Source organism: Anabrus simplex, chromosome 1 (genome assembly GCF_040414725.1).
Source record: "Anabrus simplex isolate iqAnaSimp1 chromosome 1, ASM4041472v1, whole genome shotgun sequence".
NCBI classification, from domain to species: Eukaryota; Metazoa; Arthropoda; class Insecta; order Orthoptera; family Tettigoniidae; genus Anabrus; species Anabrus simplex.
In genome coordinates, this window is record NC_090265.1 from 1579188869 (window position 1) to 1579319251 (window position 130383).

Consider the following 130383-nt stretch of genomic DNA (forward strand, 5'->3'; position numbering starts at 1 on the left):
AGGTTTCAGAATGCTCCGACTCATCCTTTGATCACTGTTGTGGGCCACCAGAATCCGAATGCCCACTTTTCATATCCTTGGAAATGAGAGATTGGTTACTTCATGGGGTAATGTCTCTTACAAAGTGCATATCCATAGTTGATTGTTTGATGGGTTAAGGGAGTAAGTCCCTTAAGAATTCCACTCGAGGTTGTTAGCTCCGAGGAAAGATTTTCAGCAGCACCTCTGGTGAAGAGACGCTCACCATTTAGCCGCTTGTTAAAGTCAGACGTGAAATGGATTTTGTCTTTATAGCTGTCCCTTCCGCTAGTTCCGCCGTATCGAGATCCATTCCCTCCGCCTTCACTACTGTTGAGATTAGCGCCCTCCATATTTATAACCATGGAGGGAGGGTGTGTCGGTATTTTAAAGCCCCAAAGAAGTGCAAAAAAAAAAGAGGCTAAGGCTATACTACTGAGGTGACTAGATGGGGAGAAAGAATTAAATGCCAAAACGAAGAGATACATTTTAAAGTTTACAAAATCATAGTCAACCATTGAAGCTGGGGTTATGTGCAGAGATTATTATTATTATTATTATTATTATTATTATTATTATTATTATTATTATTATTATTATTATTATTTTTGTTGTTGTTACGGGAAGTCCGTGGAGCACAGAGCTGTAAGAAGATGCGGGCGTGAATGGGTAGACGGAAAAAGGATCAAGGCATAATTTAAAACTCTAAAATTTGAGATTTTATTTCTTTCCCCTTTTTTATGAATTTAAATTTAGATGAACAAAACCAAATATCTAAATAATAGTTGGATAGGTAGAGGTGAGCTCGTCAGATCTAGTAACAATAATGATTTGGAAAACCATAAAACAATCAGGTACACAATAATTTACACCGAGCTCGATAGCTGCAGTCGCTTAAGTGCCGCCAGTATCCAGTATTCGGGACATAGTAGGTTCTAACCCCACTGTCGGCAGCCCTGAAAATGGTTTTCCGTGGTTTCCCATTTTCACACCAGGCAAATGCTAGGGCTGTACCTTAATTAAGGCCATGGCCGCTTCCTTCCCACTCCTACCCCTTTCCTGTCCCATCGTCACCATAATACCTATCTGTGTCGGTGCGACGCAAAGCAACTAGCAAATAATAATAATAATAATAATAATAATAATAATAATAATAATAATAATAATTACAGAGTGAGCTTGAAGCTCCAAATTTACAAATGTTCCAAGAGCACCACTGCTCCATTCAATTAATCTTTTAGGACACTACTCTCCAACCTATTACCATCAAGCCTCTCCAAGGCACAATCTAAATGTTCCATTAGATCAAAAACAAACAGTTTTCACTGTCTTACTCGCTCGACAACCTAAGGTACGTTTAAATAGGAAAGTTATACTTTAACAGAGGCAATAAGTGCCCATTCTGTATGGCCTTAGTGAAAAGAAGGAAAGATTTAATACATCGGCCGAAAACCAAAATGTTAGGAGGGGAACACTTACATTCCTTTGAAATACACTTGACGGTTATTAAAAATCCTATATGGGCTTATGGTCCGAAGATACATAGGCTAAGGCTATACTACTGAGGTGACTAGATGGAGAGAAAGAATTAAATACCAAAAAGAAGTGATACATTTTAAAGTTTACAAAATCATAGTCACCACATAGTCACTCTTTACTCCCTAAGTTAGAATAAAGTCCTTAGACTTGTTTGAAAATTTACATTGAAAACTTGATAGATTTATATTACGAAAGAGTGTTGAAACCTTCCCCTCAAGTCAGCTTTCTGAGACTATCACATGATTAAAAGATGTCTGCCATTACCTTTTGCTGGTGGGCCTTCCGATGACGGGCGGAGATTTCCCCTTGACTCAGCTACGAACACACTCTAAACCTCTTGACTGGAGCGATGGAAAAGACAACATGGCCCAAAAGGTCCCAGCTTTTACAGCGGAGAGGAAGATTCCAGAACTCTCTGGGACGAAGCCCTGTACACACCCTCAATTTCTATTGGCTAATTTAATTAATATCCAAAATTTGTGGTTGGGGAAAATTTACATGAAAAAGAAAGGGATAGCAGTGCTAGTAACCTAAGAACACAGAAAATAATCTACAAACATTACAGTTTTGTAAACATAGAAAGTAAAAATTTCTTTGAAGAGTAATTGTCTATCTTCCCACCAGAGGTGCACATAAGACGACAGAAGGAACATCTGAAGGTAAATTTCGAAAATTCTTCAGCTAGACAGTTCACTGATCGTATTACAGATGGCCTTTTAAAAGACTTTCAGTTAGGATGTACGGAGTGGGTGTACCTTCAGTACAATAATAATAATAATAATAATAATAATAATAATAATAATAATAATAATAATACAATATAATATAATATACTGTAATATAATATAATATATATAATATTATATTATTATTATTATTATTATTATTATTATTATTATTATTATTATTATTATTATTATTATTATGAGATAACTCGAACAAGGTTTTCTACAGTTATCCTTGGTGCTTCGTTCCAGTCTCAAAAATCCAAGAAGTAAGATAGAAAACTTCGTCCGTTGGAGCGTTATACGGAAACGAGCCCATAATACCGGCAACATTTCAAGTTAGCTAATGATTTGTGTGAAAATGGAAGACATTCTAGACGTCGTAAATATAATATTATTATCGTTATTAGCCATCCCTGTGGTGTAGATTTCGCGTGCCTGTCTCTTATTCGAAGGCCCTGTGTTCGTTGTCCGGCCAGTAAGAATTTTAATTCTGGAACGAGCGTAGAACGGGGTTCACTTGTTACGAGATTTTTCAAAAGCTCTTACTCACAGGAAGAAAGTGCACGGTGAGAATACGCCGCTACTGACCTTAGTACGTAGATGAACAGTGGTTGCTATGGTTACGTTGGCGTCGGGGAAACTGATGACGCTAATTTTGCTATTTGCTTTACGTCGCACCGACACAGATAGGTCTTATGACGACGATGGGATAGGAGAGGCCTAGGAATTGGAAGGAAGCGGCCGTGGCCTTAACTAAGGTACAGCTCCGGCATTTGCCTGGTGTGAAAATGGGAAACCACGGAAAACCATCTTCAGGACTGCCGACAGTGGGGCTCGAACCCACTATCTCCCGATTACTGGATACTGGCCGCACTTAAGCGACTGCAGCTATCGAGCTCGGTGACGCTAATTTTAGATAGATCTTGCCGCCCCCCACCCCCACCTCCACATCGCCCAGAAACATATCCATGTCAATAATCGCTTACATGTAGCGTAATTAAACCGCAGTCACTGAGACAATCACTCAAAATTTACGCTTGAAGAGCCCAGGTAACGGATAGTCAAAGTCTTTACCTTCTTCCCCCTGCCCCAATAGATTTCATAACCTGTACGGAAATGACGATTTGGCTTGCTTTTGTAAATTACATGGTAAGTAGCAGATTTTAACAAACCATTACTTTTTAATTTTAGTTATTTACATGACAAAAGCAAATCAATGTCACCTCCGTACAGGCCATGAAGGCTTTTGGAGGAGTGGAAGGTAAAGGCTTCCACCATTGTTAACCTCGGCACGTGATGGGGTAGAGTGGTTAGCTCTACGCCCGGCCGCCATTGCCCCCGGAATTAACCTTGTACTCATTTTTGATGTGGGCTGAGTGAACCTCAGGGCCATATGCACCTCCGGAAGTGGAAATCTCATTTCTTAAATTTTACGACTTCATGACGGGGATTCGACCCCACGTCCTTCCGGGCGAACCGAGCACGCCTTTACCGCCTCGGCCAGGGTTATTTACATGACAAAGGAATTTATCTGGGTATAAACTACGCGTCCCCTTTCTTCTTTATTTTCTACATATCGAGGAAGTAGTTTCTGCGTTGTAAAATACTGTGAGATAGAACACCGGCAAGCAGAGCAAAATGAACGAGAAGAACAAATCAGCTCTGTTACCTTGAATTTTATGAGGTCATTTAAATGTCAGGACATCGTGTATCCAGGGACAATAATTGAAAATCATAGTCGTCATACCCATGTGCTTACATATGTGCAGATTATAATCTGTATCAGAAGTAGTAAAGGAAAGTTTATAATTTTACATGACTGTTGTTATCTTGATTGTATCCACGAGATCTCCAGTTCTGCGTGAAATCCGACCAACAACATTGACGCGATGGATACTTAATTTTAGAACTACCGCTTGCATTGACCAGGATGCTATGATCACGACATGAACTACAAACTTTCAACGTATATAGTGAACTGTTAGAAATGTAAGTCTAATGGAAAATCGTCCCAAATTCTGCTCCAAAATATGTTGTTCATTGGAGGATGAACAATGATTACTATATTACTGATTGCATTACGCACAAACTACTTTGACAATTTTCAGAGACGCCGAGGTACCGGACGTTTTCCCTGCAGCATTTCTTATACGTGCCAGATAATCTACCGAAACGACGCTGGCGTATTTTAATATCTTCAAATATTACAGGAATGAGCCGGGATCGAAGACCTCACCCCCTCAAGTTGGGATCAGAAAGCCGATGTTCAACCGTCTAAACCACTTACTCCGGTAACTAGAAGATTAAATTCGTCACGAAGAATTCTAACAGACGTAGGCAGTGCTTACTATTGTAATTATATTCTTCACATGTTATTTACTGGTTTCAGTTTGCCCTACATCATTATTTATTTCTTCATTTCCAAGATTGTTTACTCATTAGCTTCTGGCAACTAGACTTCCACTATATCAAGCCACGTAATGACGATGTAGTGGGAGGTTCCAAATGTCGTGTTGGTAGGGTCCGCCACAACTCGTACAATATCGCTGTTAGCTATGTTCTCAATTATCATGGTCTACAATAACAGTCGTGTGTTGTGATATGTAGACGAGCAGGGACATAACCAAATAATAATGTGTTAACTGCTGAAAGCAGTCGTATTATCTGTAACGTCTATGTTAAGTATTGACAGACCCCGCCTTTTTCAGCAGACTCTGCTAATTGACAGGAATATGAATCAATATTAATATATCTGTCGTTTGCATGTGTCGTGAGTTACAAGTTCCAGATTCTTTCTTGCCCGGGAGCCATATTCAATGTGCTTTCATCTGGCCTCAGCCTGAATCATACTCAATAATATACTCCGGAATAATATTAATTAGCACTAACAATGTCTCTGTCTGCAAGTAATCTCTCCCACGTTGTTAAAGAACAGCCGTTCGTTTGAAGGTAAACGGGCAAATTGATACAGGGGTGTCCGGGATGGTTCTATTGTATGCTTGAACACACAGCCCATGCAGATAGGAGCCTGGAATGCATTCAAAGTATACCCTGCGTTTCGTAATAGGCGAATAAAACCCCCAGCGATCTCTACTAGTGAGGAGGAGTTAGTATATCAAGAATACATCACTTCTGTTATATCGAGTTTGGTGGGAAAATCCTTGACCGAGCATATTCAAGAGCTTGTATCACGGATCACTGATCACATTTTCTCGATATATTCAAACCAAGTTGTAAATTAAAATTCAGGCAAAATGACATTATATTCATGAAGGCTGTACTTTATAAACAATATTTAATGGGATGTTTTTTCCTCTCCAGTGTTTGGCATTGCGTTTCCTTATATGCCCTTCTCACTTTCAACTCTCCTATCTAATCTCTCTTGTTCTCTTCCGGCTCCAACGGTATTAGGTTTCCGAGGCCTAGGGAATCTTTACTTTCCAAACCACGTTGGCCCTTACCATTATTTTCCTATTGTCCTCTTGCTTCAAAGGATCACACTTTACCTGTTTCCCTAGTTGCCTAGTTAATAATAATAATAATAATAATAATAATAATAATAATAATAATAATAATAATAATAATGTTATTGTTTTTACCTCCCACTAACTACTAATGATGGGTTTCGGAGACGCCAAGGTGCCAGAATTTTGTCCCGCAGGAGTTCTTTTGTGTGCCAGTAAATCTACGGGGGCTTGACTGACATATTTTAGCACCTTCAAATACCATCGGACTGAGCTAGGATCGAACCTGCTAAGTTGGGGTCAGAAGGCCAGCGCCTCAACCGCCTGAAGTTGCCTAGTTGTACTTGCCCTTAAGACAATAACCTGGACTCACGTACTGTTTGTATAAAGTATGGGGGGAGGAGTGAATTCCGTTCCCGCTCCTAATTTCGTCCCCCTATGGATTTCCAATTTGCACTGTTGGTACCTAACGTTTAGCCGCGCGCACACGCGTAAGCACATCCTGTTGTCTTGTTGTGAGAGCTGGTTGTGTGCACCACGTTTAGTTTCCGTGTACAAGGAGGATTCATTTTTCATGCTGAACTGAGTTAATGCAGCGTTCAAATTAAGAGCCTGTTATTCCTACAGTGAGCACCGACTGCATTTCAATTGTGTGATGTAGTTCCTGGCATGTAATCGCTACACTGAGGTGGTTGGCGTGAGTTACCGTAGCGACCATTACAATAAATCAAGGAATGTTCGTAATTTCGTCCCCTTCATTTTATTTGTTATTTACGAAGTGTATTGTTATATCCAGATGGGGAAACGCAAGCAGTGGAATAAGGAGGCTATGATAAAGGCTATTAAGACGGTGAGGGACAAGATAATGGGTTAAAACATACAAGTAAAGCGTTTAACATCCCACGAGCAACGCTGAAAAAATATACCAAGAAAACATTTTTCATAAATGGGCTTCAAGTAATTCATTATATAGAAAATGTTTGATAATGTTAGAAAGGAAAAATATATTAAAATTAATTATACTTTTCAAGTAGGGGACAATTTTACGAACACAGTTTTGGTAGTTTAGCTTGTGCAGTGTTTATTTTCCTCTTCATATTCAGACACTACCAACCACCACAAGAGCACGCAATAATGATTACTTTTTTCATAGAAGGTTGGCGTCAGGATGGGCATCCAGCCGTAAAACACGGCCAAATACACATATGTGCTACATAGCTCACATTCGCGACCCCTCAGGTGTGGGAAGAGCGCTAGAAGGAGAAGAAGAAGAAGAAGAAATAGTTATATACCAATACCAATATATACTGTATAAACCAATTTCTAGTCTTGTCCATAATATTCCTAAGGGGACGAAATATAGGCACCCTACCTCACGCACGTTTCAACCACTATTAAGGTGATGTTTGATAAATTGACTTACCGTATGAAACAAAAATACGGTACACTTCAAATCAAATTCATACGTTCCGCTGATGGATACTATGTTGTTGTAAGGAGTGAACTTTCTTCGGTAGTGACATAACTGTACGGAGTTTGGGCGTCGAAAGAAGGTCAGTACATTTACGCACCCATACATTTTTCATTATGAGCATTGTCTCTACGGAGGTGACATTTTCAACGGTCAACAACGTATTCATCGAGGAAAATACTCGTTCCACAGAAGTATTAGTGGTTAACACAACATGCTTTTTTTTGCTATTTGTTTTACGTCGCACCGACACAGATATGTCTTATGGCGACGATGGGATGGGAAAGGCCTAGGAAGTGGAAGGAAGCGGCCGTGACCTTAATTAAGGTACAGCCCCGGCATTTGCCTGGTGTGAAAATGGGAAACCACGGAAAACCATCCTCAGGGCTGCCGACAGTGGGAATCGAACCCACGATCTCCCGATTACTGGATACTGACCGCACTTAAGCGACTGCAGCTATCGAGCTCGGTAACACAACATGAAGTCGACAACCAACCCGATGGTTTTGCATGATTTTACTTCAGAGAAAATGTGCTTTGGACATTTCCAACCAGCGACATTCCACTCTTGTACTTTCACAGTGTTCCAGTTTGGTAGTTCAACTAATGTGTTGCATGCTCAGAAACGCATCAAACATTTTATTGTCATTTATGATTTTTGACCATAAATTTCAGCAATAACTGCTCGCATTTTTCAGCATCATTCCAAGCAGACACAGTATTTAAATACAGATATTTGGCGGCTCGGTAAATGTTTACGCGACGACGGGATGCTTAGTCGAAATACAGAAAAGAGCCCTATAATACGGCATGTCTGGACACTGCATTACATTTTGGTTGAGTTCAGTAGAAACAGTGTGCTCTTACTCAATGTTGGATGTAGATTAGAAACATATTCTATTAAGGGGTTATGCCAGTACAGAAACGTGTGCGAAAAGTTTACAATAAAATGCTAGTTGCTTTACGTCGCACCGACACAGATAGGTCTTATGGCGACGATGGGACAGGGAGGGGCTAGGAGTGGAAAGGAAGCGGCCGTGGCCTTAATTAAGGTACAGCGCCAGCATTTGCCTGGTGTGAAAATGGGAAACCACGGAAAACCATTTTCAGGGCTGCCGACAGTGGGGTTCGAACCTACTATCTCCCGAATACTGGATACTGCCCGCACTTAAGCGACTGCAGCTATCGAGCTCGGTTACAATAAAATGAAGTCATAAAGGAAGTAGATGCATTTTGTTAAGTAGAAAAAATCTCGATGGAAAAGTGAGGCGGACATAAAATGCAAACGAATACACGTAAGGAAAGCCTTTCTTAAGAAAAGAAATTTGTTCATAACAAATGTAGATATGTATATTACAAAGATGTTTTTAAAGACTTTTGTGAGGAGTGTAGCTATATACGGAAGTAAAAAATAGGCAAGGAAGAAAGAGAATGGAACATTTTGAAATTTGGTATTGCAGAATAATGTTAATAGTGAGATGGATGGATTGGGTCACAAATGAAGTGGTAATAAATGGAATTGGTGAGAGGAGAATGATTTTACCAAATTTGACCAGATGAAGAAACGTAGATAGGACACATAGCACACGCAGGGCCTGCTTAGAGAGTTTTTAAGGGGAGTTTGGGAGGCAGGAACGGCAGGATAGACCTAGAAATTTATATGAATAAGGTATTAGAGTAGGGGAAAGTCGGGAGGTATCGGAGAGTTTAACTTTTCTGCCATAATTTGTTTATGGAATAGGACAAAATTTATGTAATGCATCTTATAAGCATCTATATTCTTGTATCAACGTACTCACTAGGATATATTTAATCACAATTAAAAACACGGACAATATTAAGAAATTAAGGTGGTCATTACACTTTCGTAGGTTTGAAAAATGGAGGGTGGTATCGGACGGTCAAACTTCTTTAACAAAAATTTATTTTTTTCACATTCAAAATAAAACAAATTAATGTTTAGCTATTCTGCAAATATCACACTCATTGGCGTTGAAGATTCTTGATGGACTAAACAAATATTTAGTCACGAGATCATTTCATTTATAAAAAAATATGTCCACTTGCTCCTTGTTGAAGCCTACTGCTCGCTGCAAGCTGATAGACTCAGCCGTTCTCAGACGGAGGTCTTAATGCCTCTTCATAAAATCATAAAAAGGGTCTTTCCTGCCATCATTTTAGTTTTATTAAACCTATGTTCAGCTCTCAATACTTCAGCAAATTGATACACAAGTTTTAAAAATTCTGTGTTGATGAGTGGCATGAGCTGGCTGTCGGGGCCTTGATATGCATGTACAGGTCATTCATTCTCTTCTTCATCTGAGAGTGTTCTCTGAAAAGTCTCACTGTTCGCCGCACACGCTTTTATTGGAATCTCTTTACCAGCTTCAAGAGCTTTAATTCTATCATCTAACGTGCGTTTGTGGAATAGTGGAACATTGACTGGCCTCTCTAACACTCATTCTATTGTCCATGACACTATTCACGGCTAATATTATATTGCTTTCTTCCCATTATCCTCGTATCTTCCTCATGCTTTCCTAAAACAAAGGATAGTACTATCAGTAACCCGGACGAAACTGCAACCTATGTGTCCGATACCGCACGCCAGTTTCGTGTCCGATACCGCCCGAATGACTCCCTTAAGAAGCAACTGGAACTGAACGAGAACGTTCGAAAAGAAACTGATTCTAAACCCACGATATTACAGAGTAAGGAATACTGCTTCTACTAATGTACTTAAAGTTCAATGCAATTTGTCCTTGTTGCTGCTACTTCTTGGTAAAAATAAATCCGTGCCGGCCGAAAATCACACGAAAGACAAAAATACACCACCACTCATAAACGACCCTGCCTTTCGACTGAATAGGATGTACCCACCCTTCAAACATGCAGGCGGACCTGTGAGTAGCTAAACAGGTTCTGCCACATGCTGCTAACAAAGACATCTGTGAATTATCTGATACCAGCCGCCGTCCGATACCTCCCGACCTTCCCCTATATGTAGAGTGGAGTAGTTAAATAGAAATGAAGCGATTAGCACAGAGTTACGCTACAAGCTATAAATACCAATCACCTGATACTTATTCGGGAGACAATAGCTAGTGCTTCGCACATCCTGCCGTCGTCAGTTATGTCCTCGGACCATATCTGGACACTTTCTGGCCGTAGGAAACGGGAGCGTCCTCATACCGCAAGGGCGAAATATCTTGCTCTGCATTGCGTCCGCCATCTTCTCTGAACTGCTAGGTCTCGGGATCTCAGCCTAATTGATCACGTGTGGAACATGACAATGGCAATGACAGTCTTCCAGATATAATAAAATGCCCGGTGAACGTAAGATAACGACCCCCAAAAAATGTATGTTATATAGCAGGTGATCTGCGAGATCTGGTTGTGTGGCCACTCAGGCGGGCCACAATGGTTACATTCCGTTATCTACTGCGTGTGCATCTACCAGGGTATTTCTAATGTTCTGGATGTTTCATATACTTTATACTTTGACCCTGTATACTAACCTTGGGTTGGGTAAATGAATTTTCAGTGTATTTCCAGAAATACGAGGGCGAATCAGAAAGTAAGTTATACTAGCTCGCGGCGAAAGCACGCTGTGTGTCGTGACCGCGGCCAATGCGGAGCAAGCTACAGTAACTGCTGACACGTCCGATAGGAAGATTGTTGTGGTATCCCGTCTTGTTGTGAGTGCAGAGCGGGCTAGGCTCAATGGCGCGTCAACTGGATGTTCACTCCAAATTGGAGGTGCGTGCAATTTCTATGAGCTAAACAGCTCAACTGCACGGACACTCATCGTGTAATCACTGCAGTGTATGGTGAGCGTGCAATTTTTCGCCCAGGTATTGTTAAGTGGTGTAAGCAATTTGACGCCGGACGAACGGATCTCTCGGACGAATATCTCGTAGGCAGGCCCGCAACGTCCAGTACCGCTGCAAATGTTGACCGTGTGGATGGGATCATTAGAGAGAATCGGTGCATAACACTGCAAGAAATTGCCAGCATGCTGAAGATTTCCTATGGCAACTTGGATATTGTAAACTGTGTCAAAGATGGGTCCCATGTCTGCTGACCGATGTTCACAAGGGTCAACGTTTCCAATCGTCACTGGAATTTTTGCAACGGTATTCTGTGGAGGACAATGAGTTTCTGTGACAAATCAACACAGGAGATGAAACATAGGTCCACCATTTCACCCCCCTTCCCCGAAACAAAGAGAAATTCGATGGAATGGGAGCACACCATATCACCACCACGAAAGAAGGCCAAGAGCAGGAAAGGTAGTGGAGAGAGTGTTCTTTGACATGGAGGGTGTGGTGCACGTGGAATTTATGCCGAAAGGCACGACAATCAACTCAGCTTCGTATTGTCAAACGTTCAAGCGGTTGCGTAAGGTACTTAAAGAAAAGCGGTGGAGAAAATTGAGCTCCGATGTGATTTTGTTGCACGGTAACGCAACACGTCACACGGCCCGCCAAACGTCGGAACTGCTGCAGCAATTCAAGTGGGAGGTATGGCAACATCCTCCATAGAGTCCAGACTTAGCGCCTTGCGAATTTCATGTGTTCGGTAAGCTGAAAACGGCTCTCGGTGGACGACGATTCCGAAACGACGACTAAATGCGTAATTTGAGAGGACGTTGTCCAGGTGCAGTTAATGAACACACAATCAATTTACTGTTCATATTAAGTCTTCTAACAACATACGTTTGGATGGAGGGTACGTATATTTAGCTATTTTTTTGTAAATGACCATAAATTTGGTATAATTCTGCCCAATGACAGAAAAGTACGAAGCGGATGAGCGAATTTTTAGGCCTAAAAACGTTGGCAAGACGTTGGGGTGAACTAGACAAAATATTATCATCGCCGGTTTAGACCCTAACTTTCTGAGCCCAAGTTGGCAGGTTCGAGCCTGGCTCAGTCCGGTGATACTTGAAGGTGCTCAAATAAGTCAGCCTCCTGTAAATAGATAGATTTAGCGGCACATGGAAGAACTCATGGGGAAAAAATCTGACACCTCAGCGTCTCCGAAAACCGTGCAAGTACTTAATGGCACTTAAAGCCATTATTATTATTATTATTATTATTATTATTATTATTATTATTATTATTATTATTATTATTATTATTATTATTATTATTATTATTATTGTCGATGTTTTCTAAACGGGATTACAAGTGGAAATATGACACTCGGTTGTGGTTTCAACCTATTATGAAGTTTTTATTTACCTTTTCCTGAAATGTATGATTTGCTTTAAGATTTTAACTTTTAAAATGATTTCTGATAATGGAAAGGGAGAGTGTAAAATTATTTGATTGAAGAGAATTGAACAAATACTTACAATATTTTTTACAATTTGATTTACATCACATCGTTACAGATAGGGCTTATGGCGATGATGCGATAGGAAAGGACTAGGAGTGGGAAGGAAGCGCCCGTGGGCTTAATTAAGGTACAACCCCAGCATTTGTCTGGTGTGAAAATGAGAAACCACGGAAAACCATCTTTGGGGCTGCCGACAGTGGGGTTTGAACCAACTATTTCCCGAAAGCCAGCTTACAGCTGCGTGGCCCTAACCGCAAGGCCAACTCTCTCGGTCAATAATTCATTATGCTTGTATATAGTCCTATATGACATTTAAAGGAATAATAATATTGACGAAGGTAAAGGACTCAGATGTTCACACGGTGTTGTACATCTAGTCTCTAAATTGTAAAAAGTGGTAAGGTATGAATGGGGACTGCTATACGTATTGTACGAAGGGAAAGCAACAAACTGTATATACAGAAAATATATTCAATAGCTTCTAATAGGCCTACTATAAATACACACATAAAGTGAAAAACGGACCACAGTTCCAGACTATCATGCACAACTTTTCTTATTTTCTTTTTTGTACCAATTCGCTTTACGTCGCACCGATACACATAGGTCGTACGATGACTATGGGACAGGAAAGGGATAGGAGTGGGAAGGAAACGACTGTGGCTTTAATTAAAGTACAGCCCTAGCATTTGCCTGGTGTAAAAGTTGGAAACCATCTTCAGGGCTGCCGACAGTAGGGTTCCTGAATGCAAGCTGACAGCTACGTGACCTAAAACCTGGAGCCACGCGCTCGGTATCATACACATGATTTTTCTGGATATTCACTTTCAAAGGCATGGCCATTCAGTGAAAAGAAAATGTCATCCCTTATATTTCGTAAAACATTAATTTCAGTCTTCAAGGTAAGATACAAAGAATCTCATTCACGCCGACAGGGGAATCAGTGGTGAAGTCAGTCCAAGTAGGCCAATTCACATGACAATAATTGTCACGCAAAGTATTATTTTATATGTACGGAAAGTAATTTCAAGGAAAATACCTGTGAAATGATATGCCATGTCCCTTTGTGAACCTCTCTATGCAGCCATAAGCTGCACAGGAGACTGGCATTTTCCTTCAGAGAAGTATAAACAATTTATCGGGAAGCTCCAGTATTGACAGTTCCAAACAATGCAGTTTTTGCCAAACAGCGCGCTCGTTCAACTTCGCACGCGACTGCAGCTCCAATGTTACCTCTAGTGTACCATTTACTAACTCTATGGTTATCAAGCCATGTTGCCTATGTGTAGGTGGTTTCATAAATGGCCATAACTTGGAAGTAAAACTTACCTTTCTCCGCCATCGTATATGTTATAATATTTCCCTCTGGTACCTGCAAAGGCTAACTTAGCAATGTGAATGTCATTTGCTATTTTCAGAGTTTGTAGTGCACAGCTGCATATATTCTAAACAGGAAGGGCAGGTGAAGTGTTTAGTCATATTGGTTACAGAAGCTACCAATATAGGAATGAATTAGGTTTTACATTCTAAACAATTTTTCATATGTTTTATTAACTTTCATCGTACCATAAATGATATGCAGGTCACAACGCCTTCATACTGAAAGAGTTTTAAAACTGAGGAATGGCATATTAAAATAGTGATATTATTGTGCACACCGGACAACAAGCAGAGATATACAAAGTGACTTAAGATGTTAAGTAAATTTATAAAGCTCTTTGATTCAACCGACGAAGGGATATTCGGATCCCTTGATATGCTCTTGACTCCATTTATCTATTCGTGCTATCATTTCTGGACTCAGTTCCTTCTTCCCGGAGCCGATTTCTCCCTTGCGCATGAATGGATTGTCCACAGAGAATCTCTCTTGTAAAATCTTGACATATTCCCCATAGTTAACAGAAGTATTGTTCTTCATGTTGCTGAAGTCCAAATGCTTTGCAAGCTGGGAGACTTGCTCGTCAGTTATGTCCTTTCCAAGAAATGCTGCTGTCTTCCTGATCACACCGGGTAAATCCTAAAATAAAATGAATTAGAGAATATAAATCTATCTTTCAATGTATAAATACATTGAAAACTAATATCCACATACCTTTTTCATCTCTTCGAAAGTATTAATGAGGATGTTCGGCTCGTTCCTTAACTTCCAGAAATCGAGAATATGCTTCCAAAAGGGATCCCAGAACACTGTAACAACAGACAAAACTGTCGTAATTAGTAGGGTGAACAGTTGATTGAACTATGGCACAAAATAGAATCATAACGTTTAATTTCACTTCACCAGAGTTTGTGGTTTGAATGCGATAAGACTTATGTTCATGTTTCTTGCCAATATTAGGTACGTCTGATCAGAAAATGTAATACACTTGATTATTTGATTATACTTTTATTGGTTTATTGTTTTAGGATGTAAGGGAATAGTAATATTAGCACCTTTCAACATGGTATTTGTGAAAATGACGCTTGACATTATGTATTCTTGCCATTCCCTTACCACACGATATGCCTGAGAAAACCTGGAACACTTTGATTTCTCACTGAAGATTTAAGGTCTGATGCTTTTCCTTGATCTACGTGATCTTTCAGGTGAAAATTCGAACCAGGAATCCACTGAGATCGAACTTCATACATTTGATTCAGCATACGAGTACATTACAACTTATTCTAAACAGAATTGTGTCAATGATGGTGTTCTGTTCGTACATTTCATGACGTGATATTTTTTACACACTTTTCCACACAAGCCGCAAATACACTCGACCTTTGCCTTGTAGAACGACTGCAGACTGCAAATTCGGTGGTGGAAACCATGCTTTGCCAAACGTGTCTCTAAGTGCCTCAGCTCGTATTCTGCTTCCATCCAGTCTTTGGTTTGCGTAGCCGTGGTGGTGTAGAATTCTTCGTCTATGTTATTCCTTTACGTTTAGGGCCCTTAAAGAAGCTCCGTGTATGCAGCTGTAGTTGGAAAGAGCAATTGTAGCCTCAGGTCCTCCACTAAAAATGAATCGTTTGTTGCAGAAACAGCATTTCTCCACTTTTTGACACTATATGAGTTATTAATACTGCCATGATTAATGTCGAAGGGCTACCATTCTGTGCAGAAAAAACACTTCTACCATATATCTCTGCCTATCAGTTGCGAATGAAAGTTTCCGTTTTGTGCAGAAAGAACACTTATCCTGGAGAGGTGTTGTTTTTACTTCACTTGAGTCACTAGGAAGAAGTGTGAAAAGAGATGCAAAGGTCGAGTTTCATATAAATCAATTTATGGAGTTTCAGTATGAGGCAAATCAGGTCTTAGGAAAATACTGTATTGATGGACTGTGCGTTCATACTTTCAAGTTGCTTATTTCTGCAACCCGTCTCCCTGTGTTACCAACTAGACTTGCTTATCCACAAGGCTGTGTTCCATTAAATGAAAGGAAATTAGCAGACATAAAGAAGTTGGAATCTTACATACCAGAAGAACACCATGAGTTTTATAATGAAGTTTGCATGGATAACATCAGCGCAATAGAAGTGAGAAGCATTGTTCAAAGATAAGATACTTGTATTATATTGTGTTGTTTTGTTTTATATATATTTTGAACTTTGGAAAGGGACATAAAAGGAGTATTCTTCTAGTTATTTTTCTATACAATGTGGTCTAATCATAATAAGTGCAAATAAGTAAGTCTTACAAATAACTATTAAATAATGGGTTTAAACACTGTATTTCCTCAGTACAAAATTTGTACTTTATTTAATAAAGTTCCTTTTGAAATTGAAATGACGTTAAAATCAATGTTACACTTCCTTATATTCTCATTAATGGTGTTTGTTGCAGAAACAGCACGTCTCCACCATTTTCAACAAAGTCTGTAAAGGAACGTATTGGACTAATTCATACAATCAACCTATCTGTCATAGTCATTTCAACAGTAGAATAAGCATAATAAATATCGGAATGATAGAAATTACATTACACACCACAGACAGTTTTTCCTGTTTTCTGAACAATTTGGTACGTTGGAGAAGTGTCGTTTCTGAAACAAACGATTCAAATGTTTCCCTCAACATTACATAAGTGTAGCGAGACCGCCTGCATTTTGGGAGACCTACCAACTTTTTCAATTATCTCGCTTCTAGGTTTTCAACTTCCCTTATTTGCTTCTTTGGTAGGTGTTCCCATATTAATTCCAGCCCATAAGTAAGCTCGGGAATCACTTTCACTTCACATAATTTCCGTCACATTTCCGTGACTGCGGACATTCTCTATATATATCTGATGTCGCTTATGCTTTTAATAGCAGTAGTTAGTCTTTCCCGTATATGGACTGTAAAGGCTCATGCAGTTATTTGGATGGTGATACTAGGATCACTTAAATGAACAAATTGCTTCAGCTACGGATTATCACAGGTAATTTATCTCATTTATTTACGGTAGCGTCGTTATTCTCTGAGGACGAAGAAGTCCTAAAGGTCACAGCAAATAATCCAAACTTAAACGCTGCGCAAGTCCTGGTTAGCCAAATGACAATTGAATCCATAAGAGTGAGCTCACGGTACACATGAGGTACGAGCTCTTCTAGCTGAATGTAGCAACGTTGTCGTCGAGCAAAGATGGTAAAGCGCGCGAGGACACTCACTGTACATTCTTCTCCATTCCATTTTTGTTTGTTCAAACCTCACCTGCACCACCCTCTATCTAGCCCGACGTACGGTAGACATCATTTACTCCCACTAAAAGTGAAAGCGGTGTAGGTTTCCTCCGCACATCGCGGTCAATTTAATTCCACGGATAGAGGGAGCAAATATAAAAAAAAAGAGTTTGAAATGTGATATTACCGAAGATTGTTGTCCGACTCGTTGGCTGAATGGCCAGCGTACTGGCCTTCGGTTCAGAGGGTCCCGGGTTCGATTGCCGGCCGGGTCGGGGATTTTAACCTTCATTGGTTAATTCCAATGGCTCGGGGGCTGGGAGTTTGTGCTGTCCCCAACATCCCTGCAACTAACAGACCACACATAACACTATCCTCCACCACAATAACACGCAGTTACCTACACATGGCAGATGCCACCCATTCTCTTCGGAGGGTCTGCCTTACAAGGGCTGCACTCGGCTAAAAGTAGCCACACGAAATTATTATATTACCGAAGATTGTTGGAAGTGGGATGGATAGATCAGATCACATACGAAGACATAATGAAGCTTGTGAAAGAAGAAAGATCCGTCGATACTACCAGAAGAAGGGAAAGAAGCCACATATTGAAACACTCATGAAAAGTTGTTGCGTCTATAGGGAAATGAAGAGGAAACCAAGATATAAGTATAACGAGCAGCCGCAGGATAGTCAGAGGTTAGCACAGATTGGCGTGGCACGTCTGTCTGCACCAAACCAGCCTCTACACAGACAGCTGAGACGAGCACTATACTTCTTGTCTGTCTGTTAGGTCATCAGCCCAGAGGCTGGTTGGATCCTCAAATAGCACCACCAAAGGTTAGGCGGTTATAAGGAAACCGCAAAAACCAATGGCAGCACCAAAATGAGGCGTACTAGGCAAGACGAGGAGTGAGGTAGTTTGCCATTGCTTTCCTCACTGGGTCAGAAAGTGCTATTGCAGCACGACTGACCCTGTGAGCAACACCTTTCATAACACTCAGATGCACTAGTCGTGCTCTGAATGTCATTACTCAGCACCACCCACACCCCAGCAGCTTCCATATTGTTACAGCCATGGATGAGACTTGGACTTCAGTGGAAGCTACACTTTACTCTGCCCTGTGCTAAGAGATGGATACAAAAGTACTGTATCCATCAAGAAATGGCAGCAGGCAACAATACTTCTTAATTAGTCATTTATTTGTAATTGCCCAGGAGATGTATGACACGCTCCATTACTTCGGCAATAGCTGGGAACACATCACCTGGTCGGATAACTGGATAGAATTAGGTTGAGTAGAAAATTATATGTTTTGTGTATTGTGAACAATATTTAAAGTACTCTAACAGTGTAACTTACTACAGGCAATTGATCTTTCTATTTATACCACTTAACCTGGGGAATGTCTTTCTTAGAAATGATTGTGTGACGAAACGTTGAAAAGTATGGTTTCGAAATATCTCATATTCTGAAATTAACAAATCACTTTCCGAAGACCGAGGCAGAATTTAGTAGACGCCATTACATTAAACATTTTCTCACTATATGTTTGAGGTATGGCTTAGAATCTTATACTCTGTAAAAAAAAAAAAAAAAAATTATTCTGAGTCGACGGATGTCCATATTACGTTATTTGTAAATATAACTTGTGACAAAACACAGAAAATAACACAAATGATCTTTTTAGAGAAAAGGTTACAGTAGTTAATTCCGGTACCGAAAATCACAATGGTATCAAATTTTTATAGAAACTATAAATGTACAAAGTCCAGTTATTGACCTGTTTTGCTCAGTAAAAGTTTGATTGGAGAGTAGGGGGGAATCAATTAATCTAAATTTTAGGATTTCTGTTCTTTCTCAACCTGCTACTCTTTTCTAAAAGTTATTACAATTGTGGATCGAAGGTCTATATCACACGAGTTAGTTTAGAAAATATTTGATCTCTAGCTTTGATGAATTTTTAATTTTTGTTACCTTCAAATCTTCAGCGTTGTGCATAACCAGAGCCAGCAGAGCATCAATGACATGCTGATGAGGGCGTGCCTCATGAGGAGCCATTTTATGAACGACGATTTAACGATTTACAGACATATGTGTATTCAGAAGGCAATGGAGTTTTTTATATGGTGAAAATAAAAATCTATTTTTGATCAAAACGCAAGGCTTCTACACTTTTCATGGAATTGAAAATAGTTTGCATGGTTACTCTTAAATACAGTCAAGTATGATCTTCGAAATTGCATCAGTCTCCGTTTAAGCTACAGCGAGAACGAATTTATTTTCTGATTGACATAGGGTAAGCAGACGTCACCGGAGATGACGTGTTTAGGGGCTTATCTTCCAGTTGACTAACAGCAGTTGGCTTCGGCGAATTCGTAAAGAGATCATGTTTCTCAGCGTTGTCCCTGTTATGCAGTTCGTACGTTGACGGCTAATAGCTATCAGTCAGTGTGATTTGTTGTATTCTGTAAACAGGATTTGCATGTGAGATCAGTATTCTATTAAACTGCTCGTACAATACGCATATTGTGGTATTTAACAATTACTTTTATTTATGGTTTATTCAAGTGTGTAACTGTTGTATGAAATGATGAGTGTCTGTTCAACAGTTGATATTTCCACCTTACAAAAGTTGTGAGAAAAACGCAAGAAGCGTTAAATTAAAGGTACCGGGCGAGTTGGCCGTGCGCGTAGAGGCGCACGGCTGTGAGCTTGCATCCGGGAGATAGTAGGTTCGAATCCCACTATCGGCAGCCCTGAAGATGGTTTTCCGTGGTTTCCCATTTTCACACCAGGCAAATGCTGGGGCTGTACCTTAATTAAGGCCACGGCCGCTTCCTTCCAACTCCTAGGCCTTTCCTATCGTATCGTCGCCATAAGACCTATCTGTGTCGGTGCGACGTAAAGCCCCTAGCAAAAAAAAATTAAAGGTACATGTAACATACCCATAATCGGATTTGGTACGGCGTTTAAGGAATTACATTTCTGACCTGGATTCACATGGCAACATCCTACAACTGTAATGCATGTGGACGAAATACAGATTTTTTTTAAAAGTGGAAATAGCACCTTTTGAACAGACACTCCTTAAGTATCTTATTTACGGGCAAAATGTAAAACCACGCGCTCGGTAAGAGTATCAACAGCATGATCCTCATCGTTTTCTGATTGTTCCTACCTATTTTTACTTCGCGAATCGGTGTTCGCTGATAGGAACTAATTGGGAAAGGCTATTGGTGGACCTATTCCTCCAGTCAATACATTTCATGACACAATGGCCGCTGTGCTTAACTTACTTAATAACACAACTAGGAGTTTCCCGCTGGCTCCGCCCGCAATGTGCAAAGTATGGTGTTGTTCGTTACCCTCCTCACGGATGTATTTGCAAAGTTCCGACTTAATGAAATAAAGCACATGATCTGCTGCGGTAATAGAATGTAATATTATGTCAATAAAACACTTGAAAATACATCAAATTAAACGTTCCTTGGAACAACACTACGCGCTGAATTGTTGAAAAGTCCTTGAAAGATCTTCGTCATGGAGACAAATGTACTCATAACTTTTCTCAGACTCTACCAATTTAAGTAGTTATTGCCTCAAAAGAAAGCGCGTGATCCACTGAGTGGTTTTAGACCAAAACGAACTGCGTACCTCAATTAGAACGAAAGATTTAATTGCTTCAATGAGAAAAGAATGTTGAAGAAATGGGACGTCAAATGGAATGTGCACTCATAACTTTCCTCAGAATCAACCAATTTGAATAGTTAAGAGCTGAAATGAAAGATCTTGATCCATTGAGTGTTCTTAGGTCAAAACGAGCTCCGTACCTCAATTAGAGCCAAAGATATGATAGGTTTAAAGAGACAAAAAATTGAAAAAATCAAATTATTTGAGGAAGGCAAAAGTTAAGTGATTTATAGTGCCTGATGACAAATCTGTGTATGAATACCTTTCAGTTAAAAAATGAAGGAAATCGACCGGATAGAATGGCCGTATTGACTGACTTTAGTTTTCATCAATTTTTTAATATATAGAAGACTCTAAATATTTATAGAGGAAAAAGTATAAGGTGAAAAAAGACTGCTCCTCAATTATATTGACGACCCCAGGATAGAAGAGGTCTTCTACGTAGCAGATGATGAACGCAGACACATTTCAGGAGGAAACATCTCGCCATTACGTGTATAGCTACTACAAAAGGAAGGAGTGTCCAACAGTAAAGGTCGTACTAGTTAAAAACTGCAGAGCTCTTCCGTGATACCTCCTCCCCGGTGAAGCGTGTACTGAAGAATATTGGTTTTGTTGGAAGGTCTGCCCAAATAGAAAATTTCGTATGAAGAAAACCGATAATGTTGTTGTAGTGGATTTTGACAAAGTTATTTTGCTAGATGAAGTATTTGTCAGCACAGAAAATTGTCTTATGGAAGGATGGACAGATCACAGTGCTGAGAGATCAATGCAAATTAGGAAAAAGATGGAGGTTTATTGTGTTTCACGCCGGCAGTTCGGCGGGGTTTGTTCAAAATGGCTTATTGTTGCGTAAATTGAAACAAACAAATGACTACCAAGATGCAATGGACAGCATTTGTTTCAGGGATTGGTTCGAAGATTCCCTAATTCCTAATTTAAAGGAGTCTTCAGTCATAGTAATGGACACCCGTTGTGCATGATAAACCTCCCACAATGGCTTCACGGAAATCCGATATGGCTGACTGACTATGACATTGCAATGCTCAGGCCCCATAGCACTGCAAGATGAAGGAAATGAACAAACTGTATAAAGCTGAATTGATGGAACTAATTAATATACGTAAACCACAAGTCTCATTTTATGTAATATTGATTAAATTGCCCCGAAACACGGACATCGTGTGATTCGAACATATCCCTACTGCTGCCTCTCTAACCCGATAGATTTAACATGAGCAAAAGTAAAGAGGTACGTCAGTAGGCATAAGAAAAGTTTGCTGAGGAATGTGCGAAGCTGGTAGTGAACACTGGTTGAAAGTTGTACGTCACACTGATGATTTAATATATGACGCTTAGACGAAGGGCTGTTAGAAGAAGCAATTAAGAGTGTTGTTATTTCACGCGGTAATGACAGCTCAAGCTCTTCAGAATCTTGGGATATAGAGTCATACACCGCTAGTGATACAGAAGATGAAGATCTGGGAGTTCGGCCAGTGGAGAATGATTGAGAGTGAGGAAGCGTGGAAAGAGCCTAACTCAGCTGACACGTGTAAATAGAGACGTCAATCACGAAGTCTCCCTCACTGAAATACTTCAGTTCAAAATACCGATGTCTCAAGGTGCATCCATGCAATCTAGTCCTTATCCTGGTCAAGTATTAATGAGTCATACTCCTCTTATCAATATGATATGCTGTATCATCTCTTTACCTGTGATCAATTCATTCATTTTCAACACTGATTGCTACCGCAGCCTTGAAAAACATCAAAATCACTTTCGTCTTTATCAATGTTTTACATTCACACAATGACACGCACAACGCAAACGAGTTTAGAAATGTTCTTTATTAAGGGTGAACACAAAAAAATCTTTTGTTTTCAGAATAGCTTTCTTCATTCGAACTAGTCTTCATTTGGAATCCTCCTTGCTTCTACCATCGTAGGTTATTTTACTGCCCAACATCAGCGCATATCTTCTTTTTATATTCTATTTTTCACCCGACAATTTTCACATAAACTGATTGCATTCAAATACATTCCATCATAAATTTTATACTATTACCTTGTAGCTTGAAAAAGATGCTTTCATAAATAATGGAACCCTCAAGATGGAGGCTTCTCCTGCTGCATAAATGATAAATAAAGTACACAAGATTGTAAAAGTGACCTGATTGTTACACTTTTCTTCCACTTTTTCTATTTTTATTTTTCTCTCTACCTTTGTTTTCTGGATAGGATTGCATTTTTAAAGTAGGATGTAATACTGCCAGAATACTTAGGCCTCATTGAATGTACCATCTCTAATTTCCTCCAACTCCTTTATTTGATTTATTTTCGTTCATCAGAAAGCGTACATTCTATGGGTGCTGATCGTTTTTTAGTCATCAGTCCATAGACTGATCAAATTCAGTTCTGCAATCCATCTCATATTATTGAATCCTAACCCACTTCTCTGACGAATATACATACTAACCTTCGGCCTACAGACCTTCCGGCCACCCACATTCAACCAGCCAGTCTTTCGGAGCGCACCAGGTTAGCTCTCTGTGCTCAAATATATCATCATCATCATCATCATCATCATCATCATGGATGTCACCCTTCTCGGCCTTCTGAGAAGATACCGAGAACATTAACGTATTTTCCCGGTTTGCTTAGTTTGATACAGTACTCCACACTATCCTATCCTGGCCCAATGTATTTATCGCTACTTAACGAATAAATCCTACATCCTTCGTAATATGTTTGTCATACTGATCCCCTGGTCTCCCTCGACATTAACCCTCTAAAGTCAAATATAGCCAGATCGTTCTCTCCAGTCCTATTCGGTTCAACACCTCTGCGTTTGTGATCCGATTGACCCATCTCTACTTAGAAATTCATCTATAGCACCACATTTTGTTGGTCTCTATTTCTTTCTACAGCAGTTATCACCTTCTATACAGTGCCACATTCCAGACAAATGCTTTCAGAAACAAAAGACTGAGGTATATCCATGTCTGTGGCAACTAGAATTTATTTTTTCATGAAGGTTCACTTTGTCAGTGCCAACCTAGATTTCATATACTGCGTGCTTCTTTCCTCATTAGTTATTTTACTTCCTACGTAGCAAAATTCCTGTACTTCCTTAATAATTTAGCCTTACTCTACTACAATCCATGTCCGAATCCTTTGTTTAATGGCCAGCGTGGTGGCCCTCATTTCAGAGGATCCCAGGTTCGATTCCCGGCCAAGTCGGAGATTTTAATCTTAAATGCTTAATTATCTTAGCTCGGGGACTGGGTAGTTGTGCTGTCTGTAACATCTCTGTAACTCATCCGCCACACGCAGTTTCATATACGTGGGAGATGCCTTCCAACTTCCCTCGAGGTCTGCTTTACAAGTGTTGCACCAGGTTAGCAATAGCATTATTGCTTCATTCCATCACTAAGTTTTATTTTATTTTGTTTTTATACTTGGTTTTAAAAACTATATCCATTCCATTCAACTTTTCTTCCAAATCTTCTTCTGATTCGGATAAGAGTAATATCACATCGGCAAATTTGAGAGTTGTAATTGAATATTCCCGAACATTTATTGCCACTTTGATTTCATTATTAATATAATACTAAGGAATAATAGCACACTGGATAAAATTCAGATTATTGGAAATTCTAATAGAGTCTGGCCCAACTAATGTTCGCATAGAAGAACGTGTTCAACAAACCTCCAGCACTTACCAATATCTTCTTCCAAGAAGGCCTCGGCAAACTCTTCCAGAGTTCCTGTGTAGCCATTACAGACCCGATGGTGGCTGAAATATGACGCTATCACGTCCTTGCATCCACGAGTCACGTAAATAATCTGGAAACAGAAAGAGATATTGTCAACATTTCTCCCCTAACAACTAGGCTTGAAGAGTCAGTTCACCGAGCTTGATAGCTGCAGTCACTTCAGTGCGACCAGTATCCAGTATTCGGGAGATATGTGTCGGTGCGACGTAAAGCCACTAGCAAAAAAATATTTATACCCCACTCTACTCATTCATTTCTCTTGGACGTCCTCTCTGTTCTCTTTCTATACTCAATCTAAATCCAAGTTTACTTTCTCAGTTAATATCTTAATGCTGAACCAAACCCCACGGCACTTAACGCCCTTGAATGGGCCTTGGCCTGCCCAGCGACCGCTGCTCAGCCCGAGGGCCTGCAGATTACGAGGGGTCGTGTGGTCAGCACGACGCATCCCCTCGGCCGTTATTCTGGGCTTTCGAGACCGGGGTCACCATCTCACCGTCATTAAGCTCCTCAATTCTAATCACGTAGGCAGAGTGGACCTCAAACCAGCCCTCAGGTCGAGAGAAAAATCCCTGATCTGGCCGGGAATCGAAACTGTGGCCTCCGTGCGAGAGCCAGACACGCCACCCCTACACCACGGGGTCGGCATCTTAATGTTGAAGGTAACAGAATTATTTAATAAAGTGACCTATATCTGACAGACTGAAACACTAACATTTTAATAAAAGTACAGTATGAACACGATGTCCCTCATTGCAGAATTGTGCCAGAAATTTACAACTTCTTGCTGTTTGCATTGTTTGTCAACAATTTCCCTTCATCGTTATACACTGAGTGGCTAAAAGGCATGGAAAGACACTGAATCTGATGTTAATAACGAGTTAATCATCCGTGAGCCCTTGAAACGGCAGCAGTACGGCGAGGCATTGACTCTACAATGGAATCGTTCTGGAGATATCTGGACCCACGGATCTTGCACTGCTACCCACAACTGGTCTTGTGTAGTTGGAGCGGGGTTCATGGAGGGTACACCAGAATTGAAAGCACCCCTAAATGCTCAACTAGATTAAGATCGGTGGATTTGGAGGGCCAATTCATGGTCGAAACTTCACTGGAGTGCTCCTCCAATCACCTGCGTGCCACCACAGAGCAGTGACATGGCGCATTGTCCTGTTGAAACATGGCATCTCCATAAGAATAATCCAGGGCCAGAAAAGGATGCAGATGGTCTGAAGGAATGTCCACATAACGTGCACCTGTCAGCGCTCCCTGCAGGCGGAAAATGGGGCCTAATTGCGACCATGAGAATGTCGCCCAAACCAGAACTGAGCCACCTCCCGCCTAAACACAACCTTCTTGACACGCAGGATCCATAGATTTATGGGAAATACTCCACACACTCACGCGCCCATCAGCTCGATACAACTGGAACCTGGATTCATCAGATCATATGCCGTCACTGTTCCATGATCCACTGCCGATGTCGCAGGCCCATATATGTCGTTGAGCTCTATGTCGAGGTGTTAGCAAAGGGAGACGAGTTATTCGTTGGCTGGTGAAACCTATGTGATGCAGTAGGATCCTCACAATTCTGGTAGAATTGGGTTCCTGACTTCCGGCATTCAACTGCGTGGTGATCTGACTCACAGTAGCCCGTCGAACGCCCAGTATGTTTCTGTGGAGGCGACGTGATGTCCGTTCGTTAAACACCTTTGGTCTTTCCATGCGGCCATTTACGCGGGTAGTTACATACTCTCTGCGATACTGAAGATCCACCCTCAACATTGTTGACTCCGGAAGCCCAAATTCGCGTGTAATCTCCGCAAAGCTATGATCTATGCGCCGTGAGCTGATGACCATCCCACGTTCAAAGTCGGTTATCTCGCAACGTGTTGCCATCTTCATGACACTGGTGTCTGTGAGAGATTGCTCAGCTACGCCGTACCTAGCCCAACACTCAGGGGTCATACACGGAACATTGTCTAATAGGATACCCCTTCCCGTGAGGTTTGGTCACTCAGTGTATAGATTAACATGTACAACTGTTCTCCCGTCCAGACTTCTCTCTAATCTACTGCACATGCCTGTAACTCAGAAATATTCTCGATATTGTCCGTTCAAATCGGCTGCAATCTTCATCAGACACGAAGATCGCCGTGTTAAATCCTTCGAACATCAGGCAACCTTGAGTGTCCTTTGAGAGAGGTAAACCAATAAAACCAGTCATCCAAGGAAATGTTCGGAGCGTGAGAATATGATGCCAGTAATCTGTACGATTCGAGGGTCTCACATTCTCATCCCAGCTTGAACAGTACGATTCATCCAGACATATTATCGAAAGGAATGCGTATCGTACTTCATTGTCGGTTCAGGAGTATATTTACAAATCCAGATCTTCGTAATAGTTATAACTGTAAAATATAGTACCGATGGCACAATAATACGTTACTGGACATAGATTAAATAAGGATATATTTGTTGCCATTGACGCTTTCACGGCCCGTACTTATAGACATGATATAGGATTTTGGGCTTATGCCGTATCAAGAAAATAAGGTGAAATTCTTTACGTTTCGCAGAGAACTGTGCTCTGCGTCATCAGAAGAAAATCTCGACTGTCCACGAGAATGGCTTCTTAAACAATGAGCTTTAAAATTTAGACGTTATAACAGAAGTGGAAATGGTACGTTCATTCGTCACCAGATAGCTCCCCAGAGGCGATACAGCGCTAGCGTTCGAAGCGGAAGCTGACGGAACCATCTGAATCAGTCTAAGAGGGTCACATAACATGTATATGTAACATTAACAGGTGTATGGCATAGACACAAGCCTGGAATGAAACATCTGCTGATGAGGAACGTAAGAATTTGGAAAACATCGAGACGAAATAACAATAGTGAAGGGACAGGGAAGGCAACTACCTACGTAAATCCTTAATGGCTAGCAACCAGGTATTACTTAATTGATAGCCAGTGTCCCTGTTGAAATTGTTAGGATTTCTACGTATTTCCACAGCTTCCCGTATAATCCTGGACCTGTAGTGTCTAGTGTGGGTAAGAGCTCGAGCATCTTGGAACATGACATCATGACCCGACGATAGAGCGTGCTCAGCTATTGCTGATTTGTGTGGCTGGTTGAAACGAATATTATGTTCATGTTCCTTGATACGGGTACCAATGGTCCTGCATGTTTTCCAAATACCGCACGTACAGGGAATTTCATATACCCCAGAATGTAAAAGTGGGGACAAATTTGTCCTTGGTTTTACCCAGACGGTGAGCAGTAGATATTGCAATATACGAAATTCCCTGTACTTGCAGTAAGATATACATTGGTCAAACATAACGGTCCATTGGTACCCGTATCAAAGAACATGAACGTAATATTCGTCTCAACCACCCAGCAATAGTTGAGTACGCTCTATAGTCGGGTCATGATGTCATGTTCCAAGATGCTCGAGCTCTTACTCACACTAGACACTACAGGTCCAGGATTATACGGGAAGCTGTGGAAATACGTATAAATCCTGACAGTTTCAACAGGGACACTGGCTATCAATTAAGTAATACCTGGTTCAAAAAAATAAATCAATACTGATCTGCATTTAGGACAGTTGCCCAGGTGGCAGATTCCTTACCTGTTGTTTTCCTGGCCTTTCCTTAAATGATACCAATGAGATTGGAAATTTATTGAACATCTCCCTTGGTAAGTTATTCCATTCCCTAACTCCCCTACCTATAAATGAATAACTGCCCCAATATTTGCCAGCCGTTAAGGATTTACGTAGGTAGTTCCCTTCCCTGTCCCTTCACTATTGTTATTTCGTCTCGGTGTTTTCCAAATTCGTACGTTACTCATCGCCAGATGTTTCATTCCAGGCTTGTGTCTATGCCATACACCTGTCAATGTTACATATACATGTTATGTGACACTCTTAGACTCATTCTGATGGTTCTGTCAGCTTCCGCTTCGAACGCTAGCGTTGTACCGCATCCGGGGACCATCCGGTGACGAATGAACGTACCATTTCCACTTCTATTATAACGTCTAAATTTTAAAGCTCATTGTTTAAGAAGCCTTTCTCGTGGACAGTCGAAATTTTCTTCTGATGACGCAGAGCACAGTTCTCTGTGAAACGTAAAGAATTTCACCTTACTTTTTGACACGGCATAAGCCCAAAAGCCTATGTAATGTCTAGAGGATATATTTGATTATTCTGGCAATAAGAATCTCTCTCCCTCTCTAACGGCAATTACATACTTTTCTACAATTTTCTTTACGTCGCACAGGCACAGACAGCTCTTATGGCGACGATGTGATAGGAAATGCCTAGAAGTGGAAGGAAGCGGTCATGGCCTTAATTAAGGTACAGCCCCGGCATTTTCGTGGTGTGAAAATGGAAAACCTCTGAAAACCATCTTCTAGGCTGCCAACAGTGGAGTTCGAACCCACTATCTCCCGGATGTAAGCTCACAGCTGCGCGCCCTTAACCCTACGGCTAACTCGCCCAGTCTCAAATACAATTAGGCCTTTTTGAAAGCTATTGTTTTCTTCTAACGTTCGTAGTTTCGAAGTTCTAGATTACTGAACACATTATCGAATATTTCTTCCTCGGAGTACATGTTTTTTATCAAGAAATTTGTCATGGAATTTCTAGGTTATGCATTTGTTACTCTTCATTGAATGGCTAAGAAAATATTTTTCTTTTAAGAAAACTTATCCCTAAATCCTTCCTCTGGTACTTGTTGGTGGTCCTCTTGTATGTCTACGTTGCAACTTTCACTCCCTTAAGGAAGAGTACTCCAGAAAACAGTCTAGGTATGAGTTTTCTCCATTTTAAGTTCAAACGTTCGTTAGTAACAAAAAAATTCATTTTTCAGGAAGCCAATTTCATTATCAATATTAGTCTCTTTATTTAGACCGTACGGTCACTCAAAAAAGAACGAACACACGGCATACTTCCTCGCAAGTACAATTTTTTCCGCATCGAAATTATAGATGTAATGTTTGTTGCGCCTATACACAGGGATTTTTTAAATCTATGTGTGAGTTTAATTATATATTAATTAAAATTAAAAGTAGATTAAATATTAAATATCGAATATCATACAATACAATGTTCTTGTTTTTCTTTTTCTTTTAGCGACTATACGTCGGTAATAAAATCGATCCACATTTCTTTTGACTATCTCCAACGCGAGATTGGTGATCCACACAATTAGCGTCGTTCTTAATTTATTTACGAGATCCATGTGTCAGGTTTTATTCCTTCTAGCACAGTATTCAACTCGATAGTGCTTTTCAATCTTCCTTTCTTCGGTCTTGTTGATTTATCTTTGAAATGAAATTCGGTTATCTTTCAGTCTCTGTCGAAAATGGGTGTCATCCGAAGGTCGAACGATGATCACATTTTCACTACTCATCATAAGAAATATAGTTTGCTAGCTATTTTACGTCGCACCGACACAGATAGGTCTTACGGCGACGATGGGACAGGGAGGGGTTAGGAGTGGGAAGGAAGCGGCCGTGGCCTTAATTAAGGTACAGTCCCAGCATTTGCCTGGTGTGAAAATGGGAAACCACGGAAAACCATTTTCAGGGCTGCCGATAGTGGGGTTCGAACCTACTATCTCCCGAATACTGGATACTGGCCGCACTTAAGCGACTGCAGCTATCGAGCTCGGTGAAATATAGTTTTAGTGAATACCTTAGGTTTCTTGGTCCACAGTTGATCAGGCAATAGTTCCTTCGGGAGGTGGCTCTTTATACATCTTGGAGAGGGCAGCTGTTCTGTAAGCTCGATGGTGTCTTCGTACGGTAGATCGCCTTCCTCTTCGGGGTAGCAGATACCAATCCATCTGAAAAGAAAAACAAAGCATTTAGTGGCGAATAACCTGCTTAAATATGATGTATACATAGGCATTGGACTTGACGAAGATTCGAGTGGAAAAATGGCATATTCATGCACAAAAAGGAAATATTTCCAAGGTACATAAGCCATGAATATTCAGTTCGATATTACCTCCGGAGTCAAACAAAATATAAGTGTCACATGGATTTTCGCCCATGTATTGTTGTTGATAGGTGAAGAGCGCTGATCGTTATAGTCTACAACAGTTTCGCCTTAATGATGTACACTATCATTAGTAAAGCTTCCTTTAACCATACAGCGTTCAAGGAATAGTATTCAATGCTCAGGGTGTGACCAGAGGAGATTCACTTCATGGCCTCGGCATAAGAAAATAATTATAAAGTTGATTTTCAAACCACTTTCGTGTTCTTGCATGGAATATAAGTAGACTATTCTTATTGGGTCTGGGGATGAAGAGTCGGCTTCGTTCGTACCGGTTGTGGCTCTACAGCTCTGAATTCGGAAGGTGGAAAGTGGGTGGTCTCCACCATCGACTGTCCTGAGAATGGTTCTCCATTCTCCTCCACTAAGGGAATGCCGAGACAGTTTCTAGTATAAGCCACAGATGGCAACTCCCCTCACCTTTTCCGAACATCTCCTTCACTGAATCAAATCCTCCTATCCTGAGAGACTGTGTTACTTCAGTAAGTTGCACAGGAGTGTGCTCGAAGTTATTTCTGAAAGGAAGAGTCCTTCAACGTCATTTGATAACTTCTTGGTCACCAGAAACAGTGTGAATGTCTAGGAGCAGATAAAGTGGTATAATGTTGGCATCCTCGTCATAATCGCTGCGCATTCTAATCATAATTTGACCGTTGTAGCTATAATATATAGAGAGACACAACATTGTTAAATTAACAGCTGGTGAGAAATTACCGACTGCTGAAAATGGTTTAGACATGTTATTGAAATCCTATGAGATTATGGTTACGATCATGATTCTTCCACTGTGAAGTTCTTAGTACACAAGTAAGGAAGCTGGTCCAGTTCCAGTCGTTATTGGACAATTGTCTTATTACTATAAGAAACGTGATCATAAATGCACACTTACTCAACAAACGGAGACCTCTCGAACAGAAGTGACTTGGCTCCGTCGAAGTCTAGGTTGTTCATCAGTAGCCATACCATTTCTTGAGTCCATGTTGTACCTGCAAAAACGTGATTACAATTTTTGCACTAAATCGACGTGGAGTTTCGTGAAACGAAAATATACCTGACATAGAAATTGCGTTGCAGGTAACTGATACTTAAGAATGGTCTCTTAAATAGCTTGATGTCATTGTAACCACAAAGAACGTTTGGCTTCGGTTTTGTAAGGAGGTGCTTGCTATAAAATTAATTTCGTTCAGATTGTCAGAAAATGGATATACTGTTTTATTTACTACCTGTTTACCTATTCTGTTATCCCCTCCTTTTCATAAGAACAGCTCACTTTAAATAAGAGCCCTTGTACCCATCTGCGTCCCTATGACCAACTCGATAGGTTACTTCCGGCCTTCCGCTATTCAAGTTCCACAGATGGCATGGTCGCACGGAGGCATGAGATTTGTTTAAGTGATAGTTTGAGTTACGTTGTTGAAATATAAACATTACTGGAATTGTTCAAAGACATAGTATTGTGGAAATATGTACACACAACTTTATTTTCTGTATTAATATATGTTCGTCCGCCTCTGTGGTGAAGTGGTTAGTGTGATTAACTGCCACCCCCGGAGGCGCGGGGTCGATTCTCGGCTCTGCCACGAAATTTGAAAAGTGGTACGAGAGCTGGAACGGGGTCGACTCAGCCTCGGGAGGTCAACTGAGTAGAGGTGGGTTGGATTCCCTCCTCAGCCATCCTGGAAGTGGTTTTCCGTGGTTTCCCACTTCTCCTCCAGGCAAATATCGGGATGGTACCTAAATTAAGGCCACGGCCGCTTCCTTCCCTCTTCCTTGCCTACCCTTTCTAATCTTCCCATCCCCCACCAAGGTCCCTGTTCAACATAGCAGGTGGGGCCGCCTGGGCGAGGTACTGGTCATTCTCCCCAGTTTTATCTCCCGACCCAATGTCTCACGCTCCAGGACACTGCCCTTGAGGTGGTAGAGGTGGGATCCCTCGCTGAGTCCGAGGGAAAAACAAACCCTGGAGGGTAAACAGATTAAGAAAGGAAGAATATATTTTCACTGCTATTGTACTGTAGTTAGAGCAGAATTGGTGCCAACAAGAATTGCTAGGTTATATGAGGCCACAGGACACTCATGACTTACAATTTAGTATTTGTTTTGATTATTTTCATTATTGTGTGTTAGTGTAGTGTAGGTTTTCTTTGCCAACTTCGTGGTGTAGGGGTAGAGTGCCTGCCTCTTACCCGGAGGCCTCGGGTTCGATTCCCGGCCATGTCAGGAATTTTTACCTGGGTCTGAGGGCTGGTTCAAGGTCCACTCGGCCTACGTGATTAGAATTCAGGAGCCATGTGACGGTGAGATAGCGGCCCCGATCTAGAAAGCCAAGACTAACTACCGAGAGGATTCTTTGTGCTGACCACACGACACCTCGTAATCTGCAGGCCTTCGGGCTGAGCTGCGGTGACTTGGTAGGCCAAGGCCCTTCAAGGGTTGTAGTGGTATGGGGTTAGTTTGGTTTGGTTAGGGTTTCTTTACAGAAGAGGGTGAATGTGTAGAGTGCCTGGTTGTAGGTCTAATTATCGTTCATATAAGGAAAGGGCCATTTCAGCATCTACGCTTCCCGGTGATGAAGAGAACAGAGGTAGATGGATTCGTGCTATAGGATACACCGGGATAAACCTCCTTTAAACCTTTATGGAACATTTCACGCTGTTCATCACGTTACAGATTCTCGTGGCAAAAGTCGTTATGTGAGTGCAAAACATGAACTTTCAGACTAATATTATAGCTAAGTTCCTTGATCATAGGTATACGTTTTTAAATAACATGTTTGTAATCTGAAAATTTGTTGTTATCGAGAAACATTGAATGTTTCCCAATGAATGAATGTTATTTGATTTACGTCCCACTAACTACTTTTACGGTCTTTGGAGACGCCGAGGTGCCGGAATTTAGTCCTGCAGAAGTTCTTTTACGTGCCAGTAAATCTGCCGACACGAGGCTGTCGTATTTGAGCACCTTCAAATACCACCGGACTGAGCCAGGATCGAACCTGCCAAGTTGGGGTTAGAAGGCCAGCGCCTCAACCGTCTGAGCCACTTAGCCCGGCAAGAATGCTTTCCAAGTTGCTTCTCTTTCCGGCCCATCGTTCGTTTAAACGTGCTGTCAAATATAAGCTTCCCTTGATTTCGCTTCACAGAGTGCAAAAATTGTATTACAAATACAGTATATTTTAAACGAGTAATAACGCTGTGGTGGGTTCAAGACATCCTATCCTCCCCTTTCCTGTATACACCTTACCATAGCTCCTACCCCTTCTCAACATGTATGAGTGAATATGATCTAGAAAATTTGTACGAATTTTAAGCAACAAATTATCGGTACTTGCTGTCAAGAAAATACACTGACTGACAGAGCAAATGCAACACCAAGAAGGAGTGGTCAGAACTTTATGCCAATTGCAGGGTAGACTGACGTCACTGAGGTATGCTTATGATGTGAAATGCGCCGCTGTGCTGCGCACGTAGCGAACGATAAATGGGACACGGCGTTGGCGAATGGCCCACTTCGCACCGTGATTTCTCAGCCGACAGTCATTGTAGAACGTGTTGCCGTGTGCCACAGGACACGTGTATAGCTAAGAATGCCAGGCCGCCGTCAACGGAGGCATTTCCAGCAGACAGACGACTTTACGAGGGGTATGGTGATCGGGCTGAGAAGGGCAGGTTGGTCGCTTCGTCAAATCGCAGCCGATACCCATAGGGATGTGTCCACGGTGCAGCGCCTGTGGCGAAGATGGTTGGCGCAGGGACATGTGGCACGTGCGAGGGGTCCAGGCGCAGCCCGAGTGACGTCAGCACGCGAGGATCAGCGCATCCGCCGCCAAGCGGTGGCAGCCCCGCACGCCACGTCAACCGCCATTCTTCAGCATGTGCAAGACACCCTGGCTGTTCCAATATCGACCAGAACAATTTCCCGTCGATTGGTTGAAGGAGGCCTGCACTCCCGGCGTCCGCTCAGAAGACTACCATTGACTCCACAGCATAGACGTGCACGCCTGGCATGGTGCCGGGCTAGAGCGACTTGGATGAGGGAATGGCGGAACGTCGTGTTCTCCGATGAGTCACGCTTCTGTTCTGTCAGTGATAGTCACCGCAGACGAGTGTGGGGTCGGCGTGGAGAAAGGTCAAATCCGGCAGTAACTGTGGAGCGCCCTACCGCTAGACAACGCGGCATCATGGTTTGGGGCGCTATTGCGTATGATTCCACGTCACCTCTAGTGCGTATTCAAGGCACGTTAAATGCCCACCGCTACGTGCAGCATGTGCTGCGGCCGGTGGCACTCCCTACCTTCAGGGGCTGCCCAATGCTCTGTTTCAGCAGGATAATGCCCGCCCACACACTGCTCGCATCTCCCAACAGGCTCTACGAGGTGTACAGATGCTTCCGTGGCCAGCGTACTCTCCGGATCTCTCACCAATCGAACACGTGTGGGATCTCATTGGACGCCGTTTGCAAACTCTGCCCCAGCCTCGTACGGACGACCAACTGTGGCAAATGGTTGACAGAGAATGTAGAACCATCCCTCAGGACACCCACCATCCGCACTCTTATTGACTCTGTACCTCGACGTGTTTCTGCGTGCATCGCCGCTCGCGGTGGTCCTACATCCTACTGAGTCGATGCCGTGCGCATTGTGTAACCTGCATATCGGTTTGAAATAAACATCAATTATTCGTCCGTGCCGTCTCTGTTTCTTCCCCAACTTTCATCCCTTTCGAACCACTCCTTCTTGGTGTTGCATTTGCTCTGTCAGTCAGTGTACATAAGAATGTTAATATCACTCATATAATTTGTTTATTTAATTTACTTCAATAAAGAGCAATAAGAGGTATTCGTTAGAACGTTTTCGTTTAAATTGGTCACCCTAAATTCGCGGGAGAGTTATTTCCTTCACAGCTTCATCTTTATCTACAGGGTTTTATTGGTCACAGTTTCAATCGATTACAGGTGATAAATTGGTCACAATTAGATTTGATCAGATTTAATTCAAACAGAACTTACTAACAATTATTTATTTATTTAGTAACATAGAGACTTTCTCTTAATGATTAGTTATTTTCTTATTTGGGTAATCTGATATTTCTTTCACTTGACACTCTCTGCAATTTATTTTGAAGAGTGGAGGAAATAGGTTATCCAGAAGTACTTGCCGTTTCCTTTATAGGCACCATGTGTTATTTCGCTTCGATTTTGCAGCAATCAGCAGCACGGCTGGAATGACTTGAAGGTTCCTTTATTATTCTGTTTCCATCATGCGTTACTGTTAGCAATAAGTTACACACGCGACACTGCCTCACTTTTGACGGTTCTGTGCACGGTTAAGATGAAATGAATGTAGTATGGCTTTTAGTGCCGGGATATCCCAGGAAGGGTTCGGCTCGCCAGGTGCAGTCTTTCTATTTGACTCCCTTACGCCACCTGCGCGTCGTGATGAGGATGAAATGATGATGAAGACAACACGTACACCCAGCCCCCGTGTCATTTGAATTAACCAATTATGGTTAAAATCCCCGACCCGGCCGGGAATCGAACCCGGGACCCTCTGAACCGAAGGCCAGTACGCTGACCGTTCAGCCAACGAGTCGGACACGGTTAAGATAAATCTACTATATATACATTTACAGTATCATCTTTTGATTTTTATATATCTATTTTGAATCTCATAATTATGGATATTTTGTAGACTGGCAAAATAAGTATTGAAAATTTTGGAAATTTTTCAATGTATCTAGTAATTCCAGATACACGATACATTATTCTGGAAAGGGAAAAGTTAAAAATTCAGTACATCATAAAATGCTTTTGCTTTATGGTAGGCTTACATGGCTAAATTTTGGTGAATTTCATTATACCGGATATAACTGTGACGAAATGCAATTGTGTGACGAATCGTATCTGTTAGGAATTCTATTTGTTTGACGAACTGTAACTGTTACGAATTATATTCCTGTACCGAATTGTAACTGACAAATAAATTCTGGCGTCTAATAACGCATAATATATATAAAGCTTAGTACCAAACAATCAGTTTGTAGTTGGAATATTCTGGTCTTTTTCTTTGGATCCAGTGATGTCAGTGTGCTGAAAAAGAAGTAAATTTCAGAGACAATGCATTAATCGCTTTATATTTTTATTTAAATTCATTTTTCTGTTATTTGTTTATAAAATGAGATTGAACTACATTCTCAGTTTCCATCACGGGAAAACTGAAAATGTACAAGTTTCCGGTAGACTTACAAACTGCCTAGCACATGGTTCGATTATTAACTAAAGGGAAGCAGTAAGTTTAAATACAGTTTCATATCTTGTACTTACCACACTTAGGGTATGTTACGATCCATACATCATCTTCTCGTACCTCTAGGTTTTTAATCTTGTTGGCGAACTCTTGATATCTGGTGGGAAGAACACATTCAGAAGGCGTCACTCGAACGGTACCGTTGGGGTACATTCGCCGTGAGGCCAAACGGAACTGTTCACTCAGTGGTGTCTTTATTTTCTCGAACTTTAGGGACATTCTGTAAAGAACAAATACCGTTCCATTGCATGAAGAAGTACATATAAGGGATAGCAACCTTAATAATGGTGTCCTAAAAGACTGTGCCGTGAAGTTTAGAGAAAATTTATGTACGGCATGGTGATTTCATCTCTGCGGATACGTCATCAGGCAGAACCTTCAAGAATAGAAGAAAATGCCTTTACACGACCTGATCATGGGGATATGGTGTGCCTCAAGTCGGTAGCTTGTTATTAGGCCAGTTTTCTTCTACGACACTATCAACGCAGAACGTTATCGCACTGAAATTCTGGAACGAGCGTGAGATTCAAGAGGGTTAGTTCCAACAAAACGGGGCAACTGCACCCTCCAGAAAATGTTCAGCGATCCGCAACGTCGTATGCATACATGCCTGCAGGCAGTAGGAAGACAGTTTAAACATTGGTATCATTGGACACTATGTATAATAAGAATGTAGTGTCCATCCGTACATTCCTTACTTTGATATGATTTTGAGAGGGCAGATAGTATACACGAGGCGGAGACGACATCCACCAATTCTGAAAGTCTTTATTTCTGTCTGCTGTACTGTTTGAAGGAAAAAAAACACTAAAGCTTTTCGTGAAATTTGCCAATGTTATAGCAGTGAACTCTGGAATTTCCCTACAAGTGGTTTTATTTCAATCCGTTCAGCAGGTGCTGAGAAATAACATTTAACCTCAAAAACTCATGTTTCTTTCCTGTTGTGGTGTTCTATACAATATGATGTAGCTATATTTCTGGACGTATACCCCATCTGACACTGACTGGAGTTTATGCCGCGAAAGTGAGCACAAACAAAAGTATTTTTGGGACCTGTTTTAGTTGTATACCAACTAGCGCGCTCAATACCAGGGTTTCTTGATGATCGTATTCTGATAGGACCAGTCTCAGTGATTTTCTATGGCTTGATTCCATGTATCATCACCCACAGGAAATTATCGTAATAACTGTGTTTCAACTAACGAAGAGAAAATGCAGGTATACACAGATCTGGGCCCTGTGAGTGGATGCGGTAGAATTCATTCATGATATGTCTATCGTAAAAGGCGACAAAAAGGGAGCCTGGATTGGCGACAACGGGTCCTCTAATTGAGTTTGGCATTGCTTTTGTGCCAGGCTCCTCATTCCCAACTTACATATCTGATCTTTGTTGGTCAACTCTTGTTTTCTTCCGACCCCGACAGTATTCGGTTTGCGAGGCCTACCGAGTCCTTCATTTTCAAACCCATTGTGGCCCTTTCCTTTCTCCGGTCGTTGCACTACAATGCAATGTATGAGCAATCGTGGCATCAGTTTTATTTTTCTGTTTTTGGCGTGCTCGTTGTATAATACACGATACGAACAAAGTTATAGCTTCTTATAATAGATAAAATCAAAAGCAGAGCGCAGAATATAATGAAAATGGCTTTAGGTAATCGGGCACTTGAAATACTTGAAGGTAAGTACAAATAATGTAATCATAGTGTCTTATTAACTTTAACTTTCTTATGCTTGTTATTGCATTTTCTTTTGGGATTCAAACTTTGTTCCACATAGTGAAAATGACGAATGTGAATCTGAGTCTGAAAGTTGCCTCAGAGCCGAGCGATGATGTAGGCCTGCAAGAGAAGAAATCTAAATGAAATAACCGCCCTGAAGATGGACCCTAGTCCTGCACCTCAGAATTAGAAATCTCTGAACACAACAGTTTTAAGAAGTATGACTTCAGAAGAAAATCTTGGCGTAGCGTCATGACTTCTAAGTAGGCTACTGTTGAGACTAAAAATGAAAGGAAAACTTCAGGAGAACGTGCTGGACATTATACCATAAAAATGAGTTCCTAATTGATGGTCTTGAAAAGAAAACGACCAAACGGCTTGTAAGAAGTCGAGGAAAAGACAACAATCGTATTTGCAACAGACTGATAACAGTGAAATACTACGTTTCTTTATCAACTGATAGGAGTGAAGTGTGTAAGAATTTCTATGGATATTTGTATGGAATACGGAGAGCTAACCGTAATGTAATACTGTAATTTGTAAGAAAGGAGCCATTACCTGTGACATCATTCCCGGTACTGGTAGTGGTAGACATGAACCATGATGGCCTATCGTGGATTTTATCACTCATTCGCCATTGCGATGAGAGCTCCTTGTGTTGGTCCTGAGAGTAAGAATGATGGGGACCATGATAATATTGTGATGACGAGTAAAATGTGTGAAGTGGAAGTGAAACACAGAATTAAATAGTATTTAAAAGGTTGACGATATACCATAATAAAGTGCTGCTAATCACAAACTGTAAAGAAGTTAGGACTGGAAAGAATAGCTCTATCCAGAAAGGATGAAAATTCTGCCTGCCAACTATGTAAGGTTGAGGAGATAAAAAAAAATCACAAACATTTTTCATAACTTTGAGTTCAAATTACGTTATTCAATTTAAATTTTCACCAGGTGTGTCAATGGTTGTTTGAATGTACCATGTTGCTCGAACTATTTCTATTATCAACAAGAAATCTGCATTTCCTTCTGTGTACAAATTAATGGTTGGACACGTGAGATACTGCCAACAGATTTGGATGAGAAGTGTAGCATGTCAAATTATGACATGTGCTTTATAAGGTCATGTAAGGCAAAATAATTAATAATTTCTATTAGGGAGAGTTAGATTCTATTTTCAGGTACGTTGGTCTCATAGATATTCAATAAAATAATCAATTAAGCCATATCTTTATTTATAGAGCACCTACAAACTTTCAATTACCTCTCCTGAGAGGCTGAATAAGTGGACACTTAGCTTTTGCCACATCGCTACAGAAATGATCAGGTTCGGGGAGTGGGTGTTGGTGTTTCTTGGTTCATACATAACACACTACTCTATCAACACCACAGGAACTCAAAATAGTAAAATACTTCCCACGACGTACGTTTGGCGTCAGGAAGGACACCTAGCCGTAAAACTAAGTTCACAAATAATTCTCCCGAAACTCCACCTGGTTGTGGTAAAAGTAAAAAAGAATGAGCTGAATTTACACACTTAAAAACTTACATCTTAAAAATTGAAAGGTGAGTTTTAACAAAGATATATCATCACCAGGAAACGTGGAGTATAATAAAACGTCAGTTGTACAAGAACGACATTATTAATATTCCTTTCCAGAAAGTCCTTATTTTTATTTTTATATATTACTGATGGTGCTCAAAGCTATCTTTAACGCGTGATGGCTCGGAGTATTGAGGACATTTGCGCTCTGTTGACGAAGAACGGTCCGCCTCTGTGGTGTAGTGGTTAGCGTGATTAGCTGCCACCCCCGGAGGCCCGGGTTCGATTCACGGCTCTGCCACGAAATTTGAAAAGTGGTACGAGGGCTGGAACGGGGTCCACTCAGCCTCGGGAGGTCAACTGAGTAGAGGTGGGTTCGATTCCCACCTCAGCCATCCTCGAAGTGGTTTTCCGTGGTTTCCCACTTCTCCTCCAGGCGAATGCCGGGATGGTACCTAACTTAAGGCCACGGCCGCTTCCTTCCCTCTTCCTTGCCTATCCCTTCCAATCTTCCCATCCCTCCACAAGGCCCCTGTTCAGCATAGCAGGTGAGGCCGCCTGGGCGAGGTACTGGTCATAATCCCCAGTTGTATCCCCCGACCAAGAGTCTGAAGCTCAAGGACACTGCCCTTGAGGCGGTAGAGGTGGGATCCCTCGCTAAGTCCGAGGGAAAAACCGAACCTGGAGGGTAAACAGATGATGATGATGATGACGAAGAACGATACACTATACGGGAGTAAACATTTCGGCTCTTTGAAACTCATGATGAATTATGGATAACTCACGCGATCGTCCTTCAAATTTCTAGCCTGCGCAAATATCTCTGGACGTCCCTATCTAACACCACGCCTTGGGAGCTTGCCCAATTGGAAACTTGTTTATCATAAAGATGGAATAAACTACACTCACAAGAATTTTAGATAAATTAATAAACTAATCCTTCACGTCTAACTTCTCAGAAATGTGGGTCAAGATTTTTCAGTAATTATGTCAGAAATGACATGAATTCAGTTATTTACCTGTTTATTCCTTGACTGCTGCTCAGCTGTGTTGGAAAATACCCACTGAACTACGCGTACATGTGACGATCCGCAGTAAACAGCCACAATCTGACTGATATCGCTTTAATGGCCTTTGATCTTATTGACTCAAGCTCGGCAGAAACTGTTCATTCATGGTACTTATCACGTAGATAAGAGAATTTGAGAGACACTTTTACGAGTATTTATGACGTAAATATAGACACAGGACTTACTCCAGGCAAGTACACAGGGTGCACCGCTGCTGAGCAGATGCTATGCCTCAGGTGACGAGAGAGAATGAATTATGGTTTTATTTTGGTGATCTGTCAGTCATAAGTTCTACCGAATCATCAGGTAAAGTTAAACCCTTCTCGGGTCTAGTCTCCAACTATTTTTATAATGTCACTCTGTTGTTTGGGTCAGCTTTTTATCTATGAAACCACTCAACCTCTCTTCTTCAAAGTTTATCTCAACAAATGCAATTTAAGTCATATCTCAATATTATCAAAACACACAATTTGTTTGGCTATGGACCATATTCAGAGACCACCTCTTCACTTTCTGTCTGTCTATAGCAATAATGTTATTGTTTTTACGTCCTGCAGAAGTGACAGAAATGTTATACGTATTTACGTGCCAGTGAATATATCGATAGGAACAAGGCATATTTGATCACTTCAAATATCACACATCTGAGCACCGAGCTCGTTAGCTGCAGTCGCTTAAGTGCGGCCAGTATCCAGTATTCGGATGATAGTAAGTTCGAACCCCACTGTCGGCAGTCCTGAAGGTGGTTTTCCGTGGTTTCACATTTTCACACCAGGCAAATGCTGGGGCTGTACCATAATGAAGGCCACGGTCGCTTCCTTCACACTCCTAGCCGTTTCCTATGCCATCGTCGCCATAAGACCTATCTGTGTCGGTGCGACGTAAAAAAAAACTTTTCAAGAAAAGGAGCTGAGCCAGAATCATACCTGCCACCTTGGGCTTCAGCGCCCTACGTCCATTACGTAAGGTGAGGGGAAGGTCAAAAGTAGCTGTCAACAACATATACAAATTTAAAGACAACGTCTCTGCCGACGCCAGTCAACTGGGAAAATGGCCGGGAAGAATTAATAATAATAATAATAATAATAATAATAATAATAATAATAATAATAATTCATTCATTCATGTCGTTTCGGCCAACTTTGTACCACGTCATTTCAACTGGCTACTTTTAGCTTTGATGTCTGCCCAGTACTTCCGCATGCCTTCTCGGTGTCGTTCTTTTCTTTCCTGCATCCATGACTTTGATGTTTTTAATTTTGACTTGCCTGGGTAACCCTGGAACACTTTAAGTTCCTTCTTCGGTGGAACACACTCTTGGATGTCATTACGTGTGATTCCCACTTCTTCAAGGTCTCTATCAACCTCAATGAACAAAGCTCCTTCGCTTTTCTTCTGCTGAAAGGTTATGATGCGTTTGGTCAGCCTTGTTTGGTGCATTCTTGTCACATGCCCATAAAAGGTACTTCTTCTTTTCTGGATGGTATCGCTAATTTTCTCTACCTGGCTGAATATTTCGTCATTATGCCGTCTTCTGTATTCTCCATTGTCTTTGACGGGACTTAAGATCTTTCTCAAAATCTTCCTTTCTTTGGCCTCCAGTTCCTCGATCAGGCCTTTTTTTGTTCATTGCAAGACATTTTGAAGTGTATTAAGACCTCTGCTTTGAAAGATATCGACCTTTTGTTGCACACGCCCTTGGTTAAATGGTACGCTATTTCCATTGTGTTAATCCGTAATGTAAAGGCTTCTTTCTCAGTTCTCACAGATACTTGAACTTATCTACTCGCATCATTTTGTCTTGTCCCACAGTGAGCTTTATGGGTGTCAGCTTGATATTGGTTTAATGGTCTAAAAAATTTGTTTTCTCAAAAGAGATCTGTAGGCCTGCCTTCTCTGCTCGCGTTTCAAGCTGAAAACCCTGTTCCATGACTGTGTTTATTAATAGGAAAAACTTGCCAGATCATGCAAAGGCTAGGCAATAAACATCAAAATATTGACTTTTGCACCCTAGCCTGTCTCCGCTTTGAATTTCCTAACTCCTTGAATATTGACTTCTTCGTGCCACTCTCGGATGACCTTTACAAGGACACAGTTGAAGAGTAGAGGAGACAGTCCATCTCATTGCGTATCTTCTGTCTTGATTTCAAAGGCGTCTGAAATCTTAACCCTGAACTTCACATTTGAAGTGGAGTAATAATACTACTAATACTAGTCTACTACTACTATTACTACTACTACTACTACTACTACTACTACTACTACTACTACTACTACTACTACTAATAATAATAATAATAATAATAATAATAATAATAATAATAACGGTGTTCTTGAAAAGATCATCAGAACCTGGCGGGTGAGATTACAGGAAACCAACTACAGTCCATTGAGAATAGGAACCAAATCCAAGGGGATCACAACAGACTGCTTAGCATTTGCCAATGATATTGCTGTTCTCTCAAACGACATAGAAACCGCTAGAGCTCAAGTTGAAATTTTAAAGGAAATTGCCGAACAAACTGGTTTGCAGATATCGTTTGAGAAAACAGAAGTAATGACTTACATAAAAGAGGCTCCTCCAAAACTCCATACAAAATACGGGGACATCACCCGAGTAGACAAATTCAAATACCTGGGTGAGATCATCATGAAAAATGGACTGGACAAAGCAGCACTTCAGGAGCGAGTACGAAAACTGGAAATAGCCTACCAAACATCCCGCACAATCTACAACAAAAAATGCCTTTCCCAGAACATCAAGATACGTCACTATGAAACAGTTCTGAAGCCAGTAGTTCTATATGCAGCCGAAACCCTGTCTCTAAATGCCAACAAAGGAGAAGAACTGGAGAAAAGAGAACGCAAAATTGTGAGAGGAATCTTGGGATCAAAGTACAGAAATGGAATCCATCAAAAGAGATCCAACAAGGAAGTCTACAGCAAAATAGAGAAAATAACCGACACAATCAGAAAAAGATGGGCGCGATTTTACGGTCATCTGAAAAGAATGGACGGAAGAAAGTTAACTAAAGAAATCTTTCACTTTTTTGATTCAAACCCCAAAACCACAATTCCCTGGTTTAGAAATACCAAAGAAGACCTGCAAATGCTACATATCTCAGCTGAAGACGCCCTTAACAGAGATCTCTTCCGCAAGAAAATAATGACAAACGGGCTAAACCGAGACGAGCAACCGAAGAGAAGACACGGTGCCCCTTGGACAGAGAAGCGTAAGCAGCCCAACTCACAAAGAATGAGGAAAATTTGGGCTCTAAAGAAGACCAAGTTCAGTGTCAAATGCAACAAGACTTAACGTGGTCCTTGATGGCCCCAGCGAATGATATATAATAATAATAATAATAATAATAATAATAATAATAATAATAATAATAATAATAATAATAATAATAATAATAATAATAATAAATATTGTACCGGAGGTACACCCACCCCACGCATTTAAATTAAACGCCTTGGAGAATGCTATCTGAAATACAAACCTTGCAACAACTAGTACAAGACGTTTGAATATTTCTGTATGGATGTCGCCGAAGAAGAACTATTAAAATTCAAGAGTAATTTTGTATGTAAAGGTTTCCTAAGCTGGAATGTTTCGTTTTTGTTTCCTGATGTTTAAAAGTTATCAACACTCCTAGTTCTTCCCGCCAACTTAAGGCGTTGGTCAATCAGAAATTTTATACATTTATTTATTCACCAATGAGAAATTTTCGACATGATTATCCAATGAGAATTGGGGGTGTGTCAGGGCTTTAGCCCAGAGTTTTCTGGAACTTTCCTCTCCATTGTAAAAGCTGACACGTTTTCGGACAAGGTTGTCTTTTGATCGCTCCAGTCTAAGCGTGTGCTCCTAACGAAGGCGGGGGGCCGAATTATCAATCCTCGGGAGGTCCACCAGTTCAAGGTAATGACAGATCCTGTTTAAAATTTGATAGTCCTTCAAAGCTAGCTCGAGAGGAAGGTATCAAATCTTTAGTAATGTACCTAGATTCTATAAAAATATAAACTTCAAATTCTAAATATAAATTTCAAACAAGCCGAAAGAACTTCACCAAAATCATGGAATAGAGAGTGAGGTACCCTCTCGTATTCCCTCTCCACTTGATCTTGAGGTCACTATGTTTTTGTAATCTTTTGTAACCTTTGAAATCTACCTTGAAATTTCTGCAACTTAAATTTTAAATTTTGTTCTCCTTCTGGTCACCTCGGTAGGATAGGCTTAGCCTCTGTAACGTCGGGCCATAAGCCCAATTAGTGTTTTATGCTTTTATGTAAATTTTAAGGAGTGCAAGATTTCGGCTCCTTACCATTTTGAATTTTGGGCCAGTAATTTTACCTTGTTACCCCTGTTAAACTCTATTTCATTCTTTTCATGCTAATGATATCAGACTGTTGAGTATTTAAGACGGTGAATAGAGTTTGATTTTGTTAAATGTAGATTGTGCCTTTGATAGGCCTGGAAATTGTGAATTTTCGAAAAGAGACTCCTAAAGTGTAAATTGATAGATCAATAATACTCTTCCTGTTGATGGAAGAGAAATTGGGAGATCCGTCTCCTTGACTGTTGGTTGAAAGGTGCCGCGGCGCTCATGAATAATTGGTAATTAGGGAGCTGCAAGATCAAGATTGCTTATTTGTTATTAGTTCATTGTTCTGATTTTCTAAAAGTTTTTACCTAGGTTATGAACTACTCTTTTTTACCCGAAATTGTATAGTCTAACTTTTGAAAAGAAACTAAAAAGGTGTAAGGAAGAAATACAGTTCGAATTTTAAACTTTTAAATTAATCTTCTGACTCTTCTATGTCCAAGTAACTATATCCACCCATTAATGCCCGCAACTTCTTTCACTTCTGCGTTCCACGCAATCCCCGGAACAAATGGTAGCTTAGCGTGATTGAATGAGTCTGGATAACGCCCTTTTTATGGCTACTCATAGAAAATAGAGAACTGTAAAAAAAATTGGTTGCTGGAATTTTTCAAATTTTGTTCAATTTTCTATCGCTATGTCTAGTTCTCGTGAAGTCCTTGCCCCTGGGTACCTGCCCAAGGAGGAATTAATTTATGAATTTCTAATTAGGAAGGTCCAATATGGTGGCACGGTTGCGGCAGATATTGCCAAAACTGAAAGTATCTTTAGAGTTTCCCATTTGTACCGGGTATTTGGGGAGAAGGATATTGATGAGGCTCAGTCCACTATCACTGAAAATACCACCCAGCTAACGTCAGTTGTAAGTTTTTTTTGAAGTAAGTGATCCTTCCACTGATCAACTTAAGAGAGTTCAGGCTAGGCTGTTCCATTTTTACAATAGAGCTAGGGACCTATTGCCTCTAAAATTTAAGAATGAGCATGCGAAGGAAGCTAGTAATTTATTGGAACATCTTTCTGACATTTCTAATAGCGTTAGAGAATTGTTGTCAAGGGCGGCTAATGCTCAAAGAGACCATGTTCAAACTGTCAACTTAGAAATAGAAGGGGACTCTAGTAGGTCTGCTGAGAGTAAGATATCGGTGGCTACACAACAAACATCTTGCCCCATCGGAACAAGTGCCCGATCATCTAAGACAACATCCACATTTTCTTTATGAGTAATGCAGTGTTTGAACGCTCTCAACGTTCAATGCCGTCCCCTATTATTTGGCCAGGTTTCAGCAGCTTACCCCACCCCTTAGCCATGTTATTTAAGGGCATCTCCAAATTTTCTATTAATTCAACTAACGATGTGATATCTTTTTTAAGATTCCTAGTTGAATTTCAAGATCATGCTTTGGTATTTGCTCTGTCTCATTCTCAAATTCTACAAATAATTTACCCTATTCTGTAGGTGTCCTCTCCGACAAAGTCGTGAAAGCAATGGCTGGTAGATCCTCTATAGAAGACTTCCATGCCCACCTCTTGGCTAACTTCATTCCGGCTAGAGCCATGTCATCTTTAATACGTAAGTACTACTTCCGAGTCAGACACGCAGGTCGCCTATACGGAGTCAAAGCGAAAGACCTGCACCAGGCCTCTCCAGAGGCCACACGCCATTATCATTATACTTCCGATTTCATTCAAGACATAAGACATAAAATTCTATACCAGGGTATTCGCTCCCCATTTTCCTGAAGATCAAATTGTGCAAACAATTGTCGAAGAAATGTTTCCATCATATAGGTCGTGGTTATGTTTTGCTTCTCGACCTCAAACCTTCTCTGAACTTGAGGCAATGTCAGTGTCAACTGAGCGAGTGAGGTACGCCGATACATTACTAGTCGGCAGGGAGGCCCTTCCGTCATCTAACAGTTCTCGGCCACCACCTCACCGAACCTTCCCCACGCGCAAGTGTTATGTGTGCGGATTGACAGATCACCATCTGAATAAGTGTCCCTTGGTAAAATCTAGCGGAAGTAGGAAAGGAGATGGCCCGTCCAAGGTTATTTTAAGTGCGGTTCGTTTTCCCATCTGGCCAAAAATTGTACTTCACCTTCCTGTTCAACATCTGGTGCTGCCTCCGCTAACTTAGGCGGTAGAAAATGACTAGTGTCATCGGCTGAGTCACAAGGTTCAGATTCCCGAGGCTCAGTCCACGTTAAATCAGGCAACATATCCTTCAAGGAAGAAATCTCCTGTAATTTATCATTTGAAGGCCCTAGGGAATGCCTTAGGATTGCTTCTGAGACCCCATATGTTAAAAGTGAGGTAAATAACGAACCTGTCACGGCGCTATTAGATTCAGAATATTTCAGAGGAGTGGTACTCTAAACTGAAAGCTTGCTGTACATTTTCAGACTGTGGTTTGTCTTCTATTAAATGCGTTTCGGGAAATTCGTCACCTTTAGAAATTTTAGGCTTTATTTTTGCTAAGATCCGTATTTCGCAATTCACTTGGAAAATTAAGTTGTTTTTCAGAGCAAGAAAACTGTTTAGCTACAAACACACGGACAAGAATGTTGCGAGATACTACACCTGACATAAATCCTGGTGCCGACACATAGCCTACTCCTATCGAATAACATCAAAGGACCTGCTCAAGGCTTAACGTCTCCATCCGACAGATAAATCACCATCAACATTTTGTTACTTTTCAGGAGATAGCGGATTCGAACCCCTGCTGTCGGCAGCCCTGAAGATAGCAAATGCTAGGGGGTAGCTAGCCACTCCTAGCCCTTTCCTGCGCGATCGTCAGTCTTCCTGACAACGTGTAATTACACGAAACATAAGGATCTGGCCGGATGCCCTTCCTAACGGCAAATGGTAATAAGTTGACAGGATTTGAATCGCGGTATCCATCATTTTATTTCTGTAAGTGTCTGACTTGCGTGTATGCAGGAACAAGGTCATGCGTATTTTTTGCTGAGATAACATGCCACTTCCGTTCACGTTTAAGCAAACCGTCGCAGAAACTCACAGTACTGCATCCATTTGGTCTTACAACTTGGAGGAGACAACATGCATACAAAAAATTTATGATTTATTATTTTTTTCATCCTCCCTGTTTTAACATGTAAATATGTCAGGTGTAGTACCTCGCAACATTCTTGTCTGTGTGTTTCGAAAAAAAGAGTAACTTGTATGCGTACATCAGTGTTCTAGTCCTGTTGTGATGTATTTGGAATTACTATGCAAGTGACCGAGCGAGTTGGCTACACAGTATGGTTTTTATTTTTACATAACGTATATTAGTGCTCTAGTCGATTACCCGTGTATTTGCAATTACTGAGCGTGTTAGCTGCGCGGTATGTGTAACCGAGCGAGTTGGCTACGCGGTAAGATTTTTTGTAGGTTTTATTTTCGCACAAGGCAAATCATTGAATTTGTACTTTTTGCTCTGAACACATCAAACAATGTTCTGATCACATGTTGATGTTAACAACATCGAATGCAGTGTTCGATTCTAGCCTTGTTATGTTTTAATCTGATCTTCTTAAAACAATGGTATCCCCTAACATGTTCTAAACACGTATTGTATCGAGTACCGTGTTCTATTCTAGTCTTGATCACTTATTTAGCGATCTAAGCACATCAATCAATGTTCTGATCACATATTGAGGTTAACGATATTGTGTGCAGTGTTCGATTCTAGTCTTGTTATGTTTCTTTTGTAATATAATCTTCTTAGAACAAAGGTATCCCCTGACATGTTCTAAACACATGTTGTATCGAGTACCGTGTTCTATTCTAGTCTTGATCACTTATATAGTGTTTTGAACACATCAATCAATGTTCTAATTACATGTTGAAGTTAATGGCATTGAGTACAGTGTTCGATTCTAGTCTTGTTATGTTTTAATCTGATCTTCTTACAACAAAGGTATCCCCTAACATGTTGTAAACACATGTTGTATAGAGTACAGTGTTGGATTCTAATCTTGATCACTTATTTAGTGATCTGAACACATCAATCAATGTTCGGATCACATATTGAGGTTAACGACAAAGAGTGCAATGTTCGATTCTAGTCTTGTTATATTTCTTTTGTAATCTGATCTTCTGAGAACAAAGGTATCCCCTGACATGTTCTAAATACATGTTGTATCGAGTACAGCATTCCACTTGCATAACATGAAGCTAATCGGAAGTTTTTTAACGGAACAGAAGTCTCCCACAACTTCTTCCCAAAATATCTGGGTGTCACACTGGATCGGTCCTTGTCGTTCAAACAGCATTGCTCGAATCTGTCAAAGAAGCTGAGTACAAGAGTAAATCTACTGCATAAACTAGCCCGGCAGCAACTGGGGTGCAGATGCAAAAACTCCTCGCACTGCTTCACTTTCTCTAGTATACTCGGCTGGTGAGTACTGCGCTCCTGTGTGGGAAAACAGCGTACATTCGAGCAAGATTGACGTACAGCTCAATGAAACCATGAGAGTTGTTACTGGTACAGTGAGGTCCACTCCTACTCAGTGGCTGCCTGTTTTAGCAAACATTGCTCCTCCAGATCTGAGGAGAAAAGCAGCGAAGGTACAGTTGCTCAAGAAGACCTTTGCACATAGGAACTCCCTTTTGTTCAGTGCCTTACGAGCTCCACCTGTGATGAGGTTAAAATCCAGCAATCCACTCTGGACTGATCTACACTCCTATGAAAAATTCAATGTAACAGAAGAATGGAGACAGTGATGGGAACAATGTCCACGCAACCAACGCCTTTCTGATTAAAGACCCAACGAAGAAATTGCCAGGTTTCGATCTTCCTCGACATGAGTGGTCAAAACTCAACCGTTTCTGAACAGGCCACGACAGGTGCCGATATATGATGAAAAAGTGGGGATATTGTGAAAGTGCTGCGTGTGAGTGTGGTGCTGAGAAGCAGACATTGCTTCCTGTTGTTGAGAGCTGTCCACTGTCAGCATTTAAGGACGGTTTACGGACTCTGCATGAATTGACACCAAGTGCAGTGGACTGGTTGTCGAAGCTGGACATTATAGTTTAATTACCTCTATATTTTAATTTGTATGTTAATTGTAAATTTTTACAGATTATGCTTGTAAATGCCATACTATAATAACAATAATAATAATAATAATAACAATAATAATTGAGTACAGTGTTCGATTCTAGTCTTGATCACTTAGTGTTTTGAACACATTAATCAATGTTCTAATCACATGTTGAAGTTAACAACATCGAGTGCAGTGTTCGATTCTAGTCTTGTTATGTTTCAATCTTATTTTCTTAGAATAAATGTATCCCCTGACATGTTCGAAACACATGTTGTATCGAGTATCGTGTTTTATTCTAGTCTTGATCACTTATTTAGTGTTTTGAACACATCAATCAATGTTCTAATCACATGTTGAAGTTAACAACATCCAGTGCAGTGTTCGATTCTAGTCTTGTTATGTTTCAATCTGAATTTCTTAGAACAAAGATATACCCTGACATGTTCCAAACACATGTTGTATCGAGTACAGTGTTCGATTCTAGTCTTGATAACTTACTTAGTGATCTCAACTCACCAATCAATGTTCCAATCACATGTTAAAGTTAACGACATCGTTTCTAGTCTTGTTATGTTTCATTCTGTTCTTGTTAGAACAAAGGTATTCCTTGACATGTTCTAAACACATGTTGTATCGAGTACAGTGTTCGATTCTAGTCTTGATTTCTTATTTAGTGATCTGAACACATCAATCAATGTTCTGATCACAGGTTGAGGTTAACGACAAAGAGTGCAGTGTTCGATTCTAGTCTTGTTATGTTTATTTTGTAATCTAATATTCTTAGAACAAAGGTATCGCGTGACATGTTCTAAACACACGTTGTATCGAGTATAGTCTTCGATTCTAGTCTTGATCACTTATTTAGTGTTTTGAACACATCAATCAATGTTCTAACCATACGTTGAAGTTAACAACGTCGAGTACAGTGTTCGATTTTAGTCTTGTTATGTTTCTTTTGTAATCCGCAAGTCTAAACATGCAGAATGATGTTATCGCTGCACACTCACGCCTTAGCAATGCATAATCGATAAAGATGTGCCTTGACAGAAGAGGAGGAGGAGGTAGAGAAGGCGGAGGAGGTAGAGGAGGCTATAACAGCCGCCGCCATCTTGTGTACTAGCCTCTAAGAGCTAATTAGAGTCGGGAGGGGCATCTTGTTGTAAACTAAGGATAGTCTCCTTCAAGATGGTAGATGAGAGGTTAGGTTCGCGAATGCATTAAAGTTTTACTGTTTAATGATGATAGCTAACTGAATTTTTCAAATTACCCGACACCACATTTCAAAAGTAGTAGCTAAAGATAGCAGCAAGGTGCCTTGGTGATTAAAGATGCCAGCTTGACAATAAAGCACATTGCCCTCCACCACATGTTAAATGTATGTAGCTAAAGATAGCAGCACGACCCTTTGTTGATTAAAGATGGTCGCAGCTGCACGTAAAATTGTCCACTGCTGCGATTAAGATAGCAGCACGGTGCTCTCTTAATTAGAGATGGCAGCTTGTAAAAAAAGCGCATAGAATTTCAAACTGCCACCACCACATTTCAAAGGTATGTAGCTAAAGATAGCAGCACGGTGCTCTCTTCATTAAAGATGTCGGATGACAGTTGTCAAAAAAGCACATGGAATTTAAATTAACCACCACCACATTTCAAGGGTATGTACCTAAAGATGCAGCACGATGCTCTCTTGATTAATGAATAAAAATAATAATAATAATAATAATAATAATAATAATAATAATAATAATGCTATTTGCTTTACGTCCCACTAACTACTTTTCGGTCTTCGGAGACGCCGAGGTGCCGGAATTTAGTCCCGCAGGAGTTCTTTTTACGTGCCAGTAAATCTACCAACACGAGGCTGACGTATTTGAGCACCTTCAAATACCACCGGACTGAGCCAGGTTCGAACCTGCCAAGTTGGGGTCAGAAGGCCAGCGCCTCAACCGTCTGAGCCACTCATCCCGGCTCTTGATTAAAGATGGCCGCTGTCAGCTGTCACGTGGAAATTTCCGCCACCATATTTCAAAGGTATTGCTGTAAAGAAGGCAGCACTGAAGTAAGCGATGCAAGATGGCGGATGACAGCTGTGAAAAAAGCACGTGGATTTGTTTGCTCTGTTAATTAAAGATGGCAGCTTGTCAAAAAATCACGTGGATATTGTCGCCACTACATTTCAAAGGTATGTACCAAAAGTAGCAGCACGGTGGTCTATTGATTAAAGATGGCTGCTGTACATTTTTTTAATTATCCGCCACCATATTTCAAAGGTAGTAGCTAGAGATAGCAGCACCGAGGTTAGCGATGCAAGATGGCGGATGGCAACTGTCAAAAAAGCACGTGGCTTTGTTTACAAATTCAAATCTGGCGCTAGTAAGGTTTAGTTGGCAGCACTGAGGTTTAGGCCCGTCAAGATAGCAGCAGTGAGGTTATCGATGCGTTGTTGTTTAAAGATAGCAGCTTGACAATTGTCAAAAATCACGTGGCTGTCAAAAACACGTGGCTTTGTTTACAAATTCAAATCTCGCTCCAAAATTCAAATTTCCCGCGGGAGGAGGAGGCCTCTGCGAAGGGCTTAGGAGGAGGGGGAGTTGGAGGCCTCTCCTGAGGACCTGGGGTGGAGGAGGAGGAGGAGGCCTCTCCCGAGGGTCGGAGGAGGAGGAGGAGGAGGAGGAGGAGGAATAAGAGGAGGAGGCCTCTGCGGAGAGCCTGAGGCGTAGGTGGCGGCCGAACTCTCCACTCATACTACTATAGGAGCTATTTTATTCGTTGTGAGTTTCAATAGAAATTTAGTGCCTATTATTGGATACATGAGAATTCAGAATCTTAATCACATCTATATAAATAAAATTGTAGGGGGTCCGCTGTCTGTAATTTCTTTTGTTTTGCCAATTTTTCAGATATTTATCCGTTTTAGGTCAACTCAAGTCCGAATCGGTGGTTTTTACTTTTTGTGTCTGTCTGTTTGTCTGTTTGTCTGTTTGTCTGTCTGTTTGTCTGTTCCACCATCACGTCGAAACGGCTGCATAGATCTCAACCACACTTCATATTTAGAGTATACTCATACCGGGGAAGGTTTCGATATGCATATCATTTTAAAATCTTTGAATACTCGGGGGGTTTATAGGAAAACCAGAATGGTTTTTCCACCATCACGTCGAAACGGCTGGATAGATCACAACCAAACTTCATATTTAGAGTACACTCATCCCGGGGAAGGTTTCGATATGCATATCATTTTAAAATCTTTGAATACACGGGGGTTTATAGGAAAACCTGAATGGTTTTTCCACCATCACGTCGAAACGGCTCAATAGATCTCAACCAAACTTCATATTTAGAGTATACTCATCCCGGGGAAGGTTTCGATATGCATATTATTTTAAAATCTTTGAATAGACCGGGGGTTTATAGGAAAACCAGAATGGTTTTTCCACCATCACTTCGAAACGGCTGGATATATCTCAACGAAACTTCATATTTAGAGTATACTCATCCCGGGGAAGGTTTCGATATGCATATCATTTTAAAATCTTAGAAAAGACGGGGGTTTTCCTCCATTTTCTCTTATACTATTGATTTTCTGTAAACTTAGTTTACCGTACGTGAAACGCCTCTTCATTATGAACAACTTTCGTTATGTTCATAATTTACCTTACTCTTCACATGATGGAGTAATTTACAATTTTCCGCTGGTATCATGCTCTGCATTGAGTGACCGACAGACCGACAACGAACCTACAGGTTACCATGGCAACGTCTCTGACTGCATGCCAGCAGGGAAGTAACGTATTGCCATTTTCCTCATCATGCTTTTAAATTCGTGGTTGTTCCTTGGGTAGAAGGCAAGAGAGGCGTCAATCGGCCTATCTGCGGGATATTGGCGGAATATCGTTGGATGTTATAACCGCCCTCGAATAGATTAAGTAATAACACCATTAATCATCTTCTTATTATTTGTTCACCTAAGAATCACTGGACCTAAATTTCTCCTCTGTTACCGCTTTATTATATTCATAACTCACACTAGCATAATTTACTGAGGGGCATTTGATTTTCCAATACATTCACTTGGCATTTACATATTTGTTGTTATCCGGCTGTCCTCAGTTATAATCCATTTTCTATTACTTTCAACTTTCTTAACTGCATTATTTCTTCCTTAATTACGCCGTATGTACGCGAGTGCTACAAACTACTGGAAGTATTTCCACCAAGACTCATATTTAGAATACACCTGTCCTTGATAGGTTTTAGGGCAAATATTGTTTCTAAATCCCTGAACTGACTGGGGGTTTATACGAAACCGAAACAGTGATTTTGCACTTCCACAAAGTATACACAACCAAATGGAAATTTTCCTACCTTGATAGAAATTAATTTCTAAACCTTTTTTCTCATGTGCATCATTTCGATACGAGGATTAATAAGGGAGATATCATTAACGGACCGTTTTTCTGTACAAGTCCCATCGGACTTGACTCAAGAGCGGGTGCGTGTAAAGCGTATTCCTTACAACTTGAAAACTACTGAAGACATTCGAACCAAAATTTATATTTAGCATCCACCTGTCAAAAAGGTAGGTTTTAAACGTAAATAACATTTCATGTTCCGGAATGGACTGGCGGTTTATAGGGAACCGAAATGGTGATTTTACTCCTCCATAATATATACAGAACAAGACCAACCTGACCTGAAATCGACCAAACCTGATGGAATTCCACCTCTAAACCTTTTTTTTTTTTCATGTGCATTTTTTCGTCAGGAGGATTAATAAGGGAGATATCATGAATGGTCACTTTTGCTGGTTAAGTCCAGCGGACATAGCCCAAAAGGTGTTTTACAAGGAGCAGATTCCTTATCTATATAAATCAAATCGTAACGACTGTGTGCCTCTACACTGACTATTTTGGCGAAATTTTCGTACAGCTTTCCGTTTAAGGGGTAATAATGACCATTTCCATAATTTTTTGTTTAGTTTCCTGAAAGTCCTAATTTTTACCCGCCTCGCCCAAAATCCACATTGCGGCATAATCTGCCAGAAGAAAAAGAAGATAATCGAAATTTGACAAAATTATACGTTTTAGCCTGTAACGAACGGAGAACACCCTGGATCATCAAATTTTTCACTTTTTATTCCCGAAGAATATCAAAATATGCGGGCAATTTTAATGATGGTGCAGACCTTCGGAAATTCCTATCACATAACGGATTGCACAATCTCCGTTCAATTTGGAATGATCTACAACCTTGGTCTTATGACTTTTTGCCGTATCTGTATCCCTTTTACGTTTGATTTTTCTCTATTAATCGATGTTAAGTCAATTTGGAATTTTCACATGCATAATTCATACTTTCAATTACTTATATGAAATAATATGAAATACAGAATCATCAAACTCTTCACGAAAATTGGCCCACCCAGTAGCCATATGTGAGCCAAATGCTATGTATGTAGTTGTCACATAATTATCCGAAAAGTAATGTAATGTGAGTTAATCTTACAAAACCTTTACCCTGTTCAACGTTTCTAACTCAATCTGACCCAAGAATAGACGACATATCATAGGACCAGCCATTTAGGCCACTAAATCAGGCGTGTCTTATGGTATAATCCTTTGTCGATATGACGTACGTTTAGTAGCAGTTAATCTGTAAATGAAGGTCTTCAATATTGTAAACACGCATATACTTTCGTATGTCGATCTATATATATTCACTGATGTCGATTTTTAGCGATCGAGAAAGGGTGAGTCTGATATTGTAATCAGTACTCCCCACACCGACTTTGACTGGCAGTAGGAAAGGGTTCCTTCTCCAACTCCTGTGTAACTGTCATTAGTAAGGAAGGCCTACAATTGTAATGAATAGTTCCCTTCTCGATTTGACTTGCAGAAGGCAAGTGAGCATGCAGTTTTGTTTAAAACTTTCCTACCCGATTGTGTTTGGCAGTAGGCAAGGGTGCCCGCCATCATAAAGAAATGTCCTCATCTAAAATGTGACTGGCATTAGGCATAGTGGCCTGCTATTTTGATGGAAACTCACCAACTTGGTGTGACTGGCAGTAAGCTGGCTGGCAGTAGGAAAATGGGCCTGGCATTATAATGATAACTGCACAACTCAATTTCGAGTGATAGTAGGGTAATTGCCTACAATTATAATAGAAACTCCTCAACTGTAATCTGTCTGGAAGTAGGAAAGGGGGGCTGCCATTTTACCGAAAACTCCCCAAATCGATTCTGTCCGCGTCGTAGGCAATGGGGCCTGCAATTATAATGTAAACTTCCCAACTTGATTGTGAATGGCAGTAGGCAAGTGAGCCTGCCGTTATATCACAAATCCGTAACAAACACTTTACATTGGAAATAACGTACGGGGACCTCCCCATGCTCTTTCTCGGATAACGCTAAGAGATATGCAATTTTAAAACAATCTTATTTACTGCATGTACACTATTTACTTCGATATTCGAATACAATGTAGAATACCGTAGCGAAGCACGGGTACATTCGCTAGTCACCACTAATTTTATATCAATTTAAACTTAGGAGATTAATTTAAAACATCAAACAAACAGCTTCATACCAACGGCCATATATAGATCTCGTAAACCTGAAAGCTATGAAATTAAATCAGTCTACTAGGGTTTTGCTAACATAGTAGTCAAAATTCATGAAATATTGTTATATTTCATAACCTCTTTCTTAAATAATTCGCAATGGCCCTGCCGTATGTACATAGACTGGGAAATTCATGTATCCACTCTCGAATTAACGACTACTTGACTTCTGGTATTTTCGGCATACTGGCACTTGGCACTTTTCAGAAGCACACATTCACTCTGAAACTATTTTTTTTTTTTTTTTGCTAGTTGTTTTACGTCGCCCCGACACAGATAGGTCTTACGGCGAGGATGGGACAGGAAAGGGCTAGGAGTGGGAAGGAAGCGGCCGTGGCCTTAATTAAGGTACAGCCCCAGCATTTGCCTGGTGTGAAAATGGGAAACCACGGAAAACCATTTTCAGGGCTGCCGACAGTGGGGTTCGAACCTACTATCTCCCGAATACTGGATACTGGCCGCACTTAAGCGACTGCAGCTATCGAGCTCGGTCACTCTGAAACCCTCTAGCAGAATGTATGCAAGACTTCAAAGAATTAAACTTTAAAATTTTTCAGCTTCTGGAGTTCCGTGCGGGAGATTAACAATGTAACCTGGACTATTCTCTAAGGAAAATATCCACCACTTCCGGAGCGTGTTAATTAGCAGCTCCCATATTTTTATTGGCATCTGTAACAACTGCCATCCGAGATTTCTACTGTACCTTGCAGTTGGACTGTTCGAAATGTTGAATTTGAATACTTACTCTTGTACACTTATGTTTCTTCTTCTTCCATGGCTCCACATTTCATTGCAAACCTTAGCCTCTTCAACTATCTTCTGCCATTTTTCTCGTTCCAACGCTAAAGCTTTCCAATTTCTATAGCCTATTTTCCGAAGATCTCCAATGGCTCCATCCATCCGGTTGTACGAGGGCTGGAACGGGATCCACTCGTCCTCGGAAGGTCAACTGAGTAGAGGTGGGTTTGATCCCACCTGAGCCACCCTGGGAGTGGTTTTCCATGGTTTCCCACTTCTCCTTCAGGCAAATGCCTGGATAGAACCTAACTTAAGGCCACGGCCGCTTCCTTCCCTCTTCCTTGTCTATCCCTTCCAATCCTCCCATGCCCCGCAAGGCCCCTGTTCAGCATAGCAGGTGCAGCCTTCTGGGTGAGGTACTGGTCATCCTACCCAGTTGTATCTCCGACCCAGAGTCTAAAACTCCAGGACACTGCCCTTGACGCGGTAGAGGTGGGATCCATCGCTCAGTCCGAGGGAAAAACCGACCCTGCAGGGTAAATAGATAAAGAAGAAGAGGAATATAACAAGTTCTAACGAAAATTACGGAGGGTAAGATATACATTTGTCCTAGAATAGGTAACACTGTATTATATCAAGGACAAAATGGAAAAAAGGAAGGTGATGATGTGTGGAATGGATATAATCACTATTAAGTTTAAATATATATTTAATGTTGTAATAGATAAATATTTTTAACTAAGATCCGGAACTAGGGGATGGAGTATCATATTCTAGTAATGAAATTATATTAATATACACTTTTCACAATCCCATTTATCCCACGAAAGGGTAGTCAGTCCGTTGGATCTGTTTAAGGCTCCATCTGTCTAAGCGCTCAATCAGCTCAGGACTGAGTTCCTTATTTCCAGATCCCACAGCTCCTTGACGCATGAAGCGGGCTTCATTAGAAAACCTTTGGTTTAGTAGTTTGACCCTCTCCTCCAAATTCACCATTGGATTGCTCTTCATGGAACTGAAGTCAAGATGATTCACCAAAGCAGATATCTGTTCCTCACTATAATGCTTTCCCAAGAACTCTTCGGTCGTTCTAACAACCGCTGGCAGATTCTGGAATTAGAAGGCATGATTTGAGATGCATGGTGTTTATATATCTTAATTGTATCATATTATTCAAGTGTCCGACTCGTTGGCTGAATGGTCAGCGTACTGGCCTTCGGTTCAGAGGGTCCCGGGTTCGATTCCCGGCCGGGTCGGGGATTTTAATCGCTTCTGATTAATTCTTCTGGCTCGGGGACTGGGTGTATATGTCCGTCCCAACACTCTCCTCATCATATTCAGACAACACACTACACTACCAACCACCACAGAAACACGCAATAGTGCTTACATCCCTCCATAGAGGGTTGGCGTCAGGAAGGGCATCCGGCCGTAAAACAGGGCCAAATCCACATGTGCGACACAGTTCGCACCCGCGACCCCACAGGTGTGGGAAAAAGCGGCAAGAAAAGAAAGAAGATTATTCAAGTGATTACCTTCTTCATTTCCTCAAAACTATTAATGAGGATATTAGGTTGATCCCTCAATTTCCAAAAGTCCAAAGTATGTCTCCAGAAAGGGTCCCAGTACACTAGAAAACATAAACGTTACATTAGTTCCTGGTTGTTACTGTCCAAATAATGTCATAATGACAATTCTTCGAAGGTTTACAGTCATCATTTCATATGCTGTTAAAATCGAGAAAGTGAAGTAATTGGCATCTACCCTCTATTTCTGGCCAGGATTGTGAGTTCAATGGTCGAAAGGAATGATGTCTTTGTTAAGAGTTTTGACTTTCTGTTTTTCTTCCTTTTTATTTTATACCGAGTGGTTCACCTGCCCCTTATTTTTTCTGAGATAGGCAACCAAAATAACCCGTATAACATAAAGATCCTCATAATTTAGTTTTGCGAACACCAAATAACTCGAAATTTCTCCCTTGTGGTCCATAAGACTCTCCCCTACCTGTGTATCACCACTGTAAATTGATCTATGGACTTAGCAAAGGAAAAACTGTTATGAAAAATTCCACGCCAAATACTAAGGACCATTCTGCAAACATAATTATGATTTATTACGCCTTGAAATAACACAGGTACCCGTAATATGATCGAATTAATACGTTATGCCCTGTGATCTGTAATGTAACGAAGTTAAATGAACTCTGTAAACCATCATTTAAGACTTTAACACGAATATTAACTTCCGAGGTGGAATTGTCGGGTTGACTTCGTGGCTGAATCGGTTAAGGGCTGGAGCACGATGTATATGAGTATCGAGAGCGTAGTAGTTCGAATTCAGCTTGAGGCTAATTTTTTATAATTTTTTAAAGGACTGAGGTGCTCAATTTTAGCGGCGATAAAATAATAATCAATTTTTTATTGGTTTTAAGGAGTGTGCTCTAATATGGCGTCCTTCCCCTAAGGATGGGTGGGGAAGGATTGGGAAGGAAATCGGCCTTGGTCTTTTATTACGGTACCGTCCTGGCATTTGCCTGGTGGCGAAAATGGGAAACCGAGAAAAGCCATTTTCAGGACGGGCAGTTTGGGATTCGAATCAACAACCTTCCTAGCCCTATGCACACAATTAATAATCCACACCTACCTGGTGATGTCACAGCACTTACTCATTTTGCTCACGATGTATTTGTATGAAGAGTACGTTGACCCTCATGTCGTACGTAAAATCGGATAAAATTGGTCCTTGTCAGGACCAAATAAAACTTCACTCTTCGGAACCGGATGATATGCGGCCATATTACAGTCACTGTAAACGGCGTTAATCGAAGAAGAAAGTGTACCAACCTGTGAATTGAACCAATTACCAGACAACTTGGCTGATGCAACAGCAGTGGTGCGTGATTCAACCAAGTTAGCTACCGCGAGCCGCGGTGCACACCTAGCACATTGTAGTCCTTACAGACATTTCTTGTCGAAACATAAGATAGTGTAGCGATTGAAGCTTTCACGACCGGCGCTAGAAATCATTGTGCAAGCCCGAAAAACACTGACGTAAAGCCCCATTCACAATGCAAACGTAACGTAAACTTAAAATTAACGTTAACTTAGAGGTTAGCGGCCATCTTATCTAATGGAACCATTCACAATGCGCCGACGTAAACTTAACTGCGAGTCCGTAAAATTAAGGGATTGCAAACTCAAAGATCTTGCGGTTAATTATACGTTAACTTTAAGAACCAGCCAATCAGAGCAGAGGTAAACATTGTGTGTTGTGCACGATATAATGACTTCTTTCGACGAAACGCTTGTACTTCTCTTTCAAAATAATCTTATGTGTATGTATGATAGAAGGTAAAAGAATTACAAATACGCTGTACCGAAAAAAATAATAGGTGGAAATAAATATCTTGTAGCAATGGAATCTGACGGTAAGTGGCGGGAGACAAGCTCGCAGCTCTGGCGAATGGACGAGACAATCCCTGTCATAAATAAAACAGTGCCCCTGTATATTTCTTAACGTTATGACGGACTACTAGTTTACGAAAACGATATCATCCAAACAAATAGATCCAAACATCTCATCGGGGTGTGATAGATAGGGCATAGATGTCGGTAATGGAGACCTTACATTTCTTTTTATTAGAAAAGGGGAAGCGAATCGTAAGAAAGGCAAACAGTTCAGGTTTCATCCGCATGTCCAAAACAAACTGATGAGGGTCATTTCTTACAGTAGATTACGGAAATCGCCCTGAGATAACCTGCTTTGATTCAAGGGATGAAGCCATTTTCTGCACCGTTGTTTAGATCGCCTTTTCAGGTACCGTAGGCCTACACAGCTCCCAGGAGCAAAGCAATAGATGTTTGAAGTAATATGAATTCTGCTACCACGTTGTTTGATTCCATCGAGGTAATGAAATATAAAACTGCGATATAGCCCAAAATCCGACTTCCATGCTAAATAACATGGCAGTGTTTTGACTGGCTGCTGTGTACTCTTTACGTTAATGTTACGTTCCTCCATTGTGAATACCACAAATTTTACGTTAATTTTACGGTTACGTTACGTCGTTAAGTTTACGGTTATGTTTGCATTGTGAATGAGGCTTAAGATAGTGTTATTCGCAGCTGTGATCGTTTTGTATATTCATTATAAGGCAAAACTATACAGCCCGCCCCGCAATGTTAGTAATACGAGGCACCACTGTGTGGCGCACGCGAAGTGACTGTCTTCGAAGCCTCTCGAAGGGAGTATGGCCCCGAGTGTGTTCCAATGGCAGAGATTGGCCTGGATGTGCAAAAATACGCTAGATCTAATAAATGAGGAATTAAAGGAGGAATTGAGGAAGTGTAAGGTTACCACCCGACGCCATGATACTTTCAAACTTCGTGGGCCTCTTTAGTCCTTTTGCTTTTGCATTGGTTGGTAACGTCAGCTAATGCCCTTGATCCTTGGCAGAAGCAATGGATAATGGCACCTGGACCACTACTTCAGGTTTCTTGAGTAAATGTACTTCTAGGAGCGGGTGGGTTGGACCCTGGCAGGCGAAATGAACACATCTATCCTCCAGAATCATTTCTGGGTAAGAATAGAAGCATTGAAACTAACATATTATGTAATAATCCTTGCGGGGCAGACTCTATATTTCCACCAATTGTAGTTTAATAGAAATAATACCTCCAGTAATGCCTTCTACCATATTCGCGAGCATCATATAAACGGTACAGTTTTACTAAGGCCATGAAGAAGCAGGTACTAATGTTTTTCGGATGACTGTGATATACGCGTTAGTTGGGTTACCTCCCTCCAGAAAAGAATAAGGGGCTGGTGAACCACCCGGTTTCTGTTGAATGAGCACTTGCATGACTAGTTTTACTTGAATAACTTCTAGATAATGGTAGTTGTGCTCGCGTTATGATATTATTACACAGGATTTAATAAAATATACTGTAGATATGTAGTTTTATACATAATATATTTACAGAGTAATGTGTAGATGGAAACTCAATTTTTGAATTAATTCTCATATTGGGAAAAGATCGCGGAGTTACACATAATATATGTTAACAGAACACTTCAACTACCATATACTGTATTAACCCCACTTCTATTTACTTGTGATGAGAGTCGCTCAGTAATTGCAAATAAACACGCAAACACGTCGACAAAAGTTTAGAATATCGTTGTTTGACTTGATTGCCACCGACGTGTTCGTGTTCGTAGAGTAGTACTGAGCAACTCTCTCTGGCCATTTCCATTACACGTCGTTTCAATTTCGTGTGACTATTATAGCTTTTGTGAGGCAACACCTCAGACGATGGTGGGCGGCATCTTACCTGTATAGTAGAGCAGCGTGGTGAGGAGGTGTGTGATGTGTGGTTTTCAGAAATGCTGAGGACATCATGAAAATTCAGTCCTTGAGTAAAGATAATTAATCGTAAAAATTACATTTCCACAAACAGGCTTGGAATTGAACCCGGAACCACAGTGACCAAAGGCTAATTTGCTGACGAGTCAGCTACTGAGCGGGACTATTACATAGTGTACAAATGAGAGCCATCAAGAATATTTCACTAAAACATTTTGGGATTTTGAGACGTGGACTCACCGGAAAATGCTAACCGTTTTATGAGTTCTTCTACTAGAAAGTCAAGAAATAATTATAAGGGTAATCCGCTTTAAAATGCCACAAAATCTCTCATCTTGGCATGTCATACACCTTACAATGTATTTTACAAAATTGGAATGGTATCTATAGGAGGAGAACATCGCATCTAGGTAAACTGAAAGAATGGACAAGAATTTCCAATACTGAGCGCCATTTTCATCTTACAAAATGTGCTCAGGGATAATTGCCACAAGGAAAGGAAATACAATCCCTTTGTGCAAAATAATTTTCTTTAAATTTTAAAAACAGAAGTATAAACACTATACCTGTCTCTTGAAAACATGAACTCCTGAAGAGTTCTCTCAAATGATGGTTAAATTGCTTAACTTATTAATATGCCAAGTCCAGATACTTCTTACTCTTCATCGCTTCATTTTGCCTTTCGGAGCCTGGTCTTCCAATCACCTTCTGTACTATGTTCTGTCCCGTGTCATTTGCTTTGCTATATTTGGGTCCGTACGGTAGTACTTTGCAATAATTATTTCACTGACCATTTGATCCAAGTCAATCTGTGGACGCCCCTTTCTTCTGGCTCCCTCGTGTCTAGCCTCAAACACTTCGTCAGATTTCTTTTCAGAATCGATGTGGACCAGGTGACCAATGACTTTTTGTCAATGTCATCCACTACAGATGTCACTCCAAGTTCTTCTAGTATCGCTTTCTTCCGTATAGTATATTTCCTAGTCTTGTTGAAAACTTGGCGTAAGCATTTCCTTTCTGAGCTTGTTACTCTTGTTATTCTGCTGACATGCTTCATTTCTCTAGTCCGAGTCTCTAAACCATACAATAAAGATTGCAGGAACACAGTAGTATAAATCTGAATCTTGGTCTACTGTGACACTCCTTTCTTACTGACTAAGTCTGAGTCAGGTTGTAATAGAAAACATTGATTTTCTGAACTCTGTAATTGATTTCATGTTCGATCTCAGCATCTCCAGTTGTTCCCCCCTTCCAGCTGATGTTGAAATCTTCTTTGCCTTCGAACTTCACCGCTTTCCTCTTAGAGATATTGACCTGCGTACCTCGTTCTTCAAGCGTTTGTGCTCAACTTATTTCTGATTCATGTATATCGTGGGTATTAATGTTAATTAAGGTAAAGTAATTTGCACAGACCAAGCTTTACAGGTACACACGGCGTAACTGCCTGTTGCCCACTTTAATTTTGTACATTACTTTATCACATGGTCCATCAATGTGATGAATAGTAGAGTACCTACACTATCTCCTTGTTTCCTGCCATTTTTCGGCCTGAAGTTCCTGCTTTTCTCTCGATTAATTCTGTCCATTCCACTTGAGACTGAAGTTACCAAAAGGATTTGCATACTTCTTCCATAGTTACACAATCAAATGTGCAGCTGAATAATACTGCTAAGTAACCCTCCTTCCTTGGCTGTTCATCTTCTCGGTGAACATTCGAATGAAACTGAGTTCGTCGCTCACTTTTAAAAGCAGCTTTTTATTCCCCTAGCTCTGTTCGATGTACTGTCGCAGACGCTTCTCAACATTCCGTGTGCAGATATTGAACACTCTCAAATATCACGAAAGTTTACACATTTATTTGTGATTCCCTACTTGTATACGGGGATATTATACTTTCATTAACTTGGTATTTCCTCCTCTTCTTAGGCTAATTGGAAACTCTCAGCCGTTTCATGATCTTCTCAGAACCATATTGAATCATCTCTGGTATTTCATCATCATGCCATGGTGATTTTCCCATTATCATACTCTGTATAGATTCCGGAATATCATCACCTAATTCTTCAGATCTTATGTATTTATTATCGGAACAGACAGATTTCCCATCTTAAAAACGTCCCTATAATAATCCTCCAGGCCTTGTGTACCTACTTTGTTTTAGTGACTAGCTTGTGATCCCTTTTTCAATGTTTCTACTTTTCTTTCCCCATTCCCTCTAGGGATTCCCATCAGAGTAGAGAAACTTTCGTTGTTACCTCAAGTAATTTTATGTTTAATTTCCAAATTCATCCCATGCTCTTTATTTGCCTTTATAACTATTCGCAAGGCTTCCTTTCTTGCCTCCACATAGATCTCCAATTCTAGCGTCTCTTGGTAGGGTAGTATTCTTGCAAGCATCTCTCTTCTTTTTCACGGGTTCTTGAAAAGTTTCATTTCATCACCTTGTTCAATTTTACATTCCACCTACCACTCTTACCACACAGACTTCTTCGCAATCTGTAATTTACTTTACTTAAATGATTTCCGCTCTGCCTCTATATTGTTCATGCTTCTCTCTCTCCTTTCGATTATTTACTTCAGTTACGAACAATTTTCTCTTTTCCTCATTCCTTAATTTTAACATTGGTTCTGGAGTTCTTCGGTTCTCCACCTATGGTGTCTTAAACTGCGATCGTATAATCAATAATTTATGCTGTGTACTGGGAATACTTAAGCATCTTATGTAGAACTAGCGAATGTACCCGTGCTTCGCTACGGTATTCTACATTGTATTTGAATATCGACGTAAATAGTGTACATGCAGTAAATAAGATTGTTTTAAAATTGCATGTCTCTTAGCGTTATCCGAGAAAGAGCATGGGGAGGTCCCCGTACGTTGTTTCCAATGTAAAAAGTTTGTTATGTATTTGTGATATAACGGCAGGCTCACTTGTCTACTGCCATTCACAATCGAGTTGGGAAGTTTACATTATAATTGCAGGCCCCATTGCCTACTACGCGGACAGAATCGATTTGGGGAGTATCGTTAAAATGGCAGCCCCCTTTCCTACTTCCAGACAGATTACAGTTGAGGAGTTTTTATTATAATGGCAGGCAATTACCCTACTATCACTCGAAGTTGAGTTGTGCAGTTATCATTATAATGCCAGGTCCATTTTCCTACTTCCAGCTACCTTACTGCCAGTCACACCAAGTTGGTGAGTTTCCATCAAAATAGCGGGCCACTATGCCTAATGAAAGTCACATTTTAGATGAGGACATTTCTTTATAATGGCGGGCACCCTTGCCTACTGCCAAACACAATCGGGTAGGGGAGTTATAAACAAAACTGCATGCTCACTTGCCTTCTGCAAGTCAAATCTAGAAGTGAACTATTCATTACAATTGTAGGCCTTCCTTACACAGGAGTTGGAGAAGGAACCCTTTCCTACTGCCAGTCAAAGTCGGTGTGGGGAGTACTGATTACAATATCAGACCCACCCTTTCTCGATAGCTAAAAATCGACATCAGTGAATATATATAGATCGACATACGAAAGTATATGCGTGTTTACAATATTGAAGACCTTCATTTACAGATTAACTGCTACTAAACGTACGTCATATCGACAAAGGATTATACCATAAGACACGCCGGATTTAGTGGCCTAAATGGCTGGTCATATGATATGTCATCTATTCTTGGGTCAGATTGAGTTAGAAACGTGGAATAGGGTAAAGGTTTGGTAAGATTATCTCACATTACATTACCTTTCGGATAATTATGTGACAGCTACATACATAGCATTTGGCTCACATATGCCTACTGGGTGGGCCGATTTTCGTGAAGAGTATGATGATTCTGTATTTCATATATGTAACTGAAAGTATGAATTATGCATGTGAAAATTCCAAATTGACTTAACATCGATTAATAGAGAAAAATCAAACGTAAATGGGATACAGATACGGCAAAAGTCAAAAGACCAAGGTTGTAGATCATTCCAAATTGAACGGAGATTGTGCAATCCGTTATGTGATAGGAATTTCCGAAGGTCTGCACCATCATTAAAATTGCCTGCATATTTCGATATTCTTCGGGGATAAAAAGTGAAAAATGTAATGATCTGGGATGTATTCCGTTCGTTACAGGCGAAAAGGTATAATTTTGTCAAATTTCAATTATCTTCTTTTTCTTCTGGCAGATTATGCCGCAATCTGGATTTTGGGCGAGGCGGATAAAAATTAGGACTTTCAGGAAACTAAACCAAAAATTATGGAGATGATCATTATTACCCCTTATAACGGAATGCTGTACGAAAATTTCGCCAAAATAGTCAGTGTAGAGGCACACAGTCGTTACGATTTGATTTATATAGATAAGGAATCTGCTCCATGTAAAACACCTTTTGGGCTATGTCCGCTGGACTTAACCTGCAAAAGTGACCATTTATGAAAAATGCACATGAAGAAAAAGGTTTAGAGGTGGAATTCCATCACGTTTGGTCGATTTCCAGTTAGGTTGGTCTTGTTCTGTATATATTGTGGAAGAGTAAAATCACCATTTCGGTTCCCTATAAACCGCCAGTCCATTCCGGAACATGAAATGTTATTTACGTTTAAAACCTACCTTTGGACAGGTGGATGCTAAATATAAATTTTGGTTCGAATGTCTTCAGTAGTTTTCAAGTTGTAAGGAATACGCTTTACACGCACCCGCTCGTGAGTTAAGTCCGATGGGACTTGTACAGAAAAACGGTCCGTTAATGATATCTCCCTTATTAATCCTGGTATCGAAATGATGCACATGAGAAAAAAAGTTTATAAATTAATTTCTACCAAGACAGGTAGATTTAAATTAACTTTGGTTCTGTATATTTTGTGGAAGTGCAAAATTACTGTTTCGGTTTCGTATAAACCCCCAGTCAGTTCAGGGATTTTGAAACAATATTTTCCCTAAAACCTATCAAGGACAGGTGTATTCTAAATATGAATCTTGGTGGAAATACATCCAGTAGTTTGTAGCATTCGCGTACATACGGCGTAATTAAGGAAGAAAATAATACAGTTAAGAAAGTTGAAAGTAATAGAAAATGGATTATAACTGAGGACAGCCGGATAACGACAAATATGTAAATGCCAAGTTAACGTATTGGAAAATCAAATCCCCTCAATAAATTATGCTAGTGTGTGTTATGGATATAATAAAGCGGTAACAGAGGAGAAATTTAGATCCAGTGATTCCTAGGTAAACAAATAATAAGAAGATGACTAATGGTGTTATTACCTAATCTATTCGAGGGCGGTTATAACATCCAACGATATTCCGCCAATATCCCGCAGATAGGCCGATTGACGCCTCTCTTGCCTTCTACCCGAGGAACAACCACGAATTTAAAAGCATGATGAGGAAAATGGCAATACGTTACTTCTCTGCTGGCATGCAGTCAGAGACGTTGCCATGGTAACCTGTAGGTTCGTTGTCGTTCTGTCGGTCACTCAATGCAGAGCATGATACCAGCGGAAAATTGTAAATTTCTCCGTCATGTGAAGAGTAAGGTAAATTATGAACATAACGAAAGTTGTTTATAATGAAGAGACGTTTCACGTACGGTAAACTAAGATTACAGAAAATCAATAGTATAAGAGAAAATGGAGGAAAACCATTCTGTTTTTCCTGTAAAACCCCGTCTATTCAAATATTTTAAAATAATATGCGTACAGAAACCTTCCCCGGGAGGAGTATACTCTAAATATGAAGTTTAGTTGAGATCTATCCAGCCGTTTCGAAGTGATGGTGGAAAAACCACTCAGGTTTTCCTATAAACCCCCCGTCTATTCAAACATTTTAAAATGATATGCATATCGAATCCTTCCGCGGGATGAGTGTACTCTAAATATGAAGTTTGGTTGTGATCTATCCAGCCGTTTCGACGTGATGGTGGAGAAACCATTCTGGTTTTCCTATAAACCCCCCGTGTATTCAAAGATTTTAAAATGATATGCATATCTAAACCTTGCCCGGGTTGAGTATACTCTAAATATGTAGTTTGGTTGAGATCTATCCAGCCGTTTCGACGTGATGGTGGAAAAACCATTCTGGTTTTCCTATAAACCCCCCGTGTATTCAAAGATTTTAAAACAATATGCATATCGAAACCTTCCCCGGGATGAGTATACTCTAAATATGAAGTTTGGTTGAGATCTATCCAGCCGCTTCGACGTGATGGTGGAACAGACAAACAAACAGACAGACAAACAAACAGACAAACAGACAAACAGACAAACAGACACGAAACGTAAAAACCACCGATTCGGTCTTGAGTTGACCTAAAACGGATAAATATCTGAAAAATTGGCAAAACAAAAGAAATTACAGACAGCGGACCCCCTACAATTTTATTTATATAGATAAAGCGTATATGGCGTGCACGCGAAATAGCTTACTGTACTACTTACGCCATTCTCGTGTATAACAAATGTCATTTTGTGTATGGTTATGTTTCCGATTATAAATATAAAATTCTCCCATTATATTACCATTCGTGTTTTTCTTTTGTTTGTTTTTCTGCCTTCAGCTCTCATACAACCAACATAAAGTGCTGTATCATTACCGATTTGGGCATTCCAATCTCCCATTACTACGATATGATCCCTTGCTTTCTCTACAGTGTTATGCAACAATGCAATAGAAGTCATCCTTTCCAAGTGCCTCCTTATCGTCAGTCGAAGCATGAGACTCTCTCTAGCATTCGAAGATATCTTCTAATTATTCTAGAGCTTACATTTATCAGAATATTACTTTAGCACTCAGTGTTTGATAGGATGATATCAGCTCTTTGTTTAGCTCTCTAATCTATGGTTATTCCAAAATACTTCAGAGTGTATCCTTTTTCTAGCTGAAGATCACAATTTCCTTTAACCTTAGTATCACTAATTCCCATTATACGCAATGTATACTTCTCTATTGTATGTACTACTTAAATTTCCCTGTCAGTGGCGTGATATTCCATGTACCTATTTTCATCGTCCTTTGTCCGACTCGTTGGCTGAACGGTCAGCGTACTGGCCTTCAGTTCAGATGGTTCCGGGTTCGATTCCCGGCCGGGTCGGGGATTTTAACCTTAATTGGTTAATTTCAACGCCATGGGGGCTGGGTGTATGTGTTGTCTTCATCATCATTTTATCCTCATCATGACGCGCAGGTCGCCTACGGGAGTCAAATAGAAATACCTGCACCTGGCGAGCCGAACCCGTCCTGGGATATCCCGGCACTAAAAGCCATACGACATTTCATTTCATCGTCCTATTCTGGCAGGGTCGTCGTCTTGAAATCCATCCGCTTTTCTTTCTCGTTAACTCTGAATGATTTTATCCCACGTGGGTTAATAGTCCTACGACTAGCCAGTCCGGTGGAGGACCTGCCGCCTTACAACCTCCGGACTTCATTAATCGTTTCTTTCAGGAATCTCACCCATAGTCTTTGGCTTTATCCCGAATACTAGGCAGGGGATGTCAGTTTTTCCGCTTCCTCGCTCATTGGGCATTAATCTCATCCGACTTCAGATCCGTTGATCAGTTGTCCCCATTTTCCACGGTTCCCATTAGGCCTTCAAAGCTTATCGGGGCACAGGAAGTCCCCAATGAATTTCACCCCCTTAGGCAGTCCTTTAATTCATTCCGTTGCCCGTCCCCTACTGCGAAGATGAGGTGTTGGATTTAAGTGAGACGAAGTTCAGAAACATCTCTGGTTAAATATAGTATTTACATTGCAGTATCGGGCTATAGTACGTTCCTTATATTCATCGCTCTATTTCGGACTCTCCATTCACGATTTGAAAGTGACTGAGGCATTTGGAAATATAGTAGCACCATTCCTTACGTAACCACTCTCTGCGTAAGCTTGGTTTGCAGGGTAGGTTGATGTATACCTTTCACTGGTTTTGGCAAACCGATATGTTATAGCACCTTTTGACATCGAAGGGAAATAAACGGGGAACAGTCTTACTTCCAACGCAAGGATGAATTCTTAAACCCTTTCAGACAATCTCTTTGTCACACCACCACGTGGTACTCAGGCTAATAATGTTACATCATATCACTGGTGGTCAGCGATAAATTCAGTACTGATTTAAATCTTAATTTATATTTTAAAATTTACCAAAATATATTTCAGAAAGTGTGCTTAATGTTTTACAGTGAGTGTATTGTCATAGTACTGTTACTGGCATCTCCTGAAATGCTATTATATCGTGCGATAACTGAAGGTACCATCAATTTTCAGCATCTTCCCTCAGCTGTAGGATTTTTCGCTAGATTACCTACAAGTTAGGCTATCTATAAGTTGATCTACGCAAAAGACACATTTATCAGTAATGTGTCAACAATATTCAAATTATTAGCAAAATAGTTCTGAGCACTAATTGGTTAATAAGCTCCAGAATAGCAGTGGCTGGAGTTCAACATCATGAAATCGTCCAGCTATTTAGCTGAATGGTCAGCGTTGTAGCCACTGGTTTAAAGGACCCTGGTTAGATTCCCAACCTCATTGGGGATTTTAAATTTTGTTTTTGGGACTGGGTGTTTGTGCGTTCCTCAAAATTTCTGCAACTCATACGTACCACACACCGCGTTCCTGTAAAATAGCACGCAGATTCCAATACACGGCAGATGCTGCCCATTCCTCTCTGAAAGTCTACTTTGTAAGGGCTGAACAAAGCCAACAATAGTCACACGAATTTATTATTATTATTATTATTATTATTATTATTATTATTATTATTATCATCACAAAATTGCTACTTTCGGAATATTTCTTGCCCACTCCATTGAATTCACGTCTGAAGGTTGTAGAAGTCAGTTTCATTTAATTCATGTCTGACGTTTGTAGAGGCCAGTGCATTTAATTCATGTCTGACGATTGTGGAGGCCAGTGCATTTAATTCATGTCTGACGATTGTAGAGGCCAGTACATTTAACTCATGTCTGACGATTGTAGAGGCCAGTATATTTAATTCATGTCTGACAATTGTAGAGGCCAGTATATTTAATTCATGTCTGACGATTGTAGAGGCCAGTACATTAATTCATGTCAGACGATTGTAGAGGCCAGTACATGTAATTCATATCTGACGATTGTAGAGGCCAGTACATGTCTTCGAAGATGTAGATGTGGTACTGTAGTTTAATGAGGTCTTGCTTTGTTATCTGCTTGAGAGAAGCAGTTTTCAAGGTCAAAGGGGATTTTGGTAACCTTTGCGCCACAAATCAGGGTACGTCCGAGCTAGTCCCACACATGCTCTATCGGGGACAGATCTGGGGATGTTGCTGGAAACGGGAGTACCTCAACATCCACATTCACAGTTCATAGAGACACGTGCCGTGTGAGGACAAGTGTTGTCCTGTTGGAAAATGGCATCACGTAACTGCCGCATGGCAGATAACACATAAGGGCGTAGGATGTCCGTGACGTACATTCGTACTGTCAGATTTCCCTCAACCACTACCAGCCGTGATCTGAAGTCATACCCAATGGTTCTCCACACCATGACGCCAGGAGTAACACCGCTGTGCCTCTCCAAAACACTGGAAGAATGGGACCTTTCCCTCTGGTCGCCGCCATACTCGCAGACGATGGTCATCTGGGGTAGTGCAGAACCGCGATTCATCGCTGAACACAATGCCATGCCATTCATCAGCAGTCCACGCTTCTCGGTCACAACACCATTCCAAACGCAGCCGTTTGAGTTGTGGTGTTAAATGCAGCAGCCTACACATTGGACGGTATTTCCCTAGTCTGGCTTTTGCTAGTCTCCCACCAATGGTGCGAGATGACGCAGAAAGTTACTTGTTCTCTGAGGCAGGCGCAGATGTTAAGGGGTTACGATATGATTAGAGCACGATACGGTGATCCTCCCCTGTGGTGGTCAGACATGTCGACCGGAAACTTGACGACGAGTATGCCTGCCCTCACGTTCCCTTGCATTCCAACATCGGTCCACTGTCTCATACGAATGCCTCACAAATCTGGATATTGCACGACTCGACCAGCCGGCCAAATGGAGACCCACAATGAGGCCAATTTCAAACTCTGTCAAGTGCTGATAACCCTGTCTCACACAAGCACGCGCCATCTGCGTATCCTTCACAGTGATCACTCAACATATGACGCTGTTTACGCCCCTACAAGGCCTGATAACAACACTAAACACGAAGAAAACCAAAGCACTCTGGTGGCAGTTCTAGGCGTCAGAGAGAATTGCAACTCTAATCGTTTGCATACCCGCCGATGGTGTGTACGTGTATGAAGTTACATTGACATCGGACCATTTCTTCTGGGCGCTTCGATACTTTCGTCAGGCAGTGTATTATTATTATTATTATTATTATTATTATTATTATTATTATTATTAATTTGAGAACTACCATACTATTCCATTGACGGGGCGAGTTGGCCGTGCGGTTATGAGCGCGCGGCTGTGAGCTTGCATCCGGCAGATAGTGGATTCGAATCCCACTGTCGACAGCCCTGAAGATAATTTTCTGTGGTTTCCCATTTTCACACCAGGCAAATGCTGGGGCTGTACCTTAATTAAGGCCACGGCCGGTTCCTTCCAACTCCTAGGCCTTTCCTATCCCATCGTCGCCATGAGACATATCCGTGTCGATGCGACGTAAAGCCACTTGCAGAAAAAACAAACTATTCCATTGTTTTTCATTCTGTATTGGTAAGTTATCTGAAATATACCGCGTTGGGTGAGATTTAATTCCTGTAAAATAATATCTTACTCTGCATGGCCTGTCGAACGTAAGGAAACTTGGAAAACCTTCTGGATTCGACAACTGCATAAGCGTACAATGACTGACATGTCTGTAAAGAAACGCCCTCCTACCTTAGTACCACGAGAGAAAAGGTTAATTATTCGATACTATATAAGATCAGAAAGACAGTAAATCGGCCGACTTTCTTTTCTCCTGATGTTTTATTTTGCGCTAAACATTAATGTTCAAACACAAAATCAGCCTTAAGTATTTACAACAGCTGTAAAAGTGACTGATTTCGTGTAGGTATTCCAACACACAATTAAATGAACATCTGCATAGCGAGCACTCGATCTGTCAGTGTGTTTGTCAGTGTATCTCTGTGTGCGTTACAAGTGTGATACAAGAGCAGCCGCTCCTTGTACGCCAAGTAACTTATACCCGTATCGTCACAGTCGCCTTACGATGGGGGAGATGCGAGCAAAAAGTCTTCGTAAGAAAAGTAGTACAATTCTTTGAAAAAAAAAGAAAGCAAACAGTCTCAAAACAAAGCACTATAGAAATCATTTGCAAATTTACCTAATGAATGGATTTCATCACAGCATGAATCGCTAAAATCGGCCAGCTAAAACATCCGAAGTCATAAAAGTGAATATAGTACTACACCCTTCCACCAAATATTATTTCAATAATATTTTTCAAGGACGGGGGTTAATTGCATAAATCATGTATGGTAGAAGGAAGTATATGTTCCGGCCAGCTACTCAGGGTAAAAATATCAACTTAGTCCATAAAACTCTGTTAATATATTCGCAGGTTCCGTTGAAGAGCAAAATATATTCTCATATCAATCATTTAACCCCCCATAATTAAGCAAATTTTCCACGATATCGCTCATATCATTTCATAGATTATTACTATTAGCATTTATACTACCTTATCGCTACATATTATTGCCTATTTTCAGAAAGAAAACGCAGAAATTATCCTAACTCTAGTTTATTAGAATCCTAATAAAATATCATATCAAATCAAATCGAATTGTGGGCTGTAGAGAAAAGAAAATTAAATTGTGTTACATATTTAACTTGGATACATAAATTATTCAATTGTTATAGTTGAAATTGGATTTGCTATAATCTTTCATTCATAACTTGTCACTAATACTTTGTTGAATCATTTCAGTTCATCACTTTTGCAAACAAATAGTTCATGGGGTAAATGGGGATTGATTCTTTATTTCAGGAGGGAGTAGGGATTCTTCATATTAAGTTTGGATTTTTGTATTAACTTTTTCGAAATATGAGATAATCCATAAGTTTTCTGAGTGTGGTATCAAATTGTCATCACACTTTAAATTACCGGTACTATGTCTATAATAAAACTAAGTAAATATTGTCATATTCATTCGTACATGCCAGTAGAAATCAAATATTTTATCAATGAGTGCCATTAATAGAATAACCACTCAGTTCAAACTAAGAAAATCGTGTTCTACGATTATATATTTATGTGCAACTGTAATTAAAATAAATTCTAATATCATTTACCGTTGTGCCAATACTACGTTGTAATTCAGTTCACCAATCTACATTCACATTGTGAAACATTTGTTCTGTAAGGCGATGTTCCTTAATATATTCCTATATCTACTCCACAAAGTATGTGAGATTCAATTAACCTAGCATAATCTCTCATATTATACCACTAATCGACCTTTAATCACCTGGACTGTATCTCTATATTCATATGAACATGACCTAACCTCGCTGCTTGCGTCTTATTTATCATACAATAACCGTAACTAACACATAAACCCGCAACATCTTCATCCAATCCATTGCTCACACAATGAACTATTATTATTCTCCAATACTATCTTTACTTCATAATTCTCCTATATCTCTTCTTTTAAACTCATCTGCATATATAAATTCTCAAGTCATTTCTTCTAAACAACCTCTTTGTTACGGTTTACTAGTCCGTGAATTCCCAATATTTAATCCATTTCTTCTTATAATACAGTCATAATGGCCTTGTCTGCCGGTTTGGTCTCTTCAATATCCAAGTTTTACTCTGCAATTTACAGACTCTCTTCTTTATCTCGCCTAGTTCAATGCTAAATGATCTTTCCGAGTAGATTGGTACATAAACATCGATATTCACATTCCATATATGCTTACAATAAACTAAAATCATCTTACGAGTACGGTATAACTATTACTCAAAATGGCACACGTTTGCGGTTAACTTCTCAAAGTCTAGCACTGACATTCACATACTGGTACATATAATGTACTCGTAGGCAATTCTGCACTCCTACTATTATATTTCAACAACTACAAATAATTTTGAACTGATAATTTGGAAACTTATTACTTATCTCGTCTCGATTGGGTCAACTGCTGGCTCCTGTTCGTTCGTTAGGCCATCTCTGAGCAATCAGCTTCGGTCTCCGTATACGTCACAGCTGGGCATCGGTCTCACTTGTGTCTAGCGCCTGACAATGTGAAGCCACTCGGCTACGCTCGGGTGAGATCTGTCGGCTATACTCGGCCGTGCTCGGATGAGATCTGTCGATTATACACGGCCGTGCTCGGGTGACATCTGTCGGCTATGTTCTACTGGCGCACATTAAGATAGTAATGGAATATCAGTGTCCATATATTAGGCAATACCTTCATTACAATTACTAACTAGTATATTTGTTATGGACTTTGTAATATTGAACTTTCCGATAGAAATGGGACACCAGTATTCAAATATTACTACAATATGATAGAAGCTTGAGACATATTTCGGCATGAGAGATGTCGACAGAGATGCACTGGGCGTTGAAGTCAAGCTGGCTAACAAACTACTGTGTATTCTATTCAAGGGATTTCCAACATTTTATAGAATAGTCTCCCAGTTTGTTATATTTCACTTATTCGCTAACTGGAAAGCAGGTGGCATAATTTACATGCCACTGAAGCAATCAAAGGACAAAGGTTTTCAAGCTTTTACGAGTTACTTTACTTCGCACCGACATAGATAGGTCTAATGGTGACGATGGGATAGAAAAGGGCTAGAAGTGGGTAGGAAGCGGTCGGGCACTTAATTAAGGTACAGCCCCAACATTTGCTTGGTATGAAAATGGGAAAGCATGGAAAACCACCTTCAAGGCTGCCAACAGTGGGGTTCTAACCACTATCTCCTGAACACAAGCTCACTGCTGCGGGCCTTTAACCGCACGGCCAACTCTCTCGGTGGTTTTCAAGTTCTTCGAATAGTAACCGATAATTACCAGGTTAATATTTCAATGTTTGAAACATTATGTGGGGGACGTGGCACTTTTGAAGCATGAAATAATACATCCATCCGGTAATGGAAGGTCACTATTTCTTTGTTATGACTAGTCACTTTTTGTATCGCTTCTGACAATCTCTGATTTTCTTATTGCAGCTTCCTCGAAATGAATTGCTAAACTGCTCCACTCTCATGAAAGACAAATTCACGAGAGAAATATAATGTGGCACTTGTAATGATGGGCATCCATAGTTTTTTTAGAAATATTTTTAAAGCCACCTTTAATTAACATTGCCACAAATTATTTACAGAAGTGCGAGCGATTTATACAATTCAATAGAAACCTCTCAACAGGAAGATTTTAAAACTTCAGTGAAATCTATGAAACATACGCAGCGTTAATATGGTAACTTTTTATCAATTTACCTACTGTACTTTCAAAAACCTTGGCATACTGGAGTTGCATGGTTGGTTTAAGAAGTAGCGTAGAAATTAAGATTTGTAAATATCGGTGTGAGCTATGATGGGATTTAAGATTCAAATACTTAATTTCTACGAGCTGTGCGCATTTGAAAGTTGAGGAAGTAGGGCAATGTAGGGAGCTTAACTGCAAACGTGGTGGGTGATTGTCGAACAATTAGCTTGCCGACACGGCCGACTTGATGCGTCGCTCTAGGGCGAAGGGAGGGATCCAGTCGGCCGTGTTGCCGACTACCATCAGCTGCTTACCTGCCGGCCATATTGTATTTCATAGGTGACGGACCGAACTTAGCCGAGTTACTCCGAGTGGCTGCACATTGTCAGGCGCTAGACATAAGTATCGGTCTCGGCAGTCTGGCTTGAGTCATAGCATCTCAGGTAGTCTTCCTCCAACAGTTTAAGCGTGTTTCATCATATCGCCGGTGCCCATGCATATAAAGACAACATTATTTGGGCAGAATTCATAGCTAGGTCTTCCATTATAAACCTTCTAGCAAGTATGAATACTTATTGATATTTCTTAATACTCCGAAATTGTGCTCTAAATATATATTTCCAATAAAGCTTAATCTCGTTAAATATATCGACTGCTGAACGTTGACCAATGCTTCCAATCAATATCCCTGCTGTGTTTTGACGGTATCCGGCTACTTATTATAATGCAACTGGCCCTTTTCTCCTCAATCTTTCACTGGTCCATAGCTTTCCTTAACTTCAATATTTTAAAACGAAAGTGTATACGTTTTCCTCTCGTCTTGGCTTATTTTGCAGGTGTAAATAACTAACTTCTTCGCTCGAATGTATATTAACTCTCGGCTTTCTTCTTGTACGTTGATAATATTCTTCTTGGCTCGCAGTAAAATTACTATTTTTTTAAATGTGATCTTCTCTTACAAAGTAGTTAAGAATAGAATGAATTCAATTATTTTTTAAGGACCATAGTTGTTCTATCTAAGGAACTCTTTTCTTTCTCGCCGGTTTTTTAAAAGTCAGCGCCTTCTAATTATGATCAACATGCCACATGGATCCACTTCATATATATTTGCGCTGTCTGAAGCTACTCCGCGCCATTTTATCCGCTAGATCTCTACAGTATGTTAATGATCATCTCAACTGTAACGTAATGGTACAGTACTAATACAGTAATTCATTTATAGAGTTTGAAAGATAATCATGCAAAGTTAATCAACGTATATTGTCTGACACTATGTATGTAGGTCTATCTATGTATGTAGCTAGATAAATAGGTGGGTATGAATCATATCACTCTTTTAAAAATGTCTGTCAGTATCTCTGAAAATGCGCCATTTCAATATTTCCGAAGGGAAACACTACATTGTAAGCTGCTATAAAAACAAGAAATGAAATATCATTCCTCCAATTTAACCTAAATAAATCTAACTTCATTTTGTACGTATTGCGTACAGAGTCCTAGAAATTTGGCGACTAATTTGTATTACATTCATAACATCTGGTGTAAGGTTGAAAAGTGTTAAACTTACTCGTAATACCTACCAATATTCTCAGCCATGAAAGCTTCTGCGAATTGTTCCAGTGACCCAGAGTACCCGCATTGAAGTCGAGTGTGGTTATAATAGGATACCAGCACATCCTTTGCCCCACGGGTGACATACACAATCTACAAAATAACATTAGATTATAGGAACTGCCCTTTTATTATCCGAAAAGAACGATGTTTTTTATGATTTAGAGATTCACCTTAGGCTTCTTGATCCATAACTGGTCCGGTAACAGTCTTTAGGCAGATGACTCTTTATACACCGAGGAGAAGAGAGGTTCTCTACGACGGTCACTGTGTCCTCATAGCCGAGTTCACCTTCTTCTTCTGGAACGGTGATCGCACCGTATCTGGTCCATAAACAGCGTTTGCAGTGGGATAGAAAGTATATTTTTAAATAAATTACAGTATCAAAATTCACATTACTTCAATTAGGTCTATAAATACACTGGCGGAAAATGAACTACTTTACGTCCTACCATGTACGAAAGGCAATGATGATAATAATAATAATAATAATAATAATAATAATAATAATAATAATAATAATGTTTGTTTGTCCAGCCCTTGTCCCGTTTCCCTACGGGGTCGGGTATGAGGTGAGATGAATTTGTCGTGGCGGTTTTTTTTATGACCGGATGCCCTTCCTGACGTCAACCTCATCAGAGGAGTTAATGAGAGATGAAATGAATGACGTGATATATGATAGTAGGGAGAGGGTGAAACCCGGTGCCGGCACATAGCCTACTCCTGTCGAATAGCACCAAGGGGTCTGCTCAAGGCTTAACGTCCCCATCCGACGGACGAATCACCATCAACAGCGTCATATGCCCTCACTCCATATGAGCACTGCGGAGAGGTTTGGAATTTAATCCAGGCTTTTGGCACGCAATCTAGTGATTAGAAATTGTATACCACCACCTCCCCTACCCTGCCGGCCAACATTCTGATGGTGAAAATTTTTTCGACCAACGGGACTCGAACCGGCTAACCTCGGTGTTAGACCGTTTTAGACTTCAGCGCCTTAACGATCATGGCCACCAGGCGGGCAATAATAATAATAATAATAATAATACGATCTAGCAATTTTCACTGATTATCCGAAAAGAACGATGTTTTTATGATTTAGAGATTTACCTTAGGCTTCTTTATCCAAAGCAAATTAATCATAAATTAATCATCTCAGGACACAGGCGAAGAAAGCAGGCCTCCAGATCTCCTTGGAGAAAACGCAATTCATAATTAATATCAAGCTACCACCAAGAGAGCAAAACGTAAACCAAAGGGCAATCAAACGGACACAACAAATTTAAATAGACTGGCGAGTGGACAGAACCAAACATCTCTGAAAAAGAAGCTTTCGAGTCTTGCATGAACAAAATGGAAATAGCTTATCTACTGACCAAAGACGTTTGCAGCATAGTCCATATCCTTGAATGTAAAACTCAGACCAGAGACTTTGTATGCAGCGCAATGCCTTGCTATGAGCAAGAAAGGCCTCATAGAAAAATTGGAAATTAAAGAAAGATCGCATGGAAAATTCTTGGACCAATTAAAGACAAAGATGAGTATAGACATCGGCATAACCAAGAGCTGTATATTCATGTCCAGAAGATCTCTGATGTCATGTGGAGAAGGAGAATTGCATTTTATGGCCACTCGCTGAGAATAAAGCCAACACGATTATCAAACCAGATCTGTAAGTTACCTACTTTAGAGATAGGAAGACTCAGCCAACTTAGTTCGAGGAGGTGGAAAGGGCCCTACAGAAAATGGAGATCACTTATGAAGATATACAAGAACGGAATCGACCCAGGAGAAAACTAGAATATCACCAGGTTTTTTCAAAAATGTCAAAGTTGAAGTTAGGAAAGACGTGCACGGAGAAAAGAGAAAAGCAACACCGGCAACGAATGAAGGAGAACTGGGCAAAGATCAAAGCCCAGAGAAGAATGTGGTCCTTAGTAGGCTGACACGAATAATAATAATAATAGTAATTGTTACCGTGTTTTGGTGGTAGTTATGCATGAAAGAAGGTGCTGGGTGGTGAATAGGTCTCAAGCTACTAAAGTGAAATTAATTTTAAAATTTAACAAGGTTATATTTTCTTTGCAAAATTAGGTAACAACAAATAGAACAGGTACTTAGTAGCCGAAAACACGATAGAAAATTACATTTACATAGGTACCCCATTTGGGGCTTCAAAAGTCAGAAACATAATTCTTGAGCAATGAGCCCAACCTTACAATGAACACCATACAACAAAGGGGCCGAAAACCCCCAAACATGCCAGAAATATTTGCTTCCAATTACACCCAAAAGCCTCCTTGAGGCAGAGACACAATTTTCAATAAAGGGCAACTTCCCCTTAAAATCCAAGCCTATCATAGGCCACTCCGAACTCCACTTTTAAGCTGTCCTCCAAGGACGTATACACAGGGGTAAAATACCCAACCTACTGAGGTCTGTTAAATGACAAGAAAGTTAATACATGACCTCTAAAATACAATTTGAGAGGAGGCGAATTTGCACTCCTAATGCACTTTGCTTAAGACCTACTTGGCACTAGGCCGTTAATACAAGGGCTAATCCCATACTACAGAGGTGACTTAATAGCAATTTACATTACATTACGGAAGAATTGGTTGAGAAAAATAAGTTCACCTCAAGACGATGTGAGTGGGAGCTCGAGAGGGTTAAGCACTCTCTATCCCGATATGTCGTTTTAAAAGAGAATATATGAAAAGAGTAGTTACATTTTAGAAAAAGGTTACATGGTTGAACGCTTAGAACCCGCCCCGAAAGTTAAACTGCTGAGCTAGCAAAGAAAGAAGTTATTAATCGGCCATTACCTTGTTGTTGACCGCTGCCGAAGAAAGAGGCGCTTCCCGCCCCCTGCTATGTACTTAACACACTGAAAGATGGAACAGAAGTGGCCCGGAGACCCGAAAATCAGCAGTTTATATCCTCTCGCGGAAGGTTCTAGGCGTTAGGGGAAAGAAAACACCCTCCCACAAACTCTTTATTGGGTAGGACCCCGCAACGGATTCAAGTTGGGGGAAGATACACCAGATTGGTCAGAAATTAATAGAAGACATTCGGGATTGGATACATTCATAACAAGGGGAAGAAAGGGGTAAATATTGCCAACTTAAACAATGACAGAAAGAAATTTAACAAAGAACAAACTCTTGAAATTAAATTTTCTCCAAAAAAAAGTTCTTTGACTCCGCACTAGGTTGCACTATTGTAGATCTTCAGTAGTGTCCTCTAGAAGAGAAAGTTCACACTTCTTACTTCAAGCGAAACAAAACACATCAAAAGTGACACAGTTCTAAAACTCCAAAATTTACAGGTAGTGACATCTTCTGAGAAAGTAGAGAATTAATAGCGTAGATAAAGTTCAGACTTCCTCCAGCAGAGGAGTTTCAACTGGCGCACATTTTAAATTAGCGGAGTGGAGGTGTACCGCCCGGTACAGTAATAATAATAATAATAATAATAATAATAATAATAATAATAATAATAATAATAATAATAATACCTAGTGGGTTAACAGAATCGACCTGCATTATAATTGAAGCCAAAGGAACAATAGCAGAAAACAGAAAATAGTATCGGAGATATGATAGATGTATCTGTATACTGAGAGTACTAATACGTCGCAGTGCTGAAAATTTGGCCTTAGCATGCTTCTTAAAATGATGATGGTTGGGATTAACACATGGGTGACGGGCCCAGAGAATTATCGTAGTTCTTCATCAGATTGTAGGTGATGGGCTACGGTAATTATCGTTGTTATGCACCTGGTGTTCCTTGGTCGCTGTTTCCTAGGTGGCGAAGTTGTAAGTTTCAAAGGGCGTAGTCATGAAATATACAGTATAAGATAGCTGTTGCTCCTTCTTTACTCTTTATTTCTGTATTTCATTCTTTCTTTCTTTCTTTCTTTCTTTAATCATTTATACAGTTAAGAAAATAACTAAGAAAATAAATACAGTTGCTAACGGATACCGATATTTTGTGATGAATTATGTGCAGACCCGTTATCAGATGTACCGAGTGACAGTGAACTGAATATTTTTAATGATGTGAGAGTTTCGGAAAGTGATCTTTGTCTTTATATATCTAATCATTGGTGACAATCTCGTGTGTTGGAATATAGCAGTGACATGAACACAGCTGATGAAGACGTATACATAGGTATGTAGCAGGCATAGGTATTGTGAGCTAAATGGTACTGTTTTGGAAGTTTTCACACTGTACAGAAATACTAAGCCATCTAGTTAGTATACATTCCAAGTTTGAGGTAGATATATTGAATATTTTTTGAATTACGGTACCATAGCTGCACCGTAGGTTTGTTCTTGCAGACTTGAACGGGCATTCAACAGGGTGTGGCAGCCTTCGTTCGGCTTAGCACACTGGGGCGAAACGCTGGCAACCAGGAATGACTTAGCTGGAAAATGTATAATGTCCAATAACGGACCATTTATATTGGTATTATAAATTTGGGACAAATATTCCAGGTTCCCTATGAGAATCATCATCTATATCGCCTGTCACTAACGTGTGAGGAAGTGCAAGTAGACAACCATCCCCTTTTAAAACCAACCATAGGAAATAACGGAGTTCTGAGCTCTCCTAGAAAAGTATCGACGAAAAAAAGGGCCAGAAAGGGCGTTAAAATGAAAGACTCCTTGGACCCCACAAGGATAATACCGTCGGAATCAAAGGAGAACAAAAGGTGATCAAGAGAGGCCTCATAGGAAATATGATAGTGAGAAAGCTTACACAATAGGTAGTAGCAATGCTAACTCGAATAACGGGGGATTGGTCACCGAGATACGCTCCAGGAATTGCCCCTTTTAATTGCTTGTTAAGGTAAATAGGTGATAACCGTGGTTGTAGACATGATATGGGTTTTGGGCTTGTGCCGTGTCGAGAAAACAAAGTGAAACTCTTTCCATTTCTCAGAGAACTTTGCTCCATGTTTTGAGAAGAAAATCTCGACTGTGTACGAGGAAAGAGTTCTGCAATAATGAGGGTTTGAAGTTGTAGTGGTACGCTAATTAGTCACCAGACGGCTCGCTGTATGCTCGCACAGCGCTCCAAGCGGGAGTTGCCAACAACTGACGACGGTAAAGCATTCTTAAATTCAAACCCTCATTATTGTAGAAGACTTTCTCGGGAAAAGTCAAGATTTTCTTCTGAAGAAAGTTCTCTGCGAGGCGTAAAGCGTTTCACTTTGTTTTCTTGACACGGCATAAGCTCAAGTACGGGCCGCGAAAGCATCAATGTTAATAAACCGTGGTTGTATTCCATGCCTTAAAATCTACTGAAATATGTCGGCCGCATTAAGAATCTTCAGTTCCACCAGACTGCCAGATATCAATCTTGGAACCTCCACCCTAGAAGACGAATTATTGAGTGTAAGAGGTAATGTTTACACACTCGATATTCAACGATTCAGTTGTGTGAAGCGTGGAAGCAGGAAAGGTCGCAGTAATAGCTTCAAATAGTGCATAACGGAGGTGCAATAATTGTCCGTAGAAATTTGGAGACTAGGTGCTAAAAAGTACAACATTGTACAATGTAAAGGCATAGAATAGCAGCCGTACGATCACTTCAAAGTAATAATATCACATCGTTAATATATTACCAACACTCACCAATATTCCTTGCCTTATTTTCGGATATGGCCTAGTTATATTTACGTGGCTACTGACTACCAGGACTTAGGAAGGAAAAAAAATCAGATTTCAGAGGCATTTTCAACAGAACATCGAGATTAAAATTGTGTTTCTGATGGTCACCCTAGAAACTTCGTTTATCCTTATTAGCTGTGGGTGTATCGTAAGGGAGTGAGTTCGATTCACCGTCATGAAGTCGAAACATTTTGAAATGAGTTTTCCGCTTCCTGAGAGTGAATGGCCCTGAAGGTTATTATCCTACATGAAAAATGATTACCAGGTTATTTCCTAGGGTGGAGGTAACAAAAACAGCTGGGCATTGAGCTAAACACTCCATTCCTCTTAGCGCCACGGTCGCAGCTAGCGAAGATTGCTTTGTCTTACTTTGCTTTTTTAAACCTACGAGGCAGGGACGTAACGTTAGAGCCTGCAGGGCCTGAAATCAAGGCGGGCCCGGGTCTTTACGGGGGCCCCACAGACTACTCGCAAACAAAAATAATTAATATCGCTCTGCACGGAAATGACGTGGGCGATTTTGTAGAATCAGTCGAAATAATTTGTTTTGTATAATTTGTTCGTAGATGACTTGCCACTTGGTTGCATCTAGTAGCAATCAATTGTGTTGAGGATAACACAGCACTACTTGCCGTCTCTCACATCACAGCGACATGTTCCTCAGGGAAGACCTGCCCCAAATTATTTACAAATGAAAACTGATACCAAAATATAATATATCAGTTAGGAAATGACACTTTCCTGATGTGTAGTGCTCCTGAGATCGTATTATGCTCGAATTTTGCAGAACATTTACCGGTACTCACACGTTTATTCAACAAGAGCGTACAATACCAATGAGAAGTTGTAGCAACAATCATTCAACTCAGTTTCGAACGAGCTCCCTTTGTGCGAAGTTAAAATAGGCTTATCATTTGTGAAGTTTGATAATTTTCAAACTTTATTTCAAGAGTCTTGATTTAATTTTGTTCTTGTATTTTTTGTGTTGTAATAGAATTAATTATTATAATTATTATAATTATTTCGGTATCGAAAAGAGGTTGCAATTCTGTGGTTACTGAAAAATGAAACCGATAAAAGTACGAATATGTAAGCGGTTCATAGTTTGCAGCTCAGAAGCTTAGAAGTTAAACCACGGAGGCAGAAAAATAAAACCTATTAAATATTTGTTATCATATAAAATTATGATTTCGTGTGGCTCTTTCTAGCCAAGTGCAGCCCTTGGAAGGCAGACCCTCCGATGAGGGTGGGCGGCATCGGCCATGTGTAAGTAACTGCGTGTTATTGTTGTGGAGGATAGTGTAATGTGTGGTGTGTGAGTTGCAGGGATGTTGGGGACAGCACAAACACCCACCGCCCGAGCCATTGGAATTAACCAATGAAGGTTAAAATCCCCGGGACCCTCTGAACCGAAGGCCAGTACGCTGACCATTCAGCCAACGATTCGGACAAAATGCAAACTCGTGTCCTAATCCCGAGATGGTGCAGCTCTTTTTAGACACACCCCCATTGCAGGTGAGCTGCATGTACCATTTCAAATACATACCAGCCCTCCTGCCATTCTTAAATTTCTGGCATTACCCGGAATCGAACCCGGGCCCCCGAGGACGGCAGCTAATAGTACTAACCGTTACGTTACGGAGGCGGATAAATATTTGTTAATAATCTTACAATAATTGACAATAAATTGCATTACTTCTACCTGCTGTTATTCAATTTATATTTCGTTATTCAGAAGTTTTATATTGTATTTGAAGGGGCCCGAATTTTTATTTTGGCAGGCGAGCCCGTAACACATTCATTACGCCCCTGCCAAAAGATGGATCTAAATTGCGCCTGAAACTCAATTGCAGGAGTTACACCATCTTAGTTAGACAAGTTCTTCTTTTATGGGGAGTCTTCTTTTGGCTGAACCTGAAATCAGTATCGTTCTATGAGTATTGCGATGAAAATAAGAATCAGTAGACAGAATACAGATGATGATTTCGAACAAGAATATTACTATTGAATGAAAGTCCTTAAGTACTTACTCCAGGAATGGAGACCTTGTAGTCAAGGGTTGTTCAGTTGCTTGCTTGAAGTTCATGTTGTTCATCAGCAACCACACCATCTCCTGGGTCCACGTGGTTCCTGAAATGAAACGACCACATGCATTAGCACTAATTTCAGCAACAAAACCGCAATACTTCATACTGACTTTTGTGAATTAGTCCTTCATGTAATTATCCGACATTTGGAAGTGCACTTAATCTCAACTTTGATATGACTGGAGAAAAAAATGTTAAGCTAACTTTTCGTGAAATGATTCGTTCCTTATTAATATAGCGCAAAGGTCAATATTTTGATAATTCTATTTAATTACTTGTATATTGATCTAAGTGTTCATGTATTTATCTAACCACTTATGTATCTATCTTTCATTTACCGGTTTGTTCATTCATTTGTCGACCTATTTCATCAATGTGATTGTATATTTATTTTATTTTTCTTCATATGAGAATTTTCAAGCACCGTATTTTCGTCGTATAGTGTAAATTACATTGGCCTGTACAAGGAATTCGGATGTTCAGTCCGCAGACCACGGCAAGCCTAGAATAGAATTAACAACCTCCTTCTTGCTGGGGAATGGCTTTATCGTTAACAGAGCAATAGACTTCGTAGGCTCACTGAAGGCATGTCAACGAACTTTGAACTTCCACGACAACAGTAATGTCATTTTTTTGTTTTTTAAATAAATTATTACATCATGTAAATGACATATAGGTTTAATATAGGACGGTAACGTTAGGAATAAACAAATAATCAAACATGCATACAGTGACTCGCATAATTATTCGGAAAGACATGATTTATTACATTTTCCTTTGTGTTAGTGATTTCAGTAATGATAAATCACTGATATAAATTAAATACAAGTTTCTGTAAGGAATATAAAAACTAAACGTCCATCATTCTTCTAATGAACACCGTAAATGAAAATATAATAATTAAAAAATAAAATCAAAACCAAAACCAAAACCAATATTGCACAAAATTATTCGGACACTTTCCTTTTTACTTATGATGCTAAAGGTTCAGCGTCTGGTGCGCTTTTCTTTCGTTTTAGTTACCTCCCTGAGTCTACTTGGCATACTCTCCACTAATTTCCGGGTGTAATAGGGAGATATCTTCTGTTTTTCAGTTGTTCTCTAGATGTGGTTGTTGTTTTTCTTATTTCTTTATCAAGTTTGTTCCAAAGATTTTCAATCACATTCAAGTCTGTTGACTAAGGGGGAGGATGAAGCACCTTTGGGCAATTAAACAATAACCACATCCTTACATTCCAGGCCATATGCTTTGGGTCGTTATCTTAATAAAACTTAAAATGTTCACCAATCCCTATATTTTCGGCACTCTTTTTCATATTGTCCCTCAGTATTCTGAGGTATTGAAAGTGGTCCATTTTACCCTCAATAAAAACCAATTCACCAACTCCATTCGTAGACATGCACCCGCACACTATTACATGTCCACCCCCATCCTTCACAGTTGCTTTCAGATTTTTCTCTTGAAGCTCAGTATTAGGACGACGCCAAACTGTTATCCTCTCATCAGACTGAAATATGTTAAATTTACTCTCATCAGCAAATATAACGTCATTCCACCACTCATTGTGTTCGCTAACATGCTGTTTGGCAAACAGCATTCTCTTTCTTCTATTTATTTGATTTATGAAGGGCTTCCATCTTCGAGATGCACTTTCTTTCCGGTGTCTGCGGCAATCTCCGTAAAGAGTTTTGGAGCACTAAACTTGGGGTTCATTTTTGTTTTTCGGTTTTCTCTCACAGAAAAAGTTCTTGGACGTCCCGTGTGTGGTAGATGTTCAATCCTATTTTCCTCCCGGAATCTTGTGATAATATCAGATACTGTACTTTCCTTCATTTGTAACATTTCAGCAATTTGACAACAACTTTTACCATTAGCATGGTGAAATTTTACTAGCTTCCGCTGTTCGACTGTGCTCTCTCTTCCTCTGTGGCCGATTTTCTCTAAAGTTGTGCACAATACTCTAACTCACTGATTGTTTACGTTCATACTGTCCGTGGCTCTTCTACACACGACCTCTGCATGGCAACTGACTTGTGTCCGAATAATTTTGTTGAAGCACGTTAAATGCGTTCTGAAGTTCCAGGGTCACTGGTTCTCTCCTATTTTCTATAAGTACACATTTCAACGCCTTGTTGAATCTGTCAAACTGGGTTCTGTCAGAAACTAGTTTGTGTGTTCAGTATTTTCTCTGAAACATAGAGCCAGTGTATAGCAAAGGCTATAATTAACGTGTCCGAATAATTATGTGAGTCACTGTACATAATTTGCGTGTCCTCTTGTAGCAGGAATAGATTTATTTATTTAGTATATGACTTACATAACGCATAAAACAATGGGGAATAAACAAAGAAAAGACAAATAAGTTTCCAGCAGCCCTTATAAATTACAGTCCAGGTTCTTGATCCATTGAACTGCATCAGGTCTCGCATCAATAAAATATTGTCTCTCGCCTAGGCAACACCTGATAGGACACTCAAAGGCGATGTTTTTTTTTTTTGCTAGGGGCTTTACGTCTCACCGACACAGATAGGTTTTATGGCGACGATGGGATGGGAAAGGCCTAGGAGTGGGAAGGAAGCGGCCGTGGCCTTAATTAAGGTACAGCCCCAGCATTTGCCTGGTGTGAAAATGGGAAACCACGGAAAACCATCTTCAGGGCTGCCGATAGTGGGATTCCAACTTACTATCTCCCGGATGCAAGCTCACAGCCGCGCGCCTCTACACGCACGGCCAACTCGCCCGGTCGAATGCGATGTGGTAGATTGACTGTTATTCCCATAGTCTCAGATAGCTGATGGTTTCCAATCTCATTAAAATGCCAAAGCAGCACAGCGTCCATGATTAGTGCGGATCCGCTTTAATCGGGCCCTTTACTGACCGGGTAGCGGGAATCCTGCGAGCCATTTTTATGCTGTTTGACTCGTTGCCATTGTAGACGCGCCTTGGTGGACCATCCTTCATTCCATTTCTGTGGTAGTTTGAGATGCTTTACTGAGTGAAACAATCCTGCTGATATTGGTATGTTTTGGTGATGTAACATCATAGGATCTGAATATCAGCATTGATTGGTAACTGTGGGTTGGCCACAACTTTTGACATTCTCGGATTAAGCTCTTTTGTCTCCTAAGATGTGGAGGAGCAATATCACAGAGAGTTGGTAACCGGTAAACTGGAGTGGATTTAACGGTCCCAGATATCAGCCTCATAGTCTGGTATAACTGGACGTGAATCTTCTTAACAAGGCAACAATATTCAGCCACGGATTAAAATAGGCCAAGTGCAGTCGTCCAGAGTACATTTGCTTGAGCTCCGCATGAAGTGGCCATCAGTTTACACAGGATGTTGTTGCTTGCTCCTAGTTTAGCTGAAGTTTGAAAAGGGTGTTGACGGTAGGTCAAGGATCTGACACCCAAATATTTAAGGTGTTTACTGTGGTGAACCTGTACGACATTAAAATACAACAGATAGTTCCCTGTCTGCGAACTCGTTCCTCAGACGGAAGCAACTTACTTCGTATTTCGTCATATTAGGGCAGAATATCCATTTTTTAAATAGTGAGCCAGTATGTCCAGATCACTCGTCACGGTTTCCTCAGTCATAGTAAAGGATGGATGTTTTGTGGTTATGGTCCAGCCGTCAGCATACCCAAATTCCCTGCTGGAAGTTTGCGGCATATCATACAAATAAATGTTGAAAAGGAGTGGTGCAAAAATAGAACCTTGTGCCAGACCGTTGCTTAGTTTGAACTGCCTGCTGATTTCATTGTTCAGATGTACTGTGAACAATCTGTTACTCATAAAACTATTTATTATGTTCACTACTTTCCTTCAGGGTAATACATTTAGTAGTTTGTAAACAAGTCCTTTCCTCCAAACAGTGTCATATGCTGCAAATAGGTGTATAACTGCTGCTGATGTTTGCAGCTTCTTCTAGTAATCGAGTTCAGTTAAGGTGCTCAATGTCAGTACTTGATCTTGACAGCTTCTCCCAGGTTTAAAGCAAGCTTGCTCTTGAGGGATTACATCCAGTATTTTTGGAGCAATACGATTGTACAATAGTCTTTCAAACAGTTTGAAACAGCAGCTTAATAATGATATTGCACGGTAGCTTTCTGGTTTGTCACCTGGCTTACTAGGTTTCATAACGCTATTATTTTGGTTTTCTTGAATTTCTTTGGGAGAATTACAGTAGTCTAGATATTACTAAGAATCTCTCCTAACCATTGCTTGGTATTCTTACCGCAGAACTTAAGAAATTATGGAAAAATTCCATCTTCTCTCACAGCTTTAACTGCCTTCATTTCTTGGAGACGTTTTTCTACCACTTCAACCGTGAATGGGTCTGCAAAGTTTGTTGAATCATTTATGGCTTGTTTGAGGATATGAAGTTCTTTCTTAATCTTTTGTGTACGAACGTTATCTACCTGACCATCATTAGGCATTACTAGGCACCTCGTCCGGCTCCATGGCTAAATGGTTAGCGTGCTGGCCTTTGGTCACAGGGGTCCCGGGTTCGATTCCAGGCAGGGTCGGGAATTTTAACCATCATTGGTTAATTTCTCTGGCACGGGGGCTGGGTGTATGTGTCGTCTTCATCATCATGTCATCCTCATCACGACGCGCAGGTCGCCTACGGGTGTCAAATCAAAAGACCTGCACCTGGTGAGCCGAACATGTCCTCGGACACTCCCGGCACTAAAAGCCATACGCCATTTCATTTTACTAGGCACCTCCATGGCGCAACATCCCCGAAATGCCATGGCCTACCAAGTGACCGTTGCTCAGCCCGGAGCCCTACAGATTAAGAGGTGTCGTGTGGTCAGCATAACGAATCCTCTCGACCATTATTCTTGGCTTTTTAGACCGGGTGCACCATCTCACCGTCACATTGCTCCTCAATTGTAATCACGTAGGCTGAATGGACCTCGAACCAGCCCTCAGATCCAGGTAGAAGTCCCCGACCTGGTCGGGAATCAAACCCGGGGTCTCCGGGTAAGTGGCAGGCACGCTAGCCCTACACTGCGCGGCAGGCTTATTATTAGATACTGATGCTATTATTTAACAATTGCATTTGGATGAATGTTAGTTTCCTGTTTAATCACGAAACAGTTGTCAACAAGTTTTCTGAGAAGGCTCCAGACTTTCTTGCTTGAGTGTGTAAGTTCATATTTTCAATAACCTCGGTCCACTTCTCTCTACAGGCATTTACAAGTTGCTGCAAAAGGTTATCTGCAATTTCATTCTCTCCACTTTGAAGAGATTTTTGGTATAACCGATCACATTCCTGACTCCATTCTGGAATACATTCCTTTCGATAGTCTCTCGGTACGAACTTCGTAACAGTGGCATGTACAGCTTTAAGTAATCGCTTGTACTGGTTTGCTTCTGGTGGGATCTGCCTGAGTACATTATCAAGCTGAGTTGCAAACATTCCCCAGTGTGCCTTCTGAAAATTCCATCGAGGACGAGGCATTGTTCTGATTACTTTGATTTTGAACCCACTTTCAGATATTAGAGGGCGATATTGACTATAGGGAAAATCCTTCAGGACATTTCTTGTGACTGAGAGATGGATTGAGTTAGCATTAGCTGTGACAATACAAAGATCTAGTTTATAGCCTTGATGTCCTCTTACAGATTTGAAGGTACCACGAACTTTTACATAATTTATCAGATGCATATTGGTCTTATCCATCCATTCTACCAAGTCTTCACCATTTTGGTCATTGGACGAGTATTTCCAGTTAGTATGGTGACTATTGAAGTCTGCCATATAGATAGCAGCATGTTCATAGCTGGTGAAATGTACAACTGGCCACCCGATATTAGGGGGCTGTTGAACATTACTAATTGTTGTGCCGTCTCTGTTCACAACAATGGAAATAATTAACTGAAACAACGCTAATCTACCAATTTAACATTTTCATTATCCTTTCTGATGTATGTTTCAGTGCCATATTGTGGATGGTGTGTAACATCAACAGGATCGTACCCATCAATTCTTCCTCTTCTTCTAAGCTGGATCTCGTTCTCAACATGAGTCTCTTGAAGTAAAACGACACCAACATTTTCACGAGGACTTCCGGATGGATGCCTTTAGACCTGTTGATTCCATGTATGTTACGCTGGCAGATTCGAACTGGTAATCCAACTTTACGAATTAGTTGGTCCTCAGAAGGACCGGTGGTATTCATTCTCGCTAAGTCAATGTGCTTTAATTGTTTGCCAGAAGATCACGTATGATAGTCTGGCAGTCAAACGGCTGATGTTCAGTTCAGTAATGGAATTTTAATCGATGTACATGTGCAGGGGCACGAGGTGCACGGATCAGCTTCGTCCCCACGAGAGGTAGTCTCGTGGGTTTTGCCTCGGCGCCGTTTTTCTCTTATTCCAGGGAGCAGACCGTCCGTCACTTCGTCTTCGTTTGGCGTACATAAAGGACCCTAATCTGTGGGATAAGCTACTAAATGAGAAAATCAGACTGATTTTGTATGAAGAATTTATTTAACAAAGGAAATCGAAATTGATTAGAACTGAATTAAATTAAATAAAAATCTACTGATAAAAACACCACGGAAAAGTAAAATTAAAAAAATATATATAAACTGAACTGAATCAAAATTAAATCATATTGAAATAAACTGAGAAAACTTAAACAGAATAAAATGATAAGCCATGATTGCTTTATCCCAAACGATTAACGTGGCCTCACTTCACTTCACATAGATAGATAGATGCCATCACTGTATTGTTATTGTAACCTATTTCTTGTGCCAAATTCAACTGTTGAGACCTTCCCGTTTTCGCTATATCGCTGTGCAAGGATTTTGTATACATATAGATACGTCGAGTGCAGTAGGAAACTACATTGCTTTTTCTAAAGAAGAATACATCTAGGGAAAGACTTATTTTCGTTTGTGGAGCATATGCTTCAGTTTCTTCCTTGTCATTTTGTATATATTATGTGACATTAAAAGGAAATCCGTATAAATATACTGCACTCACCACTCTTAGGATAGGTGATGATCCACACATCATCTTCTCGCACTTCTAGGTTCTTGATCCTATCGGCAAACTTGCGGTAACTCATGGGCAAAATGCAGTCTGATGGCGATACTCCAATACTACCAGCAGAGTAGAGACGTCGTGTCGACAGCTGGAACTGCACGCTTAAGTGTGTCTTGATCTCTTTGAAATGTAAGGACATTCTGGAATGAGATCAACATAATGTTACAATTAAAAGTTACCACATTAAGTAATTTTTAATTAGCATTTTATGTCGAAGAATGTGAATGGCTGAGATATCTGACAAACCAGGTCTTTAAAATGAAATAAATAATTAAATTTCTTTTGAAAAGGCTTGCATTTCTCTTCATGTTCAACTAGTGTGAAATGTTTTATTTATTACATTCGTGTGACTCGAAATGGTTTTGTTAAAAGTATCTATGTTTAAGGAAACCTCTTGAAAAGTACATGATTTCTAACAAGCTGGACGTCAAGTTTCAGCAATGAAAACGTTATCAACGTTTCCATATGATGATGATGATGATGCTTGTTGTTTAAAGGGGCCTAACATCGAGGTCATCGGCCCCTAATGGTACGAAATGAAATAACAAAAAGTTCAAATTAATCCACTGACCAAAATAAAATAAAAACTGTCATGAAGAATGAATGGATGGACATGAACCCAACAAAAACAAAAAATCAAACAAACAAACAAAACAGTGGATCAGACTAAACAAAACATATCTTAAATAAAGGTATTACTGACCAAGGGACCACTCATAAAGCACAATGATGCTTGATGCCTAAAGGGGTGCAAAATCCATGTATAAAGCCCCACAGAATGGTACATGTCGCGAGTAAAGTAGAACCATGGTATTTTTCATGTTGGGGTACTAATCAAAAGTAGCGAAGACTCACGGTGTTCAACACAATACGGTACTACTCACGAGTATTGTACTTCGTACAGGTAACGCAGACCTACGGTGTTTCTCACACAATGGCGCCACTCATAGCCAACCCAAACCGATGAGTTTCCTCACCTAGGTGTACTAGTCACGGGTGCCGGTCCCACGGGCCCCGTGGTGTTCCTCACATAGTAGGTATTAATCACAGGCAACGCAGACCCACGGTGTCGCTCAAATATTGGTACAACTCACAGGCAACGCCCAGACCCGCGGTGTTGCTCACATGGGTACGACGCACGGGTACTGGAAAACCCTCAGGCCAAGCTCTATACTGGTACTAATCACAAACCTATTTCGTACCAAATATAGTGGTACTACTCGCAAGTACAGACAACCTATGGTGTTCCCCGCGTGATGATACGAATCAAAAGTAGTTTCATGGTTCTAATTCAATCAACCCTTGGTCGCCCCTTGTAGTCGCCTCTTACGACAGGCAGGGGTTACCGCGGGTGTATTCTACATGTGCGTCCCCCACCCGCAGGTGGTCGTTTCCATATGAGACATTCGTCAGCTTAAAGGAAAGCTTAGCCTATTAAGTCAGTTTTTGAGATTACTTCACACAACCTTGTGTGATTTACTGGTGCTGTGCGGTAAGTTGTATGAGGTCAGTATACTTACTGAAACTCCCAATTTTCATTTTCTTGCTAAGTCTCAAGATAGGAATTTTATTCAGTTTTAATGTATTACTACAATTCTAGCTATATCAGTTGAAATATATTACTACAATTCTAGGTACACACCGCTATTTTACATACTCCAACAAAGTGTCAAAGCAAAATATTCTTGTTATCCTTAATGTGTTTGCTTGCAATCGCATGATATATAATATAACATGCAGATTTAATTTTTTTGCGAATTATGGTTTACCACTTATGAAATATAGTTTGTTTTCTTTGAAAGAGACCTGCTGAGTTCCGGTAACATATATATGGTAACTGTACTAGGTAATTCACTAATATGTCGAAGATTGCATATCTTAGAATACTGGCATCCGGTATCTAGTATCCTAGATTCTTCTAGACCATGTCTAGTCTTCTTCTGTTAGCGACCAGTAATTTTGTCTATTTTCGTACTGGCGTACCTAGATATCAAGCTACTGACAGAGGTTATGAATCCAAGATGATCTTCTCGACCCACGCCTATGTTACATCATGCCTTCCATGATCAGTTGGTCTAGCCTGTCTTTTTAATTTCGAAGAGACCACTCCAAAAATTATGGATGTCACGTTTTCATAGAAAATGAGCTGAGGGGCCCATTATGTTAGTTATATGGTGTAGAATATGTGGTTAAAATGTTAATTGTTGATAGTCCACGAGGTATGAGGAAAAGAAAATTTGGTATACAATGCAAGAATGATGGATGTCATTAGTATACAATACAAAAATGGTGGTAATCTTTTGTTCTCATGACTAATTGTGTACTTTCCAGTGTTGATAATGAAATCAGTTGATTTGTGACGCATTATTATGCATAGTTGACATTTCCTACGGTTTGCTTATTATTTTGTTAAGTTCAAAGTATAATATAATATAATATAATATAATATAATATAATATAATATAATATAATATAATATAATATAATATAATATAATATAATATAATATAATATAATATAATATAATATAATATAATATAATATAATATAATATAATATTGGGACCTTTCCCACCGTCCCCCATGACTCATGGGACCATGTGACAACAAACCAACCCTTTCGGGTCACGAACACATGGGACCATGCTCCACGGAAGTCGATAGTCAAGGGATCTTTTTGGTCTGTGCCGATTTCTCCTCATTGGGATTGTATACTTAATCCACTCACATGAAAAGTTATCGACCATTCGACTCAGCTAGATCAAAGCTACTCTCCCGTTCCTGAGGTCTGAACACGGACTCCTCAGGGCCGAAGAACGTTCGCGGCATATAGAGGCTATCAAACATAAACTATCTTAAAGGCCTACAATGAACGGAAGAGGATTCTGGATGCATGTTTTTCGGTATAGATAGGCATGAAATCGTTTAGAACAATTTACTATTCACTCGGTGAAATATACAAAATTTACATACACTCTTGATACTTCTTACACAATTGATATAAGCAATCACTTATTTTAGCAGCGGAAAAATCCGTACTGCCATTGACATCCGCTGTTACCTCCACATTCCACAGACAAAATCTATGTGAACGGCAACGTTAGCTGTTACTTTCTCTAATCCAATAAATTTTCCTTTTTGACACAGACGTAAATATCCATATCCCTCTCTACCAAAACAGAGAATTACCGAGAGGTGGTTAATATGATCTCACTTTTTCACATACTATCACTTTGAATTGCCTGTGTCCTATATTGCTTACATAACTATTACATTAGTTTGGATGTATGCTACACAAATTGTTTCATGTATTATCGCGATTGTTTTGTGCGTTCTATCATCCGGTTACCATAAACCACTTGAGTACGACATACATAATAAAATGACCCTACCATATTCACAAAAACAAAACAAGCCATGTTCCCCCCAATGCGAGTATTCCATGGGACTGAATCCCGTATTACACATTTGACTCTATTTACACACAAGACAACTGTCCGCTTTTTTTGAATGGTCGGCTAACTTAAGAAATCATTAAAGTAAATATTAAAACATAATTAATCCGAACATTCTGACCATATCAGAAATCCGTCACTAAAACACGGAGAAGAAAAATAAAAACAATGGACTCAAGTCTTCCATATAAAATTAAACAGACTTGAACAACGAATTATCATTTGCAATCACTACCAGTGGACTTTCACGAAGTCTAGATTCAAATCGACATCGATTATAAGTAAACAAAACACTTCCTGGAAAAGAAATACATCAAACACATGTATCAATAAAGACAATAGCTGTAATTAACCCGTTGTAACCCGCTGTCTTAGCGAGCCGTTGATCCCTGCTGTGCCCACACGAGGTTTGAACCTGAGACTCTGGTCGTCTCCATCCAGGGTACTGTAATCAAGCCCTAATTAATCTAATCATGTATCGAACAGTCATAACAAAAATAAACATCTATATTGCTCTGTGGGTCATGGTCTACGGCGTGGCAATTAAAGAACTTGCTGTGTTTATTCTCAAAAGAAACCAGATTGTTGGTCCGACCAACCTTTCTGCTTGTATTTATTCCTCTCTGTTCCAGACGCTCCCCCTCTCAGCCGTAACTCATGACTGACACTTGTCCCACGGTCCGGAGACTAAAGACACCATTCAACCTGCTTCCCGCTAGGCTTTTTCTCTCTGTGTCCATCAAATTAATTCATTAGAAACTGGCACATTTTATTCAATGCTCGGGCCAGCCCACATACCTTCAGTACACGAGAATCATTTCTCAAATTCGACCGTTAATTCACATTTCACTCTCTCATATCTCTGGAGGTCTGGAGTTCGACTCGTATCTTCTCTCCTTCCAAAAGTCCACCCTCCGTTAGCCACTGACCACAGCAATACTCCTATTTCTCCGCCTCTGAGGCGAGAGTGTGTACCTATCAGATACTACCCTATTGCTCGAAATCTATCGGTATAAATCATCAATCAGAATACCTTTGGTAAAATAATAACAATAATAATAATAATAATAATAATAATAATAATCTTCTAACCTTTTGCTTGAAATGTATCGGTATCAAAACACTGATCAAGTTACATTAAGAAAATAATAATAATAATAATAATAATAATAATAATAATAATAATAATAATAATAATAATAATAATAATAACAATAATAATAATAATAATCAAAATTAATTAATATTATTAAATCCTGCCAAAAACACTAACAGACCTCATTAGTGTAGTGGGGGACAGGGGTTCAAACCTCAGCACTCCAATCCTTGAACATCTTCCAGTACAGCCACAACTTATATTATCATGCAACAAACTATATCTTTACGAACATAGTGCTGATTCTAGCCCAAGCCTTTCCTTTTTATACGGGCACTTGTTGATGACTCTGTCACCTCGCTAATCCCTGCGTAACTTAGGCAATTGCTCAGATGAGATCTACATTATTAATCTACATAGCATTCTACACCTATTCCCCCTCAATTCCTTCTCAGCACTAAATAAACAAAATATGATAACATGCAAATGTAGCCACTAAAAGGGGTCCCAAATTCTATACATAAACAAAGGATCACTCCCTTCCCATATCTAATTAATTAAAACCAAAATGAATAAAAGGATTCCCGACCATTCTCAGGCGGATTAAGCCTATTTATAATGTTATTTTTAACCCTATACTTCATGACTGTTATTTACAAAGGGAAATACTAGCATTGGAGAAGAAAAAAACTTTGTACTCAACGGTTGATGTCTTCGGCCTGGTCCGGAGGTTCCGGAGGCCTACCCATGTTGGATTACTCCATGGCGTTGGATCCTGGAGTCCTGGAGTTCAGAAGTTCCATATCTTGTCTCGCGTAATCCATTTTTGTAGCACACGGATCACTGAAATTAGATTGTAATTTACACAATTTATCAATTTCTTGCACACGTGTTACCATTCACTCCTATTACTTCTTTGGCTACCCACTGCCAGTTACATGGAGATGAATATATCGGCTACTTTCAGCTAGTCTACCCGAATTGCACTGTTAAGCCGGACATTCCCAGCATCCGTATGATGCAGAACTCTCTACCCCTATCTTCTGTATGGTTTAATAGTTCAGGAACACTCCTCACAGTTAATAATCTGACCTGCGCTTTGTTCAGAAAGAGCGTGGATTTATACAGTTTTTTTGTTCTCCTGCAGAAATTCTGCGTACTATCCAGTAGTTGTTATACAAAATCCTACTTCATATTTCACGCAGTCTTAGTCTATTTTGCAACCGACATCTTAAGTACATCTCATTACCGTAATCGTCTGTTGCCTATCACAAATTATAAGCGAAAAAACTGAAAAATTTCACACCCGCTTTGTTCACACAGTATACAATTGAGCGGTAATTCGATAGCGAACCGACCGTCGTTTCCCGTCGAAAGCTCCTCAACGAATGCTGAAGCTCCCTGGAAGTGCGAAAAACTTATACTAGCCCCGGTGGTAGGGGCGGTTTAGTGAGCTCATCCCCACTTTTATTTCGACTGCTCCTGGATAAATCAGCCTGTCGAAATTAGCAATACGCTAGACTGTGTGACTTGGTTATGCACAAGTGCGCTGTGCCATGCGGAATTGGATATGTTCGGCGGATCTGTAGTAATTAATTTATCAGCTCGGAGGGGAAGTAGGGAATCCCCGAAGGCATCTGGTTTTTCACTAGGCGTACGTACGCTAACGGAGTTATATAAGTTGTTTACCAACGCCTTTCGCTTGGAGAGTATTTTCTATCAGAACTCCTGACTTTATAATTCCACCAAAATTCAGCACACTGCTCTGACGGGTGCAGTTTTGCTAATCATGCCTTATTTACGCCGAAAATGCATTAAATTTAGCCCGATAGCTTTGGCATCGCTGTACGCTGGCATTTGTTTTCCAATATGGAGTCGCTAAATAGTGTTCTTCTCCTGCTTCTTCTATGACGTGTGCCTAGTTCGGGGATTCTTTAAGCCACCCAGTGGGCGGGTGAAGGCGCCTCTCTGGCGGGCGTCTTATTGCACAACCTGATGATACTCCCAACATCCACACAAAGAGAGCTAGCTGCCTGCTTTCTAACCAAGCATATCACTGGAAATAAATACTAATTGTGCCGGTACGGTCACAATATATAAAATAACTTGTCTTGACTGACTGACTGACTGATTCATCAACTACTGGACATAAAGAAATGAAATTTTGGGGATACATTCATATTACAATGTAAGTGCTCATTAAGGGAGATTTTTGGACATTCCGTCGCTAAGGGGGTGAAATGGGGGGGGGTGACTTTTGTAAATGAGTGTAATCTATATCTAGAAAACTGAACAGTTTAAAGACGCGAAAATTGGTATTTGAAATCTCCTTTGAAAATAAAGAAACATGAATTTTTTTGTTTTCGGAAAAAACCTGTTCATGGGGTGAAGAAAGCTGAAAAGGGAATGAATACCTTTTATGTGGATGCTTATATCGCAAAAACTGAAGATGTTACAATCATAAAAAATGGCATCTTGAATCTCCTTTAATATTAAAGAAAGTGTTTCTTGTTTTTGGAAAATATAGTGTATTTAAGGGGTGGTGAACAGGAGTGACAAAGGGGGTGAATTTTAAAATAAGTATATCTACAGTATATTTCAATAACGCAACATGTTACAGACGTGAAAACTGGTATTTGGAATCTCCTGTAACAGCAAAGCAACACACACGTTTTTTTCTGAAAATCCACTTAAGGAGAAGTATTAAAGGGGGTAAATTTTAAAAATGAGCATATATACAGTATATATCATAAACTGAACATGTTACAGATGTAAAATTGGCATTTTTAATCTTTAAAAAATAAAAGTAACTCGTAATTTTTTGTTTTATGTGGATAGATATATCTCAAAAACTGAAGATGTTACAAACATAAAAATTTGTATTTAGAATCTCCTAAAAAATGAAGAAAAACGTGTTTTTTTATTTCGGAAAAACCACTTAAGAGAATGGGGTGGATGAAAAGAAGTGAAAAAAAGAGTTGAATTCTTTTTATGGAGATATTTATACGTCAAATACTGAAGATATTAAAGACGTGAAAATTTGTATTTGGAATCTCCTTTAAAAATCCTTTTAAGTGCGTGAGAAAAGGTGAAAAAGTGATTTAATACCTTTTATGAGGATACTTATATCTCAAAAACTGAAGATGTTACAGTCATGAAAAGTGGTATTTGGAATCTCACTTAGAAATAAAGAAACACGTATTTTTGTTCTTGGAAAACCTATTTAAGGGGTGGGGGTGAACAGGATTCACAAAGGGAGTGAATTATTAATATGAGTATATCTCAAAAACGTAAAATGTTACAGACGTGAACATTGGTATTCCTAATCTCATTTAAAAATATAATATCACATACCTTTTTGTTCTCAGAAAAATCACTTGGGGGGGGGGGTGCATGTAAAAAGGACTGAAAGAGGGGTTGAATGATTTTTATAAGGATACTGGTATCTCAAAATCTGGGGACATTAATGATGTGAAAATTGGTATTTGGGATCTCATTTTAAAATAAATAAACACGTTTTTTCTTGTTTTAGTAAAATCCACTTAAGGATTTTAAAAAGGACTGAAAAGCGGTTGAATTCTCTTTATGAGGATACTTATGTCTCCAAAACTGAAGATTTTACAGACATGAAAATTTGTATTTGGAATGTTCCTTTTTTTTGCTACTGGCTTTACGTCGCACCGACACAGGTAGGTCTTGTGGCGACGGTGGGACGGGAAAGGGCCAGGACTGGGAAGAAAGCGGCCGTGGCCTTAATTAAGGTACAGCCCCAGCATTTGCCTGGTGTGAAAATGGGAAACAACGGAAAACTATCTTTAGGGCTGCCGACAGTGGGGTTCGAACCCACTATCTTCCGAATACTGGGCACTGGCCGCACTTAAGCGACTGCAGCTATCAAGCTCGGTGGAATATTCTTTGAAAATAAAGAAACACGTATTCATTTGTTTTCTGAAAATCAAATTAAGGGTGGCTAAATGAATTGGAAAACGAGTTTAATTATTAGTATGAGGAAACTTAAATCTCAAAAACGAAGGAAGTGAAAATTGGCATTTGGAATCTTCTTTAAAATAAAGAAACACGCATTTTTTGTTCGGAGGAGGGAATCAACTTAAGGGGGGTGTAAAAGCAGTTGAATACTTTTTATGAGGATACAAATAAGAAGTAGACTTAAAACAATACACCCCTAAGGGGTTTTGACTTGAGGATGAGGAGTGATAACGAAAATATACGTTTATATGAAACCGTTTGAATTACGAAGTTTTAATGTCAAATGATATCCTAGGTGTTAAATAACAAAAGGTATGAAACAAATTTAACCACTCAGAGAGTTAAACGGGAGTTAAGATCCAAAAACAAATATATCCATTTCTTCCTCCGAAACGGTTTAACGTACGAAGGCAAAATTCCAAATAGTGGTGTATATTTTAAATCCTTGGTGTGAAATAGGAAATATTTTAAAATTTTCCACCGCTAAATTATTCATCCCTCAAAAACAGTTTGGCGTACAAAGGTATAATTTTACGAGAAGGGTTTTCTTACATGTCCTTGGTGTAAAATACCCTATACTTCAAAATACACTCCATAATTTAAAAAAAGAAAAAGATACGGCGCACCGGGAAGGCGTTGTCCGATTGTAAGGAAATTACGTATGCAACGACATTCGGACCTAACATGCAAACGATTAAAGTTTTATATCCAATGAATGAATAGCGGGAGCTCTCGTGCATCCGAACTCCGCATGCATCAGGTGTATATAAGGCGTGATTCTGAAGCGTATGTTCAAAGTAGGTGTTGAATTCGACTGCCATCTTAACGTCGGCTGTGAGAATGCCACGCCGAAGGATTCGTGCTCATTACGAGCAGATGTCAGAGTTTGAAAGAGGTTGTGCGATCGGATTGAAAGAAGTTGGTTGGTCGAATCGAGCTGTCGCTGGACATTTGGGCCGAAGTGATGCGGCGATCAGACGATGCTGGAACGCGTGGGTCAGCACCGGCAGGCATCAGCGTCAGGACGGCAGTGGTCGACCGAGGGCCACAACAGCACGGGCAGACAGAGCGATTGTCAGAACAGCTGTCACACCACCGGAGTCGTCATTATCAACGATCCAGCGTGTGACCCGCACACATGTGTCCACCCTGACCATCAACAGACGCCTGAGCGAGAGGAAATTGCGCTCGCGCCGCCCATTACGCCGCTTACCACTCACGCTTGTTCACCGTCAAGCCAGATTACAGTGGTGCCGCGCTCGAGCAACGTGGAACTGCGCTGACTGGGGACGTATAGTCTTTAGTGATGAGTCCCGTTTCCAACGGTGCCCTGACGACAACCGCAGACGTGTTTGGAGAGGTCCAGGCCAGCGTGGGGATCCTGCCTTGAATATCGCACGCCACACAGCCCCACAACAGGGGTAGATGGTCTGGGGTGCCATCTTCTTTTTATAGCCGGACTCCTCTGGGAGTCATTCATGGAATACTGACAGCACAGCGGAATGTTGATGACATTCTACGGCCGGTTGTGTTACCGTTCCTTCAGCGACATCCAGGCCTTGCATTCCCACAGGATAATGCCCGGCCGCACACGGCACGTGTTGCTATAAACTGTCTTGAAGCTTGCCCTATCTTTCCTTGGCCAGCTCGGTCGCTGGATCTCTCCCATAGAGCACATTTGGGATGTCATGGGAAGGCGATTGCGAACATCCCGGAATGTCGCCGATATACCCCAACAGTTGAAGACCATTTGGCACGAAATTCCGCAGGACACCATCCGGGACCTTTATCAGTCTATGCCACGTCGAGTGACAGCTTGCATCCAGGCCAGGGGTAGACCAACACCTTACTGACGTCCTCACTTTGTAACGCTCTAACTCTGCAGTAAATCATTCGATTGTTCTGCAATTTTGCTCGTTTGTTTTTCTATGTCTGTTCCTCACATCCACCGATTTTTATCGCCATCGGACAATTCCTTCCTGGTGCGTCGATTTTTTGTTATACAGTGTATTTCTCCCCTAAGGGGTTTAGATGGTAGTTGACTCTCAAAAACACAATATCCATTCTTCCGAAACAGTTTCAGGCACGAACGTAACATCTTTCTTTATGAAGGGTGCTCTTCTATACCTATATGTTAATAAAATTTCAAAACATTCACTCCTTACAATAGTATTCATTCCTCCATACTGTTCGACGTGCACAATCAAAATTTTGCACGTTGGTCCCTTTTACGTCCTAGATGTTAAAAGTGATATGGTTTGAAACATTCAAATTCTTCAAGTGAGTGGTAGATTATAAAATATATAATTATCCCCCCAAAACCGTTTGACGTACGAACTGAGGACGTGTTTTACAGGCTCAGCTGACAGTGGACTCTCCAAAATGTAAAACTTTGAATAATAACTTTTATTTTAAAGCCGTAGCGAATCACGGGTATCTTGCTAGTCTCTATATATCCAAAATAACTTGTCCTGACTGACTGACTGACTGACTGACTGACTGACTGACTGACTGACTGACTGACTGACTGACTGACTGACTGACTGACTGATTCATCATCGCCGAGCCAAAACTACTGGACATAAAGAAATTAAATTTTGGGGATACATTCATATTACAATGTAGGTGCTCACTAAGGGAGGATTTTTGGATATTCTGTCGCAAAGGGGGTGATTTTTTAAAATGGGTGTATTGTTATTATTATTATTTATTATTATTATTATTATTATTATTATTATTATTATTATTATTATTATTATTATTATTACAACTTACCCCATGCGGAGGCTGCCACAAGGACAAAGTATGTTGACTACAAAGCATTTTGTCTTTTAAGTTACTGTTGACTTTGCTAGTGTGCCAGGTACAAAAATCACCACAAGACTCAGGAATAAATTTGCAATACGGTTCTTCAAATGTTATATAGATGATTGCGGAGTATGCTCACTGAACCTCGTATTGCGGCGATAGCGATGTCGTGAAGTCGTGTCCGGCTGAGGCCGAGAGAATCCCATAGCTGTACAAGAAATTTAGGGATTGCGCCTCGAGCTCCGATCATGAGTCCATGGACGGAAATATTGTCTAGGTGATATTTATCTTTGTAGTAGTTTACAGTTGGCTGGTAAATTGACCGTGATCCCTCAGCGAGGTCGCAATCATGTGTTGTATTGTATGATGGCGGGAATTTCTCAATACCTCCCCCAGAGGGCAGGCTCCCAGGACATGGGCAAGGGTTTCGTGCTCTCTGTGGCAACGCTGACAGAGGGTGTTGTCCTGGGACCTTCCCGGCACGGAGCGAACGGCGCACACATTCGCTGTCATCTTGATGGCCTCTCTCCATTCCGCACAGGATAAGCCTCGGTGATCTCTTAACCATTTGTTCCCTGGTGTGTATTCCTGGAAGAGTCCAACGCCCTTTCCTTTGTGCGGCAACTTCTGAACAGTTTAAAGACATGAAAACTGGTATTTGGAATCTCCTTTGAAAATAAAGAGACATGTATTTTTTTTGTTTTCGGAAAAGTCTGTTAACGGGGGGTGGGGGAGGGGGGTGAAAATGGGGTTGAATACCTTTTGTGTGGACACTTATGTCTCAAAAACTGATGATGATACAGTCATGAAAATGGGTATTTGGAATCCCCTTTAAAAATAAAGGTACATGTCTTTTCTTTTGTTTTTGGAAAATCTACTTAAGGGGCGGTGAACAGGCGTGACAAAGGGGGTGAATTATTAAAATGAGTATATCTCAAAAACGTGACATGTCACGGGCGTGAAAATTGGTATTTGGAATCTCCTGTAAAGGTAAAGGAACACGCATAATTTGTTTTCTGAAAATTCACTTGAGGGGAAGTGTTAAAGGGGGAAATTTTTAAAATGAGCATATATACATTATATATAAAAAATTTAACACGTTACAGACGTGAAAACTGGTATTTTTAATCTACTTTAAAAATAAAAGTAACACGTATTTGTTTGGTTTCGGAAATAAAACACTTCAGTGGGTGGAGGTAATATAGGACTGTAAAAGGTGTGGAATTATTTTTATGTGGATACTGAAATCATAAAAACTGAAGATGTTACAGACATGAATATTGGTAAATCTCTTTTAAAAATAAAGAGACGCGTATTTTTTTTTGTTTTCGGAAATTCACTTAAGGTGGTAGGGTGGGTGAAGGGAAATTAACTTAGTTGGTATTTGGGAGCTCCTGTATAAATAAACACACACCTGTTTGGGGGAAATCAACTTAACGGGAGGGGGTGTGCTGAAAAAGGAGTTGAATTATTTTTACGAGGATACTTATATCTCAAAAACTGAAGATGTTACATACGTCAAACTGGCATTTGGAATCTCCTTAAAGAAAGGAATACGCAAATTTTTGCTGGATATCAATTTAACTGGGGGGGGGGGGGCTGGAAAAGAAGTTGGATTGTCTTTATGAGGATACTTATATATAAAAAAACTGATGATGTTACAGACGTGAAAACTGGTATTTGTGATCTCCTTTTAAAGTCAAAAACAGATATTTTCTGTTTTCGGAAAATCCAGTTAAGGGGGTGAAAAAATTGAAAAGTGGTTGAATTTTTAAAATGAGTACCCGTGTATCTACTTTATATGTCAAAAACATAACATGTTACAACGTGAAACTTGATATTTGGAAAGACCTTTAAAAATATAGGAACATGTATTTTCTTTTCGTGTTCGGAAAAGGCACATAACGGAGTGAATGGAAGTGATAAAAGGGTTGAATTATTTCTTTCTTTTTTTTTCTAGTTGCTTTACGTCGCACCGACACAGATACGTCTTATGGCGACTATGGGAGAGGAAAGGGCCCGGAGGGGGAAGGAAGCGGTCGTTGCCTTAATTAAGGTACAGCCTGGTGTGAAAATGGGAAACCACGGAAAACCATTTTCAGGGCTGCCGACAGTGTGGTCCGAACCTACTATCTCTCGAATACTGGATACTGGCCGCACTTAAGCGACTGCAGCTATCGACCTCTGTGAATTATTTCCTACGATGATACATATATCTAAAAAAACTGAAGATGTTACAGACGTGAAAATTGGTATTTGAATCTCCTTTAAAAATAAAGAAGCACGTACTTTTCTTTTTTTGAAATTCCACTTGGGTGGAGGTGGGGGTGGGGAAAGACTGATAAAGGTGTTGAATTATTTTCATGGAGATACTTGTATCTCAAAAACTACTTACGTGGAAATAAGTATTTGGAATCTCCTTTAAAAATAAATATATTTTTCGACTTTAGAGAAGACTGCTTCTCACATGCACAGTTCTATGTCGCATGGTCATCTTAGGCCCAAAAGGGAATACCACATACGTGGTTTACAAAGACTTTCTGGGGTAAATGAAACTCTGTGTTTGGTGAGTTTTTATACTTTAGGGATTTTCCGATAATCTCTTAGTGCAGTACCGAGGAACGATTAATTTTACCAAATTACGAAATCCACGCGAGCGAAGCCGTGGGTAGCTGCTTTTATAATATAATATAATATAATATAATATAATATAATATAATATAATATAATATAATATAATATAATATAATATAAGTGATAATCCTAAAATTGGTTCTGATGTGGTGTATGAGACAAATACTGAAAACAATACAAAGAAGAGATTAAAGCATACCGGAATGACTGATGTTATGAAGAAGATGAGGTTATGTTCAGATGAATCTGGGCCAGACTGTGAATGTTAAAGACTTGAGTGATTTAAAACGTTACCTGAAATGGAAATAAAACGTATAATTAAAGAGTTTAATGAAATGGTATCCAATGATGAACAAAATGAATTTCTTTCTGGACTAATAGCTTTACAGCTAGTTAAGAATCGTAAGCCCAGGAAAGAAGAAAATGATGTGAAATTTCACGATTTGTCATATTTTTACAAGATAAGAGCAGCTCCTGTCAATAGTGATACTTCTGCTGTTGTTGATGTTCCAGTCTGTGCAAAGGCATTCATTGCATGCATTGCATTCATTGTATAACTGAAAGGAGATTGTAAACATTGCAGCAGCCATTCAAATATCACGGTCAGGCACCAAAGTATAAGCGTGGTAAATATATACAATCAATCAATCAATCAATCAATCAATCAATCAATCAATCAATCAATCAATCAATCAATCAATCAATCAATCAATCAATCAATCAATCAATCAATCACTACTCATCTGCATTTAGGGCAGTCGCCCAGGTGGCACATTCCCTATCTCTTGTTTTCCTAGCCTTTACAAATGACTGCAAAAGATTGGAAATTTATAGAAGATCACCCTTGGTAAGTTATTTCAATCCCTAACTTCCCTTCGCATAAACGAATATATGCCCCAATTTGTCCTCTTTATCTTCATATTGTGATCGTTCCTACTTTTAAAGACGCCACTCAAAATTTTTCGTCTACTAATGTCATTCCACACCATCTCTCCACTGAAAGCTCGGAACATACCACTTAGTCGAACAGCTCGTCTCCTTTCTACCAAGTCTTCCCGGCTCAAATTTTGCAACTTTTTTGTAACGCTACTCTTTTGTAGGAAATCACCCAGAACAAATCGAGCTGCTTTTCTTTGATTTTTTTTCCAGTTCTTGAATCAAGTAATCCTGGTGAGGGTCCCATACACTGAAACCATTCTCTAGTTGGGGTCTTACCAGAGATTTATATTCCCTCTCCTTTATATCCTTACTACAACCCCTAAACACCCTCATAACCATGTGCAGAGATTTGTACCCTTTATTTACAATCAAATTTATGTGATTACCCCCAATGAAGATCTTTCCTTATATTAACACCTAGGTACCTATTATTATTATTATTATTATTATTATTATTATTATTATTATTATTATTATTATTATTATTATTATTATATGATCTGTTTTGCACTGCTCATGTCTTGGTCTTCGTCCCCTATTGTAATCACTAAACACATCCTTTTAAAGCGACGAATCACGAATCATCTTATTTATTTATTTATTTATTTATTTATTTATTTATTTATTTATTTATTTATTTATTTATTTAGTTAATTAGTTAGTTAGTTAGTTAGTTAACTAGTTAGTTGATAGTTTACCATACTGTTATTTATGCATCATTTTTTCCTTTGACGCTTACTTAAAGACCATATTCAAGAACACAGAAACTTCTCCAGACACTGTCTACGATAGATTCCGAGAAAATAAGCGTATGTTTACTTATATATTTCCTATCGTTGTGAAAACACATACTTAGATCTCTCCAGTCCGTGGATTTGGCCGTGCATCGCACACATACAGACAAACATTTCCGGATATCACGGAGTGATTGAATATGGCTGATATGGCTCTTCGTGTCTGGGACCAAAAATGGCTTCCTTCACCATGGACTTAAAACGGCTCCTTGACTAGTATTACCTATCTTATGTACGTTGCCTAGCGATACTGAATCTATGCATTCAATCTTGGTGACAGCACGTTGGACTGTCATATCGCAACACACGTTTTCCGAAGGTTTTTCATTCATAACTCACCAATGAAAGCGAAAATGAAAACTCCATCCTCGAGGTGCATTCGGATCCCCTTCCATCTATCTATGTTCAAAATTTCAGATCTCTGCGTGCTGTAGATTTGGCTGGTCATCGCGCACACGCTCACAAAACACAGACAATCACTTCCTTTTATTATTATTATTATAGATAGATCATAAAATACAGAATATAATATTTCTGCATTATCGATAGCAGTAAAATAATAATAATAATAATAATAATAATAATAATAATAATAATAATAACAATAATAATAATAATAATCGTCTTTGCTCATATAACTTAAACTGCTTATTTCAGAAATTATGTCAGTGAACAGTAAGTTTTCCGTAACTACTAAAAACTTCTTACTAGGATATTGTTATGCGGAGAGACGTGATTAGCGTAGAGGTTTACCTGCAGCTGGATTTCCACCCAGACGACAGAAGTTCCATTACCATCGACGCAATATTAAAGTAACCTCCTTTAGTGAGCACCTACACTGTAATATACATATATCGATCTTGTGTTGTAACTTTCACTTAAAATATTACGCGGTGTCGGAAAGGACATACGGTCTTAACCTCATTGCCATAACCTCCAGCGACCTCAGAAATACCGACGTTAAGCTGAAGAAAGTATATTGTTATTATTAACATGGTGACGGTTTTATTAGGAGTTCTATCTTATATTTAAGATGGGTTTGTCATTTTAATTAGTAACATTCTAAATAGTCTTTTTATATTAATAACAATCGTTGTTTGTTATTATAAACATAGTGACAGTTTTATTAGTAGTTTTATATCATACTAGCATTTGTACCCGTTGTTCGCACGGGAAGTTGCAGCGGATTACATGTTTCTTTCAGGAACTTATGCGAAGTAACATGGCTCTATTCACACGTTTAACACGATTCGGAGGGGTGTCTTACTCTTACAGTATTCTTCTACAGATAGTAAGTCATGTGTGTACGAAGACTAGGAGAAGCGTTATCTGATCCTGTAATCATTAAGAAGGGAATTCCTCAAGGCAGTATTATTGGAATTCAAGAGGACAAATTGAAGAAAATATTAGTTTATAGGAAGGGGAGTTAGGGATTAGAATAACTTACCAAGGGAAGTGTTCAGTAAATTTCCAATTTCTTTGCAATCATTTAAGAAAAGGCTAGGAAAACAAAAGATAGGGAATCTGCCACCTGGGTTACTGCCCTAAATGCAGATCAGTAGTGATTGATTGATAATAAATAATAATAATAATAATAATAATAATAATAATAATAATAATAACAATAATAATAATAATAATCGTATAGCCTCAGCTACCGTGTGCAGACACTTCAATTTGACGCCATCTGGCTGTCTGCTCGTCAATTTCGACGTTCCGTTTCACTCTAGGCCCCCATTAGATGGCAGGCCAAGTAAACCGAAACTCTCTTGGGCGTCTGTGGCTGAGATTTAATGAATTTTGTCAGGTAAACACCAAATGCCGACATGCCGACATCGTACGACATGGATTGTCGAATGGACTTTTTTCCGCCCTTCAAAAATCCGACTACCTCTGCCGGGTTTGAACCCGCTATCTTGGGATTCGGAGGCCGACACTCTACCGCTGATCCACAGAGGCAGCTGATTGACTGACTGATTAATAATAATAACAATAATAAATTACAAATTTATGCCACCTCGGCTTCTCCGAAAACTTTAAAAGTAGTTATTTGGACATAATATCAATAATAGTATTATTTAGTTCGTGGAGTTCTGTTTCAGATCTTCAAATTACACACACAGCGCAGCACACTGCCAACCACTGCAGAAACACGTAATTGTTCGCTACATCCTTCTACACAGGGTTGGTGTCATGAAGGGCATTCGGTCGTAAAACCGGGACAACTCAGCTCCCTAGTTCTCACAAACCTAACAACGTGAAGGTTGGATCAGAGTAAGAAATGGGCATATATCCTGTGTTTAGGGAGCTATAAAAATTAAGGTTGGCTGTGTCTCGCCTAGCTAAAAACTGTCTGGATCGGAAGACTAAACGGGTTGACTAAATGAGGTCCGATAGAATGTTGAATGTGGTGAATCTGGTAGAAATCGATGGAGGCAATGTCAGACATGACTAGGGGCCCTGCGGTTTCAAGTTTAAAGCCTAGGGTTACCCGTTTTATTGGCATCTTACGACAGACAATGGATACCGTAGACATATTCTACGCCGCAACCAACGGACACAGCTTGTGGAACAGGTGCTCTCAGAAGGCAACATAAATTACAGCCATATGTATCGAAAAGAGTAACATTTAAGAAACTAGAGCAAGAAGAAAATTCACAAATTATAGCACAATTTAAAAGGCTGTGATATTTTTCTCTACACGCGTGTGCATTCCTCATTGAATTGCTCTACGTGTTATTACCAAACCACAACAATGAACCACTTAGAGACAGTCAAAATGGTGGGTAGCCCCTCTCTCAGAAACTGGAAGTGGGAATGAATTAATGAAACATAACTTCCTGTAGTGCATACGACGAGCTAGATTAACATAGAGAACCGAAAGCGCTGCCTGGCGGAGCCTTACTGTACGAACGTCCGCCATGTTTCCAGTGGGCAAATAAGCAAGGAGACGTGGCTCTCGAATGACGAGAAATGTTGAAAATTCGCATTATAAAATTAAAGGTGCAAATTTGTTGATATACATACTGTACCCAGATGAGATAGGCCCTAGTTTCATGATTTGGTTTTTTAGAAAATAAATACAGATATATAGGAATATTAAATTGAATACAGTGTCAGTTTTGTGTGGACGGGAGAATTTCAACATAGCCAGCCGTGCTCGCGACAAGCCGTCGCCATAGTTAAGCTTGTCATGATGGGGAGAAGGTTTCCTGGTCAACAGATAAGAGGATTAAATCTAGAGCTCACAACAACAGAATAATGACTACGAGGAAGTGAAAGAGTATATATTTCGGACCAAGGGCGAGCAGATGTATCACCAATACCGAGAATATGACTTACCAGTTTTTCCACGCCCCGAGGCATTACAAGGAAGAGATTTCAAACTAACCGAAGCGGTGTTGACCAATGGGAAAATTTATCATAGGCCCGCAGATAAGCCAACATAAGAAAAACTCAGAGTGAACTCCAGTTAGTTTCTCCGATAACAATAATTAAATTATTCCAACCACATAATTGAATAGAGGGGATTTTTGTGATATCATTCCCATGTTGATTAAATGTAATCGTAATAGATTCAAGTAATGAATTCGTGGAAATGACCCACGCTATCTCGCCATTGGTCGAGATGAGCACGCCATCAGGGACGCCGAGTTAGCGCGCGAAAGGTGGAGGACAGAAATTAAGTGATATTTCCATGATCACCGAACGATATGAGTTCAGAATACTACACATGAATGTGTATCGCCAGTGTATTAAGTAGGATAAAGCAAGAGATCCAAATCCACCTGCATATGCCGATTTAGGATAACCAACCCCCCACCCCAGGAGATGACCGCGGATGACCCCGGCGGGAAACCATATCGTCCATAAAAGTCCAGTAGTGGGACCTCACATCACCCAGTCGTTTGAAGTCACCAGTTGTGACCGGTCGAACCTCACATCACTCAATTCTTACCAGTCACCAGTCGTTATCGGTCACCAGTCGTGTCAGTCGTATGAAGTAGTTGAGACTCTGACACGTTGACTCTGTAAGTCAGTACCTCGGGACGCATTCGAAGTCAGTTAGAGCTGAAAGTGCGTGAGTTGTTAGGAGAATGAAGACGAACAGTGAGATTATTCATAGTACAGAGTGTAAATAATCAGTACAACTGTATGTTAAATTTAATAAATGTCATGTGGTTAAATAATAAATAATTAACGGAACGCCGATAGTACCTTTGGAAGGCAGTTTGCGGAGCCTGAAGTAAATAGCTCAAGATAGACGGTGAATAACCATCCGAGCAGGGAACTATAGGAGCTAGGCGATTATCAAGACGGCTTAGAAATAAACCAGGAAGTGCCGGTTGAAGACGCGATACGCGCCGGTTCAAATGAACGACATTTCGTCGTAATGTGTCACGACGTGTGTTTCGGGCGTATATGAAGAGTATATTGTGCGAGTGTCAGGGGTCTAGGAGCACCTATAAGTGTTTTTTTTTGTTATTAGTATTCTTGTATAAAATAGTGTAATAAGGTGTTAATCATGGGTAGTCACCCAGAAGTGTTTTATTGTGTTAAATTTATAAAGTGCGATATGATGGACGAGTAAATCACCATGGGGCCGTAAGGCCTATATCTCATCCGCTACGAGACAATGGAATTCTACATAGGAATGAGTACACAAATTTGATATTTGGGGGATGTTATCGCGACTAAACGGGGTTCAGTGTAAATTAATTATGGTTACTTAACATGGTCCGCCTCCCGAGTCCATGATTTTATTTTTTGTTAGACGGACGAACTAATTCATAGTAACGTAATAATGGGTTAGATTAATTAATTTGAGAGTTTGTTTGTTGTATATAATGTAAATATGGGATATATTTCTTTCAATTAATGCATGCTGTTTGTAAGACTTTGACTTAAGTTCATTTCAAGTGTTAAATTCTTTTGTTTTTATGCTAACCCATTTAATTGATTTTCAATCACTGCGGTGATTATTTGTATTTTAATTAGGAATATTTTCTACCTGACAGCCAGATTATGAAAGAGCCAGAGTATGTAAAATTTGTGTTGCGTACGGAAGGTCATTAAAATACTAATAATAATAATGTTTGTGAGTTGACACAGGAAAGTAAATTATTAATAATAATAATAATATTTGTGCGTTTGCAAGTTAAAGTATAATAATAATAATGACAGTGCTTCGTGAGTTAGCTAGTGCAAATAATAATCAATGTGGAGATGACATGTAGCGGTAAAGACTTTCATTCGCGTAATCAGTTTGATTTTACGTAAATTTTTGATTTCACGTTTTTGGACTTTATTTTAACCATTAAAATTTGTTTAAAAGCGATAGAGGCACGTGAATTAGAATGGTCACGATATGTTAGAAGCCCAGAGTGGTTTGAGCCCATATTTAGAGTTGGAAGTCATGAGGGACGAATATCCGGCGTGAAATAAATTGAGCCGTATTGTTTGTAATGATGAAATAGATGAATCTCAAGGCCTAAGATGATATAAATGCATATGCCGGTGTTATTAGTGGTAGAATCCACGCACCGAGGATTAATTTATGAATTAAATGTTTGAAGAGTTCCGAAAAAAGGAAATGGACTTCAAATTGGAAGGAATAGTTTAGCAATCGCCGGCATTGGAGGTATTTGCCCAGCCGCGATGTGCCATAGGTTGTGAGATGTGTCTTGGGAGGACATGTGTCCCCATATAAAATTAACGGCAGTACGAAATTGAAGGTACGGTCCCGAATACCGTGTTGTCCCGACCAATATAAAGCAGATCTTAGTGGTTCATAACGGGATTTAACATATGTGACTAAATTCTAAAGAGTGGAAATTAAAATATCATCTTTCCATTTTTAATAATAATAATAATAATAATCATACTCCAAGTGAATCTTGTCGTAAATCAATTGCTTAGTGCCAAAGTAGACTGAAATTGTGAAGGTTTATGCATTTAACCATAAATATCGTTAACGGTAGTGTAAATGTGAAATAATAATAATAATAATAATAATAATAATAATAATAATAATAATAATAATAATAATAATAATAATAAATATTTGAAGAAGAAGAAGAAGAAGAAGAAGAATTTACTTTTTATATTTTGGACATAATAATGATGTTGGGAGTGGAAATGAAAAATTTGAAATTTTTAACTAATAATAATAATAAATGAAATATTTGAAGAGGGAGAAGAAGAATAACCAATGAAGCTACTTTTTTTTGATGAGAATAATAAGAGCGAGAAGTTGAAGTATTATAGCGAGGATGATTACGGGTTACGATAATCACGATTTCCACTATTAACAATAAGGTTAATAATAATAATAATAATAATAATAATAATAATAATAATAATAATAATAATAATAATAATAATAATAATAATAATAATAATATTTTATGAGGAAGCTGATCATTAAATTGTGCGGATAAATTACGAGGAAGAACGATCCTTCGTTTGAAACGTCGGCAAGGGTTGGCATATAATTATCCCGGATGACAAATGACAATAATCAAATATAGGATTATAATTGAAATTAATGATAATAATAATTTAATTGATGGCAATCAAAGAATATGATAATGATCAGATAAAGTATGGTAATGATATTATTTAATAATCGTAGGAGGATATGATAGGGACAGTCGTCCTGTGTCGAACTGCTCAGAACCAGATGTTGGGTTTTCACGGGGAGATTGTTACCGGTAGATACGTAAATAACCCACGGACGGCACATGTCTTCATTGTCAGAGCATAGTAATGAACTTTTCCATACGTCGTGTCGTATTGACAAGTGTCAATATTGAAATAGGCTTTGAGTTAATGAGCTCTACCTGGCGTGTTTGTGAATCTGGAAATAATAAGCTAGAGTTTGTCCGTACTATAAATTCCCGTTTTTTTTGAGGCGATAACATTTCCACGGTGAGTGTCCGGCTCACCAGAATGTATATACCGGAAGTGTCTCATGTCCATCGGAAGGAGGAGATGACGGTAAAAAGTTACTGTCGTGCCTTCGTCTCCGAAAGAAGATCTCCAGCGGTGAAACGTCCAATCATACGGATGTGAATTTGATCCCCAGTAACCAAATGGGACGAATTCACCAGATGTTTACACTACCAGAGTAGTGAGGTAAAATCCAAGTAGTATGTCATTTATTTTTCAGGATGAAAGTGTCCCAATGTAAAATTGTCATCATGTGTATTTTGCTAAATAAGTGAATAAATTGCTCCTCATTGCAATTTCAATAGGAAACAGTTTCCATATCTTTTTATTGTAGTTAGTCCAGTATGCCCATGGAATTTAAGTTGTCACTTCCCAGTCCTATTGTGGAGTCAAAAATTTGTATCCATGAATGAGTCGTCCCCCGTAACCTTAATTTGCATGCCCCGTTCATCCCTGTGTTCATTTGATGCGCCGATATATAATTTGATTTTCTTTATATAAATTTTTTTTTATCGTTTTCGAACTGATCACCCCTGAGATAAATGCTAGTCTGGGACTCAGGAAGTGAGCGGGTGCAATATCGAAACACAAACAAATGGGGGAACTATAGCTGATCGTGATATTGGCCTCGCGCCGCAATATGGATGAAGTGGCGGTATTCCCAATCTGTTATTGTTAATGCTATAAGCTTTCGGCTAACGGTCTTCAATTTTGGGTTGTTCAAGATTTGGAATGGCAAACACACTACCTACATCTTAACTCCAAATAGAAGGACAATTAATATGATTTATCCGGAAACTCTGTTATATTGTTTTAATATTATCTGTACCATCCACCAACCGGGTACATTTCAGGCGTTGGGAGTAACAATGATTTTTTTAAAAATAATATAATTAATGCATTTTATGTAAAAACTATGTGTGTTAATGAATATGTTTAATTTTGTTTTAAATAAATGGTTTTAACAACATCTAGCTGTTGAATTAATAAAAGCGGGTGAAGCCGCGGCGTGCATGCTAGTCTATACTAATATTATAAAGAGGAAAAATTTGTATGTTTGTTTGTAACAGATAGACTCAAAAACTACTGAACCGATTTTAAAAATTCCTTCACCTATAGAAAGCTTCATTACCAGTGAGTAACATGGGCTGTATTTTATTTTCAAAACAATTCGAGGTGGGGGGCACGGGGGGGAGATATAAAAATAATAGGCTATTGTAGACAAAATATCGAATTTCTCATATTAGGACGAAACAAATCTCAATTTAATCCTCTTGAAGCAAAGAACAAAACTCGATAAGCCCTACGGGCCTGAAAGCCATGTTTTAATGCCCTAAAACCAACCGTTACAGAGATATTGGCACCACACTACCCCTGCTGTAGGAATCGGATAAAAGAAATCAATTGCCGTAACCATGCCAACGTCAGCTCCAGGATTCTAGAGCAGCGAGATCATGCATGTACGTTTGGGCATAGCTGCCTACCAAAATTGGTACACATAAGACTTACTATCTGGAAAAAATATACTGTTGTGTAAGGCACTCATAGTACTGCTTTGGGCGGGGATGGGAAGGGGGTGAAGTATAAAAATCTTACTACTGTATATAAAAATGGATCTGTGTGTGTGTGTGTGTGTGTGTGTGTGTGTGTGTGTGTAAATGACACATCTCCTAATCCACTGGAGCAATTTCAACCAAACTTGGTACACGTATTACTTACTACCGGGAGACGAGCACTGTGGGGTAAGCCATCCCTAGCGCCCATAAGGGAGGAAGGCCAGGTGGGTTAGTTATAAAATAATCGAGAATAGTGTCGAATTCATAGTTTTCGGGGTCGCTGAGTTGAAAAGTAATACTCCAGAATGTTTTTAAAGTCCAAGTCCAAGGTGGGGAGCGAAGGGGGCGGTGAGATATAGAAATAATTAAAAACAGTTTCGAATCCATAGATTTCAGGGTCTCTGAGACGAATAGTAATACTCCGGATTTTTTACAAGTCCAAGTGGGGGGCAAAGGGGGTGATATATAAAAATAATCGAAAAACTATATATACAAATCTTATTTTCATCTTCTTACTATTTATAAACATGGATGTATGTATGTGCGTGGGTGTGTGTGTGTATGGGTGTGTAAATTACACATCTCCTCCTAACCCACTGGAGCAATTTCACCAAACTTGGTACACTTATCAATTAGTATAAGGAGACAAACCGCATGAGGGTAAGACACCCCTAGCACGCTTGTGGGCAGGGGGTGAGGGGGGTGGTATAAAAATAATCTAGAATAGTATCGAATCCATAGCTTTCGTGGTCGCTGAAATGAATAGTGACACTCCGAATTTTTTATTCATTTTAGCCCCCTTTGGGGTGAGGGTGAGGGGGGAGTGAAATATAAAAATAACCGAAAACAGTCTCGAATCTACAATTTTTGGGGTCACTGAGATGAATGGTGACAATCCATATTTTTTATCTGTTAGGGGAGGGGGCCAAGAGGGGGACAGTCTGATTGACAGTTGAAATCCTGTACATCGTATCTTAAGTGCGACGGCTAAATACATATAGTTATCACTTATTAATTTTTGACAGGATCAGATACTTTCCAGTCGATTCGAGCTTCCATAAGGCGAAGTTTTACTCGAAAATGAAATAATCTAAACCTAGAAATCAAACACATCTAAATAATTCTAAAACTACATAATAGATCGTAACATATCAATCTGCAAGTCAAAAAGGAATTCTATAAAAATTCACCTCACACATAACTAACTGGTTATGCAAATCTTAAAAGGTAAATATTCAGAAACTATCCGGGCAACGCCGGGTTCTACAGCTAGTATTGAATGCAATGTTATGACACAAACTCCGGTCTAGATGCCTTTCTTCGATAAGCACTCAGCCTAAGAACTGAAAGTCAAACGAAAATAAATGCATTATACATTATATATCATTCATTGGTATTGTAAATAAAATTACTGCAGTAATCTCACAGAAGGTAGTTTTTAGAATATATATGACATGTGTAAGGAATTGTTGGGAATACAATACAGGGATTCGATGGACTGCTGGTCAACGATAGGCCTGTTTAAATTTATTGGAATATATTAAAAACTCCGGTTGTTATTGAGAGTTTTATATGGCCATGGAAAATGGAACGATACAGATTTATTATATTACATTGAAACTGAGAAAATGAAACATCTGATTCCAAAATCCTTTTAGCTGTACCTAGTAGTATATCAAATAAGAATGTATGGATGATGATTTTACTTGTAAGAATATGTCATTGCTCTCACAAACTGCAGGCCACACACAGAGAAAATGATATCTAAGTACATCGATTTGTCAGTTCAGTTGAAAGTACATCAATATTGAGAGTAAAGAAAGTAATCACCGCATCGATAATAATAGCATGCAGTGGTTTCATTCCAAAAACATTGCTTAGCAGTCTTACCATTGCATCCTTCCAGCAACATAGAAATACAAAAGGCCGTCATCAAAGCCACCAATCATATAGTCAAGAAGTTCCTCGAGATGGAACATCCATTGCAGGACTCCAATTTATGAATCATCAGTGGAAGCTTGGTGTGAATAATCATTTATGCAACTGTTTATATACTGGTCTTTTTCCTAGTATCTGGTGCCCGAGGGGTACTCAATACCAATTATGGTATAGTAAATAATAATAATAATAATAATAATAATAATAATAATAATAATAATAATAATAATAATAATAATAATAATAATAAATTTAAAAAATAAATTGTAATTCCTGGGTGTGGTCTTCTACAATCTCATTTTTTCTGAATTCGAGTTTCACTTACGTTGAGAGATAACCTGTCGTTCTCGAAATGGTCGCGGATCTCCAGAAACGCATTAAATGAGAATATTCGCCTTCCCACGATGGTACTGACTAAGATGACCTTCGGTACACGCGCACCCGGAAAATAAGTTTTATGGCGAAGTACAAAGGCAAACTATCCCACGTGTTGATGTAGATGAATAAAAAGAAACCAACAACTAGAACAATCTATGCTCGTATTTTTCAAGTCTTGTAGTAAACAGTGACAAGATTAAGTGAAGCCTTAAGCGATGCATTATGATGTCACTTGATGACTTCCACGAAGAGCGCAGCAGTGCATGATACGTCAAAGATCTCTCATTGTATTGCGTATTATCCAACTTAACAAATGTGAAAATATTTGGTTACCATAATAAATACTGTACCTATTTCGATGGATGTGTTTCATGGTAGGCCAGGCATAATCCATGAGTAGCAACCGCGGCTAAAACACGCATCATTACCAACAACCGACGGAATTCGAGGGAGGTCATGCAAGAGGCAGACTGGATGGCGCACCATATCACCTGACATTGGGACAGTTCAGAATTACCAGTAAGATAGCACTGGAAATAGAGGCAGACGCGTGAATGCATCTGTACACGGCGGTTCGGTTTTGAACGACGCCGACAGAGGACACAGTGGAGACCGTTATACAAATATGAACCGTTGTAAATGTGAATGTACACTTTCCGGAACATGTGAGAGTATCGCTACGGTACTTTTTTTTTTTTTTTTTTTTTTACAAGTTGCTTTACGTCACACCGACACAGATAGGTCTTATGGCTACGATGGGACAGGAATGGGCTTGGAGTGGGAAGGAAGCAGCCGTGGCCTTAATTAAGGTACAGCCCCAGCATTTGCCTGGTGTGAAGATGGGAAACCACTGAAAACCATCTTCAGGGCTGCCGACAATGGGGTTCGAACCCACTGCTACGGTACTTCAGGTGGTGGTGATTATTGTTCTTATTTTTTTGCTAGTTGCTTTAATACGCACCGACACAGATAGGTTTTATGGCGACGATGGGACAGAAAAGGCCTAGGAATGGGAAGGAAGCGGCCTTGGCCTTAATTAAGGTTCAGTCCCAGCATTTGCCTGGTGTGAAAATGGGAAACCACAGAAAACCGTCTTCAGGGTTGCCGACAGTGGGATTCGAACACACTATCTCCCGGATGCGAGCTCACAGCTGCGCTCTCCTAACCGCACAAACAACTCGCCCGGTGATTATTGTTTTAAGAGGAAGTACAACTAGGCAATATAACGCTAATCAAAGAGAAAAATGGAAGGAATCCGACACTTCGAAAAATGAAGATATCGGCCAAAGGAAGACAAGGGCCACGAAGGGAATGAAAATGAAAGACTCCCTAGGCCTCGAGTGCTCTAATACCGTCGGGGTCAGAAAAGAACAAGAGTTGGCCAAGGGAGGTACGATACGATAGATGAAATTGAGGAGCCTGACAAAAGTAATTGGAAGCAATGCCAGGATTCTGCTGAGGGCTCCATAGTCTCCAACCCACGCTCCAAACTTCAGAGCCCCTGGGGCCCCTATTAGTCACCTCTTACGACAGGCAGGGGATACCGTGGGAGTTATTATACCGCCCCCACCCACAGGGCATACGGTACTTCATCTCTACCAGAAGTATTTCCAAACCCCAGCTCAGGAAAATCTGTAAACTCAATGACCTTTAATACTTGCTGTCACTAAGCAATATTGTTGCGTTGCTTGCATTGAGCAGATGAGGCCATGCAATTGTTTTATTTTGTTATTATTATTCCTTAATTTGCAATTGTGTCAACGGAGAGCAATGTGGAATGCTACCATACGAAGTGATGATGTATTCCTTTTAGCAACAAATGGTCCTCTTCTTTGGGAACATATATAGCATATAGCCACACAAGTAACTTTTACTTCTTCCAATGTCTAGGGAGCAATCGCGTAAGGTCGTCGTTCGTTGCCGGTAGTGAAATCTGGATGATTAATTCTGTAGTGATATGGCAAAAGCTAACACGGCCTTTTATTTACCGGTAGTCTTTCAGGGGAGTTAATTTAATCATTGTTAAGTGCTCCATAATAAAGACACGGTTTAATTGCTTATTTTATTGTATATTTATGAGACTAACAAACATATATGACAATAGAATCTAACCCTTCGTAACACAAATTATTGATTACTTAGTCCTACATGACCGTACAAAGTACATGTTATAATTAGACATGTTACACTTCTCATCCAACTCAGCTGCCAGTGTCTGACATGCCCAACTATTTTTTTTTTATACAGAAGGAAATACCGATTTCTTTTTGATAATATGACTACTTCGAGCAACATAGTTCATATTTCAAACAACTTCTGACACATCTGGTGAAAATGTAAAGTAAACAGCATAATCTGAATACAAAGTTATAATTATTATTAACAAATACATCGCAATTGGGAAATATCCCGGTGGCAATGGTCATCTATCTACATAAAATGCTAATGTGTAAGTTTCCTCTTAAACCGGAAGGAGTTAGAAGGTGCGGTTTGCAACAAAATATTCCAAATCGTCTGATTAGTACAGGAAAATTTTGCATTTCTTGAAAATCCAACGACAATGTACTTTATGTGATTCATTTAATCTATATACATAAAACGCTAATGTGTATGTTTCAGAAAACACAAGCTCTTAGTCCAGAGGGAGTTAAAAGTTGCGGTTTGTACCAAAATCTTCCAAATCGCCTCGCATTTCTTTATGTAATTCATCTATACTAATATAATAATGAGAGACTGCGAATTTTGTGAGTTTGTGTATATCTCAGAAACGAGTGCACTAACATAAATATACATTATCACTGAGGGACATGGACTGTATTTTATCTTCAAAACAATTCGAGTGGCGGGGGAAGGGGGGGCGACGGGGCGAGATATAAAAGTACTAGGTTAATATAGGCGAAATACCGATTTTGTCGTACAAAGACGAGACAAAGCTCGTTTTAAGTAGCTTGACGCAAAGAACAAAACTCGGTAAGCCCTACAGGCCCTAAAACCAACCGTTATGGACATATTGGCACCACACTACTCCTGCTCTATGAATCGGATAAATAATTGAACTGCCGTAACCACGGCAACGTCAGCTCCAAGATTCTACAGCAGCAAGATTATTCATGTACATTTGGGCATAGCTGTTAACCAAAATTGGTACACATATGACTTACCATTTGGAAAAAAAATATACTATTCTGTAAGACACTCATAGGACTCCTTTGGGCGGAGATGGATAGGGTGAAGTATAAAAATAACTGAAAACGATCTAAATTAATGCAGAATCCATAGTTTTGTAGGTCGCTGGGGTGAATAATCACTCACTCCAGATATAATTTAAGTCCAAGATCAGCCCCATTGGCACGGCGATGAGAAGGGGTGGAAAATGATATGACCAAAATGATCGAGAGTACAGATGAAGGTATGTATGTTCCAGCAATGCTCTCAACCGAACTTGGTACGCATACGACTTACTATCTGAAAAAAAACGACTGTGGGGGCAGGAAACCCCTAGCACCCAGATATTAATGTCGAATCAATAGTTTCAAGATCCCTGAGAGAAACTGTGACAATCTGGAAGCCGTTTAAGTCATAGTTCAGCCCCAGGCGCAATGTTCAATATGACCAAGATTATGCATGTATGCGTGTATGCTCAAGCATACGTTTTTCATCAAGTCGTAGCAGTTCTAAGACTGAGCTTGGCATGGTCTATCGTGTTGTGTTGAGCGTAACCAGCAATACGGTAACGTAGTGAATGCTTCAACACTTAGCCAGGGAGGACTTGGGGAGGGAGATATGAAAATCCGACGATCGCCTTATTTTATGACCTGTGATTGAGTGTCCGCGAATATTTTTCCGTTGCTTGGTTTGGTGCGGTTGGATGTTCTTATGGAAATAATGACTCTTGTTTGCTTTAACGCATAAGGCATGCATAATACACCGGGGTAGTTACGGTTAAATGATACTTGATACCAATGTTACTACATCAAACATTGTATGCAAAGAAGCTTAAGAAGTCAGAAATAAATTCACCCTTCGTAGGTTGTGGGGAGAAAGTGGGGGAGGGAGTGGGGAGGCGGATTTCGACATGCGAGAGTTCTAGCAAGGGTGCGCTTATTTACAATAATGTGATAATGAAGTAAAGTTAAGACCTAATTACCCAACAACAACAACAACAACAGTACAATAAGCAATTCCATGGAAAAAATATTTCAAGAAATACTGCTAGTTTAACATTATAAATCCAGCACCATCATGCAAATACAGACACATACACAACTTATGTAAAATGTTTTTGATTGGCAACATTTTATTACGGTATTATTACCAACCTTGGAAAGATTATATCATTCCGTTTTTCACTTTCATTTCACACATTTTACTCGTCATCACCATTATCATCGTCACCATCACTCTCAGGACCAATAAAGGGGCTCTTGGAGTAATGGATAACGAATGATAAAATCCATGATATGCCATCATTGTTCATGTCCAGTGCCGGATTAAGGTGTTTGGGGGCCATGGGCTATTTAAAAATGTGAGGCTCCTTCTTCGTAACCAAGCCGCCCGCTCCCCTAGGCAGCGCCGGGGAAAGTACCTGGGCCTTAGGGGGTGGCAGTCATCATTGCTACTACTACACCAACGAGATCGACAATTTATTATTTACGACTCCGAGTATTCCGTACAATGTGACTGAAATTTAAAATACACATTAGGATTCCCTTTTATTGTCCCTAAACCATCTTCCTAATGGTCATGCTTTCCAATTCCATAAAGACATAATCTCTCTTAAAACAGCAGACTTAGACAAGACACTATTCGCTTACCTGTAGAAAACTCCAATTCACCAGTAACAGTCTCTTCAGTCGCCGATGCACTTGTAGATTTCCTGTCAAAAAATGTTGATATTTTCGGCAACTTTTCAATTTCTTTCAAATGTTGTTCTTTTAGTTTACGTTTTCTGGCACCACTAGGATATTCTCTATCCATTTTACAAGAATATTACAGTTGTAACTTACGAATGGTTCAATAATCAGAGGTGAACTGGAAATTCTCTTACTGATGCAAAGATATAGTATAGCATGCGCATTCCACCATGCATCCCCTGTCCCCTCTCGCTTACTTCCTAGACTTCTTACCCCCTTCCCCGCCCCCTGCCCGTACTCGCAAGCTGCTAGTTTTAAATTTTCGTCAACAATAACCTTTACAATAATTTACAGTGCGTAAGTAGCGAGGATTCGTGTCTCCGGACGGTAATTGATTCTAGCAGTGATGAAATACTAACGCGGACAGCTGATAAGGGGGAAGGAAGAGTGTGTGTTCGATATTTTGCGAGCGTAAATATTCATATACATGCACGGAGGTGAAGCAGCGGGGCTTGGTTTGGCCAAGGGCCGGGGCCCCTTAGCACGCGGGGCCCGAGGCTGCAGTCCCTTTAGCCCCCCCCCCACTTAATCCGGCCCTATTCATGTCTACCACTACCAGTATCGGGAGTAGTGTCGCAAGTAATGGCTCGTTTCTTCTAAATTATTACGTAAAGATAGCTCCCCGTATTCCATATAAATATTCATATATCTTCTTACACACTTCACTTTTTTTTTTTGCTAGTTGTTTTACGTCGCGCCGACACAGATAGGTCTTATGGCGACGATGGGACAGGGAAGGGCTAGGAGTAGGAAGGAAGCGGCCGTGGGCTTAATTAAGGTACAGCATTTGCCTGGTGTGAAAATGGGAAACCAAGGAAAACCATCTTCAGGGCTGCCGAAAGTGGGGTTCGAACCCACTATCTCCCGAATACCACTTCACTTCTATCAGCTGATAAACAAACATAGGATTACACTGTCGCAATTACTATTTCTGCCTTTTCCTCGACCTCGACCTTTCTTACAAGCTGTTTTGTCCTTTATTTTAAGATCATTCATTCGGAACTTATCTTGAATTTGGAATTACCCAAACCAGAGTAGTTCGCGGAAATATCTGTTCATTGTCTTCCTTTATACGGAAACATGTTCATAAAATGGGTTTCAACTTCTTAGCGGGAACCGCTTTTCCCTGCCATGTCATGTATTGTAAACCTAAGATTTCTTTGATTTCATCAATTTCCTCTTTGCGATTTTCCTTGGTATAATGTACACTCCCGGGCACTCCATGTGAGATTTGTGCTGGACAAAGCGGAGGCTGGACAGGTTTATCTCCGGGTACTCCGGTTTTCACAGTCATACTATCATTCCAGCAACGCTCTCCACTATCATTTCATTTCATCTGCCATTCATTAATCATTGCCCCAGAGGAGTGCGGCAGGCCTCGCCGCAAGATGAAAGCTTAATTCATTTCATCCCTGACCCGCCCACTGATTGGAAAACAGATTTTAGGTTTTCATTTCAATGTACACCTTATTCTACTGAAGTTATACTTTGAATTTCAGTCTCATCAGCAGGCCTACTTAGAGTCATGTAGGCAGCTACAAGATTTTCTTCTGCAGTCATATTTCTTGAAACTGTTGTGTTCAGAAATATTTTCTAATTCTTTACGAAACTGCTACTGTTATAGGACATGTGGACCATTCCTATTGCATGGTTACAATTCCGCGGTTTCTCTCACTTTTATTCCCCTCGGAAGCAATTCAAAATCGTATTCAGAACTCGGTGATAATTTCGACAGTCACTTATCTTATGCCAAATTTATCCACTAGTCAGCATAGGGGGGCCGATACGCGTTTTCCGCTTCTAATTTGTTTCGCATATTTTTAGATTTGCATTATTTAGAATTTTAGGTTATCAAACAAGGCCTTCAGTTTTTATAGACAATAGGGTTTTCACATTCTACCGATGCTGTGAAAGAGAAGGGAGTAAGGAGTGAAAGTGTATGTTAGTGTGATGTGAGATAGTACGGAAGGACAGAGTTGCTAGATGGATGAATCTGAGAGTGCCTGACTTAGCTTGAATGTAACACAGTATGTACATAAGTTAAGAAGTTGCCAGTGACATGAAAATAATTACTGTAATTAGGTTCTATCGTAAATACCACATATATTATTGTGGATTATATGAATGAATGCTTGTGTGAATGTCTGAGTGTGAATGTGTGAGTCTGAAAACATAACTGAAGGGAAAGAGGTGGAAAGGTAAGCAAAAAGAAGCAAAAGTTGATAACATGTCAACTATAACATATAGCAGTCTTCTTTTAGTGATTTTGTTTAAGTTGAATTCTGTCAGTGCAAATAGGCTTTTTAAAAACATGTCTGAAGTATTTTTTTTTAGGTTAGAACGATACGTAATGCAAGTAGTTCATTGGTAATACTGCAGTAACAGTTGATCTGAATGAGATTTTCTTTCAGCTCTTTATGAGTTTCAAGAACTTGTTTCAGCTAAGGAAATATTTCAAACTTGGAGTCGATTATTTATTTCATGTTTAGGAAGTCTAAAGCTGAAGATGTTACACTCTTTGATTATGGGTAGAGAAGTGTATTGAGTTTGTAAAGTGTTTTATACAATCCTAAATTATTAGATAATTTAATGATATTAAATTGTGAGTCAAAGAAAACTCAGAAATTTCATATTCCAATCGATCTCCTTGTAAACTTACCACCAGGGCAACTAGATTCGATAAGAAAATTATCGTAGAAGAAGGGAACAAAACCCAACTAACACGCACTCTGCTAAATTTCAATCACCACAGAGACCAATATGCTTTCTTAGTGTAATTTATCCAACAACATTTAGAGGATGAAATCAAGTTGAAATAAATTCACCCGATATTGAATAATAAATTAACCGCAACGAATATCACACAGTTAATCCGCCAGAGAAAAAGTATTTTTTACACTAAATATGTCGATATAAGACAATCCAACAGTCATTTAAGGACAATTTGCTACCCATATCATTATACTCCCGGATGCGTTGATTTCAACATGAGACTTCGTATATGTATCACTTACTTCTAAGATATAAGATTGTCGACTCTGTTTGCTATTAGCACCAAGTAATCAAGATAAAAGAAACGGCTTAAAAAATGTCAGCCCACTTGAGTTCTATCACACTATTTCATGTCTTTCAGGACATGTTGGAGTAAACTGTGAACACTCTTCAGCACACAATAAGGAAATGGTTCCCCAGCCGATAACGACCATTTCAGAAAGCTTCAGATCGTTACAACCGAAGAGACTCATTTCGTTTTGATAAAGTAAGTGATCCACTGGAACGGCTCAATAAAGAAAATAGATTACTGGGGCTACGAGAAGTAAGAAGAAGACTTTAAGAGGCTAATGGAATTATTAAATAGCTGAAGGAGTAAGATAAAGGATCTGATTTAGGTATGTCCTATGTGAAGGAATTCATTGTACACCATATGAACTTGCTTAACACGGCACATACCCTGAAGTCTATGAGTTATATGATTACAGCGTGTTTCTGCCAAGTTCGGAACCCCAATATCGACAGTCCTGAAGATGTGTTTCTGTGGTTTCCCATTTTCACATCAGGTAAATGCTCTGGCTGTGCCTTAATTAATACCATAGATGCTTCTTTCCCTTTCCTATCCTATCGTCCCCATAAATACCTATCTGTGTCGGTAAGACATGAAGCAAATTGTAAAAAAAAAATCTCTGGAAAAAATATTTTTTACGTACAACTTTATGGTTTCATATAGAATTTATGTAGGCTACGGTAGTTGACAATGGGAAGGTTGTGGAATTGTTTGGATAAAATCACCAAGAAAATTGATGAAGAAGAATTTTATTTTAAAGTGCACATTACAACATTTTGGATCTACGACGTAAGAAAGTGACAAACGGCGGAGAAGCTTAACGTTTCGTGGCGATTTTACTTCAATTCCTCCAATAATAAACGAGAAAATTCTGAATGAAATGCATTGTATTTGTAGAAAATGAAATCATGTTAAAGAAATTAAAAGGTATTCACAAACTTAAAATTTCTCTGCAGTTCGCCCTTTTTACACGAAATAAAACCCAAAAAATTATCATGTTTCTCATTCGACGCCGTGAAGACAAAACATATTTTGAATATTTTGCCTCTTTAGAAAAGTGTTACTCATTCACATTTGACATGTGTTCCGGTTAATTGTTATAAATTGAATAACAGCGCTAATTTGTTGGAAATTTATCCTCACCGCTAAATAGGGGCTTCATTCATTCCATTCCTGACCGGGTCGAATGACTGGAAACAGGCTGTGCGTATTCATATTCAATTTGTTGGTAATTATCGTATTTTTTTGACTGAATCGTGAACAACTTAATTAAAATATAATTCGGTTTTATGTAACATTCTGAGGATTCCTCACAGTAGTTACATTTAAAAATTCAAGAAATTTTCTGAATACTGTGTACAATAGTTGAGGTTTGGCTTAATGTTATCCTCGTTATCCCATTATCCTGTGTTCCGTGTTTCATCTCTATACATTTCTAATCTGA

The 130383-nt window shown here is 39.8% G+C and overlaps 2 protein-coding genes across 3 annotated transcripts; both read right to left on the reverse strand.

Annotated features, from left to right (window-relative positions):
• Positions 1 to 14094: 14094 nt before the first annotated feature.
• LOC136858555 (luciferin sulfotransferase) lies at positions 14095 to 41484 on the reverse strand. Of its 2 annotated transcripts, XM_067138177.2 has the most exons (7): positions 41330 to 41484; positions 37067 to 37269; positions 31635 to 31731; positions 30380 to 30530; positions 24619 to 24742; positions 14656 to 14750; positions 14095 to 14580 (listed from the first exon to the last, which is right to left on the reverse strand). In XM_067138177.2, exons 2-7 carry the CDS (start codon positions 37266 to 37268, stop codon positions 14287 to 14289), a joined length of 963 nt encoding a protein of 320 aa, XP_066994278.2. In that variant the 5' UTR covers position 37269; positions 41330 to 41484; the 3' UTR covers positions 14095 to 14286. The 2 variants fall into 2 exon arrangements, with proteins under 2 accessions (XP_066994278.2, XP_066994279.2); XM_067138178.2 differs by lacking the exon at positions 37067 to 37269 and having other exon boundaries at positions 41330 to 41361.
• Positions 41485 to 58880: 17396 nt separating this feature from the next.
• On the reverse strand, positions 58881 to 121040 carry LOC136858556 (luciferin sulfotransferase). Its single transcript, XM_067138179.2, is given in 8 exon segments — positions 58881 to 59289; positions 59715 to 59809; positions 79567 to 79690; positions 79771 to 79796; positions 79799 to 79920; positions 87306 to 87405; positions 94368 to 94570; positions 120913 to 121040. Coding segments are annotated over 8 exon segments (1017 nt in total). The 5' UTR covers positions 120966 to 121040; the 3' UTR covers positions 58881 to 58995.
• Positions 121041 to 130383: the final 9343 nt, after the last annotated feature.

Excerpts from the sequence above, each read along its gene's own strand:
- LOC136858555 (XM_067138177.2), bottom strand. The coding sequence starts at position 37,268 with ATGTCCCTAAAGTTCGAGAAAATAAAGACACCACTGAGTGAACAGTTC. Across the intron at positions 31,732-37,066 it reads CGTAACATACCCTAAGTGTG|GTACAACATGGACTCAAGAA; the intron begins GTAAGTACAAGA and ends ACGTTTTTGCAG. Across the intron at positions 24,743-30,379 it reads TGTGGACCAAGAAACCTAAG|ATTATTTACGTGACTCGTGG; the intron begins GTATTCACTAAA and ends TTCTGTTTCCAG.